Raw genomic sequence first — 144,179 nt, 5'->3', positions numbered from 1 at the left:
CTTCAAACCATATGAGAATACCTCGGAGAACACAATACATGTAATTCGCTACAAACCATATGAGAAGACCTCGGAAAACTCAATACATGTAAATCCCTACAAACCATATGTAAAGACCTCGGAGAACTCAATACATGTAATTCCCTACAAACGATATGAGAAGACCTCGGAGAACTCAATACATGTAATTCACTTCAAACCATATGAGAATACCTCGGAGAACACAATACATGTAATTCACTACAAACCATATGAGAAGACCTCGGAGAACTCATTACATGTAATTCCCTACAAACCATATGAGAAGACCATGGAGAACTCAATACATGTAATTCCCTACAAACCATATGAGAAGACCTCGGAGAACTCAATACATGTAATTCCATGCAAACCATAGGAGGATACCAAGGAGAACTCAATACATGTAATTCCATGCAAACCGTACGAGAAGACCTCAGAGAACTCAATACATGTAATTCCCTACAAACCATATGTGAAGACCTCGGAGAACTCATTAAATGTAATTCCCTACAAACCATATGTGAAGACCTCAGAGAACTCAATACATGTAATTCCATGCAAACCATATGAGAATACCTCAGAGAACTCAATACATGTAATTGCATGCAAACCATATGAGAATACCTCGGAGAACTCAACACATGTAATTCTATGCAAACCATATGAGAATAGCTCGGAGAACACAATACATGTCATTCCCTAAATTCCATATGAGAATACCTCGGAAAACTTAATACATGTAATTCCATGCAAACCATATGAGAATATCTCGGAGAACTTAATACATGTAATTCCATGCAAACCATATGAGAAGACCTCGGAGAACTCAATACATGTAATTCCCTACAAACCATATGAGAAGACCACAGAGAACTCAATACATGTAATTCACTTCAAACCATATGAGAATACCTCGGAGAACACAATACATGTCATTCCCTAAAAACCATATTAGAATACCTCGGAAAACAATACATGTAATTCCATGCAAACCATATGAGAATATCTCGGAGAACTTAATACATGTAATTCCATGCAAACCATATGAGAAGACCTCTATGAACTGAATACATGTAATTCCATGCAAACCATATGAGAAGACCTCGGAGAACTCAATACATGTAATTCCCTACAAACCATATGAGAAGACCTCAGAGAACTCAATACATGTAATTCCCTACAAACCATATGAGAAGACCTAGGAGAACTCAATACATGTAATCCCCTTCAAACAATATGAGAAGACTTCGTAGAACTCAATACATGTAATTCCCTACAAACCATATGAGAAGACCTCGGAGAACTCATTACATGTAATTCACTTCAAACCATATGAGAAGACCTCGGAGAACTCAATACATGTAATTCCATGCAAACCATACGAGAAGACCTCGGAGAACTCAATACATGTAATTCCCTACAAACCATAAGTAAAGACCTTGGAGAACTCATTAGATGTAATTCCCTACAAACCATATGAGAAGACCTCGGAGAACTCATTACATGTAATTCCCTACAAACCATATGAGAAGACCATGGAGAACTCAATACATGTAATTCCCTACAAACCATATGAGAAGACCTCGGAGAACTCAATACATGTAATTCCATGCAAACCATAGGAGGATACCAAGGAGAACTCAATACATGTAATTCCATGCAAACCGTACGAGAAGACCTCAGAGAACTCAATACATGTAATTCCCTACAAACCATATGTGAAGACCTCGGAGAACTCATTAAATGTAATTCCCTACAAACCATATGTGAAGACCTCAGAGAACTCAATACATGTAATTCCATGCAAACCATATGAGAATACCTCAGAGAACTCAATACATGTAATTGCATGCAAACCATATGAGAATACCTCGGAGAACTCAACACATGTAATTCTATGCAAACCATATGAGAATAGCTCGGAGAACACAATACATGTCATTCCCTAAATTCCATATGAGAATACCTCGGAAAACTTAATACATGTAATTCCATGCAAACCATATGAGAATATCTCGGAGAACTTAATACATGTAATTCCATGCAAACCATATGAGAAGACCTCGGAGAACTCAATACATGTAATTCCCTACAAACCATATGAGAAGACCACAGAGAACTCAATACATGTAATTCACTACAAACCATATGAAAAGACCTTGGAGAACACAATACATGTAATTCCCTACAAACCATATGAGAATACCTCGGAAAACTCAGTACATATTATTCCATGCAAACCATATGAAAATATCTCGGAGAACTCAATACATGTAATTCCCTACAAACCATATGAGAAGACCGCAGGGAACTCAATACATGTAATTCACTACAAACCATATGAGAAGACTTCGGAGAACTCGATACATGTAATTCACTTCAAACCATATGAGAATACCTCGGAGAACACAATACATGTAATTCCCTACAAACCATATGTAAAGACCTCGGAGAACTCAATACATGTAATTCCCTACAAACCATATGAGAAGACTTCGGAGAACTCGATACATGTTATTCACTTCAAACCATATGAGAACACCTCGGAGAACACAATACATGTAATTCACTACAAACCATATGTAAAGACCTCGGAGAACTCAATACATGTAATTCACTTCAAACCATATGAGAATACCTCGGAGAACACAATACATGTAATTCGCTACAAACCATATGAGAAGACCTCGGAAAACTCAATACATGTAAATCCCTACAAACCATATGTAAAGACCTCGGAGAACTCAATACATGTAATTCCCTACAAACGATATGAGAAGACCTCGGAGAACTCAATACATGTAATTCACTTCAAACCATATGAGAATACCTCGGAGAACACAATACATGTAATTCACTACAAACCATATGAGAAGACCTCGGAGAACTCATTACATGTAATTCCCTACAAACCATATGAGAAGACCATGGAGAACTCAATACATGTAATTCCCTACAAACCATATGAGAAGACCTCGGAGAACTCAATACATGTAATTCCATGCAAACCATAGGAGGATACCAAGGAGAACTCAATACATGTAATTCCATGCAAACCGTACGAGAAGACCTCAGAGAACTCAATACATGTAATTCCCTACAAACCATATGTGAAGACCTCGGAGAACTCATTAAATGTAATTCCCTACAAACCATATGTGAAGACCTCAGAGAACTCAATACATGTAATTCCATGCAAACCATATGAGAATACCTCAGAGAACTCAATACATGTAATTGCATGCAAACCATATGAGAATACCTCGGAGAACTCAACACATGTAATTCTATGCAAACCATATGAGAATAGCTCGGAGAACACAATACATGTCATTCCCTAAATTCCATATGAGAATACCTCGGAAAACTTAATACATGTAATTCCATGCAAACCATATGAGAATATCTCGGAGAACTTAATACATGTAATTCCATGCAAACCATATGAGAAGACCTCGGAGAACTCAATACATGTAATTCCCTACAAACCATATGAGAAGACCACAGAGAACTCAATACATGTAATTCACTACAAACCATATGAAAAGACCTTGGAGAACACAATACATGTAATTCCCTACAAACCATATGAGAATACCTCGGAAAACTCAGTACGTATTATTCCATGCAAACCATATGAAAATATCTCGGAGAACTCAATACATGTAATTCCCTACAAACCATATGAGAAGACCGCAGGGAACTCAATACATGTAATTCACTACAAACCATATGAGAAGACTTCGGAGAACTCGATACATGTAATTCACTTCAAACCATATGAGAATACCTCGGAGAACACAATACATGTAATTCCCTACAAACCATATGTAAAGACCTCGGAGAACTCAATACATGTAATTCCCTACAAACCATATGAGAAGACTTCGGAGAACTCGATACATGTTATTCACTTCAAACCATATGAGAACACCTCGGAGAACACAATACATGTAATTCACTACAAACCATATGTAAAGACCTCGGAGAACTCAATACATGTAATTCACTTCAAACCATATGAGAATACCTCGGAGAACACAATACATGTAATTCCCTACAAACCATATGAGAAGACCTCGGAAAACTCAATACATGTAAATCCCTACAAACCATATGTAAAGACCTCGGAGAACTCAATACATGTAATTCCCTACAAACGATATGAGAAGACCTCGGAGAACTCAATACATGTAATTCACTTCAAACCATATGAGAATACCTCGGAGAACACAATACATGTAATTCCCTACAAACCATATGAGAAGACCTCGGAAAACTCAATACATGTAATTCACTTCAAACCATATGAGAATACCTCGGAGAACACAATACATGTCATTCCCTAAAAACCATATAAGAATACCTCGGAAAACAATACATGTAATTCCATGCAAACCATGTGAGAATATCTCGGAGAACTCAATACATGTAATTCCATACAAACCATATGAGAAGACCATGGAGAACTCAATACATGTAATTCCCTACAAACCATATGAGAAGACCTCGGAGAACTCATGAGATGTAATTCCCTACAAACCATATGTAAAGACCTCGGAGAACTCAATACATGTAATTCCAAGCAAACCATATGCGAATACTTCGAAGAACACAATACATGTAATTCCCTACAAGCGATATGAGAATACCTCGGAGAACTCAATACATGTAATTCCATGCAAACCATATGAGAATATCTCGGAGAACTTAATACATGTAATTCCATGCAAACCATATGAGAAGACCTCTATGAACTGAATACATGTAATTCCATGCAAACCATATGAGAAGACCTCGGAGAACTCAATACATGTAATTCCCTACAAACCATATGAGAAGACCTCAGAGAACTCAATACATGTAATTCCCTACAAACCATATGAGAAGACCTAGGAGAACTCAATACATGTAATCCCCTTCAAACAATATGAGAAGACTTCGTAGAACTCAATACATGTAATTCCCTACAAACCATATGAGAAGACCTCGGAGAACTCATTACATGTAATTCACTTCAAAGCATATGAGAAGACCTCGGAGAACTCAATACATGTAATTCCCTACAAACCATATGAGAATATCTCGGAGAACTTAATACATGTAATTCCATGCAAACCATATGAGAAGACCTCTATGAACTGAATACATGTAATTCCATGCAAACCATATGAGAAGACCTCGGAGAACTCAATACATGTAATTCCCTACAAACCATATGAGAAGACCTCAGAGAACTCAATACATGTAATTCCCTACAAACCATATGAGAAGACCTAGGAGAACTCAATACATGTAATCCCCTTCAAACAATATGAGAAGACTTCGTAGAACTCAATACATGTAATTCCCTACAAACCATATGAGAAGACCTCGGAGAACTCATTACATGTAATTCACTTCAAACCATATGAGAAGACCTCGGAGAACTCAATACATGTAATTCCATGCAAACCGTACGAGAAGACCTCGGAGAACTCAATACATGTAATTCCCTACAAACCATAAGTAAAGACCTTGGAGAACTCATTAGATGTAATTCCCTACAAACCATATGAGAAGACCTCGGAGAACTCATTACATGTAATTCCCTACAAACCATATGAGAAGACCATGGAGAACTCAATACATGTAATTCCCTACAAACCATATGAGAAGACCTCGGAGAACTCAATACATGTAATTCCATGCAAACCATAGGAGGATACCAAGGAGAACTCAATACATGTAATTCCATGCAAACCGTACGAGAAGACCTCAGAGAACTCAATACATGTAATTCCCTACAAACCATATGTGAAGACCTCGGAGAACTCATTAGATGTAATTCCCTACAAACCATATGTGAAGACCTCAGAGAACTCAATACATGTAATTCCATGCAAACCATATGAGAATACCTCAGAGAACTCAATACATGTAATTGCATGCAAACCATATGAGAATACCTCGGAGAACTCAACACATGTAATTCTATGCAAACCATATGAGAATAGCTCGGAGAACACAATACATGTCATTCCCTAAATTCCATATGAGAATACCTAGGAAAACTTAATACATGTAATTCCATGCAAACCATATGAGAATATCTCGGAGAACTTAATACATGTAATTCCATGCAAACCATATGAGAAGACCTCGGAGAACTCAATACATGTAATTCCCTACAAACCATATGAGAAGACCACAGAGAACTCAATACATGTAATTCCCTACAAACCATATGAAAAGACCTTGGAGAACACAATACATGTAATTCCCTACAAACCATATGAGAATACCTCGGAAAACTCAGTACATATTATTCCATGCAAACCATATGAAAATATCTCGGAGAACTCAATACATGTAATTCCCTACAAACCATATGAGAAGACCGCAGGGAACTCAATACATGTAATTAACTACAAACCATATGAGAAGACTTCGGAGAACTCGATACATGTAATTCACTTCAAACCATATGAGAATACCTCGGAGAACACAATACATGTAATTCCCTACAAACCATATGTAAAGACCTCGGAGAACTCAATACATGTAATTCCCTACAAACCATATGAGAAGACTTCGGAGAACTCGATACATGTTATTCACTTCAAACCATATGAGAATACCTCGGAGAACACAATACATGTAATTCACTACAAACCATATGTAAAGACCTCGGAGAACTCAATACATGTAATTCACTTCAAACCATATGAGAATACCTCGGAGAACACAATACATGTAATTCCCTACAAACCATATGAGAAGACCTCGGAAAACTCAATACATGTAAATCCCTACAAACCATATGTAAAGACCTCGGAGAACTCAATACATGTAATTCCCTACAAACGATATGAGAAGACCTCGGAGAACTCAGTACATGTAATTCACTTCAAACCATATGAGAATACCTCGGAGAACACAATACATGTAATTCACTACAAACCATATGTAAAGACCTCGGAGAACTCAATACACGTAATTCACTTCAAACCATATGAGAATACCTCGGAGAACACAATACATGTAATTCCCTACAAACCATATGAGAAGACCTCGGAAAACTCAATACATGTAAATCCCTACAAACCATATGTAAAGACCTCGGAGAATTCAATACATGTAATTCCCTACAAACGATATGAGAAGACCTCGGAGAACTCAATACATGTAATTCACTTCAAACCATATGAGAATACCTCGGAGAACACAATACATGTAATTCCCTACAAACCATATGAGAAGACCTCGGAAAACTCAATACATGTAAATCCCTACAAACCATATGTAAAGACCTCGGAGAACTCAATACATGTAATTCCCTACAAACGATATGAGAAGACCTCGGAGAACTCAATACATGTAATTCACTTCAAACCATATGAGAATACCTCGGAGAACACAATACATGTAATTCACTACAAACCATATGTAAAGACCTCGGAGAACTCAATACATGTAATTCACTTCAAACCATATGAGAATACCTCGGAGAACACAATACATGTAATTCCCTACAAACCATATGAGAAGACCTCGGAAAACTCAATACATGTAAATCCCTACAAACCATATGTAAAGACCTCGGAGAACTCAATACATGTAATTTCCTACAAACGATATGAGAAGACCTCGGAGACCTCAATACATGTAATTCACTTCAAACCATATGAGAATACCTCGGAGAACACAATACATGTCATTCCCTAAAAACCATATAAGAATACCTCGGAAAACAATACATGTAATTCCATGCAAACCATATGAGAATATCTCGGAGAACTTAATACATGTAATTTCCTACAAACCATATGAGAAGACCATGGAGAACTCAATACATGTAATTCCCTACAAACCATATGAGAAGACATCGGAGGACTCAATACATGTAATTCCATGCAAACCATAGGAGGATACCTCGGAGAACTCAATACATGTAATTCCATGCAAACCGTACGAGAAGACGTTGGAGAACTCAATACATGTAATTCCCTTCAAACGATACGAGAAGACCTCGGAGAACTCATTACATGTAATTCCCTACAAACCATATGAGAAGACCTCGGGGAATTCAATATATGTAATTCCATGCAAACCATAGGAGGATACGTCGGAGAACTCAATACATGTAATTCCATGGAGGTATGTATGGAGAAACCATATGAGAATACCTCGGAGAACACAATACATGTAATTCCCTACAAACCATATGAGAAGACCTCGGAGAACTCAATACATGTAATTCCAAGCAAACCATATGCGAATACTTCGAAGAACACAATACATGTAATTCCCTACAAGCGATATGAGAATACCTCGGAGAACTCAATACATGTAATTCACTTCAAACCATATGAGAATACCTCGGAGAACACAATACATGTAATTCACTACAAACCATATGTAAAGACCTCGGAGAACTCAATACACGTAATTCACTTCAAACCATATGAGAATACCTCGGAGAACACAATACATGTAATTCCCTACAAACCATATGAGAAGACCTCGGAAAACTCAATACATGTAAATCCCTACAAACCATATGTAAAGACCTCGGAGAATTCAATACATGTAATTCCCTACAAACGATATGAGAAGACCTCGGAGAACTCAATACATGTAATTCACTTCAAACCATATGAGAATACCTCGGAGAACACAATACATGTAATTCCCTACAAACCATATGAGAAGACCTCGGAAAACTCAATACATGTAAATCCCTACAAACCATATGTAAAGACCTCGGAGAACTCAATACATGTAATTCCCTACAAACGATATGAGAAGACCTCGGAGAACTCAATACATGTAATTCACTTCAAACCATATGAGAATACCTCGGAGAACACAATACATGTAATTCACTACAAACCATATGTAAAGTCCTCGGAGAACTCAATACATGTAATTCACTTCAAACCATATGAGAATACCTCGGAGAACACAATACATGTAATTCCCTACAAACCATATGAGAAGACCTCGGAAAACTCAATACATGTAAATCCCTACAAACCATATGTAAAGACCTCGGAGAACTCAATACATGTAATTTCCTACAAACGATATGAGAAGACCTCGGAGACCTCAATACATGTAATTCACTTCAAACCATATGAGAATACCTCGGAGAACACAATACATGTCATTCCCTAAAAACCATATAAGAATACCTCGGAAAACAATACATGTAATTCCATGCAAACCATATGAGAATATCTCGGAGAACTTAATACATGTAATTTCCTACAAACCATATGAGAAGACCATGGAGAACTCAATACATGTAATTCCCTACAAACCATATGAGAAGACATCGGAGGACTCAATACATGTAATTCCATGCAAACCATAGGAGGATACCTCGGAGAACTCAATACATGTAATTCCATGCAAAGCGTACGAGAAGACGTTGGAGAACTCAATACATGTAATTCCCTTCAAACGATACGAGAAGACCTCGGAGAACTCATTACATGTAATTCCCTACAAACCATATGAGAAGACCTCGGGGAATTCAATATATGTAATTCCATGCAAACCATAGGAGGATACGTCGGAGAACTCAATACATGTAATTCCATGGAGGTATGTATGGAGAAACCATATGAGAATACCTCGGAGAACACAATACATGTAATTCCCTACAAACCATATGAGAAGACCTCGGAGAACTCAATACATGTAATTCCAAGCAAACCATATGCGAATACTTCGAAGAACACAATACATGTAATTCCCTACAAGCGATATGAGAATACCTCGGAGAACTCAATACATGTAATTCCATGCAAACCATATGAGAATACCTCGGAGAACACAATACATGTAATTCCCTACAAACCATATGTAAAGACCTCGGAGAACTCAATACATGTAATTCCCTACAAACCATATGAGAAGACTTCGGAGAACTCGATACATGTTATTCACTTCAAACCGTATGAGAACACCTCGGAGAACACAATACATGTAATTCACTACAAACCATATGTAAAGACCTCGGAGAACTCAATACATGTAATTCACTTCAAACCATATGAGAATACCTCGGAGAACACAATACATGTAATTCCCTACAAACCATATGAGAAGACCTCGGAAAACTCAATACATGTAAATCCCTACAAACCATATGTAAAGACCTCGGAGAACTCAATACATGTAATTCCCTACAAACGATATGAGAAGACCTCGGAGAACTCAATACATGTAATTCACTTCAAACCATATGAGAATACTTCGGAGAACACAATACATGTAATTCACTACAAACCATATGTAAAGACCTCGGAGAACTCAATACATGTAATTCACTTCAAACCATATGAGAATACCTCGGAGAACACAATACATGTAATTCCCTACAAACCATATGAGAAGACCTCGGAAAACTCAATACATGTAAATCCCTACAAACCATTTGTAAAGACCTCGGAGAACTCAATACATGTAATTCCCTACAAACGATATGAGAAGACCTCGGAGACCTCAATACATGTAATTCACTTCAAACCATATGAGAATACCTCGGAGAACACAATACATGTCATTCCCTAAAAACCATATAAGAATACCTCGGAAAACAATACATGTAATTCCATGCAAACCATATGAGAATATCTCGGAGAACTTAATACATGTAATTTCCTACAAACCATATGAGAAGACCATGGAGAACTCAATACATGTAATTCCCTACAAACCATATGAGAAGACATCGGAGGACTCAATACATGTAATTCCATGCAAACCATAGGAGGATACCAAGGAGAACTCAATACATGTAATTCCATGCAAACCATACGAGAAGGCCTCAGAGAACTCAATACATGTAATTCCCTACAAACCATATGTGAAGATCTCGGAGAACTCATTAGATGTAATTCCCTACAAACCATATGAGAAGACCTCGGAGAACTCAATACATGTAATTCCAAGCAAACCATATGCGAATACTTCGAAGAACACAATACATGTAATTCCCTACAAACCATATGAGAAGACCTCGGAAAACTCAATACATGTAAATCCCTACAAACCATATGTAAAGACCTCGGAGAACTCAATACATGTAATTTCCTACAAACGATATGAGAAGACCTCGGAGACCTCAATACATGTAATTCACTTCAAACCATATGAGAATACCTCGGAGAACACAATACATGTCATTCCCTAAAAACCATATAAGAATACCTCGGAAAACAATACATGTAATTCCATGCAAACCATATGAGAATATCTCGGAGAACTTAATACATGTAATTTCCTACAAACCATATGAGAAGACCATGGAGAACTCAATACATGTAATTCCCTACAAACCATATGAGAAGACATCGGAGGACTCAATACATGTAATTCCATGCAAACCATAGGAGGATACCTCGGAGAACTCAATACATGTAATTCCATGCAAACCGTACGAGAAGACGTTGGAGAACTCAATACATGTAATTCCCTTCAAACGATACGAGAAGACCTCGGAGAACTCATTACATGTAATTCCCTACAAACCATATGAGAAGACCTCGGGGAATTCAATATATGTAATTCCATGCAAACCATAGGAGGATACGTCGGAGAACTCAATACATGTAATTCCATGGAGGTATGTATGGAGAAACCATATGAGAATACCTCGGAGAACACAATACATGTAATTCCCTACAAACCATATGAGAAGACCTCGGAGAACTCAATACATGTAATTCCAAGCAAACCATATGCGAATACTTCGAAGAACACAATACATGTAATTCCCTACAAGCGATATGAGAATACCTCGGAGAACTCAATACATGTAATTCCATGCAAACCATATGAGAATACCTCGGAGAACACAATACATGTAATTCCCTACAAACCATATGTAAAGACCTCGGAGAACTCAATACATGTAATTCCCTACAAACCATATGAGAAGACTTCGGAGAACTCGATACATGTTATTCACTTCAAACCGTATGAGAACACCTCGGAGAACACAATACATGTAATTCACTACAAACCATATGTAAAGACCTCGGAGAACTCAATACATGTAATTCACTTCAAACCATATGAGAATACCTCGGAGAACACAATACATGTAATTCCCTACAAACCATATGAGAAGACCTCGGAAAACTCAATACATGTAAATCCCTACAAACCATATGTAAAGACCTCGGAGAACTCAATACATGTAATTCCCTACAAACGATATGAGAAGACCTCGGAGAACTCAATACATGTAATTCACTTCAAACCATATGAGAATACTTCGGAGAACACAATACATGTAATTCACTACAAACCATATGTAAAGACCTCGGAGAACTCAATACATGTAATTCACTTCAAACCATATGAGAATACCTCGGAGAACACAATACATGTAATTCCCTACAAACCATATGAGAAGACCTCGGAAAACTCAATACATGTAAATCCCTACAAACCATTTGTAAAGACCTCGGAGAACTCAATACATGTAATTCCCTACAAACGATATGAGAAGACCTCGGAGACCTCAATACATGTAATTCACTTCAAACCATATGAGAATACCTCGGAGAACACAATACATGTCATTCCCTAAAAACCATATAAGAATACCTCGGAAAACAATACATGTAATTCCATGCAAACCATATGAGAATATCTCGGAGAACTTAATACATGTAATTTCCTACAAACCATATGAGAAGACCATGGAGAACTCAATACATGTAATTCCCTACAAACCATATGAGAAGACATCGGAGGACTCAATACATGTAATTCCATGCAAACCATAGGAGGATACCAAGGAGAACTCAATACATGTAATTCCATGCAAACCATACGAGAAGGCCTCAGAGAACTCAATACATGTAATTCCCTACAAACCATATGTGAAGATCTCGGAGAACTCATTAGATGTAATTCCCTACAAACCATATGAGAAGACCTCGGAGAACTCAATACATGTAATTCCAAGCAAACCATATGCGAATACTTCGAAGAACACAATACATGTAATTCCCTACAAGCGATATGAGAATACCTCGGAGAACTCAATACATGTAATTCCATGCATACCATATGAGAATATCTCAGAGAACTTAATACATGTAATTCCATGCAAACCATATGAGAAGACCTCTATGAACTGAATACATGTAATTCCATGCAAACCATATGAGAAGACCTCGGAGAACTCAATACATGTAATTCCCTACAAACCATATGAGAAGACCTCAGAGAACTCAATACATGTAATTCCCTACAAACCATATGAGAAGACCTAGGAGAACTCAATACATGTAATCCCCTTCAAACAATATGAGAAGACTTCGTAGAACTCAATACATGTAATTCCCTACAAACCATATGAGAAGACCTCGGAGAACTCATTACATGTAATTCACTTCAAACCATATGAGAAGACCTCGGAGAACTCAATACATGTAATTCCCTACAAACCATATGAGAATATCTCGGAGAACTTAATACATGTAATTCCGTGCAAACCATATGAGAAGACCTCTATGAACTGAATACATGTAATTCCATGCAAACCATATGAGAAGACCTCGGAGAACTCAATACATGTAATTCCCTACAAACCATATGAGAAGACCTCAGAGAACTCAATACATGTAATTCCCTACAAACCATATGAGAAGACCTCGGAGAACTCATTACATGTAATTCACTTCAAACCATATGAGAAGACCTCGGAGAACTCAATACATGTAATTCCATGCAAACCGTACGAGAAGACCTCGGAGAACTCAATACATGTAATTCCCTACAAACCATAAGTAAAGACCTTGGAGAACTCATTAGATGTAATTCCCTACAAACCATATGAGAAGACCTCGGAGAACTCATTACATGTAATTCCCTACAAACCATATGAGAAGACCATGGAGAACTCAATACATGTAATTCCCTACAAACCATATGAGAAGACCTCGGAGAACTCAATACATGTAATTCCATGCAAACCATAGGAGGATACCAAGGAGAACTCAATACATGTAATTCCATGCAAACCGTACGAGAAGACCTCAGAGAACTCAATACATGTAATTCCCTACAAACCATATGTGAAGACCTCGGAGAACTCATTAGATGTAATTCCCTACAAACCATATGTGAAGACCTCAGAGAACTCAATACATGTAATTCCATGCAAACCATATGAGAATACCTCAGAGAACTCAATACATGTAATTGCATGCAAACCATATGAGAATACCTCGGAGAACTCAACACATGTAATTCTATGCAAACTATATGAGAATAGCTCGGAGAACACAATACATGTCATTCCCTAAATTCCATATGAGAATACCTCGGAAAACTTAATACATGTAATTCCATGCAAACCATATGAGAATATCTCGGAGAACTTAATACATGTAATTCCATGCAAACCATATGAGAAGACCTCGGAGAACTCAATACATGTAATTCCCTACAAACCATATGAGAAGACCACAGAGAACTCAATACATGTAATTCCCTACAAACCATATGAAAAGACCTTGGAGAACACAATACATGTAATTCCCTACAAACCATATCAGAATACCTCGGAAAACTCAGTACATATTATTCCATGCAAACCATATGAAAATATCTCGGAGAACTCAATACATGTAATTCCCTACAAACCATATGAGAAGACCGCAGGGAACTCAATACATGTAATTCACTACAAACCATATGAGAAGACTTCGGAGAACTCGATACATGTAATTCACTTCAAACCATATGAGAATACCTCGGAGAAAACAATACATGTAATTCCCTACAAACCATATGTAAAGACCTCGGAGAACTCAATACAAGTAATTCCCTACAAACCATATGAGAAGACTTCGGAGAACTCGATACATGTTATTCACTTCAAACCATATGAGAATACCTCGGAGAACACAATACATGTAATTCACTACAAACCATATGTAAAGACCTCGGAGAACTCAATACATGTAATTCACTTCAAACCATATGAGAATACCTCGGAGAACACAATACATGTAATTCCCTACAAACCATATGAGAAGACCTCGGAAAACTCAATGCATGTAAATCCCCACAAACCATATGTAAAGACCTCGGAGAACTCAATACATGTAATTCCCTACAAACGATATGAGAAGACCTCGGAGAACTCAGTACATGTAATTCACTTCAAACCATATGAGAATACCTCGGAGAACACAATACATGTAATTCACTACAAACCATATGTAAAGACCTCGGAGAACTCAATACATGTAATTCACTTCAAACCATATGAGAATACCTCGGAGAACACAATACATGTAATTCCCTACAAACCATATGAGAAGACCTCGGAAAACTCAATACATGTAAATCCCTACAAACCATATGTAAAGACCTCGGAGAATTCAATACATGTAATTCCCTACAAACGATATGAGAAGACCTCGGAGAACTCAATACATGTAATTCACTTCAAACCATATGAGAATACCTCGGAGAACACAATACATGTCATTCCCTAAAAACCATATTAGAATACCTCGGAAAACAATACATGTAATTCCATGCAAACCATATGAGAATATCTCGGAGAACTTAATACATGTAATTTCCTACAAACCATATGAGAAGACCATGGAGAACTCAATACATGTAATTCCCTACAAACCATATGAGAAGACATCGGAGGACTCAATACATGTAATTCCATGCAAACCATAGGAGGATACCAAGGAGAACTCAATACATGTAATTCCATGCAAACCATACGAGAAGGCCTCAGAGAACTCAATACATGTAATTCCCTACAAACCATATGAGAATACCTCAGAAAACTCAATACATGTAATTGCATGCAAACCATATGAGAATACTTCGGAGAACTCAATACATGTAATTCCATGCAAACCATATGAGAATACCTCGAGAACACAATACATGTAATTCCCTACAAACCATAAGAGAAGACCTCGGAGAACTTAATACATGTAATTCCATGCAAACAAAATGAGAAGACCCCGGAGAACTCAATACATGTAATTCCCTACAAACCATATGAAAAGACCTTGGAGAACTCAATACATGTAATTCCCTACAAACCATATGAGAAGACCTCGGAGAACTCAATACATGTAATTCCCTTCAAACCATATGAGAAGACCTCGGGAAAACACAATACATGTAATTCCCTACAAACCATATGAGAAGACCTCAGAGAACTCAATACATGTAATTCCCTTCAAACCATATGAGAAGACCTCGGAGAACTCAATACATGTAATTCCCTTCAAACCATATGAGAAGACCTCGGAGAACTCATTACATGTAATCCCCTACAAACCATATGAGAAGACCTCAGGGAACTCAATATATGTAATTCCATGCAAACGATAGGAGGATACCTCGGAGAACTCAATACATGTAATTCCATGCAAACTGTACGAGAAGACCTCGGAGAACTCAATACATGTAATTCCCTACAAACCATATGTGAAGACCTCGGAGAACTCATTACATGTAATTCACTACAAACCATATGAGAAGACCCTGGAGAACTCAATACATGTAATTCCATGCAAACCATATGAGAAGACCTCAGAGAACTCAATACATGTAATTCCCTTCGAACCATATGAGAAGAACTCGGAGAACTCAATACATATAATTCCCTTCAAACCATATGAGAAGACCTCGGAGAACTCATTACATATAATTCCCTTCAAACCATATGAGAAGACCTCGGAGAACTCATTAGATGTAATTCCCTACAAACCATATGTAAAGACCTCGGAGAACTCAATACATGTAATTCCCTACAAATCATATGTAAAGACCTCGGAGAACTCATTACATGTAATTCCCTACAAACCATATGAGAAGACCTCGGGGAATTCAATATATGTAATTCCATGCAAACCATAGGAGGATACGTCAGAGAACTCAATACATGTAATTCCATGGAGGTATGTATGAAGAAACCATATGAGAATACCTCGGAGAACACAATACATGTAATTCCCTACAAATCATATGAGAAGACCTCGGAGAACTCAATACATGTAATTCCAAGCAAACCATATGCGAATACCTCGAAGAACACAATACATGTAATTCCCTACAAGCGATATGAGAATACCTCGGAGAACTCAATACATGTAATTCTATGCAAACCATATGAGAATAGCTCAGAGAACACAATACATGTCATTCCCTAAAAATCATATGAGAATACCTCGGAAAACTCAATACATGTAATTCCCTACAAAACATATGAGAAGACCTCGGGGAATTCAATATATGTAATTCCATGCAAACCATAGGAGGATACGTCGGAGAACTCAATACATGTAATTCCAAGCAAACCATATGCGAATACTTCGAAGAACACAATACATGTAATTCCCTACAAGCGATATGAGAATACCTCGGAGAACTCAATACATGTAATTCCATGCAAACCATATGAGAATATCTCGGAGAACTTAATACATGTAATTCCATGCAAACCATATGAGAAGACCTCTATGAACTGAATACATGTAATTCCATGCAAACCATATGAGAAGACCTCGGAGAACTCAATACATGTAATTCCCTACAAACCATATGAGAAGACCTCAGAGAACTCAATACATGTAATTCCCTACAAACCATATGAGAAGACCTAGGAGAACTCAATACATGTAATCCCCTTCAAACAATATGAGAAGACTTCGTAGAACTCAATACATGTAATTCCCTACAAACCATATGAGAAGACCTCGGAGAACTCATTACATGTAATTCACTTCAAACCATATGAGAAGACCTCGGAGAACTCAATACATGTAATTCCATGCAAACCGTACGAGAAGACCTCGGAGAACTCAATACATGTAATTCCCTACAAACCATAAGTAAAGACCTTGGAGAACTCATTAGATGTAATTCCCTACAAACCATATGAGAAGACCTCGGAGAACTCATTACATGTAATTCCCTACAAACCATATGAGAAGACCATGGAGAACTCAATACATGTAATTCCCTACAAACCATATGAGAAGACCTCGGAGAACTCAATACATGTAATTCCATGCAAACCATAGGAGGATACCAAGGAGAACTCAATACATGTAATTCCATGCAAACCGTACGAGAAGACCTCAGAGAACTCAATACATGTAATTCCCTACAAACCATATGTGAAGACCTCGGAGAACTCATTAGATGTAATTCCCTACAAACCATATGTGAAGACCTCAGAGAACTCAATACATGTAATTCCATGCAAACCATATGAGAATACCTCAGAGAACTCAATACATGTAATTGCATGCAAACCATATGAGAATACCTCGGAGAACTCAACACATGTAATTCTATGCAAACTATATGAGAATAGCTCGGAGAACACAATACATGTCATTCCCTAAATTCCATATGAGAATACCTCGGAAAACTTAATACATGTAATTCCATGCAAACCATATGAGAATATCTCGGAGAACTTAATACATGTAATTCCATGCAAACCATATGAGAAGACCTCGGAGAACTCAATACATGTAATTCCCTACAAACCATATGAGAAGACCACAGAGAACTCAATACATGTAATTCCCTACAAACCATATGAAAAGACCTTGGAGAACACAATACATGTAATTCCCTACAAACCATATGAGAATACCTCGGAAAACTCAGTACATATTATTCCATGCAAACCATATGAAAATATCTCGGAGAACTCAATACATGTAATTCCCTACAAACCATATGAGAAGACCGCAGGGAACTCAATACATGTAATTCACTACAAACCATATGAGAAGACTTCGGAGAACTCGATACATGTAATTCACTTCAAACCATATGAGAATACCTCGGAGAAAACAATACATGTAATTCCCTACAAACCATATGTAAAGACCTCGGAGAACTCAATACATGTAATTCCCTACAAACCATATGAGAAGACTTCGGAGAACTCGATACATGTTATTCACTTCAAACCATATGAGAATACCTCGGAGAACACAATACATGTAATTCACTACAAACCATATGTAAAGACCTCGGAGAACTCAATACATGTAATTCACTTCAAACCATATGAGAATACCTCGGAGAACACAATACATGTAATTCCCTACAAACCATATGAGAAGACCTCGGAAAACTCAATGCATGTAAATCCCTACAAACCATATGTAAAGACCTCGGAGAACTCAATACATGTAATTCCCTACAAACGATATGAGAAGACCTCGGAGAACTCAGTACATGTAATTCACTTCAAACCATATGAGAATACCTCGGAGAACACAATACATGTAATTCACTACAAACCATATGTAAAGACCTCGGAGAACTCAATACATGTAATTCACTTCAAACCATATGAGAATACCTCGGAGAACACAATACATGTAATTCCCTACAAACCATATGAGAAGACCTCGGAAAACTCAATACATGTAAATCCCTACAAACCATATGTAAAGACCTCGGAGAATTCAATACATGTAATTCCCTACAAACGATATGAGAAGACCTCGGAGAACTCAATACATGTAATTCACTTCAAACCATATGAGAATACCTCGGAGAACACAATACATGTCATTCCCTAAAAACCATATAAGAATACCTCGGAAAACAATACATGTAATTCCATGCAAACCATATGAGAATATCTCGGAGAACTTAATACATGTAATTTCCTACAAACCATATGAGAAGACCATGGAGAACTCAATACATGTAATTCCCTACAAACCATATGAGAAGACATCGGAGGACTCAATACATGTAATTCCATGCAAACCATAGGAGGATACCAAGGAGAACTCAATACATGTAATTCCATGCAAACCATACGAGAAGGCCTCAGAGAACTCAATACATGTAATTCCCTACAAACCATATGAGAATACCTCAGAAAACTCAATACATGTAATTGCATGCAAACCATATGAGAATACTTCGGAGAACTCAATACATGTAATTCCATGCAAACCATATGAGAATACCTCGAGAACACAATACATGTAATTCCCTACAAACCATAAGAGAAGACCTCGGAGAACTTAATACATGTAATTCCATGCAAACAAAATGAGAAGACCCCGGAGAAATCAATACATGTAATTCCCTACAAACCATATGAAAAGACCTTGGAGAACTCAATACATGTAATTCCCTACAAACCATATGAGAAGACCTCGGAGAACTCAATACATGTAATTCCCTTCAAACCATATGAGAAGACCTCGGGAAAACACAATACATGTAATTCCCTACAAACCATATGAGAAGACCTCAGAGAACTCAATACATGTAATTCCCTTCAAACCATATGAGAAGACCTCGGAGAACTCAATACATGTAATTCCCTTCAAACCATATGAGAAGACCTCGGAGAACTCATTACATGTAATCCCCTACAAACCATATGAGAAGACCTCAGGGAACTCAATATATGTAATTCCATGCAAACGATAGGAGGATACCTCGGAGAACTCAATACATGTAATTCCATGCAAACTGTACGAGAAGACCTCGGAGAACTCAATACATGTAATTCCCTACAAACCATATGTGAAGACCTCGGAGAACTCATTACATGTAATTCACTACAAACCATATGAGAAGACCCTGGAGAACTCAATACATGTAATTCCATGCAAACCATATGAGAAGACCTTGGAGAACTCAATACATGTAATTCCCTACAAACCATATGAGAAGACCTCAGAGAACTCAATACATGTAATTCCCTTCGAACCATATGAGAAGAACTCGGAGAACTCAATACATATAATTCCCTTCAAACCATATGAGAAGACCTCGGAGAACTCATTACATATAATTCCCTTCAAACCATATGAGAAGACCTCGGAGAACTCATTAGATGTAATTCCCTACAAACCATATGTAAAGACCTCGGAGAACTCAATACATGTAATTCCCTACAAATCATATGTAAAGACCTCGGAGAACTCATTACATGTAATTCCCTACAAACCATATGAGAAGACCTCGGGGAATTCAATATATGTAATTCCATGCAAACCATAGGAGGATACGTCAGAGAACTCAATACATGTAATTCCATGGAGGTATGTATGAAGAAACCATATGAGAATACCTCGGAGAACACAATACATGTAATTCCCTACAAATCATATGAGAAGACCTCGGAGAACTCAATACATGTAATTCCAAGCAAACCATATGCGAATACCTCGAAGAACACAATACATGTAATTCCCTACAAGCGATATGAGAATACCTCGGAGAACCCAATACATGTAATTCTATGCAAACCATATGAGAATAGCTCAGAGAACACAATACATGTCATTCCCTAAAAATCATATGAGAATACCTCGGAAAACTCAATACATGTAATTCCCTACAAAACATATGAGAAGACCTCGGGGAATTCAATATATGTAATTCCATGCAAACCATAGGAGGATACGTCGGAGAACTCAATACATGTAATTCCAAGCAAACCATATGCGAATACTTCGAAGAACACAATACATGTAATTCCCTACAAGCGATATGAGAATACCTCGGAGAACTCAATACATGTAATTCCATGCAAACCATATGAGAATATCTCGGAGAACTTAATACATGTAATTCCATGCAAACCATATGAGAAGACCTCTATGAACTGAATACATGTAATTCCATGCAAACCATATGAGAAGACCTCGGAGAACTCAATACATGTAATTCCCTACAAAGCATATGAGAAGACCTCAGAGAACTCAATACATGTAATTCCCTACAAACCATATGAGAAGACCTAGGAGAACTCAATACATGTAATCCCCTTCAAACAATATGAGAAGACTTCGTGGAACTCAATACATGTAATTCCCTACAAACCATATGAGAAGACCTCGGAGAACTCAATACATGTAATTCACTTCAAACCATATGAGAAGACCTCGGAGAACTCAATACATGTAATTCCATGCAAACCGTACGAGAAGACCTCGGAGAACTCAATACATGTAATTCCCTACAAACCATATGAGAAGACCTCGGAGAACTCATTACATGTAATTCCCTACGAACCATATGAGAAGACCATGGAGAACTCAATACATGTAATTCCCTACAAACCATATGAGAAGACCTCGGAGAACTCAATACATGTAATTCCATGCAAACCATAGGAGGATACCAAGGAGAACTCAATACATGTAATTCCATGCAAACCGTACGAGAAGACCTCAGAGAACTCAATACATGTAATTCCCTACAAACCATATGTGAAGACCTCGGAGAACTCATTAGATGTAATTCCCTACAAACCATATGTGAAGACCTCAGAGAACTAAATACATGTAATTTCATGCAAACCATATGAGAATACCTCAGAGAACTCAATACATGTAATTGCATGCAAACCATATGAGAATACCTCGGAGAACTCAATACATGTAATTCCATGCAAACCATAGGAGGATACGTCAGAGAACTCAATACATGTAATTCCATGGAGGTATGTATGAAGAAACCATATGAGAATACCTCGGAGAACACAATACATGTCATTCCCTAAAAACCATATAAGAATACCTCGGAAAACAATACAGGTAATTCCATGCAAACCATATGAGAATATCTCGGAGAACTTAATACATGTAATTTTCTACAAACCATATGAGAAGACCATGGAGAACTCAATACATGTAATTCCCTACAAACCATATGAGAAGACATCGGAGGACTCAATACATGTAATTCCATGCAAACCATAGGAGGATACCAAGGAGAACTCAATACATGTAATTCCATGCAAACCATACGAGAAGGCCTCAGAGAACTCAATACATGTAATTCCCTACAAACCATATGTGAAGACCTCGGAGAACTCATTAGATGTAATTCCCTACAAACCATATGAGAATACCTCAGAAAACTCAATACATGTAATTGCATGCAAACCATATGAGAATACCTCGGAGAACTCAATACATGTAATTCCATGCAAACCATATGAGAATACCTCGAGAACACAATACATGTAATTCCCTACAAACCATAAGAGAAGACCTCGGAGAACTTAATACATGTAATTCCATGCAAACCAAATGAGAAGACCCCGGAGAACTCAATACATGTAATTCCCTACAAACCATATGAAAAGACCTTGGAGAACTCAATACATGTAATTCCCTACAAACCATATGAGAAGACCTCGGAGAACTCAATACATGTAATTCCCTACAAACCATATGAGAAGACCTCGGAGAACTCAATACATGTAATTCCATGCAAACCATATGAGAATACCTCGAGAACACAATACATGTAATTCCCTACAAACCATAAGAGAAGACCTCGGAGAACTTAATACATGTAATTCCATGCAAACCAAATGAGAAGACCCCGGAGAACTCAATACATGTAATTCCCTACAAACCATATGAAAAGACCTTGGAGAACTCAATACATGTAATTCCCTACAAACCATATGAGAAGACCTCGGAGAACTCAATACATGTAATTCCCTTCAAACCATATGAGAAGACCTCGGGAAAACACAATACATGTAATTCCCTACAAACCATATGAGAAGACCTCAGAGAACTCAATACATGTAATTCCCTTCAAACCATATGAGAAGACCTCGGAGAACTCAATACATGTAATTCCCTTCAAACCATATGAGAAGACCTCGGAGAACTCATTACATGTAATCCCCTACAAACCATATGAGAAGACCTCAGGGAACTCAATATATGTAATTCCATGCAAACGATAGGAGGATACCTCGGAGAACTTAATACATGTAATTCCATGCAAACTGTACGAGAAGACCTCGGAGAACTCAATACATGTAATTCCCTACAAACCATATGTGAAGACCTCGGAGAACTCATTAGATGTAATTCACTACATACCATATGAGAAGACCTCGGAGAACTCATTACATGTAATCCCCTACAAACCATATGAGAAGACCTCAGGGAACTCAATATATGTAATTCCATGCAAACGATAGGAGGATACCTCGGAGAACTTAATACATGTAATTCCATGCAAACTGTACGAGAAGACCTCGGAGAACTCAATACATGTAATTCCCTACAAACCATATGAGAAGACCTCGGAGAACTCAATACATGTAATTCCCTTCAAACCATATGAGAAGACCTCGGGAAAACACAATACATGTAATTCCCTACAAACCATATGAGAAGACCTCAGAGAACTCAATACATGTAATTCCCTTCAAACCATATGAGAAGACCTCGGAGAACTCAATACATGTAATTCCCTTCAAACCATATGAGAAGACCTCGGAGAACTCATTACATGTAATCCCCTACAAACCATATGAGAAGACCTCAGGGAACTCAATATATGTAATTCCATGCAAACGATAGGAGGATACCTCGGAGAACTTAATACATGTAATTCCATGCAAACTGTACGAGAAGACCTCGGAGAACTCAATACATGTAATTCCCTACAAACCATATGTGAAGACCTCGGAGAACTCATTAGATGTAATTCACTACATACCATATGAGAAGACCCTGGAGAACTCAATACATGTAATTCCATGCAAACCATATGAGAAGACCTTGGAGAACTCAATACATGTAATTCCCTACAAACCATATGAGAAGACCTCGGGGAATTCAATATATGTAATTCCATGCAAACCATAGGAGGATACGTCAGAGAACTCAATACATGTAATTCCATGGAGGTATGTATGAAGAAACCATATGAGAATACCTCGGAGAACACAATACATGTAATTCCCTACAAATCATATGAGAAGACCTCGGAGAACTCAATACATGTAATTCCAAGCAAACCATATGCGAATACCTCGAAGAACACAATACATGTAATTCCCTACAAGCGATATGAGAATACCTCGGAGAACCCAATACATGTAATTCTATGCAAACCATATGAGAATAGCTCAGAGAACACAATACATGTCATTCCCTAAAAATCATATGAGAATACCTCGGAAAACTCAATACATGTAATTCCCTACAAAACATATGAGAAGACCTCGGGGAATTCAATATATGTAATTCCATGCAAACCATAGGAGGATACGTCGGAGAACTCAATACATGTAATTCCAAGCAAACCATATGCGAATACTTCGAAGAACACAATACATGTAATTCCCTACAAGCGATATGAGAATACCTCGGAGAACTCAATACATGTAATTCCATGCAAACCATATGAGAATATCTCGGAGAACTTAATACATGTAATTCCATGCAAACCATATGAGAAGACCTCTATGAACTGAATACATGTAATTCCATGCAAACCATATGAGAAGACCTCGGAGAACTCAATACATGTAATTCCCTACAAAGCATATGAGAAGACCTCAGAGAACTCAATACATGTAATTCCCTACAAACCATATGAGAAGACCTAGGAGAACTCAATACATGTAATCCCCTTCAAACAATATGAGAAGATTTCGTGGAACTCAATACATGTAATTCCCTACAAACCATATGAGAAGACCTCGGAGAACTCAATACATGTAATTCACTTCAAACCATATGAGAAGACCTCGGAGAACTCAATACATGTAATTCCATGCAAACCGTACGAGAAGACCTCGGAGAACTCAATACATGTAATTCCCTACAAACCATATGAGAAGACCTCGGAGAACTCATTACATGTAATTCCCTACGAACCATATGAGAAGACCATGGAGAACTCAATACATGTAATTCCCTACAAACCATATGAGAAGACCTCGGAGAACTCAATACATGTAATTCCATGCAAACCATAGGAGGATACCAAGGAGAACTCAATACATGTAATTCCATGCAAACCGTACGAGAAGACCTCAGAGAACTCAATACATGTAATTCCCTACAAACCATATGTGAAGACCTCGGAGAACTCATTAGATGTAATTCCCTACAAACCATATGTGAAGACCTCAGAGAACTAAATACATGTAATTTCATGCAAACCATATGAGAATACCTCAGAGAACTCAATACATGTAATTGCATGCAAACCATATGAGAATACCTCGGAGAACTCAATACATGTAATTCCATGCAAACCATAGGAGGATACGTCAGAGAACTCAATACATGTAATTCCATGGAGGTATGTATGAAGAAACCATATGAGAATACCTCGGAGAACACAATACATGTCATTCCCTAAAAACCATATAAGAATACCTCGGAAAACAATACAGGTAATTCCATGCAAACCATATGAGAATATCTCGGAGAACTTAATACATGTAATTTTCTACAAACCATATGAGAAGACCATGGAGAACTCAATACATGTAATTCCCTACAAACCATATGAGAAGACATCGGAGGACTCAATACATGTAATTCCATGCAAACCATAGGAGGATACCAAGGAGAACTCAATACATGTAATTCCATGCAAACCATACGAGAAGGCCTCAGAGAACTCAATACATGTAATTCCCTACAAACCATATGTGAAGACCTCGGAGAACTCATTAGATGTAATTCCCTACAAACCATATGAGAATACCTCAGAAAACTCAATACATGTAATTGCATGCAAACCATATGAGAATACCTCGGAGAACTCAATACATGTAATTCCATGCAAACCATATGAGAATACCTCGAGAACACAATACATGTAATTCCCTACAAACCATAAGAGAAGACCTCGGAGAACTTAATACATGTAATTCCATGCAAACCAAATGAGAAGACCCCGGAGAACTCAATACATGTAATTCCCTACAAACCATATGAAAAGACCTTGGAGAACTCAATACATGTAATTCCCTACAAACCATATGAGAAGACCTCGGAGAACTCAATACATGTAATTCCCTACAAACCATATGAGAAGACCTCGGAGAACTCAATACATGTAATTCCATGCAAACCATATGAGAATACCTCGAGAACACAATACATGTAATTCCCTACAAACCATAAGAGAAGACCTCGGAGAACTTAATACATGTAATTCCATGCAAACCAAATGAGAAGACCCCGGAGAACTCAATACATGTAATTCCCTACAAACCATATGAAAAGACCTTGGAGAACTCAATACATGTAATTCCCTACAAACCATATGAGAAGACCTCGGAGAACTCAATACATGTAATTCCCTTCAAACCATATGAGAAGACCTCGGGAAAACACAATACATGTAATTCCCTACAAACCATATGAGAAGACCTCAGAGAACTCAATACATGTAATTCCCTTCAAACCATATGAGAAGACCTCGGAGAACTCAATACATGTAATTCCCTTCAAACCATATGAGAAGACCTCGGAGAACTCATTACATGTAATCCCCTACAAACCATATGAGAAGACCTCAGGGAACTCAATATATGTAATTCCATGCAAACGATAGGAGGATACCTCGGAGAACTTAATACATGTAATTCCATGCAAACTGTACGAGAAGACCTCGGAGAACTCAATACATGTAATTCCCTACAAACCATATGTGAAGACCTCGGAGAACTCATTAGATGTAATTCACTACATACCATATGAGAAGACCCTGGAGAACTCAATACATGTAATTCCATGCAAACCATATGAGAAGACCTTGGAGAACTCAATACATGTAATTCCCTACAAACCATATGAGAAGACCTCGGGGAATTCAATATATGTAATTCCATGCAAACCATAGGAGGATACGTCAGAGAACTCAATACATGTAATTCCATGGAGGTATGTATGAAGAAACCATATGAGAATACCTCGGAGAACACAATACATGTAATTCCCTACAAATCATATGAGAAGACCTCGGAGAACTCAATACATGTAATTCCAAGCAAACCATATGCGAATACCTCGAAGAACACAATACATGTAATTCCCTACAAGCGATATGAGAATACCTCGGAGAACTCAATACATGTAATTCTATGCAAACCATATGAGAATAGCTCGGAGAACACAATACATGTCATTCCCTAAAAATCATATGAGAATACCTCGGAAAACTCAATACATGTAATTCCCTTCAAACGATATGAGAAGACCTCGGAGAACTCATTACATGTAATTCCCTACAAACCATATGAGAAGACCTCGGGGAATTCAATATGTGTAATTCCATGCAAACCATAGGAGGATACGTCGGAGAACTCAATACATGTAATTCCAAGCAAACCATATGCGAATACTTCGAAGAACACAATACATGTAATTCCCTACAAGCGATATGAGAATACCTCGGTGAACTCAATACATGTAATTCCATGCAAACCATATGAGAATATCTCGGAGAACTTAATACATGTAATTCCATGCAAACCATATGAGAAGACCTCTATGAACTGAATACATGTAATTCCATGCAAACCATATGAGAAGACCTCGGAGAACTCAATACATGTAATTCCCTACAAATCATATGAGAAGACCTCAGAGAACTCAATACATGTAATTCCCTACAAACCATATGAGAAGACCTAGGAGAACTCAATACATGTAATCCCCTTCAAACAATATGAGAAGACTTCGTAGAACTCAATACATGTAATTCCCTACAAACCATATGAGAAGACCTCGGAGAACTCAATACATGTAATTCACTTCAAACCATATGAGAAGACCTCGGAGAACTCAATACATGTAATTCCATGCAAACCGTACGAGAAGACCTCGGAGAACTCAATACATGTAATTCCCTACAAACCATAAGTAAAGACCTTGGAGAACTCATTAGATGTAATTCCCTACAAACCATATGAGAAGACCTCGGAGAACTCATTACATGTAATTCCCTACGAACCATATGAGAAGACCATGGAGAACTCAATACATGTAATTCCCTACAAACCATATGAGAAGACCTCGGAGAACTCAATACATGTAATTCCATGCAAAACATAGGAGGATACCAAGGAGAACTCAATACATGTAATTCCATGCAAACCATACGAGAAGACCTCAGAGAACTCAATACATGTAATTCCCTACAAACCATATGTGAAGACCTCGGAGAACTCATTAGATGTAATTCCCTACAAACCATATGTGAAGACCTCAGAGAACTCAATACATGTAATTCCATGCAAACCATATGAGAATACCTCAGAGAACTCAATACATGTAATTGCATGCAAACCATATGAGAATACCTGGGAGAACTCAATACATGTAATTCTATGCAAACCATATGAGAATAGCTCGGAGAACACAATACATGTCATCCCCTAAAAATCATATGAGAATACATCGGAAAACTTAATACATGTAATTCCATGCAAACCATATGAGAATATCTCGGAGAACTTAATACATGTAATTCCATGCAAACCATATGAGAAGACCACGGAGAACTCAATACATGTAATTCCCTACAAACCATATGAGAAGACCGCAGAGAACTCAATACATGTAATTCCCTACAAACCATATGAGAAGACCTTGGAGAACACAATACATGTAATTCCCTACAAACCATATGAGAATACCTCGGAAAACTCAGTACATATTATTCCATGCAAACCATATGAAAATATCTCGGAGAACTCAATACATGTAATTCGCTACAAACCATATGAGAAGACCGCAGGGAACTCAATACATGTAATTCCCTCCAAAACATATGAGAAACCCTCGGAGAACTCAATACATGTAATTCCCTACAAACCATATGAGAAGACCTAGGAGAACTCAATATATGTAATCCCCTTCAAACAATATGAGAAGACTTCGTAGAACTCAATACATGTAATTCACTTCAAACCATATGAGAATACCTCGGAGAACACAATACATGTCATTCCCTAAAATCCATATGAGAATACCTCGGAAAACTCAATACATGTAATTCCATGCAAACCATATGAGAATATCTCGGAGAACTTAATACATGTAATTCCCTACAAACCATATGAGAAGACCATGGAGAACTCAATACATGTAATTCCCTACAAACCATATGAGAAGACCTCGGAGAACTCAATACATGTAATTCCCTGGAGGTATGAATGGAGAAACTATATGAGAATACCTAGGAGAACACAATACATGTAATTCCCTACAAACCATATGAGAAGACCTCGGAGAACTCAATACATGTAATTCCAAGCAAACCATATGCGAATACCTCGAAGAACACAATACATGTAATTCCCTACAAGCGATATGAGAATACCTCGGAGAACTCAATACATGTAATTCCATGCAAACCATATGAGAATATCTCGGAGAACTTAATACATGTAATTCCACGCAAACCATATGAGAACACATCTATGAACTGAATACATGTAATTCCATGCAAACCATATGAGAAGACCTCGGAGAACTCAATACATGTAATTCCCTGCAAACCATATGAGAAGACCTCAGAGAACTCAATACATGTAATTCCCTACAAACCATATGAGAAGACCTAAAAGAACTCAATACATGTAATCCCCTTCAAACAATATGAGAAGACTTCGTAGAACTCAATACATGTAATTCCCTACAAATCATATGAGAAGACCTCGGAGAACTCAATACATGTAATTCACTTCAAACCATATGAGAAGACCTCGGAGAACTCAATACATGTAATTCCATGCAAACCGTACCAGAAGACCTCGGAGAACTCAATACATGTAATTCCCTACAAACCATATGTAAAGACCTTGGAGAACTCATCGGATGTAATTCCCTGCAAACCATATGAGAAGACCTCGGAAAACTCATTACATGTAATTCCTTGCAAACCATATGAGAAGACCCCGGAGAACTCAATACATGTAATTCCCTACAAACCATATGAAAAGACCTTGGAGAACTCAATACATGTAATTCCCTACAAACCATATGAGAAGACCATGGAGAACTCAATACATGTAATTCCCTACAAATCATATGAGTAGACCTCAGAGAACTCAATACATGTAATTCCCTACAAACCATATGTGAAGACCTCGGAGAACTCATTAGATGTAATTCCCTTCAAACCATATGAGAAGACCTCAGAGAACTCAATACATGTAATTCCACGCAAACCATATGAGAATACCTCAGAGAACTCAATACATGTAATTGAATGCAAACCATATGAGAATACCTCGGAGAACTCAATACATGTAATTCTATGCAAACCATATGAGAATACCTCGGAGAACACAATACATGTCATTCCCTAAAAACCATATGAGAATACCTCGGAAAACTTAATACATGTAATTCCATGCAAACCATCTGAGAATATCTCGGAGAACTTAATACATGTAATTCGATGCAAACCATATGAGAAGACCTCAGAGAACTCAATACGTGTAATTCCATTCAAACCATATGAGAAGACGTCGGAGAACTCAATACATGTAATTCCCTACAAACCAAATGAGAAGACCGGAGAGAACTCAATACATGTAATTCCCAACAAACCATATGAGAAGACCTCGGAGAACACAATACATGTAATTACCGTCAAACCATATGAGAATACCTCGGAGAACACAATACATGTAATTCCCTACAAACCATATGAGAAGACTTCATAGAACTCGATACATGTAATTCACTTCAAACCATATGAGAATACCTCGGAAAACACAATACATGTAATTCACTACAAACCATATGTAAAGACCTCGGAGAACTCAATACATGTAATTCACTTCAAACCACATGAGAATACCTCGGAGAACACAATACATGTAATTCCCTACAAACCATATGAGAAAATCTCGGAAAACTCAATATATGTAAATCCCTACAAACCATATGTAAAGACCTCGGAGAACTCAATACATGTAATTCCCTACAAACGATATGAGAAGACCTCGGAGAACTCAATACATGTAATTCACTTCAAACCATATGAGAATACCTCGGAAAACTCAATACATGTAATTCCATGCAAACCATATGAGAATATCTCGGAGAACTTAAGACATGTAATTTCCTACAAACCATATGAGAAGACCATGGAGAACTCAATACATGTAATTCCCTACAAACCATATGAGAAGACATCGGAGGACTCAATACATGTAATTCCATGCAAACCATAGGAGGATACCAAGGAGAACTCAATACATGTAATTCCATGCAAACCGTACGAGAAGGCCTCAGAGAACTCAATACATGTAATTCCCTACAAACCATATGTGAAGACCTCGGAGAACTCATTAGATGTAATTCCCTACAAACCATATGAGAAGACTTCGGAGAACTCAATACATGTAATTCCTTGCAAACCATATGAGAATACCTCAGAAAACTCAATACATGTAATTGCATGCAAACCATATGAGAATACCTCGGAGAACTCAATACATGTAATTCCATGCAAACCATATGAGAATACCTCAAGAACACAATACATGTAATTCCCTACAAACCATAAGAGAAGACCTCGGAGAACATAATACATGTAATTCCATGCAAACCAAATGAGAAGACCCCGGAGAACTCAATACATGTAATTCCCTACAAACCATATGAAAAGACCTTGGAGAACTCAATACATGTAATTCCCTACAAACCATATGAGAAGACCTCGGAGAACTCAATACATGTAATTCCCTTCAAACCATATGAGAAGACCTCGGGAAAACACAATACATGTAATTCCCTACAAACCATATGAGAAGACCTCAGAGAACTCAATACATGTAATTCCCTTCAAACCATATGAGAAGACCTCGGAGAACTCAATACATGTAATTCCCTTCAAACCATATGAGAAGACCTCGGAGAACTCATTACATGTAATCCCCTACAAACCATATGAGAAGACCTCAGGGAACTCAATATATGTAATTCCATGCAAACGATAGGAGGATACCTCGGAGAACTCAATACATGTAATTCCATGCAAACTGTACGAGAAGACCTCGGAGAACTCAATACATGTAATTCCCTACAAACCATATGTGAAGACCTCGGAGAACTCATTACATGTAATTCACTACAAACCATATGAGAAGACCCTGGAGAACTCAATACATGTAATTCCATGCAAACCATATGAGAAGACCTTGGAGAACTCAATACATGTAATTCCCTTCAAACGATATGAGAAGACCTCGGAGAACTCATTACATGTAATTCCCTACAAACCATATGAGAAGACCTCGGGGAATTCAATATATGTAATTCCATGCAAACCATAGGAGGATACGTCAGAGAACTCAATACATGTAATTCCATGGAGGTATGTATGAAGAAACCATATGAGAATACCTCGGAGAACACAATACATGTAATTCCCTACAAATCATATGAGAAGACCTCGGAGAACTCAATACATGTAATTTCAAGCAAACCATATGCGAATACCTCGAAGAACACAATACATGTAATTCCCTACAAGTGATATGAGAATACCTCGGAGAACTCAATACATGTAATTCCATGCAAACCATATGAGAATATCTCGGAGAACTTAATACATGTAATTCCATGCAAACCATATGAGAAGACCTCAGAGAACTCAATACGTGTAATTCCATTCAAACCATTTGAGAAGACCTCGGAGAACTCAATACATGTAATTCCCTACAAACCATATGAGAAGACCGCAGAGAACTCAATACATGTAATTCCCAACAAACCATATGAGAAGACCTCGGAGAACTCAATACATGTAATTCCCTACAAACCATATGAGAAGACCTCGGAGAACTCAATACATGTAATTCCATTCAAACCATATGAGAAGACCTCGGAGAACTCAATACATGTAATTCCCTACAAACCATATGAGAAGACCGCAGAGAACTCAATACATGTAATTCCCTACAAACCATATGAGAATACCTCGGAAAACTCAGTACATATTATTCCATGCAAACCATATGAAAATATCTCGGAGAACTCAATACATGTAATTCCCTACAAACCATATGAGAAGACCTCGGAGAACTCAATACATGTAATTCCCTACAAACCATATGAGAAGACCTAGGAGAACTCAATATATGTAATCCCCTTCAAACAATATGAGAAGACTTCGTAGAACTCAATACATGTAATTCACTTCAAACCATATGAGAATACCTCGGAGAACACAATACATGTCATTCCCTAAAATCCATATGAGAATACCTCGGAAAACTCAATACATGTAATTCCATGCAAACCATATGAGAATATCTCGGAGAACTTAATACATGTAATTCCCTACAAACCATATGAGAAGACCATGGAGAACTCAATACATGTAATTCCCTACAAACCATATGAGAAGACCTCGGAGAACTCAATACATGTAATTCCCTGGAGGTATGAATGGAGAAACTATATGAGAATACCTCGGAGAACACAATACATGTAATTCCCTACAAACCATATGAGAAGACCTCGGAGAACTCAATACATGTAATTCCAAGCAAACCATATGCGAATACCTCGAAGAACACAATACATGTAATTCCCTACAAGCGATATGAGAATACCTCGGAGAACTCAATACATGTAATTCCATGCAAACCATATGAGAATATCTCGGAGAACTTAATACATGTAATTCCACGCAAACCATATGAGAACACATCTATGAACTGAATACATGTAATTCCATGCAAACCATATGAGAAGACCTCGGAGAACTCAATACATGTAATTCCCTGCAAACCATATGAGAAGACCTCAGAGAACTCAATACATGTAATTCCCTACAAACCATATGAGAAGACCTAAAAGAACTCAATACATGTAATCCCCTTCAAACAATATGAGAAGTCTTCGTAGAACTCAATACATGTAATTCCCTACAAATCATATGAGAAGACCTCGGAGAACTCAATACATGTAATTCACTTCAAACCATATGAGAAGACCTCGGAGAACTCAATACATGTAATTCCATGCAAACCGTACCAGAAGACCTCGGAGAACTCAATACATGTAATTCCCTACAAACCATATGTAAAGACCTTGGAGAACTCATCGGATGTAATTCCCTGCAAACCATATGAGAAGACCTCGGAAAACTCATTACATGTAATTCCTTGCAAACCATATGAGAAGACCCCGGAGAACTCAATACATGTAATTCCCTACAAACCATATGAAAAGACCTTGGAGAACTCAATACATGTAATTCCCTACAAACCATATGAGAAGACCATGGAGAACTCAATACATGTAATTCCCTACAAATCATATGAGTAGACCTCAGAGAACTCAATACATGTAATTCCCTACAAACCATATGTGAAGACCTCGGAGAACTCATTAGATGTAATTCCCTTCAAACCATATGAGAAGACCTCAGAGAACTCAATACATGTAATTCCACGCAAACCATATGAGAATACCTCAGAGAACTCAATACATGTAATTGAATGCAAACCATATGAGAATACCTCGGAGAACTCAATACATGTAATTCTATGCAAACCATATGAGAATACCTCGGAGAACACAATACATGTCATTCCCTAAAAACCATATGAGAATACCTCGGAAAACTTAATACATGTAATTCCATGCAAACCATCTGAGAATATCTCGGAGAACTTAATACATGTAATTCCATGCAAACCATATGAGAAGACCTCAGAGAACTCAATACGTGTAATTCCATTCAAACCATATGAGAAGACGTCGGAGAACTCAATACATGTAATTCCCTACAAACCAAATGAAAAGACCGGAGAGAACTCAATACATGTAATTCCCAACAAACCATATGAGAAGACCTCGGAGAACACAATACATGTAATTACCGTCAAACCATATGAGAATACCTCGGAGAACACAATACATGTAATTCCCTACAAACCATATGTAAAGACCTCGGAGAACTCAATACATGTAATTCCCTACAAACCATATGAGAAGACTTCATAGAACTCGATACATGTAATTCACTTCAAACCATATGAGAATACCTCGGAAAACACAATACATGTAATTCACTACAAACCATATGTAAAGACCTCGGAGAACTCAATACATGTAATTCACTTCAAACCACATGAGAATACCTCGGAGAACACAATACATGTAATTCCCTACAAACCATATGAGAAAATCTCGGAAAACTCAATATATGTAAATCCCTACAAACCATATGTAAAGACCTCGGAGAACTCAATACATGTAATTCCCTACAAACGATATGAGAAGACCTCGGAGAACTCAATACATGTAATTCACTTCAAACCATATGAGAATACCTCGGAAAACTCAATACATGTAATTCCATGCAAACCATATGAGAATATCTCGGAGAACTTAAGACATGTAATTTCCTACAAACCATATGAGAAGACCATGGAGAACTCAATACATGTAATTCCCTACAAACCATATGAGAAGACATCGGAGGACTCAATACATGTAATTCCATGCAAACCATAGGAGGATACCAAGGAGAACTCAATACATGTAATTCCATGCAAACCGTACGAGAAGGCCTCAGAGAACTCAATACATGTAATTCCCTACAAACCATATGTGAAGACCTCGGAGAACTCATTAGATGTAATTCCCTACAAACCATATGAGAAGACTTCCGAGAACTCAATACATGTAATTGCATGCAAACCATATGAGAATACCTCGGAGAACTCAATACATGTAATTCCATGCAAACCATATGAGAATACCTCAAGAACACAATACATGTAATTCCCTACAAACCATAAGAGAAGACCTCGGAGAACATAATACATGTAATTCCATGCAAACCAAATGAGAAGACCCCGGAGAACTCAATACATGTAATTCCCTACAAACCATATGAAAAGACCTTGGAGAACTCAATACATGTAATTCCCTACAAACCATATGAGAAGACCTCGGAGAACTCAATACATGTAATTCCCTTCAAACCATATGAGAAGACCTCGGGAAAACACAATACATGTAATTCCCTACAAACCATATGAGAAGACCTCAGAGAACTCAATACATGTAATTCCCTTCAAACCATATGAGAAGACCTCGGAGAACTCAATACATGTAATTCCCTTCAAACCATATGAGAAGACCTCGGAGAACTCATTACATGTAATCCCCTACAAACCATATGAGAAGACCTCAGGGAACTCAATATATGTAATTCCATGCAAACGATAGGAGGATACCTCGGAGAACTCAATACATGTAATTCCATGCAAACTGTACGAGAAGACCTCGGAGAACTCAATACATGTAATTCCCTACAAACCATATGTGAAGACCTCGGAGAACTCATTACATGTAATTCACTACAAACCATATGAGAAGACCCTGGAGAACTCAATACATGTAATTCCATGCAAACCATATGAGAAGACCTTGGAGAACTCAATACATGTAATTCCCTTCAAACGATATGAGAAGACCTCGGAGAACTCATTACATGTAATTCCCTACAAACCATATGAGAAGACCTCGGGGAATTCAATATTTGTAATTCCATGCAAACCATAGGAGGATACGTCAGAGAACTCAATACATGTAATTCCATGGAGGTATGTATGAAGAAACCATATGAGAATACCTCGGAGAACACAATACATGTAATTCCCTACAAATCATATGAGAAGACCTCGGAGAACTCAATACATGTAATTTCAAGCAAACCATATGCGAATACCTCGAAGAACACAATACATGTAATTCCCTACAAGTGATATGAGAATACCTCGGAGAACTCAATACATGTAATTCCATGCAAACCATATGAGAATATCTCGGAGAACTTAATACATGTAATTCCATGCAAACCATATGAGAAGACCTCGGAGAACTCAATACATGTAATTCCCTACAAACCATATGAGAAGACCGCAGAGAACTCAATACATGTAATTCCCAACAAACCATATGAGAAGACCTCGGAGAACTCAATACATGTAATTCCCTACAAACCATATGAGAAGACCTCGGAGAACTCAATACATGTAATTCCATTCAAACCATATGAGAAGACCTCGGAGAACTCAATACATGTAATTCCCTACAAACCATATGAGAAGACCGCAGAGAACTCAATACATGTAATTCCCTACAAACCATATGAGAATACCTCGGAAAACTCAGTACATATTATTCCATGCAAACCATATGAAAATATCTCGGAGAACTCAATACATGTAATTCCCTACAAACCATATGAGAAGACCGCAGGGAACTCAATACATGTAATTCCCTACAAACCATATGAGAAACCCTCGGAGAACTCAATACATGTAATTCCCTACAAACCATATGAGAAGACCTAGGAGAACTCAATACATGTAATCCCCTTCAAACAATATGAGAAGACTTCGTAGAACTCAATACATGTAATTCACTTCAAACCATATGAGAATACCTCAGAGAACACAATACATGTCATTCCCTAAAATCCATATGAGAATACCTCGGAAAACTCAATACATGTAATTCCCTACAAACCATATGAGAAGACCATGGAGAACTCAATACATGTAATTCCCTACAAACCATATGAGAAGACCTCGGAGAACTCAATACATGTAATTCCATGCAAACCATAGGAGGATACCAAGAAGAACTCAATACATGTAATTCATGCAAACCGTACGAGAAGACCTCAGAGAACTCAATACATGTAATTCCCTACAAACCATATGTGAAGACCTCGGAGAACTCATTAGATGTCATTCCCTACAAACCATATGAGATGACCTCGGAGAACTCAATACATGTAATTCCATGCAAACCATATGAGAATACCTCAGTGAACTCAATACATGTAATTCCATGCAAACCATATGAGAATACCTCAGAGAACTCAATACATGTAATTCCATGCAAACCATATGAGAATACCTTGAGAACACAATACATGTAATTCCCTACAAACCATATGAGAATACCTCGGAGAACTTAATACATGTAATTCCATGCAAACCATATGAGAAGACCTCAGAGAACTCAATACATGCATGTAATTCCCTACAAATCATATGAGAAGACCTCAGAGCACTCAATACATACAATTCCCTTCAAACCATATGAGAAGACTTTGTAGAACTCAATACATGTAATTCCCTACAAACCATATGAGAAGACCTCAGAGAACTCAATACATGTAATTCCCTTCAAACCATATGAGAATACCTCGGAGAACTCATTAGATGTAATTCCCTACAAACTATATGAGAATACCTCGAAGAACTCAATATATGTAATTCCCTTCAAACCATATGAGAAGACCTCGGGAAAACACAATACATGTAATTCCCTACAAATCATATGAGAAGACCTCAGAGAACTCAATACATGTAATTCCCTTCAAACCATATGAGAAGACCTCGGAGAACTCAATACATGCAATTCCCTTCAAACCATATGAAAAGACCTCAGAGAACTCAATACATGTAATTCCCTTCAAACCATATGAGAATACCTCGGAGAACTCATTAGATGTAATTCCCTACAAACCATATGAGATGACCTCGGAGAACTCAATACATGCAATTCCATGCAAACCATATGAGAAGACCTCAGAGAACTCAATACATGTAATTCCCTTCAAACCATATGAGAAGACCTCGGAGAACTCAATACATGTAATTCCCTACAAACCATATGAGAAGACTCGCATTGTCTTCATTTATTAAATAAAGGCATTCAACCAAATCTATAATAGTAATTTGGGTGTTATAGAAACTGACTGCCACCACCAATATCATAGTACAAACCCAGATTGTTCAACCAAAGAGCCAGTATCAATTGCTATCACATACGATGCATCTGGCTGTGGTTTATACACAGATCTCAATTATGTCGATAATTTTAGAGAAAATCCTCTAAAACGTGTTTAATTATTGCATGTTAGAATTTCTTGAGAAATTAACGGATTTGTACTGAGTGATATAGCAAGGAAAATTATCATAGAAATAGTAAATTTAACAATTGAGAAGGAAGAAAGATTTTGTATCCTCACTGCGCAACATGACATACATGGCATCTTTCTGGCCAACAAATGTGGATGCAACAACTTGTTTTATGGTATGTCCAGTGTGCTTCTGACTCTACATGTATCCCTATTTAGGCCCGTTGTCATCAAAGATGACATAGCCCAATAATTTTAATACTTGATATGGATGTACCTTGAGCGAGCCTCTGTCAGATTTATTTACTGCATGAAGATATCTATTTTTAGAAAATATTTGTTTCCATTATTGGTAAAAAATTAGATTTCTTCTTGAAAACTATAAGCTCAATTGCTTTGATACTTTCTATGTAATTACCATGGGTGGACCGCTGTGAGATTTGAATACATCATCTTTCTACTGTCTATGGTATCACAAACTAATTGTGATTTCATAATATCCATCCATAATTGGATGTACCGTAAAAACTCAAAAATGTTTAGAGTCCAAAAAAACGATGAATTTTCGGCCAGTCGAATGTTTTTAGAGTGAAAATTAAACAAATATAAAAGTTGCAGAATAGAATAGTTATAGAACGTCACGTATCTAAAAAAATCTTTTTAGTAAAAATAAGTGAGCAATTTCTGGTGAGGTCAAAATTTTAGAGGCCAATAAATTACAAAAATTCGCCAAACAACTAGGCGGCTGAATTTTAGAATTTTACGGTGTCACCATTCTAGTATGGATAAAATCACATACAAACTCAGGAATTCATAATAGGATTTCAATGTATAAACTTTCTAGTGTCTATGATATTACATACAAACTTATTGCGATTTCATATGATTTGGATACATGACCTTTCTAGTGTCTATGATATTACATACAAATTGTGAATTTCTAATTGAATTTAACAATTTGAGTGTATGTCTATGATAGGATTTGAATGTATCAACTTTCCAATGTGTACGATATCACATACAAACTTATTGTGATTTGAATGGAACGTCTTTCTAGTGCCTATGGTATCACATAGAAACTTATTGTGATTTCATATGATTTGGATGTACCATCTTACTAGTGTCCATGCGTGGTTTCACATACAAACGCATACATACATTCAAAATAAAACCAAAAATGTCTGTTGCTTAGCCAGTTTTATCAAATCATGAAACAAACAAAAATAGAGAAAAACCCAAATGACATCAAATCATGAAACAAAATCACTTGCCACCAAATTTCATGTTAATACAAAGTCTGAATGATATAAAATTGGTCAAGACGTGTAGAAAATGTTTTTTTGGGATTTTTATGCGACAGAAATGACTACCAGTTGGTTAAGGAAATGACCAACTAATAAACTCAAGTCTGTGTACTGACATACACATGGTAGACAGGTAATTGTTGCAGGTGTACAAGTCTGCACTTTCAAACAAAGACTACAAACAAGTTCAACAGTCCAATTAGGCCCAAACTTGGTTCAAAGACAATCGTGTTCTAGCACATCAACAAAAGCTTGATTTGTATTACAATCCAATCAAATATGGTTGACTGTCAGCCATTTTTTTGTCTTTTCACACAATTCTGCTTATATCCAGATTCTCGCTGCTTGGTCAGGTTTGAACTTAGTGCACAGACAATTGTATTCTAGTACATCAATGAAAGATAATCCTACCCATGGTGGTCGACTATCAGCCATTCTAGTACATCAATGAAAGATAATCCTACCCATGGTGGTTGACTATCAGCCATTCTGTTTAATAAAAAGTTTTCATCTATTTTTGCTGAATTCTGCTTGTATCTCAAATTCTTACTGCCCAGGCAATTTGGTACACAGGCGAATGTGTTTTAGCACATCAATGAAATTTTTTTTAATTAATTAAAATGCACTTTTTTTGGACATGCTTAGGCTGATTTGTTTTAAACTTGGTACTTGTATGATGGTTTTATATGTTGGGTGCCTAATGTATGTCCCACGAACATTTTGTTTCATGGTTGTGCACATCTGAATCCTTCTTCAGACATGCTTTGGTTGTTGAATGCACTTGATCAAAAAGGAGCAAATAAATGCCGACATTTCTCATATTATAGGAAAGAACAGAAGGGGCTGTGGCATTCTCAACGACTTGTTTTGAAACATATTTTACAATGTGTGATCAGAATGTCAAATTTACCTCAAAGTCTGGCAAGAGACATTTTTTTTTATTTGAGAGGCTAAAAATGCTGTGAATCATTGGGAATATAATCACTTTACAAGCCATTATCACCAGCAGCTACTAATGTGCACATTTCTTTTTTTTCCATTAAATTACTACTCAATTTGTACTTGTGCAATTTGAAGAAAAGAAAAAAGTGATGCATACATCACAGACTGGTGTACTTGTGTCTTTTACTGACCAATATCTGTTAGTACAAACCAAATAGGATTGTGGGTAATCACAGACACTGTCATGATATGTTTATATGATTGGCAGTTTATAACAGAGCTTCAATTTATATGTTTCTCCAGTACACAAATTTGAATACTGGTGAGGTGGGATGTAAACTGGAAATCAGGTCTTTACATTGCCTTGTATCACCAGCATTTGTACAATCTATCTGACACAAGAAGAAGTACATTTAAATTTTTTATTTGAACAAGAACAGTGAAACAAACTTGATAACATGTGATCAAACATGAAAATTTTGAATTTTAGTTGGGTGTGTTTTGCTAAGAAACTGAAATGAAATATAAATAATACATATATATTTAACATACAGTGATCCACGAGACTATGATGCTACAAAATTCAGGCAGTATTTTATTCCATAATGTCATAAATAATACAGATATTAATGACAGAACTGTTTATCTGCATAGGGAGGTTTCTGTGGAATCTGTTACAACTCTGCATCCTGTCATTTAAGGTCATCATCGCCATAAACATTTGGTCTGGTAGAAGCACACAAGATTTAAGTAAATGTAAGACTGGTTTGCCTCTTGAGTTTGACAAACTGAATAGGATTACATATGAACATAAACTATCCTCGTTTAAATGTATCAGAAGTGTTTGTTAGTGCATAAACTCATCAAGATGGGATTCTAATAGATCAAATTACTGCAGGATTGGTCAGAGTTGTGTGAAGGGCCATGATACAACTATGAGGAATGATCTTCCATTACTAAAGAATAGAAAGTCTCTTCTCCATCACAATATGGGGATCTCCAGCTATTTCTGAATCACCAGGAGCTGAAAGAGAATATTATAATATACTGTGAGTAAAATGAAAATTGTACATCATTAATTCTCTCCTTATCTGAGGCTAATTTTGTACATGAATACTATTTATCTACACAGATTCAGCATGTTACAGGTGGCTTTGCATGACAGAATGCAGTGAGTCACTTAGTAGAAACACTGAGAACAATAGGAGTGCATGGGGCACAAACTGACAGGAGACTTAACCTCAATATTATACACATGCAAGGCTGGACTAAGTGGACAGTTTGCTTTTTATTGGTGGTTGCTATTAACTGCCTTGCTATGCTTAGGCTCAATGTTCAATTAGAGAAAAACAATCTAGATATCTAAGAAGCAACACCAAAAAGCTACACTATTCTAGATTAAGGGTAGTGTAGTTCCCATGCATTTTCTCCCTGCATGTTCAAAATTTGTGTAAACAAACAATGTCTGATTGTGTACATTGTTATGGGTTCCATATCGCACATGTTGTGGTACTGTAAAAGCATTAATTGTTTTCAATTTTGCTATTTTCGCTGACAAGTAAAATCCCCTAAATTAATCTAAAATAACACTAGAAATCTCTGTTTCCAAGCCAAATTTGTGAACCCAGTGAAGCATTAAAATAGCGAAATTAAATGCCAGTGAAAATAAATGGTTTTACAGCACTTTCTCTTAAAAGTTAATAAAAAAAAAACCATACCATTTAATATATCTTCAAAATCAATTGTTTCATCTCTACCAATCAAAGTATTGTAAGCTATGTTAGAACTTGGTAGGAATGGTAACCTCTGAATCTGATGGAGACAAGAATCATACACAATTAGATACATTGTATGGCAGTATGTGCAGATCCCAATTCATGTAATAGATGTGTTTCAAGTTCTCAGGTGGTTAAATTACTGAGTGTGCGATAAGAGGATTGATTTTATATAAGCCAGTTGTTCGTGGCAAATAACACCGAATAAACGGCAAGGTAAAGACTATGTCTAATTATAGTAAATACGTACTGCGTGCGTGACTCGAACCGGCGCTCGCGTACGGCACCAAATCGCCTAGCTTCATGCCACTACACGTCTTCCCCTCGGCTACCGGGCATCCCCAAAAAAGGATGCTTAATAACCGAGCTTATTACGTGCAGAGAGCATGAAACCCGTCCACGCGATACGCGCCACACAGTTTGTTGCATTTTTATACATTTCTTTTACTGTTACCCCTCAGAGGTGATTTGTAATCTACGAATGGAAACTATTTATGGAAAATATTTTGTAAACTTTGAAAAGCAATTTGGATGCCCACAATACAAAATAAACATCTTTGGCACAAAAATGATCAGCATCTTAATGTATGGAATTGCATTTTTTTTGCTTGTGAGATTACTTTGTTCTGTACCGTAATTGTCCGGGTAAGCGGCTATGCCCGGGCAAAGGCCAACCCCTCAACTTTGATACAATAAAGAAATTGAGATCATGTCATGAAGTTTCGTAATTTTTACTGTGTCAATTCGTAAATAATTATTGTTTGTGTATGCCAGTTGAATCGGTATTTGTCAAAATCGGAAATAATTTTACGCATTTTGACATTTTAGTTCATTTTGAGTTCATGCGTATTGGCTATGTTTGCGGCGGGCAACTGTTGATTTTTATTATTCCTGGTTTATTTGTCACATTAAAGCAATAAATTATTTTTGTTATACTTCTAATGTTACATATTGTTCTTTTATTTCCATTGTATGTTTTCATTTGCCATTCCCTGCCGCAGTTCGATCTGTCAATTTTCGCAAAATTTTGTTTTTTGCAGGGGATGTCCGGGCATATGGCCACCCCTATTTTTTGGCAATTTTCCATTTTCAGGACCCTGGGCGCTTACCTGGACAACTACAGTAGTTTATTTGTTCTATTAGAAACACATTTTTAATAGTACATGCAAATGAATAATTGCATTTATTGTATACAGAATCATTCAAATTATTTGTATCACAGATACATCTCTGGCATTCTTGGCATTTTGGTGTAGAGCAGTGAAAATGACCTAGAATAAGATTTGCACACTCCGACTCACACTCTGCAGTCATAATTTTCAAATTATTTAGATCAGGTTCTTAAAATGCTGCAAATCTGCAAATCTATTATTGTTGTACTTATACCTGGCAGGTAACATATTGTTATTCTTTCAAAGTGTACTTCTGATATTTAAATGATTAGTACCAATAGTGTTACCAATCAAAAAGGTTTTAGAGTAATTAACAACCATGTGTGATTGTGTTTGTCATAATTATCATCTATTTATGGTGTCAGTAATGGAACAATATTTGAGCTAAAATCATCATAGTGGCTAATACCACATTGTTTACCTCAATCAATTTTCAATCCTTTTCAGCCACATAATATATGGAAAGAAAATAACATGAAATATCATGATAATTTTTTATATTTCCAAAACCAAATTAAAGTTTTCCTGATATATATGATCATTTTGTTTTAAAATGATATTTCATACATTAGATGGCCTTAGCATGTTGCTTACAAATAAGTGACTTACATGAGCCATTGCATTTTTAGCTTGCCTTGTTAGCATTACTTTGGACTTGATTCCCGCGTTTTCGAAACTTAGCATCATATCACTTGATACCAATGGCTGCTTCAAAAACAATTAGTGTTACTAAGAAGTACTAATAATCTATACACCTGTTTCTGTAATGTCAAGATGCTAATAACCGCCTTACCTGTTTTGTAGCATTTCTTTCCATTTGTAATCGAAGTGGTGCATGCAGACCTTGAGTATTTCTCAGCATAGAGTATTCCCGCTGTGTCTCATTTGAACCAAACTGTAATGAGGAACATACATACCTGGCATTATACAAAAAGAAATATCCACATCTAATGCCATTTTAAGTTCTTATTTGGATAAAACTGACAGGGAAGAGATATTAGATTATTGGTGACGCATGGTGACAAATATGGAGTCCAAAACAAAAGTTAAGAATATATACTGCATACATATTTTGTGAAAAACTGATTATTGGAAAAAAAAACCAAAACCATCTTTTGCAGTTACATTACATTTTCTAAATGATGGTATCATGAGACATGTCCAATAGATTTGTTGAGGCATTACAGCAAGCCAGGAAATATAGTGATGTAAAATGAATGAATCTATCATATCATATCATTAATAAATATATCACTATATTGATCAAGTCAATGACAAAGCCTTCACATAAACGGTCAGGAATAAAATGACATATTTTGACTTGAAATGATATCTTTGATATACTGATTGTGAAAATATGTAATGTACATTTGTATTGCACATTACCTATATGTGAAATTTGAATGGAATTGGTCAATGCATTGCTGAGAACATGTTAAAACATCATTTCCACCTGTCCAGGTACTGTTTGCACACAAGTATAGTATGAACACCCCAACATTTACCTCGTGTGTGTTTATATAGTACCACAAGAGTCATTTTGGGTTCAGTACTGGCTTATACCCCCTTGCTTATAGTAGGGCACACTATTAAATTCAATAAATGAAGCACACATTACGCCCAAGCACATTACTTTTCCAATGTGTGTATATGGGGCAGGTGATGAGTTACGGTGAATCTCTTCAAAGGTTGTCATGTTTGTCGTGGTGCTGAAACACATCCAATAATAATCTGATGAATACTCTTATTATATTCAGAACATTCTATCAGTTACACCATAATGGTGAGCACTGCTTTCATAGCAACAGTTAACAACTAGACAGTGAGAAGTATTATTCAACCAGACTCAACTCTTACAGAGCAATATTCAATAAATAAATGTTCAATTTAATAATTAACTTTTGAGCAGCTGCCATCTCTTGGTATCAAGAGTTCCTTTGTGTTTCAATGAATACTGCCATCTATTGGTAACTAAAGTCACAAATTTATTTATGGTGGTACGAGGGCGCTATTTGCTGAACTTGATAATTAGATAAGGTTGAAAAACTATGTTGGCAGAAACAATAAACAGTTGTGAATAGCTCCTTTTCAACCTGCATGTACATTGACCAGAAACAAATCATTTATTATTTTTGACTAACAGTGTCTGTTGTGGTGTATAATCATGTGTGATTTATACTGTCATACTATACAATTATCAAGGGGAAACCCTGACAAATGTACACAGCAGACTGTGGAGATTTGTCATCACTTCTGAGGAGTGACAGCCTGGAAGTCAGTGGAGGGGGGGGGGGGGGTGACATAGGTTTGTGCTAGAAAACTGAAAACTAAATCTAAAAATTAGAATATCAAATTAGGACAGATGCAAAGTTTAGAATAGAATTTATGTTAATTTTGGACTACAATGTAATTAACATTTTTATGTTGAGATGTCAACAACAAAAAACTAAACCAGGATTTCAACATTTAATAGAACATTTTATCTATGCCTAAATGTCTGTTTATATGTTCACATGTATAAGACCAAATTGCATCTGATGGCAAAACAGGTGTTTACATGATCAGATTTATCTGATCAGATGAAATTGAACATGTCAAATTTTTACATGGTCAGATGTATCAAAACAAATTAATCTGATCAGATAAACAGGATCGTGTAAACTGGCCCTAAAAGCCACAAGCTTAAATCGTGACAAAGAACAATCAAGAACACATTAGACTCAAGTGGCAGTGTCTTAAATTAACAAACATAGCCCCAACTTTACTTGACAGGGATTAAACACATCTGAACTCAGCACGCTTAATAATGTAAACAAAAACAAATAAAAAGGATAGAAATAGAGTTTACTTACATGGGATTCAGAAAACTCCAAAGGATGCGAAGGAGTCAGGTCACTTCTCACTTGACCTAATCTAAAAAACAAAGGAGTTTACAGTGTCAATCAAAGTCAATGCTGTAACCTCTGTAGACCAGTCCAATTGCGTTGGGTGTGAATGGTACCTCAAAGTGGTTGGTTCATATACATGCATGGTGAATACAACCTACATACTGTTAAGGCAGAATGCTATACAGAAGTAAAAATATTGTCATTTTTTCATTTTTATATTTTTTGATTTTTCATGTCACGAGGATGAAAAAAATGGAATAAAAGTATGATGTACCAAATGGAGTGAAAAAAAAGCATGCTTTGTCTGTTTTAGGACCATTTTTACCATTGTTTCCTATGGAATGGATATACATGTATCTCAAAATTATGTTCTGTGACATATTGTGAAAAAGATAGTGTCCTATTTAAAAATAAAATATAAAATTATTGTTAGTGGGTTTTTATAAGGAAATGTGATTTCATTGTGTAAACTGCTGCTAAAATGGAATTTTTTTTTCAAAAACAGATTGACAGTGAACCCAAAAAAGTATTGTTGATTAATAATGCTAGAATGATTGATAATCAGAGACAGATTTTGACATCAAATATTGTTACTGCTAAAATATGCACACATGGGTTGCATTCTACTATAATAGTAAAATATTTAGATCAATGTTTTGGGGTACCTTGAGATTTGTATAAAACGGTAAACTAGTTCCATATGCTATTTTTTGTATTTGAATCTCTGTCATAAATCATTTTCTTCACTCAACACCAGGGCACTCTGCTCCAAAAATCATGTTTTTTTAGAGGATGGGTGCAGCACCCACCTGGACAATTAGGAGTGAGTATTGCATTTTGGAGAAAATAAAATTTCGCCATCATTTATTTACACAATTACACTTTTACAAATATGAATCTGAAACAAAATATGTACATTACAATATTATTTACATATCATCAGAATTTAACATGTAAAGATTATTAGGGTCTGTGGAGGAAAATGGTCTAAATCAAGAGCTTCATCATTATCTTCATTGAATATTTTAGATTGTATGAACACTAATGCAAAGAAATTTCTGCCACAAAGTTTTATTGCACTATTTGACCAGCAACAACACCCTCTGACATGACAGATCAATTCTCTTATTACATCATTAGAATGCTGTATTGTACTGATGCAATTTTCCAGGAATTCACAAATATTGATGATGGAATTTTTCACAAGTAAATTACCAATCATCTGTTGGAACTGCTTTTGACGAAAATACAATATTTTTTTTTTTTTTAAATTCTGGTGATACACAATTTTTAAAAGGCAAGCCATTTTTGCAAAGTGGAGCATTCAACAGCATGACAGAAACGAACGGCACACCGCAGGAATTAAGAACACCTACAAGTATGAGGGAGGGGTGAACTTGTTCCAGAATTAAGTCACCCAACAAAGCTTTCGACAGATACATGACTTTTTTCTTCATTTAATCATTACAATGCAAAACACAAAATGTATACACTAGTCACATACACACTATTGTGAATGAGCATCTGACAGAAAAGCCATTAGTCTAATGATGTGCACTACTAGCTCAACAACCTGTTGGCCCCAGTAACAAACATTACCATAGTATTGTACAAATAATATATTAGTAGATGATGTATCATGCAGTGTGATATACATACACTTATAGTGGAACAATTTGGTTTGAAAAGTAATACAACTCAAAGGCAATTAAATGGTACTTCTAGTGAGAGATCTAACTGGCAAACTGGACTTTTGATTTAACTGCTGGGATAAATGTTAACACATTGCAAAAGATAAGTTTTATACCATATGTTATGGGGCATCACTTATTCCATATGTTAAGAGACTTTGACAAGCACAGTATTCCAATACCTAGTAAATCAAGGGTTGAAATTAGAAATCAAAATTGCCTGCCCAATTGACGATGAACCTTTCTTGAACAAGATAAATTACGTTTTTTTTAAATTAAAAATTTCATTCTTGGTTTATCATGTTTATTTCATGTTGGTAGGTTTTTATAAAATCTGGAAGCCATTTTTGTTATTATTAGCAACTTAGCACTCCAATTGACCAGTTAGTAAAAACTATTAATTTATATATTAAAAATCTGGTTTGACCCGTTGACCAGTTAAATATTCTTGTACGTACTCAGAGAACATTATATACTAAGCAAGTATCATTGTAAAGGCTGTTACTTTAATACATTTCCATGAATTAAATTATCAAAACATGCTTACTCTACCATCCTAGTAAAATTCAACACTGACGAACAACAAAATTTGTCGTTTTAACTCTCATGGAAATATTAATGCTTGTTAACATTGTGCAGCTTCTGAAGATGGGAAATCATGTCATACTTGTGCAATATTTTTGAAAATGTTCAATTTTTCACAAAATGTGATAGCAAGTCTTGACACCATACACATTGATTTTTGACGGCTCTTTGTGAAAGTGTCAAATGAAGAAGTCTTTTAATCAATGATGTTGCGATTCATTTAAGGTAGAAGCCTTGTACTCCAGAGCAATATAAGGATATTAACATAAAAAAAGTTTGGGTCACCAGCCTAATTTTTGAGAAAATGATGGTTGTATTTAAGTTGATAGTGGCCATTTTGGCAGTATTATAATGTATTTTCCTATGGCAGAGATATTATGTGACATGTCAAATTGTAGGCTGGTGACAAATGCTGAAAAAAATCATATTATGAGGTTATTACATCAAAGTATGTATAACGACAGTACAGCGAAATTATCGACAAACGCGTAGCGGAGGTCGATGCGATGGCGTACTGTCTGAGTACTGTTTTCCTTCCATCCATACATCATGCGAATGCCGAAATTTAAAAAAGTTTGAAACAGAATCAGCGAATGCTATTTGAATAGCGCTGCGATTTTACATATTACTATTGTTTCAGTCATTCTTTGAACGATTATGTTTAACTAAATATTGCTACACTACAGCAAGTTATTATCAACATTGTCGGTAAATATACAGCAACTGCTTCCAATGTTGTTGAAGTTGTTTTGCTACAATAAAGTTTGTTTTGATACATTTGCGACGCACCCAGACTTCTAGTCGCCCTCATTGGACCCACAACGCATTTCAACTCGGACCTGATCGGACTGACAGTCATGCCGGAATACTTATAGAGTTTGTTTATTATCGGGATACAAGAATTATACCAATATATATATATCACAAGCTGAGTTTCATAGTGATGACTTTGATTACAACAGTTTTATCGACCGCCTAACTAGCGAGATACCATTTTTACGGCAAATGAACGCACTTCGCATTCAAATTATGGACGAAGAAAATCAGAAATTGGATTTAGCGACAAACCATTGATTCAAACAGTTGGTCATCGACAATCTTCGTTCAACTACACCAGGAGGCATAATTAAGGCAAAACTATTCATTCTGAATGGGTCATCACCTATGATGAAACAGAATGAAAATCAACCGTGTGAACCGACTGGCGGCTTATCTACTGAAGCCGGTAAAAAATCAAAGCGAATAAAACTAGACTTTCACTTGGACACACGGTTGCTAGATCCGCTATGGACTCAGACACTTTTTGCATATATTATACGCAGTAGATTTTGTCACACCAACCCTTTTCACTATGCCAGCAAAAGATATTCCTTCCAAATACAGCACAACTATCTTTTCGCGAATCGCAGGTGGAGTCGGGAATCCCTGTTTACTGCGCTGTGAATGTGACAGTCAGCGAGTGCATGATTGGACAGTGGAGCGGCGACTTGAAGTCTGGGTGTGTCGCGAATGTATCAAAACAAACTTGATTGTAGCAAAACAACTTCAACAACATTGGAATCAATTGCTGTACATTTACCGACAATGTTGATAATAACTTGCTGTAGTGTAGCAATATTTAGTTAAACATAATCCTTCAAAGAATGACTGAAACGATAGTTAACCAATGAAAATTGTCGCGCAATTTATGACCAATTATCTTCCAAAATTATGAGTAGGTTTCAACCTTAATTCACAACATAGTCGCCGCAATATTGATTTTTGACCCCACTGTATGCAAATTCCGAACAGTTTGAATTATGCGAATAACATATTTGCAGCACCCTTGCACAACAGAATCGAACATTTAAAGAAAAAAATTTGTGATCCTTGTATATGCACATGCAACAATTTCTGCTCGTAAATTCTAATACCGATACTATGATTTTCATGATGTCAAGAGTCAAAATCATTAAAGAGAATTAGTGCTCGCTGCAGTAACTGATGTAATTTAAGATGTACATGTTTGGCAGACGATAAGCTAGGATGGTAGGAAAATATGAGCCATTCATACAAATCCTGGATCACATTGCCGGATTTTAAGCATGAAAAATCATGTGAGATGACTACCTAGCACTAACATTTGTTTTTTTTACAACCATTGCACTTAGACCTTAAAATATTACAATGGCTAAAGGTGTTATTGGCCTTAGCTACCATAAAATGTTCTGTTAATTTTGAGGTCTGGAGGAGAACACTGGTCGTAATGCCCTTGAAAAAAAAGCCCCCACTGAGACACCTTTATTAGTTCAATATAAGGGGCATGTGACATTGCATGGAACAAAGTTGCTCATGGCGCTTAAAGTGACATACGGGCAAAGGTCTGCAGGGATAGATAACAACCCCACAACATTTATTATATTTCAATATTAGTTGCTACAGGACATGGGGTGGAACAAATAGAAACAGTGTGCAGTTCAAATCTCTGTAGCAGGACCACTCAATAATAACAATGATCTAAATATTGCTAACCACACTATCACCAACTTTGAAATCTAGCACTTGAAACATGAGCATCTCACGACTAATCTGATTGTATCAACAGGTCTTTAGCTTTTAGTTTTATTTGCAGTAAGCATCATATGGTGATCTCGTAAAATGTTCAACTACTTACTCTTTCTTTGAGATATCACATCTGTTTTTACTTGCACACACACACAAACATACCCAACTAGTAGTTCAGCAAAGGTTTGTTCTCATCAGCATTTTATGCTCACACATACATAAAAACCCAGTGTTGACAAAATACATCAGTCTGGCCTAGTTTCCCTTGAAGAAATGACGTTTCAGACTCAGTATCAAATTGTGTGAACAGGGAAGCTAGGCTATTAGTCTGCCTTGTTTATTCTCTTCTTTAAATGTTCCTTATCATGTTAGGTTTACAGCACCATTATTTACTCATTGATTCCTACCAACTGTTGGCTATTATCTCATCTGTTGATCACAGAATGAGCTTGAATACTGACTTGTTGAAGCAAATCACAGGCTTCAAGATGCTGAATGATCGAGCTTACTTATAAAAGGATACTACAGAGAGAGTTAGTTTGCTTCAGCTGATGAATATCTAAACAATAAATATATTCGAGTAAAGTACCGTACAACAATGTAAAACAAAAGACGAAAAATATGTAAACAATTTAACATTACTTTAGAGATAAAGGATAATCACTATGAAAAATTAAAATATTGTAGGACGGAGGAATAAATGACATGAGCCTATTTGTCTGATTTCTTTTACTTGAAAAATAATATTTTTCCTTTTTTTCTGTAGATTTACTCAAACATTATAAGCATAAACAAAATACGATTCTGTCCTTTTGCTCCAAGCAAAATAACAGAATCGTATTTTGTTTATGCTTTGTTTTTTTCCCCAACACTATGTGAAAGTCTTTCTATAGACATTCTACAACCTCCAGAAAGCTGAGAGACAAGGTTAAATACACAAATCACTGATACAGCCAATAACATATAAGCAATCCATCTGTAGCATGTCTGAACATGTTTTGCAGCCGCGTCTCCATGTAAAATAGAGGACGCTTCCCTCCCAGACAGACAAGCGAATCAGATTGGATCATGTTTACTGCAAAGATCGAGCCAAGCCATCTCACATTTCAAGCCAAATCTGGATTGAATATACAAATAACCATCATGAATCTGTTTGACATTCCCTGACCTTCTTGACCCGACTCTTGTATTTTCACGAGTCTCTTGTCAATTTTGTCCACATATCCTGGAAACTTATACCCAATGGATGCATGCTTCCTTGCGATAAAAAGAACACCAGCCCTACACGCTACCCCCTGCATCCTGTAGTGATGCTATTTTAAGATTAGACCTGCAGTTGTAATCACTGTAGTAAAAAACACAGCAGGACATCAGTCCCTGCACTAACATTTTACATAACAGGTAGAAACATCTGGAGAAGATAGAGCAGTTTACAAGAGGATGCAAAAGTTAAACTGCTCCAAGACAAACATTGTAATGCCAATTCCTTTTATGAAATATAACAGGATGAAGGACAAGAAATAAATTATCAAGGTTATCAAGAATTCATTGGTGAAATGACAGAGTATTCGAAACTGCAGAATGCATAAAATCTGTTGGCATTGTATTATATTACCACTTTCGTTCTGTGAGATCATGTTTACGAAACTGTAGGGAGATTCATGTGAAACAAGATAATTCCTTGGCTGTGAAATAAATCCAATGGGACCATCGTGTAGTTTGGGAAAAGGAAAAGTAGATAGACACAAAGTCTTGCATTTCTGTAAAGAGTACAATGTACATCATGCTCTCAAGCAAAGTACCCGGCATAAATAAAGAACTTGCAAATTCTATTTATTCAACACAAACATTTAAATACTAGTTACGTTCTTTTGTTTTCTTTATAATATTTTTACATATATCTTGTTATTATTTTAAAACTTATCCTATGTAAATCTTTTTACACAGAGGCAATAAAGTTATTACATGTATTATTTATTTAAATTGTTGAATTGTATACAATGTATGTATACCCAAAACAATCATATTTAACAACATGTCATTTTATTATAACCATTTTTAAAGCACCCACTTGAGGAAAGAACTTCAAACACTGCTTCTACCACAATTTGTGTGGCTAATTCCATATAAAGCTTTCCAGCATAGGCAAAATATAGTAAAGATCATTTTGCATTTTATTCATGATCACAAACAAAACAACATGAAAAGTAGAAGCTACTACTTTCAATGTTTTCTTGCATTAAATTGTATGTGTTGTTTTTCAACAAAATGATCTTATCAAAACTGAACAAGCTCGCAATGAATCTGAGACAACTGTAAACAAGTCTTTTTAGCTAGCATGTTATTTTACCTAATTTAACTGATCCATAATTTTGATAATTCAAGACATCACTGATTTAAAATAAGTATTTTCACACATTAAAAATAGTTGACACTAGCTAAATTAAGACTCTGTAATTCATGGACCGAGTTAAATTTGCATGTAGCTATTTCAGAGTGTTACAGTATCCCACAATGCATTACGATGTTGAGGTTGTGATGAACAGCTATATTTTTGTTTTTATTCTTTTACTTTACTAGCATTTAATTTTTGTTTTACTAGTATTACACACAGAATAAACATTTTCATTCAACACAAACAAATCTGCAAAGCAACGTTTGTCAACCATAAAAGAAGAGGGCATTTTAGTATGATAATCTTAATCAAGAACGACACATCCATGTTTCACAAAATTTCTTTTTCTCTACGTTTAGAACATGCCTTGTACACTACACAAAATGGAATTCAAGCAGAATTCTTATCTAAAATCTAGTGATAAAGCATTGAAGTGTTCAAAACGGTTATCAATCATTGATTCCTAAAAAATAGCCTTCCCGGTATGCTCATGCAAGTGATGATGAGTTCAAGAAATTCACTATGCACAAATACATGGAAACCAAAATTGAAATCTGTGAAAACATTATGGGTGAGATGTGTGTTTGGCCATCACCCTTTAATAAAAATATTCAATTCCAGTGACCAAAATAAAGGATCTTTTGAACAGTTTGGGTCATCAACCATGTCATTCAGGCTGCGTAAATTGAGCATAGTGGGAAAAATATAACAATACACAGTAATAACAATTGAACAAAAGAACAATACAATCTTCTTGTTTTTAGACTAACTTTTTCCAACATCTAATACTTTGATCTATCAATAACAGTGAAATGTTTTCACAACTTTTAATTAAATTCTAAACCGCACAGTTCATAAGTAAATGAAAACTGATGCATTGTACAGACATGACGCAAGATGAAGCAAACAAGTCTAGAATGTCTCTACATGGTGGTGTGGGACACGCGCTGATCAGCTGGACATCTGGGTCTGAGTTACCCCAAATGGTGCTTCATGAACTGAAAAGATCACGTTAAGCACCAATATGTTGGCCTGCAGCAACAAACAGGATGATGAATGCAACTGAGGACCATTTACATATAGCATATAAAAACCACCTGTGAGAAAGTGAAAAAGTAGAGCTACTTTCGCCTCCTTGTTTTTGGCATTTTGCCAACATTAAACATGTGTTCTGGTTTACAGCCATTTGAGGCAATTTTCCTGTTAAGTGCTGTTATTTACCCCATTATAATTGTTAAATAATGTTAATTAAAGTTCACACAGGCTAGAGAGGTGATTGTTTAGATACCCAACCTAAATACTTTGATGTCCTTCAAAAATAGTCAAATATTTACTTTACAATTCAGATCAGATCATTTTGAAACATTTGCTACGTTCGATTCTTCGATCTGTTATTTGACCAAAACGTGGAAAACGATATGCATATCAAGCCAAAATAGATATGTAATTCATTCTATACGGTTGTAATAAAGAATTATCTTATCATATATGATGATAATAATAATTGCTATATTGAAATTATATCCATTTGCTGTTATGGTATTTAGTCATCACGCTCATGAACGGTTAAGAAATACACATACACGCTTTTGCACATGCCGACTCGGTCCCGAGTTTCGGCACTTGCCAAGATCTCTAACAGGAACACCACTTTCTTTAGAAATTGTGAAAATGCCCCCAGAATACAGAAATTTAGGCCCTACCATTATCCACAATGGTTCAGTACTCTGGGACAAGTGAAACTTTAATTCAGGCATTGAAAATTCAATTTCTATTTATTCAATTAAGGCAACAAGACAAGTAAGGGGAGAGTAGGAAATCAAACGGGCGGTTCACCGCGGCTCTCCGCGGTACACCGGGGAGACCCGCGGACTGCTTATAATTAGGGGTCTCTACCGTGGTGGCCACCGGAACCAGTTGCAACCTCTGTCGTAGGAAAGGTGTGAAATACGTACTTAACAGTTTCCTTTGTGATTCCACGAGTCTTTGATTCAAATAGCTGTTTTTAAATCAAGCAGGTTACGAGCATCGCTGGCATTTAAATACTAATCATATGGTAATATTATCGGCCCACGTATTTTATTAATATAAAAATCCATAAGTCCAATGCTGTATACAAATTGTTGTTGCGTGAAACAATGTTGTATTTTATGCATGTATTTATCATCAATTCCAAGAAGTAAAAGTCGTAACTTTCGAAGGTACAAGTATTATGACTCGTGCATACATTTCACTTACGTTTGTTACACTTGAATAAAGTCTACCACATGAAAAGAATGTTATTTGCGAATTTTTAAATAGCCGAGCCTTCCTGATTCGATCCTCTTCTTGATTTGACAACGGTGGGTATCATTAATGTTTATTCTTTGCCTGTATCACATTCCAGACAAAAAGTTCAAGATCGATAAACAAGAAATGGACGAACTAAAATGTCTCCTGTGTTTCACGTGCGACATGATTATTAAAAAAAAGCAGTTAAGCGGTCATGTACGTTCTATAAATCCAACCTCGCACACATAATCTTGTATTGACGTTTTTTGGGGTTTTTTTTGGTCAAAAACGATGTTGCCTTTCAGTTAACTCTTCGCGAGAGTTTACCGATTTGTTGAACAATGTTAAGTAACTATATTGTTTTGCGTCAAACTGGGTGGCCCGAATTTAAATGTCAGTGCGTAAACTCATTGAGGTCATTGCCCATTGCCGCACGTAATTCAAACACGTGGTTATAAGAGTTCAGTCGAAATGTACGCGAATAATGCGATCGAAGTGTGCAGCGAGTTTATTATTGAAAAATTTAACATTACGCATGATACTGTATGTTATTGTATGGTTAATATTACATATTCACTTTATTTCGAATAAAATAATTCACCGATGAGTCACAAGTATTTAAAATATTTTCTCGACTTTCGTTAGACACCTGACTCCGGGACCTGACTATCTTTTTCAATGATTTAAATGCGCCCATGTTTATATTTGCGTAATAATTACGAATGCAACGCATTATCAAGTCGGTAATATTGAAATATTCACAGACCCAATAGCCCGGGTTAGTTTCCCAACAATAATAAAAATAACTTAGTTTGCGTAATTATTATAAAAGCAATACATTGCAAAGTTGAAATACTTAGAGCCCATGCAATACTGTAAACATATTTGCGTTATTAGAAAAGCAGCACACTAAGTAAACGATGTTGAAATATTCAAAGCCAATACAGAGTTGGATACAAGTTGTGTTATTACAGTACCGCCGGATATAATAACAAATTTACGAGATCGAAGCGCGGACCAAAAAAGAAAAGGGTTGCTAAGGTAACGCTCCAGTTCAGTGCGTGACTTGGGGTCAAACTTCGGTCAACACACACTTGATGTCAGCATCGCCGCGTAGCAAGTTTCGCAACGTACTTGAAGTTCAATTACGCCCCAAAATGATGTCGATGATCACTCAATTGTCGCAGCGCATGTTGTACCAAGTCCATGATACACCCCGTTTCGACTTTGGCTTGCTTCTGAGTGCATGTTCTTGTTCACGTAAATGCGAACTCTCACCAATGTATTAAAACACTTTGAATTTATACTTATGCGTGATTATATTTGATCTACGCGAAACATTAATCTTTCTAAACATTTTCTGAGACCATGCATGATATATATTCACAAAATAATGCGATCATATTTTATATTATGTTGATCTCTACTTCTTTCTGGATCGTTTTGTGATTTTATTCCAAGGCTCAGGCAAATAAAATAATGTCAACTATTATAGACTAGTTTCCTAGCTTTTGGCTCAGCCAAATTGGTTTAATTTTTCATTAGAACTTTGTGATCCTTTTAATTTCCCAGTTCCTTGTGTTCATTAATGGTCTTGACAATAAGTGTGAATTGCTGTGCGAGCCCACCGCGGAAGACCGCGGTCCACATGGAATCTATGCATAAATTTGCATAAAATGCGGTCTACCGGTGAGCACCCACCACCACCGCAGTAATGACCGCGGTGCACCGCCCGTTTGATTTCCTACTCTCCCCTAAATCACCTTTGCTACTTACAGAGATTGTGATGCTGTGAGAAATGTTTACATCACTGTTAATCAGCAGGGTACAGTGATTTGAAAATGAAACTTCACGAATAATCTGTACTATCATAGGTGGCAATGTTGACATGCTTTCTTAAAATGTAGTTCAAGGCTGATAAAATTATGGGTTGTATTAATTTCAATAACCATTTCAACTAAAACAATCTACATGTGTTAGTTTTGTTTTTTTATTCCTGTGGCTAGGAGCAACTTACAAAACCATCTATATTCGTACCATAGTGATAAGAAACACAGAATTTCAGTGATAGGTTCCATTTGAAGGTTACAGTGGTACAGCTGAAACCATGTTGTGCACATCATCTTTTGTTATTTCAATGTTTAAGTTGCATTCCCACTTTGCAAATAAGTGTAAAATCACTCCCAGAATAACGTAAAATCATAAAACATGTTAAGATGAGTTCATTTAAAAATATGAAAATATAAAAGTAGATATCCTGGCCATACTTTCCCACTTACTTCATTTTAAGTGAAATGGAGGGTCTTGTCTCTTATACAAAGTATATATATATATACAGAATAATTATTTGATTTTACATTTCTTGTATTGTTTTATTTTTGTTCTATTTTAATGATTGATCTAATTTTCTAATTGTTTACTTTAACTTGCAAGTGTCTAGTATTTACCAATCTAACTCAATTTTAGGTGCCACTTGCTTGTTCATCACAATCCAAAATCCAAACATTTGATGGTGTACATATTGATCAACAGATGGTACCTCACTGGTTTGCAAAGTTTGCACATGTGTTTTTCCAGTAAACTGATCTTTTCTCTGAATCTTCTGATTTATTCTGATGCAATCTCAGACTCCATTTCCTGGGATTTCAGTTTCAGTCTCAGTTAAATGTCAATATCAAAATAAATTTCATGACATTCCTCTATAATCTGTGACAAATGGCCAATAAGAAAGCACTGAATGTTTGTTTAAACTTGCACACAAATTTGTCAGGACTCAAATCATTGTGTGACAAAATTTGAAAAATATTTTGGTGTCAGACAACATTTCCAAACATTGAAATCACTGCTGTTTCTTCTGATGTTTTTTTGTATTTGGTACAATGTACAAGTGTGTGCAAATCAGGTCTTGGAGGTTTACTTTCAATACTAAATCACATGTTTGAAAGGCTATACTAAATGGTAGTAAAATTAAACAAATATGTGTAAATTTATTGTGTCAAATCAAAATACTGTATTTACCCTTTTACATGTAGTAGTGTATGCTCTCAGAATTTGAATCAGTAGAGTGTATACATTTTTTGACCAAAATTAACAAATTCAGACCCAAAGACACCTCTTTAGTAGGATTTGATTGGGAAATTGCATCTATCAACATATGTCATGTATTGTGTATTACCTAGTATTTTCAACAGGCAAAAACACTATTTTTTTACCAAAAATTACATGTGTAGGGCTCGGGAAAACACTCTTAATACACTTGGATTGTGAAAAAGAGTCTTATCAATGCATGTTACATAATGTATTGTTTATTATCTATTTGTGCAGTTGGAATGAAATTGATGAAGTTATAAGTCTTGGAGTGGTTCAGGGCACATCAGTAGGGGTGCTAAAAATGGCTACTAAGAGTTTTTACATTTTAAATACCGATATTATAGTTACATATGCTTATTAAATTTTGAGATACAAAATCCAATGGTGAAACCAATGGTGAATAACCATTTCTGTGAACGTTTGTGAGCCCACTTTTTGTGAAAATATTTTTTAAGTTGTGAGCAGCAGCATAAAATAACACTGCAAAACTAGTGAAGGAAATCAGATTTGTTTTACCGACAGACAAATATCTTAAAACTGACCCCTTTTACTGAGTTGAAAGTTAACACACAACTGTTGTGACAGTATATATATATGAAAGCAGCAAAATGAACTGATATGATGCAGAAACAAAATATTACATTACATGAACATAAGGTTAAACAATATTTTGTAGAAGGGTTAGATTTAATACAAGATAATATAATAACTTACCCTTTGACCATGGTATCTTGTACACCATAATTACCCTGTGGTGGTGAGATACTGGTGTCTCCTTTCTTCTGAGGAACGATTGATGGATAACCAAGACTCTGTCATGATTAGATAAGATTTGAAGGATTAATAATCATGCTGAAATAAACCCCATTCAAAGCTGTCACACTTTACAAACACCCTTGCTATAGCTATGACGTAAAAGCTATAGCTGCTTATGGAATACTGTGAGCCACATATAATTTTGAGAAATTTGGGTCAAACCAAAAGAAGTTCCTTGGGACATGCCTACCCACCAATTCTGCTTCTTTTCAGCAATAGATAAAAAGATGAAAACTATTGAGTATGACAAACTTTTATAGCAACTAATTTCTCTTTGTGTCATCAAAACTGAATTTTTTAATAACAAAATCTGTTTCTATTTTGTGTATTCGGGGTCAACATAGTTTATTACCAGTATATGTTTATTTCAGGCCACCAACCTTCAAGCAGGTCATCAACTTTTTGACGTTAGTCGAAAACACTGAATAAGGTTAATGACCTTAATTTAGTTGAAAATGCCAACAATCCTGTCACAAGTAATACCACTTATTCACAATGCATGATTCCAAGAAAAGTTTCCTGTCATAGCTTAGGCTTGGGGAAAAAAAATTGTATTTTAACACAGTTTACACGCAGTAGCCATGTTTTACCCACAACGATTTTGTTCATTTACTATTGAAAATCTAACTTATTAACTAATTGCAAATTCTAGTTTTTGTGAATTTTTATAATTTCACAATTCTTGTTGATTGATCAACAGCAGACATTAGTTTCTTCTACCTTTATTATTGCTGTTAGTGAGATATATTACTATTCATGTTTTTTATTTCGATTATTATTATTATTTTTTTTTTAATAATTACTTTAGTCTTAATGTTTTGTATTATTCTAGTTTTGTTTAGTGTAAATGTAACCATTTAAATTCCTCCTGGGGAATTTTATGTGTTTAATAAAGTATAAGTATAAGTTATAGCCACTGAAGGTATGTTTGTTTTATTACATGTGGTAGTAGTGATTCTGTAATATTACGGCAGTGTACATTAAGTGTATACATACCATAAAATGGTGAAATTTTGTAGCAGTGAAAATTTGGGGTCTTGTGCCATGGGGTTTTAGTGTCTTCACAAAGTCCATAAAGTCAAGAAATTGTGAAAATTTCTAGCATTGAAAAATATATGATTTACAGTACTCAGCATTGTTGTCCGCAGTAGACATGTAAAATTGTGAAAATTTCTAGCATTGAAAAATATATGATTTACAGTACTCAGCATTGTTGTCCGCAGTAGACATGTAAAATTGCGAAAATTTCTAGCATTGAAAAATATATGATTTACAGTACTCAGCATTGTTGTCCGCAATAGACATGTAAAATTGTGAAAATTTCTAGCATTGAAAAATATATGATTTACAGTACTTAGCATTGTTGTCCGCAGTAGACATGTAAAATTGTGAAAATTTCTAGCATTGAAAAATATATGATTTACAGTACTCAGCATTGTTGTCCGCAGTAGACATGTAAAATTGTGAAAATTTCTAGCATTGAAAATTATATGATTTACAGTACTCAGCATTGTTGTACATGGTAGACATGTATTACTGAAAATGATAAGGTAAACTTGCATATGAAATTGTTCAACTTTATTTTCACAACACTTTTTTCATGAGAGTTTTGGACAAAATTAATAAAAATCCTCACTAGTTTGGCACAGAAAGAGTTTTACCTTTGTTAATAGACACATACAAAACAATACAGCACAGCATTACCAGAATATGCACTGCTAATTGCTCATGTGGAGAATATAATTAACTGAACACTTGACAACACAATGTATCCATTGATGAGCAATGACCTGCATCTATTATGTCAATAGGGTCACCACAATTGTACAGTGAAGCCTAAACTAAGCAATAAAAGGAGATTGGTTTATTTAAGGTCTTTTATAGGAGGTAGTAAAGTGATGATGACCTGAAAAATGTTTGATTTAGACCAGTTTCCACAAGTTCTTTAGAACACAAACACTTGCCTGCCTGCCCATAGACCTGAGTTTTACTTAGAAACTAATGAATTAAAAGGAAGTGTTCTTAAGAGCTCAGTGATTTTTGAATTAGTATCATTTTTCAATAAGACATTGTATGCAGTCAGTCACGGCAATCTAAATCTCCCTGACTTACTTTCACCCACGAGTAATGAACTTCATTCATTCCTTATTTCTAACCTAGTCTACTATATTTGCACCACATGCTCTTATATTTTAATGAACCAGCATACCAGTAGAGGTAGCAGTAAATGCACTCTGGTCTAGCTCTGAAGCGGTAACTTTTTAGCCTGAAAATTTCTTTTTGTATTTATTCAAAACTAAAAACTGGTTACCATAATAAAACAAAAAAATATTATTGAGTACAAGTACACGCACACACAGAAAGAACTTTAGCAATCTGAATAAGTCCCAAAACATTCACAATAAAATATTCCGCATGCCTTCATGAATCAAATCTACAGTTTTCAAATAACATAACTCCACTTTAAACAAAACACAAAATGACAATAACTAATTTTTCCAGACAAATCACTGAGAATTCACATAAAGAATTTTATACTCTAGACGCTGATGGTACATGTACTGAATGCAAATGAGTAGTGAGTCAAGGGTTAAAGGGTCAAAAACCATATGTGTTAATAACATATAATTACATCAGAAGGTACACTTTGGCAGAATGCCATAACAGCCATTGCAAATCAAAGCTTCCAAGTTACCCATTTACAACCAATCAGCAAAACTTGCTGTTTATGCTGTGAGAGTGGGTATCATGTAGCACAATTAGGTTATGCATAGCAAACTATAGAAGACATTTAAATTGGCAATAAACTATATAACTTGAAAATATCAAAGAAAGCTTACACAAAACTGTGTATGTCAAGAGGATTGAAGTCAGTTTGAAGTTTTCAGAAATATCATTAGCCTATTTACTTTATATTGTGTATGCATCATTCAGAAACAAGATCAATCATTGGTTTGACAAAGTTGAATCACGTTTTCCAAATAGTTGAATAAATCTAGTTAATTACATAAGTGAGTTGATTACACAACAAGTTAACCAGTAATTATTGTCAAGAAAAAAGAAACTGGTGCCTGTGATACAACTGCAACAAGCGGGATTGAAATATTCCTCAATCAATTCATCGAGCATACATTTGCACACACAAAAATCACCATAACCAACCATGTAGATAAAGAACTAGTCTATACTGAAAAAAACAACTAAGTAAATAAGGTAGTTAATAAACATAACTTTATGAATAATCCCCACATACTGAATATCATATTTCATAATTGGTTCGCCAGAGATCCTTCAATGTTGGCGATCCACTTTGCTCCGCTAGGATTGCCCTTAAAATCACTTTTGTACGTGTAATTTTCACATATTAATTTAGACTGCCGGCAGTCCTTGTGCCTCATGTAATTGTGGATCCTAGACATTCAAACACCAAAGGCATTTGAATGGAAAGGCAAAGTATTTCACGCGAGGGACTTTAGTCCCGGGAGACTGTCCCCGTCTGCAGGTTTCTAGTTGATGCCGACGTCATAACATAAATTATATTAACACAACGCAAATTTATTCTGACCTCCTGAATGCATTGGTTGTTCACATCATGAACACAATGAATACAGTCACTTTTAAGTCTTCTGTGATTTTTTTGGCTGGGCTGATTTGGTTAAACTCAGCACCCCAAGTCGCATCTTCACTCTAATTAGGTGGTAAAATCTAAAAAATTGCTTTGATTTTTTGATTACCTTCGTGCCAAATGCATTTCATCCTATAATTCTAGGATTAAAAAGCTCAAACATGGCTTATTCTACTTAGCTTGAGTGTGGGCATAATGTTACTATTTGTTTTTTTTATGTGATTTTTCATCATCAATAAATTTGACCTCAAAGTTGGGGTAACTTTTCACCAGTAACAGCTTTTTAACTCTTCTGTGATTTGTTTGGCGAGGCTGATTTTCTTCATATTGGCAGGCAAATCAAACCGTCACTAAATGGAAACAAAATTCTTGCCTATTGCTGCCATAGCAACAGCCAAATAACTCATTTTTGAATACTTTTGCCCCAAATGTATTACACCTCCTGTAATAGCAGTGTTCAAATGATCATGATTTTTATTTTGGCTAAGTTGCACACCGACATAGATCACTGGCGCTGACATTTTTACACTGTATCAACATAATCCCAACACAACTTTGAATGAACTGTAAATGCTGCATTCAATCAACGAATCTAGAAAATACAATAGCAAAACGGTCGGAAATAATAATTATAACAGCAGAATACATGCTAGTAATAAAGTGAAGTGACTTCTGAAGACTGAATGCTCTTTGAGAACTTAAATTGTATACGGTTTCATACACAACCTATATCATTTTATGATATAATCCACCAGTTTCACAACATCCTTAAGATACAAGACAAATCATTTTGAAACTCAATGCAATACCCCACAGCAAAACCAATCTGCAGCTAAACTTAACTTCGTTTTCAGAAAAGCTGAGCACGAAATGATAATTACAGGTCAAACACAAGTTACTAGCATTTTCTAAAAAAAAAGTTTAAGAGTCGGGCCACGAAAAAAAAATCAGTTTAAATAGTTTGACGTATGATTCTGGCTGCCCGGCTCAGCACAAACCAACGTAAAGTACAGTAGTCAGTACTCAAAATGTGCAAGTAACGGTGAGCCAGAATAGTGAGCCATAATTCAGTCTGTATTTGAGTTCTGGTGGGTTTTCGCATACATGTGTTGCCGTGAGCTTATTAGAATGATGTCGGTAACCACATTACCTCCACAAAACATGAAAACTATCTTAATTCACATGAAAATAAGAAAAACGTGAAGTAATACCAACCATTTTGTTTAGCTGGAATGCGCATGCGCTATTGTCGGCGTCCTAGGAGTCCCATGATGCACTACGCAACTTCAAAGTTGGACGAATTTTTTTTACTGTTTACAACTTTATATGTTTATTGAAACACGTAAAATTCTCGGAAGAAATTAAATTGGTTATAAATAACAAGGATTTTGAAAATTCAGGACAACAAAACTGAGAAAAACAAACTACATGCAAAAGACACTGGCTAATCAAAAATTATATAGCAAGAATAACAGTATTTTATTGTTCACAGTACATACAAGTGTTATTATTTATACAACCATGATTCACTACTAGTATTTGGCATATTTATTAAAATTTGATATTTAGATAGAAATCATAGCATATGACATGTCATAATTTTATTTTTCGAGACCATTATTACGGAAGTTGAATTGGTCGGTGTATCGTTGCGAACTGGGTTTATTATCTGTGAAAACTGCTACATCACGAATCCATCGAGGATGGCCATGATCCGTCGTGAAAAAGATGTTTGGATTCTATTAAAGTCGTGACCAGTCGATATTGTTTACAGTCTGTAATGTCATACACGTGGGGTTCAACTTCAGAACCAGTTCAGCATATGAGAAACATGCTCATATCGTTTACACTGTAACCATGGCAATCACAATTCATTTCTATGTTTTTTGGCAAGTAGCCAAGTTAAAAGATTTGGAGGAGGACGCTTGTGAATATTCATTCCCGAAAAATTATAGAAAAAGCGTGCTCTTGGGATCTCGAGTTACACGCTACCGACGCTGTGATGACCTCTCCCGACCGATGTCTTCCAGACGCCACTAACAAAAATACGCCTATTTCACGTCAGAGTTATCATCTTTCCAAAGCTTCCAAACAGATATTCGTGTTGGCACGTGTGTTAGTGATTAATAGCCAACTGTTGCACGCATCAATACGAGTGCAAACTACATTTTACTATCTATGACACAAGCAGGTAACTAGTTATGGATAACACGAGTTTTATAATATGGTTCATGGTGTTATTTTTACTATGTCTTGGGTTGTGATTTAATTTTGAATGAGCCTGGCCATAGCGCCAAGCGTCGGTACGTCTAAAGGGACTGTTACTAGGGGCACAGTCCCAAATGTCAGATAATGCATGTTTTACCCCTGACGCGTGTGTGTGTGCGGATACTAGCCAGGCGATTAGTTATGACGGGGATCCGATTTCGACCAACTTATCGGGCCTATCTACTTCAGTTGCTCACTTCACTCAACGCTGAGGCTCAGCTCCTGGGCTAGAAAACTGTCAGAACGATATTCACAAATGAGAAGAGAAAAACACATCGTTTTAGAAGTAATAAAGCGTTGCAAAAAAAAATACAATTGCTAGTAAGAATGTTCGTCATGAACCGTTCGTCATACCATGGAACTGGTCATACTTAAATACATATCTAGATGACTGGCCGACGCCAAAGTTTGAATACTTGTAATTTATTAGTGGATACATGTAAGTCGCCGTCACAATATTCACGTTCCCCAATAAAGTTACTGACTTCATTTGCACTACTACGACATCATACTAGTATTTGACTACTAAACACTGTTATCTTTATCACATTTGTGCGGCTAAGTCTGGAATAAAACAGATAACTTGTAGTTGAAGCACAGTTCCTCTAAGAGAGTAAATATAAACGTGTTTAGTGCTTGCTCCTCCCCTTTTTTTAGCTCCTCGGATAGAATGGGAGTACGTGCCCCTGCCTAAATCACCGACACGATAGCTACATGTAAACCATACGGGAAGTAGGTCCTTGTTCAGTTGTCTTTTACACACTTTTAAGTACCTCCTTTTGATTTACAGCAATATTCTGTGCACCACCACATTGTGTTTTCGTGCATAATCTTGAATCCGGAACTGGGACATTTTTCGTTGAAAAATCAAGATTGAGACAATTGATACGTCAGACAGGAAGTTGCTCTCTTCAATCAACAAACTTATACTCCGCCTCAATCTTCCATTCTGTGAGCCCACTCCCCAAACCGTGGAGCGGTCTTTCTCCGAAAGAATGTCTGTGGCTTTAGGTATGAGCTGGAGTGACCATGTTTGTTGGAACAGCAACGCTATGGGACGTGATTGAGGAGTACCGAGTGGGGTAAGAAGAGAAGCCAATTGATCGACGGATTCATTGAAGGACTGAATGTGTTCTCCGATGGTATGTTTTACTAGTCCGCAAGAAAGATCGACAGTTTCAACTTTCCGTTCACCGTATAACAAGCGTGGTTGACCTGTCGGACAGACCACGGCAACAACAAGTGACTGCATATTTACAAACTGTTGAACCAAGTCAAGATGGCGATAGTTTTCACGCCTAAGAAGTGTCATTGCCGACTTTTATTGACGCTGCTCACGTTCGTTTTCGTTTCTCACAATACTTGCATGGGTAAGTGAATTGAATGTTATCGTTTGAGGGTCCCTGGCGTTCATGTGTACTTTATTTAAACCAATGTCGGGCTGTAGCGATCTTGAACTACGTCTAACTATTTTTAATAGTTGCTTAGAAGTTGAAACAACGATTACCAAATATTATCTACTTATACTTCAACTTGGCCAATCTATGTGTACGTACAATCATGCATACAGGGGTGCGGCCATGACGAAATCTATATGTATTCTACATGTTAATGTCGTTTTCCGCTTGGCATCGAGTTGTCGGAATAATATTGTCATAGCTGACTGGCCGTCAAATAGTTGGTATTCGATGCTATCTTCAGTCACGTACATATCTCATACAGTGTACTTTTGTTACATAAATATTGTCATGTTTTGCCCACTGGGGCTTGGCGTCTATATCGTATGAGTTATAGGTGAGGGAGGGAGCCCTATGGAACTCCTACCTCGTAACACGTGTTATGATGTAATTGAAAAAAAAACTACACTTTACCACAGACTTTACTTATTACAACTACTCTCAGTAAGGGACGACGTCAAAAGATCGATGTCGGATAAAAAACTAAATTTTTGTAGTTTTTTTCAAAACCCCCCACTCCCCACTTAAACTTAATTGATAAATATTGGTCATGGCGTCAGACTATATTCACCATTAAATACAAATGGATAATCAGACAGTAGTATGGCATAGCAGTTGGTTGTCGGGTGGGTGTAAAAAGACTTTACAAATGCACCTCATTTGACACGCATATTTACACTCGGACCAAACCATTTTCTTGTCTTGGATGTTTGTTTTTTTTCATTTTCTGAAATTTCTGTCCATGATTGGATAGAAACAAAACGAACTACAAATACTCCAAGATTTTTTTGACTTCATTAAAAAATAAAATCGTTTTTGTAGGATAGAAACTTTTTGAGGTCAAAACCCCCACCCCCAAACTAAAGCAAATAAGTTTTTTATCCCACATCAATCGTCCCTAAACTACTACATAGTGGATACAAAATAATTGTAAAATGAGGTACAAATTTAAATGTAATTTAATTAAATGTAAACAATAATTTGCTCCATAGTGTTTGGTTTCCCAGGGTCTTTAAATTAAACCAAACAACAAGAATTAGCAACACTATTCATATGCAAATTAAAACTTAACATTCCATTTAGCCCCAAACTATAATTGTTTATCATCACTAGTGGCAACAAAAATATACATTCTTTTAATAGGCTTACAAGTTTTAATCCACTTTTCTATTGTGTTAATCTCATTATAAATGTGATCTCTGTTACATTCTTTTTTGCAGTACTGTAAAATACCTATTTCCGCTTGGAATTTATTTTCGCTGAAGAAATGAGTCAGTGAAAATAAAATATATTTCACATTCAACTCATCGAAAATCAGTGAAAATAAATTCCATACATAACACCCCAAAATGCTTTTCAGCGAAAATTAATTCCAGCCAAAATAAAGTATTTTAAAGTAGCCCAAATTTGTAAACAATAATAAATCAAAGTGATCCAAGTTTCATTCATGAAGGGGGAGCCTAATGCTCCTGGAGTCCTGAATGCTTACTTCACTCTGCGTTAGAATAGAACAAAATATTTTATTTTGCATAAAATGAAATATAACAATATAATATATAATATAACATAAGAAGGGACGATCAGCAATATCTTCACCATATCCTTATAACAGCACATTGCTACTGGTACCTATAGTGAAATAAAATAATCAATTATAAATTGTATTGACTGTGAAAAGATTGTAATTTGTTGAATTTTTACTTTTAATTAGTCGTACCTGATCTTTCTATACTGACACATTTCTGCGGATTCCTACAATTTCTAAATGAGGGTTCTTGGTTATAAGAATGTAAATATGCATAATTATGTTCTAAGTCATTAGTGTTGTTCTCACTGGACGAAATAATCCGTTGTCACAACGCCTTTATTTGAGAACGTTGTTAAAATGCGTGTGTGAACAGAATATGCTGTTGTGGCTACGGCATTTTTGACACTGTTGTAAAAGGGGTGGACCAGATCCTAAACGCTGTTGTCACACCGGCTCGTGCACAATACGACGGCCAAACGCCTTCTATCGCCGACTTATTTGTGCTTGTCTTTACACAAGATGCCGTCACAGTGTTCTCCCCAGGAATTTAAACCACTGTGGCGGCCTAATTTGCATATAATTTGCATATCATTTACATATTAATAGAAATTGACCAAAGCACACACACACAATAAACAAGATATATTTTCAAAAACAAAGTGGCAGATATTTATTTGCTTTAATATTAATATTAATGAGCTCCGTCACAGTGCAAATATTTTTTTTGGAGTCAAAAAATTACGTTTCACAACTTAGAAGAGTTTGAATTTAAAAATGAAACATTCTCGAAATGCAAATGCTGCAGACTAAAAAGAAACAAATAAATTGTAAAAGGTTAAATGAAACTCATCTGAAGCGTTCCAGCCAGGATTATGTTCATGATCTTATTTACTACAAAATTCTCCTTCAAAAATCGACCACGTAATTATTTGGCGGATTGCTGGTTATTATTTCGACCATCAGCTTCTACAACGTTTACATTTACAGTAAATGAACGAACAAATAACACTTCCAAACAATCATCAAAGTTACGACGTGACATAACTTACTTCGCGATGTTATACACCAGTTATACCAATAATTTTTCTTACTCAGTCATGATGCCATGCAAAAATTAAATACTTCTTTTTTTATATGAAAAAAACGTAAAATTTGAACTACTTTTATCGGGAGAAATTATCACTCGATCACTTCGTGAAAAACACAGAACCGCCATGATAGCTGTGACGCGTTAGTTGACTGCATGTGTCCTATGACCCAGTGGGTCAAAAACGCCATTAACCAATCAGAATGCCGCATGATAATGCCGGTAGAACCCGACGTTTTCCGAATGATCGTGATCATAAAAATTACATTGCGGAAGTAAAGCGATGTCGTAGCACGATGTGTTGGTATGGATTTCAGATGAAAACTGCATGATGGTTTTCGAAAGAGGTGATTAGCAATTTTTGAAAGGTAAAAGAAGTCTTGAAAGAAGAATTTTTACATGATTCACGATGATAACAGTTCAAATGTATTTTACCCAATCACGCAATAAACACGTTTTTTCTTGAGTAGCGTAAACTGATCGTAAACTCCGCTTTGCCCATGTTACATCAGGTGGAATTGATTTTGAATAAATTTTAGCTATCAATCTAAAGACTGCGTCTACCGTCAGAAAATATTTACTTACAAACAAAGAGGTGCTAATTTTACAAAATTGACTTGTATTGTTCAAAGCCGATACCACATCGCACGACTATGTCTATTGTTTACAAATTAATATCCACGACTGGCAGGATGCTTGTCGGTCGGTACGTAAGTATAATAACAATATGACAATAGTCGGACACGTTTCCGTGGTGGTCGCTAATTTTGAGTGCCGTCGGGCCGACCAGTGTGACGAGGCCCATAATGAAAAAAGCACTGTGGCGGTCTTGCTAATCACCGTGGCGGTGTCAGACCGGTGTGGCGGCAAATCGAAGCACTGTGGCGGGACCGCCACGCTGTTTACATCCTGGGGAGAACACTGCGTCAGAGTTTAGGGTCAAATGTCGAACTTGTCAGACGAAGAAACGAGATTACTGATATCTGTATGGAGAGAATCGAATATTCAAAGAATGATGGACGTCTAGGGATGCTAGAGTATATGCTGTGATTGCAGAGAAAGTGGCTGAAAAGGGGTTGGACAGGACGTCATTACAATGTCAACGGAAGATCTAAACTTTACGTATAAAGTATAAAGAAGCGGTAGAGAAAACTATGCCATTTTGGAATGAACGAACGAAAATATTAGGTGAAGGCCAGCATTTAATCCTCAAACAACGATGTTTTTACTAAGTGAGAACGCGAGCAGACAATTCAGCAGATTATCTAATATTTGCACAACAAAAAAACAGTGTCAACACTAGCGTTTTTTGTTCTCTGACAATTTTGAATGATATATAGGAGATACTATTTGGTCATTGTCCTGAGTAACTATTAAAAATAGCTAGACATTTCGAGCACTGTCTCTTTTGAAAGTGGATCACCATCTGTATACAAGTCATTCAATATCTTTCTAGTGAAATTGTTTTTTTTTCACTTAAGAAGCAAAATAAACAAAGTTTACATTTCATAAGAAAAAGATAAGTTATTGCATGATGAATAGATGCTTAGGAATTTGTGTACAACCTATAACCATGTTTGTCCATCCATTCGTTCTGCCTTGGATTTCTAGAGTGTGTGGTTGAATGGATGATAGGTTGAATTCCGGATGAATAGATCAATGTACCTTTGTTGCTATAGAATATGAATTCTCTGAAAAGACTTGTCCATATAAGGGATGTGTGAAAATGGGGGAGTTCTTATCTCTCCTCTCCATGTAGTCTATTTTTAGTTTCATATTGTCACGCTCAATACAGGAAGTGTTGGTAGCGAGCACCTCCAGGTGCTTGTAAGTGATATACTTTCTCCACTGTACTGTATTTTCTTTATTAGAGGTTCATCTCTAATAGTATATAGCAGAAAGTGTTTTTTTCTCTATTAGAGACACAACCATAAAAAAGTATTAGCGTTGTCTCATAAATAATTATTTTAATTAATTTCAAAAAACTCACAAATAAACAAAAAATTACTCTCAATGTGAGCATGCTGCTTCTAATAGAATGAATGTGTGAATTCTTTGTTTGATCTTAAAAATTTGGAAAATTTACAGTTTCTGCACCTCTGTGTTAAACCATTTCCGGTAATAAAACCACTTCCCAACTTCCAAGATCTCCATGTGTGTGTTTCCTGTGAAGAACATTGTACTGGAATCTATATAAGAGAGTCTCTCTTGCTTCCCTTCTGAAAACTGACTTATAATATAGTTGTAATTTCTAAAAGTCGTATTACTAATGGCTATATTTATCAAGCCTGTGTTAAATTGAATATGGATGTTCTGAATGCATAATTTGATGTTTTAATGTCATTGTAGGTGTTATTGTGTTGGTGCTTCAATTGGCCCAAGTAAACATGGTTTGACAGCCAAATTTGTCATAAATCTTTTGGAAATTAACTACTTATTGATTTATTTTTATTCACTGATTAACAAATTTGTTAATTGTTGAAAATCAGTATTTTTTTAGTTTAAAAAATATTAATTGGGCTGTTCATGATGAAGGAAACTATTTTCATGTATAAAAATAACAAATTACTTTATCCTAGCCACTACACTGCTTTTAAAAGTTTTAAAGTTCAGATATTTTTCAGGCTGAGACACCAATACTTTTCTCAGTGTGAGGCCCTTTAAAATCTCCAACTATGCAGACTTATATACAGTATAGTCTGATAACTATTACACCACCATGAGTTTTATGTGCTTTGTAATCTTCATATTTACTATGTTGCCGACTTTATAGTTTGCTATTAGATAAGTGCAGTCTGAGTGCAGTCTCTCCGTAGTTGTTTTATCAGGTCAACGTACTTATTTTTCGTTTGATGGATACTTTGTCTCTGACTCCACAATAATCTTATCATAGATCCTATGCATGTGTTGCTACTGTATTTTTGAATAAAAATTGGAATTAGTTTTCATTTTTTGAAGCAATATATAAGGACATTGGAGTAACTTTTGTCTTTCCTGATGTTTTGTGTTCATGATGCTAATTGCTAATGCTTGTGTGCAAACCAGTCTCCCAAATGAAATCTAATACCACATGTTTGGAAGGCAGAAAAGACTGTACTCTGTTTTGTACTGCTTAGGGAATTGGACCCACAACCTTCCTGATGCAAATAAACACACTGACCACTCGCACAGGTCTTTGTGATCGCACAGGTCTTTGTGATCGTGACAAACAATTACGAAATGTTGCTAAATATAGAACTGACATAATCATATTACCATGTACGCAGACAGCAACAGATTCAATCTTAATTATGTTTCTTTTCTTTGTTTTGTCCAAATCACACAACTTCAAGAGTAATTAATTATATTATAATGCCCTTCGTCATTTGAAACAATTGATATTCTTTTTCAGTATTGAACTTTTGTTTGTGAGTCCCACCCAACAGTAGTATTAACTTAGCAACCAGGATAGAATTTTACTGATGTAATGGGGGGAATATATCTCAATGATTGTGAAGATAATTTACTACTAGTAGATATAAAGGTGGACAATGTCACTTGCAGCTGTTTTGCATTTAAATGAACTGTAAGCAGTTTCACATGTTATGGTATGGGATTCAACATTTGAATGTTAATGCAAATAATATGCAAATGTATGCAATTATGTGCCAATTGGATGGTGCCTATTTATGTCTACATGTGTCAAAGTGTTATAAAATTTTCTCACACTCAACTTGTTGAATGAAAATGTTTTTTTTTTTTTTTTAAATTACATTCATTCCTAGGTTTTCACACATGTTTTTTTTGAGCATTTTGGCAAGAAACTGAACCACTTGTTAGTTATCAATGGCTTACATCCGGTGCATATAAAGCCTTTTAGCTGACCCTGTGACCTTATATGAAAACAACAACAATGCTAATAGTGTGTACTTCCTGTTACATTTAATGGTGAGGGCGGCTGTACAATATATTGGTATGTTTTAAATTATCACTCATACTTCAAAGAGCTGAAGTAAATAACTCATACTGACATAAAATTAAATATCAAAATTAAGGAGTGCTCGAATAATACTATTTGACAGCAATTAAAGTGACTTGACTTGACTGGCTTGTTTATTTTAATTCATGTAATACGTGTAAACATAGACCCTCTAAAAGATTTTAGAGGGTCCATGGTGTAAATAAGTGTTTACTGCCATCTTTTAAACTGCTATGATGGATTCCTAATGCTAAGCTTATACTTATACTGACAGGGGTGTGTAGCTGGTTGTTTGAAACCCCTACCCCCTATCAGACAGAGATAAACTCAAATTGCCTACCCCCTTTTCAGACAAACAGGATATTTGACACCCCTTTCCAGACAGTAAGCATAAATGGTACCATGGGAAAAGCAGGTGGACTCTCTGGGATGGACTTTGATGATCAAAATGAAGTTAAAAATCAGCTTCATTCTCCTGATTGTTGAATCACTCAAGCTCTAGAGACAGTCTTTGGAAAATATGGACCCCTTTTCAGACACAAATAATGAAAAAAGTATACCCCTTTTCAGACAGACAAGGTAAAATAACATACCCCTTTTCAGACAGAAGTGGTGAATTTGGGATCCCTTTTGGCGGCACATATACATATAGCACTTCAATGTGAGTAACACCCCCCCCCAGGAGTAGCACAAATATGGCACAATGCATTATGGGAGTACGCTTATCATATAAACCTGTTCTAGCTATGTAATATAAAACCAAAATATTCATAGCATGAATTTTATATGTATCTTTAACTTGATGGTAGTATTTTCTGTTTATTTCTGTAGCCAAATCCAGTAGACATCACGATGTCCCGCAACTTAACTATATTGAAGAGGACATATCAATCCAGACCGGTCAAGAATTGAGGATAACATGCTACAGCAAGTCTGTTATTGAGTGGATATATCCCAGGCACCGAGACAGTGAAATCAACGAACGGTTGACGTTTTTAACAACCATGCAGATCAACTCGGACAATGAAAACGAATACACTAATGTACTAACCGTGAACAGGACCAATTATTTAGACACTGGGTTATATCAGTGTATATTGAAAAACTCATTGGAGAGGATTAACAACCAGACATCTGACAGTGTTTACGTCTTTGTTAACAGCAATAGTAAGTTTTATGAACACGTCACCTGCTGAAAAGTAGTTCAAAACATACACATTAATACTTATCTCAAAAAAATCTTTAAATAAAAATAAACACATGTAATTGGTTGAATTTATAAGCTTGAATGTAAATGTGCAATATTTTAAAACTGTCAGATATCAAAATATTAATGTACATTGTTGTGCAAGTTTTTCCTTTACACATCCACAATTTTTAATGACAGTGCTACTTTAACTCCCTCCCAACTTCCATCTCTGATTCTGATTAATCTCTACAACAAACATGTTGTACCGAACTCAACCGCGTCAGCGCCTAGGGTCCTCAACTCTTAAAATCAGGATTTTTTAGGGGTGGGCGCTTACCCGAGCACCCCCCTCGGAAAAGAGTGCAACGGACAATTTTAATTCACTGTGTGACAGATTGAGATGGATATTAATTCTTTGAAAATTTGAGGGAAAATAAAATTACGAAATTAGGTGCATCGTCATTGACTCTTACACTGAAGAAACAGAAATGGTCAAATATGCACATTTTATTACAATATTAATATGTACCACCTGAATTTACGAGATTGAAAATATTTGAGTTTGTTGGAACACAGTTAAAATCTAAATCATTATCCCCACTGACGAATGTGTCGGATAGTGACCCCGAATATAAAAATTGCGCAAAAGTGGGGGGTGGGCGCTTGACTGGGCATGGGCGCTAACGCGGTAGAGTACGGTAAATATTGTATCATACGTTTTTCTAAAAAAAAATGCAAGAGGGAGCACTGCAATTCAGCGGCGCCACCAAGTGGGGGAAATAGGGTTCTCCCTACCAGGATGTGTTTTTGATAATTCTAAGTTAAAATAGAGCATTCTATGGCTTTCTTGGGGTCAAATATACTATCAGACAGGTCACAGTTGAAGACTGTGGCCACATGTGATCCCTGGTCAATCAGAATTTTATAGTTGCCAGAGGATCTGCTCCCCAGGGTAAGGGGGTGCATGGCCATGGCATGAAGGCGCTGTGCCCCTGTTCCCTTGTTAAAAAAATCCCTGTGTATAGTGTAACACCAGTAATCGCTTTTTACAGATGAAGATGAATTGTTTGTGCAGCCAGAACAAATCACATACAGGATATTCGCGGACTGGACGTTCACTATTCCGTGCCGTGTTACGAATAAAGAAGCCAGTGTGACATTGGGCATTAATACTGGTGAACTTGTTGATGTTGATGGTACTGCTGTTAGCTACGATCCTGAGAGAGGATTCAATGTGTACGAGAACCATGCTCGGTTTCAAGGACCGGTCGTCTGTACTGCAACACTGAATGACATGGAGGAAACTGCTCGTTTTATTTTGTTTTATGAAAGTAAGTAATTTTTACTCGTATGTAGAAATAGACATTCTGAAAAAAAAAAATTTCGTAAAATATAACCACATGCTTAAAGCAATCTTTAATAAATTGATAAAATATTGTTTGTTTCACAATAAATATTTCAAAAGTCAATATTCATAACATAGAAGCCCAATGAACTCTATCACATTTTGCTATCGACCATAAATTTGATTGTAAATGATGTCAACATAAAGAGTGGTTTCTGCATACAACATCTAAACTGCTCTACTGCCTTCCTTGGTTTGAAAACACACATCTTGTAGTACATGATGTTTGAATACGTTTTGCATGTTTGCAGTTTTTGTATAGGTCCCAGATTATTGGCTCAAGTATAATGAATTGGTAATCTTTTATTTTTTAACAGATCAGTTCATTACCCATTGAAGGTGTCAAATAAAAGTTTGCAAAACAAAAATGTTTTCATCATTAAAATTCACCGGAATTTCTTGATGCTTTTTCAAAGTATCGTATTTTGATTTTTTCTTCATAATTTCAATCCATCCAAGTCATTTTTAGACTGTTCTTGAAATTGGGTTTCTCAAAAACTGAGGCTAAATTATAATCAGATGCTTTAAAGCAGCAGCTTTAATGTTTTCTCTGTTTCTATAAATAGGTAGTGCTCCAAAGCCGCAACCAAGAATTACTAGCAGCCACAATGAAGTAGTAGTTGGAAGTCATTTTACCATAACGTGTATTGTAGATGCCCCATTGAGTACTACGATGGTCTTTGAGTGGGAGTATCCAGGAAAAGATGTAAGTACTTGTACATTTCAACTTCCAATTTTTCACACACAAATAAACCTTAAAATTTATTTTTCTTCAACTCCAGTTCTTGCTCTATTAGAAGTACTCTGTAATAAAATATTGCTGAACCATTAAAATAAAACTCATTTTGACCACAGAAATACCATGCGCTACTGGTGGAGTAAATATAATGATACTGTGTCTTTATGACTGTGTTGATTCAAGTGTGTTGAACATGATGTTTCTATTTCACCTGGAATACCCTCAAACTGCTTACCAATATCACCTAAATATTTGACTCTGTGAACTCTTTAGACAAAATTGTTTTAGATGGACATGTTTTTAGCTATGGTATAATTACTGTGATGTGATGACTTAGGAATACAAAAAACATCACAGAAACCAGAGAGCTTTCATGATTCAGTAGTTTATATTTAGCCACACCATCTGCAATATATATCAATTGACTCAGGTGACATAATACTATTTGAACAGTATGTATTCTAATGCATAAAATAAAGCACCAATCAAATCTTATTACTAACTAGGACTTGTCTTATTTGGAAAATTAGTTCAAAATCACAAAAGTCAGGTGCAGTATGTAATGCACACATATGGTGAGTTGAAACTGAACATTCCACAAATCAAACAAACAAATCAAAGTAAAAAAGAATGGGAATTATTCATTCATGATCTAAATACAGTTTAAGTAACAATAAATTCAGTTTGGAAAACAAAAATTCCTGCCAATTCGTTGAGTGGAAACCCCGGAAAACACTAAACCAGTTGAAAAACACTAAACCTATTGAAAAAGACTAAACCTGTTGAAAAAACACTAAACCCTTCGTAAAGGGCGAATTATGGATATACCATGATCGTTCAGTTGAGTATTTATGAAAAGAAAGCTAAAGAAAAATCCCTTTATGATCGAGGCCAGGGCCGCAGCTGATTTGGCAGCAGGACGCCCTCTAGAAATCAGCTGCCGTCGTGGGTTCTATTTCATGTTTTCGCTTTCTTTTAATCAAATATTCACTGGACGATTATGGTACACCCATAATACACCCTTTACCTCGGGTTTAGTGTTTTTATTGTCAGGTTTAGTGTTTTTCGACAGGTTTAGTGTTTTTCGACAGGTTTAGTGTTTTCCGGGGTTTCCACTCAACGCTGCCAACTCAAAGACAGATTGCCAATACAATGAAATTGTCAACTGGTTTGGCTTGGTGTGTGTACAGACGATTTCAGCTTGTTCAGCTTGCTCTGGAAGTTGGTTGATGCTGTTTCTATTGAATACATTTTTTTGGTAAATTGGGTAAACCCTAGATACCATTAGTAAGGTGAATATTTGTATTTCTCATTTTTATGTCATAAATATTATCAGTGTTCTCTTGTAACTCAAAATGATTGTGATTAATAATTAGTAATCAGATTTTGATTGTAGTAAAAAAAAAATACATTACTTTAGCTAATATAACTACCCTCTAATTATGCAAATTCATGATACAGCTAATTCAGAAAGAAGTCTTCAATACAGCTGCTCACTGTTCCTTGTAGATTAAAAAAACAATTTGTCATAATTGGTTGCAGTTCATAATTAATTGGCAACAATAGATTATTAAAGAATTAAAGAAAGTTTATATAGGTTGTAAATTTTTGAGACGCTATAAAAATATTTATACTGACAAATATAGTCTTTAATATGTATGAGTCATGCTGTAGGCATGTGTCTGCTATAAATTGAGGGAGATTGTGGGATTGTGAGTTTATTTTTTCCAATTACTATACTCCCAGTATATGAAATGGCATTCTGTTGATGAGAATGTTAAAGAAATACTGCATTACCCTAAGATGACTGTATATAAACTGACGACTGTCTTATGATTACACTGAATGAGTTCACCTTAGTACACCCTGGCCTTCTCACATGGATGGATAAATGAATAATAATAATATTGTAATATCTGTTATTTCTAGATTTCAAATAGCACAGTGACCGTGAATTCTGAATCGCAAGAAATCAAACAATCATTTCGTACCTTCCGTCGATTCTATATTGAGTTAGAGTTGAAGAATTCTGAGTTAGCTGATAGCGGGGACTACTCATGCACCGCTATAAACTACAGAGATCGTACTACCGTATCTACATCAGTTGTGGTCTTAGGTAAGTACAATGAAACATTCTGAAATATTAGCAAGTTGTCACAGAAAATATTGTGTGAAGTTTATAAGGTAGTAGTTTGCAGCTTAGATATCAATGTGCAGTGATATGCGGTAAAAGTCTGTGAAATATACGTCAGTCAAACAATATCTGTCTAGTGACATCACGGAGTGAGCACTTGAAGGAAAAGTTTGACTGTGTTTACAATGAGCAACAGATGCAAAATATATGCTTAGTGAATAAGCAACACTAACATCAGATGAACAGCCACCAGTCTTTTCAAAGACTAACTTGTTTGTATTACCGTAGTATTTCTATTTATTAACAATTCACATTACTGCAAATTGAGATTCTAGTCGCATATCACACATTTTCGTCACACAATATATTTATTGTCTCTGTATCTAATGTGTACAACAAAAGAAAGTGACGTCAATAAATATTTGAATGTGTTTAATGATGATGAGTTTACCCTAAAGGAAATTTTGTACAAGTGCAAAAAATGCACTTTATGGAACGCTAAGTTTGGTATCATATGGAGAGTTAAATATAAATGGAAACCATATATTTTGTACAATGTATTAAAAGCAAAGATTATATGATATTATTGATATGATGTACAAAATAATTCTGATTATTCATGTCTAATTGATTTTCTGTTCTTTTCACAGAAATCGGTTATGTTGAAATAAACCCAGTGAAAAACCAATACATCATAGAATCAGAAATCGGCTCTAAGGCAAAAATATTTTTTACTACCAAGTCAAATCCAAAAGCTGAATATAAATGGTATAAAGGAAACCAAATTGTTGACGACAACAATGCAACGTACTCATTACGAAGATTAGACGATCAAAGACGATTGATTATTAATGGTGTTACTTTAGGTCATGAAGGAAATTATACACTAGTCGGTACAAATGATTATGTATCTCAGAGGAATAGTGTTAAACTTGTTGTTATAGGTCAGTACACATTTTATTTTGTGGACTCTCATCATTAAACTTGTTATCATTGGTTCAGACTGTTAAAACTCATTTTCACTGGTCAAATTGGTTGAATTTCAAAATTCAAATTTTAAAAACTCAAGTGAAATGTGAAGCATTTTGATTGTAACTTTCTGTGTATTTTTTGATAGATAAACCAGTGGTGACGATCACGCAAGATCCCGGTCCATCACATAAAACATCGCCACCATTGTACACAATCGGTCAATCCTATACATTTGATTGCAAAGCTACTGGCAAACCTCTGCCAATAGTCACCTGGCACTGGCAACAATGTACCGAAATGGATGATTGTAAACGTCCATTTCCTAATGTGAACCAATGGGAGCAAATATCAGACGTGACGTCTCCCATGCATGGTGTTGAAGGAACAGTTGATAGACCCTGGGAAAAAAAACTACATGTACCCGCTGCTATGGTACCTGGTTGGTATAGATGTGTTGCTTTTTCTTCATCATTTGCAGAAAATGTCACTGAAGACATTGAATTCAAGCTTACAGGTGAATATTCTCTCATTCATTGTAAAATCTATTGCAGACATCAATATGATATATGTCTATAATTACTATACACTTTTTAGAAGTTCCCTGTTTTTGCTGATTTTTAAACATTGATTCATTTTGATGATAATGAACTTGGTTAATAAGAATAATTAACTGTTTTGGAACAGTTTTTCAATGCATATATTGGCCAATATAAAATATATATTTGGCATTATGACATGTTGTTAATTTACCAACAACAATAACAGCATTGCCAGCTGGTTTGCTATGCGTCTCAGGATAGTTACTCGAATCGGGTTAAACCAATTTTAGACAGGACAAAGTCTCTGGTGTGCATCTAGTGTGTGTATTTAGCCAAATAACGCATTCTCATGAAAATGGTTTGATCCATGTTGCTATCCAAAACAATATGTCATAATATTTCTCCAACAATTGTTCTTATTTTGAGAACTTATTTTAATCTCTGTTATATAGATGTGAGAAATGGTCTGCAGATAGAAACAACCAGTGAGATCGCCATAGAAACGACACCATTTAACCTGACATGCAAAGCTAACAAGTACGCCTACAGAAACATAGAGTGGACAAGATCGTTAAACGAGAACACCACAGAGGCTGTACCCACGGATATGATCTTCCGTCAACAGACTCAGTACTCTCATTTATCAGTGATAAACTTTTCCAACCTTACACTAGCTGACTCTGGCATGTATACCTGTATCGTCGTCAAGAGAAGAGGTGATGATAATGTCAGGGAACGAAAAGAGAAAAGATATAATCTAGAAGTTCAAGGTGGGCCTTCATTTTATTCAATTCCTTCATTACAATTCAAATAGGAAAGCTGATTCCATTCAAATCAAATCAACCTGCAAATTTTTTCAACTTTTGTGACATTCTGCAAAATAAACCTGAATAATTTTGTTGGTCCTACAATGTCAGTCATTTTCTTTTTTAAGCAACTGTAGTATTTTCAATGAAAATGTATCTGTGCTATGATAATAATATGTAAAATTGTGATTTCTATATTAATTTTATCCAACCAGTTTTTATATTTGATTGTGTCATGATAAAAGTGGATGTCTGTTGCAACTGGACACTTTACTGTAAAATACTTATTTTAGCTGGAATTAATTTTCGCTAGAAAGACTATTTGGCTGTTTTGTATGGAATATATTTTTACTGATTTTTGACCAGTTGAATGTAAAATATAAGAAAAAAGCTATATTCGCTGGATTTTATTTTCACGGAATCGTTCCTTCAGCAAAAATAGCGAAAATTAATTCCAAGCAAAAATAAAGTATTTTACAGTATTTACCTTTACTTATTGTTCCCATTAAATTAAATTGCTAAGAATGCAGAACTGTTATGTTGTATTTCATTGTGTACTGGATTTCCTGTTGGATTTTGCTAGTATATAATATTGTGTATTGCTTCTTGTCAATTTCCAGCTCTCAGACCTCCTACAATTGAAGTCGGATTGACGCAACTCCGCATAGAAACCACTAAACTGAATTTTGATTTACATTGTGAAGCAAGTGGCATTCCTACTCCAACAATCACATGGTATAAAGATGGTGTGTTGATGGAAAACAACATTATCAGTAGAACCACAAAAGGCACCATAGCTTCTACGCTGACTGTGCAAAGAATAGCTATGACGGATACTGGATTGTATTCCTGTAAAGCTAGCAGTGATGGAGGCAATGTGTATAGTAATGCTACTATAGCAATATGGGGTATGTATAACAATAGCACCAATCATGTTTTGGAAAATCCAGTGATCCCAATGTTTGCATGCATTTTATGTTTGCTTGTGACTAGTAATATTACAAACAAAATGAATCAGCTAAGCCTGCCAAATTCGAATTTTGTTGACTATTACAATTACTGTAAAATATTTTATTTTCGCTTGCAACTAATTTTCACTATTTTCGCTGAAGGAATAATTCAGTGAAAATAAAATCCAGCAAAAATTCTTTTTTTTACATTCAACTCATCAAAAATCAGTGAAAATAAATTCCATACAAAACACCCAAAAAGTCTTTTCAGTTAAAATTAATTCCAGCTAAAATAAAAAATTTTACAGTGTTAATTTCATACATTTAAAAAAAATTTAATCCAGACCTGTGTTGTCAGTGCAACATTACAATTTTGGTTCAACTTTGTTTAATTGCTTTGTATCCAGTACAGTAATTTCTCATTACTATTCACTTATTGTTTACAGCAAAACCCACAGTAATGGTGAGTCCGGAAACAGACTACGTAACTGAAAATGACAATGCAACACTTCGCTGTATAGCTGATGGCAACCCAGTGCCCATCGTTGAATGGGCCAAGAAAGTCAATGCTAGCTATGCCTTGCCTGTCATGAAGCATTATTATATGACTGTGAAGAAATCTGCATATGGAGTAGAGAGTATACTCAACCTTAGGAATATTAAACTGAAGGATATTGGAACATATCGATGTATTGCCAGCAATGTCCTTGCTTTAGACTTTGCAGAGGGTGATATCAAAGTTGGTAAGTACCCTTGAATGTAAAACATGCATGTCAAGTGAGGTTTTAATGATTGTCAATATTACCCTAGCTTGGCTACTGGTACTTGATTACTCTTCGCTAGTTACCCACTCTCTACTGCAGTCCGGACTTACTGGTAATATTACATTCAATAACCTTAAATTGATGCAACATCATGAAGAATGGGATTATGTATATTGGAACTTTTCATCTTGACTGTGCTTCTCTGTTGAGTGAGTTGTTTTGAAGCCCTTGAACTAAAAAGGCATTGCAAACTTATTTATTCATCAAAACACTTAAAATATGTCTGTTACTACCGTATTCTACTATTTACTTACTTATCCAGCAAACTCAACGTCTTCATTAATTTGTGAACTAAGTTGTTGGTCAACTAAAATTCCGTCATTTATTCACCAAGTTCTTTTGATGTAATCTTATATATATTTATTTTCCAGCACCAAAGACTTCTGCTGGACAGATGTCAGCAGCTTTGTCAGAAACTCAGATACGTATGTTTGCACTGGCTGGTGGTGGAATTGGACTCTGTCTTATTATCTTTATAATTATTATATTGACTTTAAGAAGACACCGAAAGGTGAGAAACAAAAACAAATTCTATTGCATATTTGGTATTAAAATGATTTATTTTGCCAAATTATTATGATTGTGATGGCATGTGCTCTGTTCTGTCATCTCTTCTAAAGAGCGAGTGTCGTCATAATTCTAAGTTCCATACTACATATAGCCAATATGCATGTGATATTTGGTTACACACACTGACCTGTTGAATACTTCTTTTTAATCACATCAGTGTCTTTAAAACCACTGCTGCACATCTCTGTTAGAATTTTATATTGAAGATGCATGATGGTGTGTTTACAAAACAAGGAATCCAGGTTAATGTTAAAAATATCCCAATAACATCTTCAGATTTGCATCTCACTGACACACACTGGATGTTCAAACTGATACATTTCCTTTATTTCAAGAGTAAATGTTACAACATTACCACATTCAGCATACTAATAGCTAATACAGTTATATAGACAAACGTCTTGAGAAAAAATTACCAATACAGATTATGCCACCAATCATAACAGAAAAAAGTGTGTCCCTAACTTTGCAGCCAAATATGTTTGCCAGTCGTTGACACTGCCTTGTTTGAAAATCAGGCAGAATCATAAAACATATAAAAAAAAAATGTTTTCATAGCCTTGTAAAACAAATCCAAATTCAATCTCATTTTTTTTAATTACAGAGACCTGTGTATCGTCATAGCGATATCAAAGGTGTAATATTTCCTACCGTGATAGAGGATGGGGTAGAAATTGACATTGACGAAGCATTTGAGAAGACTCCGTATGACAGCAGCTGGGAGTTCCCAAAGGAAAAATTGCGCATTGGACAGACGATTGGCAGAGGCGCCTTTGGTCGTGTTTACAAAGCTGCAGCATGGGGCATCGATAATACCTCCACAGTAACCACGGTAGCGGTGAAAATGTTAAAAGGTTTGTGTGAACAGGATATTATTATTCCAAAATAATTTCCAATTCTTGCTCCTCTAATCCTGTATTAACAATTAAATACAAAGCTGTGGTTTCTGGATATTTGTTCATTTGTATGTGTCGACCAATCAGAGTGTGTCTTGTATAAACATGCGTATTTCGTAACAAATTCTCCAATTGGTTGGTTCATATTCTAACAAGATATTTTTCTATGATATGCATAAGAGATTTATTACATGCGTTTGTTTGTTTACTTAGAGGATGGCAGTGAAAGTGAAAAGAAAGCATTAACCAGTGAACTAAAGATGCTCTGTCATATTGGTCAGCATTTAAATATCGTCAACTTACTAGGAGCTTGTACTAAGGACTGTAAGTGGAAATCTTGTGTAGCCAAGATAATGAAATGATGCCATGACAACCTCATCCAGGGATTGTAATTTGATGGTAGTCCTGGACAACCACTTTTGTTTTGTGGGGCAACCCAATATGAAAACTTGACAACTGTGAATATACATACATAAATCAAAATATTACATAGCCCACTTACCTCCAGTTCATCCATTTTATTTTTACATAGTGTACATTAAAAAAAACTTGTCACTTTCTAATCAATACTCCTATCAGTAAAAACTAGTATTAACGCTGACGCATTGAAATCACTTATTTGCATTGACACTGCTAATAAAAAGGTAGTGGTACTCTGTCAAAAGCCCATCATTGAATTTTTCAATTAAATCAAAATAATTACAGTGGTCTAATTGATGTTGTTGTCATGGTATTTATAAATATAATTTGATATAAATTAAGATGTATTATCATTGTCGACAAACTGTGGATCTGTTTAACTTGTGAAAACAAAATGTTAATAAGTTTTTTTTTGTTCCATTTAGGTTTATTCATCATTATAGAGTTCTGTAAATACGGTAATCTGTGCGATTATCTACGTACCAGACGTGAAAGCTTTGTACTTGAACCAAAGACTCCGACCAGTTCCGCTCAATCTTCTGAGAGTTATGAGGACGTCTTTGAATATGGGGAAGACTCTCTTAGTTTACATGACTTGGCATGTTTTGTATTTCAAGTTGCTAGAGGGATGGAATTTTTGTCATCAAAGAAGGTATTTTAAGCATTTTGGTTTTTATATATATAATAATAATAACTTTATTGCCTCCGTGTAAAAAGATTTACATAGGATAAGTACAGCAAAAAATAGTTTTAAAATAATAACAAGATATATATAAGAATTGTACAAAAAAAAAACAATACAAAAGGACTTGACTAGTATTTAAATGTTAAATAAATCTTTTTGTTGTGTAAATATAATTGGCAAGTTCTATATGCGCGTTAGAAAAATCCTTTGAAAGTCTTTGGGTTATTTGAGGTCTGGAAAGTCTTTGAGTTGTCTTTAAATTACAGGAAAAATAAAAAAAATCCTTGAAAAGTCTTTAAATTTCTTCATATTTATTACCGATAAATCATTTTAGAAAGGCCCGTTTTCTCTTCATATTCTTTTTTAATAAAGTGATTTCTACACCAGTTCCAACAAGTGTTGGCAGTGATTGCTATCCCCGCGCCCGAATTAAGATCAATCAGTCTAGACTAATTTTTATTGTTCACCGACAGGTTATACATCGTGATTTAGCGGCTCGTAATGTTTTATTATCTGAAGATAATGTTGTTAAAATTTGCGACTTTGGATTGGCGAGAGATGTTTATACAGATCCTAACTACATCACAAGTAGTTCGGTAAGTATTGTTTTGTTTCCTTGTAGATTCAACTATCATTTGTTTATTCACTCTGTTTATTCCACCCGGGGTTGAACACCAAAAAGGGTTGGTGCCACAGACTCAATGGGGAGGTCAAAGCCATCGGACGAGAATTGTTTACTAATCAATGGGTCTTTAGATTAACATTGGTTAATATTAGTTGGCTAACGTTAATACAGATCACCAGATTTCTTTAAAGTTTACAGTATATATTATGCTTTTGATAAAACAAAGATAAAATTGTATTGTCATCAAACAAATTTTCACCCAAAACAGTAGCCATTTACCATCAGTTCCTGTGGTATCATCTCAAAATTTAGTCTAGGTAACATATGGTGAACAAATCATCTGCATAATGGGTATGTTTGGTTGTCAGTTGTAAACAGTGTTCCCTCCAGGTATTATGTTGAATGTCTGATACAAAAATAGTAATAATAATAAAAAAAAGTAAACAATCATCAGTACAGAATCTAAATTAAGTTCAATTTGGATGAGCCTAACCTATAGAATTCAATGATATTAAATTAGTGTTCACTAACATTGGACTTAAATTTGCAATAATGCTTTTACTTTATTGAGTGTTTTGTGGAATAGTGTTACACAGAGAGTTTATGTTGCATGTTTCATATTGTGGCTATCACAAAACTGTGAATTGTGATTTTAAATTAAATAGTAATCCTATATCGGAAAGCAATTTAATTAACTCCATAAAATTGTATATATGGTTGAGTTTCATTGAATTAAATTCCATGTTTTAACGTTAGCTTGTGTTAAGGAAAGGGATATGGATTGGTACAGGTTATCAAGCCTTATTCATTTCTATAACCTTAAGCTATGCAAACTTGAATTAAATATTAATTAAATCGCAAATCACAGTTTAGTGGTGGTCCCATAATGTTAGAGAAACGAAATCACACATGTCTGTTCACAGATATCATTGTACTCAGTTATTTTTATTGGGTTTTAATCACTTACAATTTTGTCTTCTTCTGACTAGTGTCGCCTGCCAATAAAATGGATGGCTCCTGAGTCTATTTGCGATGATAAAGTGTTTACAACAGAAAGTGATGTGTAAGTATTTATGGTTGTCTAGACATTGATATTTTTACACAATTTTGTAATTAAAAAAATGTCAGAAATATGGTAGTAAAATCTTAGACAAAATTATTCATTTGACTGAATTCAACATGTTGCACAGTAACCATGATGACTGTAGAACTTTGAATTACTTCATAATTTTAATGAAAAACAAAATGTTTTGTTGAGGTAGGACAAGTATGCCCTTTCTTTGAATTTTTCACTGAAGGTCTAATTGGCCAAAATTGAACCTGTGTATTGCACTTGAATAGTGAAATTCACCATATCTATATGGCAGTCTGGTCTGGCTCAGTTGTATCTGTTTTATGTGACTGAAAAATGGTTTTATTTGCCACAGTGGAGAAAATAAATTTTGTTTCTGTGATAGTTTCCAGTTACATCTGTTTAGCTTCTTACTAATTGTCCGCTGCTGTCTGTCATCTGTCTACTTTTAGCAAATTTAATTGTAAATAAAAATTGCAATTGTAACAACCATATAAACTACCTTAGTTTTAAAGAGCCAAGAACATTGTAACAACAACAATAATCATGACAAATAGATAATATTTCATTGTGAGAATATTAGTAACTTTATTTTGAGGAAAGATGTCTAGTTTTCATATGCGTATACATTGGTGCCACACAGCCCTGTGGTTTGCTAAGATGAATTTCTTGTAAGATGCATTTTACAAGGCTAAAATTGTAGTTTGCCAGCAAAAGTAACCCTACAGTTTGCATGTGATGTTTGTGTTTACTCTAGGTGGTCGTTTGGTGTCTTGATTTGGGAGATATTTTCTCTTGGTGGTACACCTTATCCTGGTCTGCCCATTAATGAAGAATTCTACCAGAAAATTCGAAGTGGTTATCGAATGCGGTGTCCTGAGTTAGCTCCTCAAGAAATGTGAGTATTTAACAACCATGTACTCCAAAGAATGTCAACCCTAGAAAATGTTCAGTTTTTCTATTCACACGTTTTTCTTGATAATATTTTTGATGTATTGTAATAAACATTTGTGAGATAGGGAGTTCACAATTAATCAATGGTCATCAACAAGTTTCCCTAAGTTGCTAGGTTTTCTGTACAGGGTACAAATACATATTTTCAACTACACTGTTATTTGTCAGAGTAGCAAGAGTCTGACAATGTTTATTTTGATATTGTGAAATAATTTTGTAATTTTGTTCAAACTATCTGATGAATTTGTAACAAATTACTCATTTTTCCCAGTATCTTAAAAAATAACAATATTATGAAGTGAAAATCTCAAAATGTACTTTTTCTGAGCAGATTTGATAGTAATGTTTTTAAAAATATTTTTAGTAAACTTGTTTGTCTTATGTTTGGGTGCATATTTGTAGACTGGTGATGGCCTATTGCATTCAACAAACATATTATTAGGTCTAACAAATTTGCTATTCATGAACATATATAATAATTTATATTAATTATAATTGTTTTAATTAATTTTTTTTTGCAGCTATCAAATAATGCTTCAATGCTGGAATGCTATACCCAGAAATAGACCAAGTTTTCATCAATTAGCACAAAAGTTAGGGAGCCACCTAGAGGCAACTGTAAGACAGGTAAACACACAATTATTTATCACTTACTATTGTCACTGCTATGTGTATTGTCACATACTAGGATATTTTTAACTCTTTAGTCAAAAGATATGTCATCTGTTAATGATATATTTTTTTATTTCACATTTTGTACAATTTCAATGCATTTTTTTTAATATTTTAGTCCAATTGGTCCTATTTTGCCATTGAATACAGAAATTAGTGAACATTTTTGAAAAAAAAATTATATAAAAATATCTTTATTTTGATTTTGTGAAAGGTGACAAAAGTGGAATTTGACATTCAAAAGGTTACAAAATGATCTAGGTTGATTTCATATTTTAATACCATGCATTATATTGTATCTCTGATTTATTAATGTTGCATATATTTTGGGTAATAACCATTTTAGGAATACATCGATCTGAATGAACCTTATGAAAAGAGAAACTCACGGCTGATAGGTGGTTACGCTGAACTTATACATGATTCCATTCCAACTGAGTACCAGCCATTGATGAGTAAAAGTGGTGCAGATTCAGACAAGTATCTTGAGCCAGTCACAAGGAGAGTCAACGGTAGCTCTGAAACAACATTTCCTGTCGGTGCCAACGATGAGGAGTGTCATCCATTGACTTCGCATAAAAGCAGCAGCAAAAGCGAGGAGTCTGTGTCATCAGATTTGTCAAGCGGTTTTCATTCAGAAGGGTATCCTCATGAGCCTAAATCTCCTAATAGTGTTGCCGAGGATACAATGGATGAACCGCCAGATTATAGTAAAGTCATAGATGCAGAGACGAGTTTTACAACATAATTTACTGTGAGATCAAGGAGAAAATATGCTGACTGGATTCACTGAAACCTAAAGTAAAAAACTGATAGTATATGGCATTCGGTATGTGGAGTTATCTTGATGCAAATGCAATGTGAAACCTTTGTGGTTGAATCTATGACAATACAGCATTATTTTAAGAACGTCCATTACTTGCCAGAACTGTAATCCCAATTGCCATACGATTCTGAGACGTCTTTATTTTTTAACACGTTTATACAGAATTTTATTGAAAGACAGCATAGAAAATGCTGATACAATTCCAATGAAGAGAACTTACATAGTTTCAAGTGAAACTAGAACCAGAATTTTATATTATAGAATATATTAATATTTATGAAATTAAAAATTGCTGCAATCAGTGTCAAGATATAGAATCATCACTGAGCTAAAGTTGTGAATACTGCCACCTTTAAAAAGGTTACCAGCATTTGATACATGCATGTCAAGTACGACTTGAAATATATTTTCAGAGCCATATGTAATTGTAAAATAATAAATAAGCTAATAAAATATATCACTCCTATCATTTGATAAGTACACCCATCTCTTTCGATTCTCATAGAAAGGTGTTTGGTTGAAATTTCTAAATTTCTACTGTATGAGCGTAGATGGATTTTTTGGTTCACCAAAAAGATCTTGCATATTATATGAAAGATGCAGACCAAATGTCTGTTGCAAAAATTGATTCGAAAAGGGAATATTGCATTTAGAGGCACTTATTTCAGCAAAATTGACCATTATCTCAAATATGTATACACGTTATTTGTGCAAATGCCTCCATAATACTTTTGTGTTTATCAAATCCTACATGATATTTTGATGTCACTACGATTTTATTACCTTAGTTTTTATATTCAATTTTTATGCATAAGTGAACAGAAAATAGTCTTTTTTATTTTTAATTAAGCCTTATTTATGAATTATTAAATAAAAAGAGCCATATAAATTCAAAAATTGGTAGGCTATGAAAATGGTTTTGACTAAAATTCACAATACCAATTAATACTATTTGTGTGACTTTCTTTTTTTTTTGTTAAAAGAAATTTTCATCTTCTACTTTGTATTCAGTTAGAAGATAAACTTGTTCTATGAAATATAGAAATATACATTACAATACATTCCGTATATTCTTTGACCAAACCATTCCTTTTTGTGTGTAGGTTTGTGCTTTAGTGGAAATTGCTCTATATTGTCACTGCCAAGCATCAATATTTTTGTATTTTTAACCTGTTTTGAGTGTTTTGTACTTTTCTAATACTTTTTAAAAATGAGTGGAAAAAAAATGTCTTCCATATGCAATATACCAATAGCTTTAGCTTAGATATACCATGCTAAAAAAACATGACTCAGTTATATGTTGAAGCTAAACAAGGACTTGGGTTCAAGTAAGTTTGTGTGTAGTAGGTCAAAGTTTGTCAGCTACATGGTCAAGGCTATATGGCATGGTTCATAGTGTCAAAAAAGTATTGAGTCTTATCTGTGAGAGGTCTGAGGGTATATGACATTTGTTGTCAAAGGTTACATGGCAAAGTTCATGATAAAGTATTGACATGTATCTTTGTGTTTAATTGCTAGTAAACATTTTATGTTTCCATTAAAGACAACACAGTCCCTCAACACCTGAAGGACTGTGGTGACAATCAAGTAACAAAATTCCTTAGAATGTAAATTCCTTAGAACATGGATTTTGCCCATGTTCTGTAAACTTGAAATATTAGTACTGAAGTAGTACTGAAAATCAATATCTAAATTCAATAAAAAGATTATTTTTATATTTTTTCCCCATATTATCTATGCATAGCAAAATTATAAGTAACAAAATATAAAAGCAATGTATATTATGTGATTGAATTGGCTGGTTCCAATCTGTTACACTGCAATAAAAATCCTATGTAAATATCGAATATTGAGTTTTTTGTTTGAATCTGTGCAAGAGTACTTGCATCACAGTATAACTGGTTAGTTCAGTTCATGAAAAAGTCAACGGATATGTTAAAGTGGAGGATTACCTAATTTCACTTCCCAGGTAACCTTCCAATCTTTGAGTTGGGAGCCAACAAACTTTCAGACCCAATCTGTTATTTGACAGTTGTTGAAGGTTTAGTCTTAACAATACTTGTACCAAGTTTCAACGAGTCTGATGAGTGGTTGAGATATTGGTGGAAAAGTTAAATATTGGCTAATTTATATGCAAATTAGTTAATTAATATACATGGATCTCAACCAAAAATCAGGTTTGTGCATTATTTGAGAGCATCTATGTACCATGTTTCATTCAAATCTGTTGATTGTGAAACAAAAAGTGAAAATGCTTAACATTGGCTGTTATGCAAATTAGGTCATTAATTACCGCCTTGCACTAAATACTGCTGGTGACTACTTCAATACCTTGCAATCACCTAAATAAAGCTTGGTAACATCCCAGTTTGTACTCGTTGATTTGCGCAACAGTCAAAGCTGCCATCTTTGTTTATACAAGACCCATTATCTTGCGCATGTGTGGTGCAACGACTACCATCATTTAAGCAATGCTATATGTGGGTGATCACTGTATGATCACGTTACATTGCCAAGTGCTACCTGTTGAAAATGCAGTTTTAAAAAAAGCAGTTTCATGAGAGGGCACTGCAGATCCTAAGAAATTGTCTATAATAGTAATTGTTGAAAAGAAAAATTGAGATGTTGTATAGCATTTCTGATTCATTTTGCAAATTCATTAGTAAATCTACACCTCTTGAACAAATTACGATCTTCAACCAATATAGTACCTTCACACCTAAAATAAAAACTAGCAATTTAGCAGTCTGAAAAAGTTTATGAGAATAGCATTGCTGCCAAAAAAAATCCAACAAAATAGCATCTAAAATTAAGGGTTACATCAGGTAACGTCATGGTTGACATGAAAGCAACCTGTGTGACTATTGGAGAGAAATTTCACAAAAAATATGATTTGGACAAAAAAAGTTTAAAAAAAATAAAATGCAAAATATAAAGTTAATCAGACTGATGGTTTTTGACAAATTGACAAAAATGTCTAATCTAATCGACAATCTCTACCCCACAGGGTACCTTCACACCAAAATTAAAGCTGATGGTCACTGTTTACACTTAGGAGTATGCATTCTGTGAATGCATAGGAAATGAAAAATAAATCAAAAAAAAATTCATCAATTGCACCAAATTGAAAATATCATTACGAGATAAACAGCCTTGAGAGAGGTCAATCCAGATCACTACATACTAAATATGAAGCAATTTGGTGGTTTGGGGGAAGAGGTAGAAAATAACACTTTTAACTAAAAATATTAAAAAATAATCATGAAAAAGATTCACTTAAAATACGAATTTGAAGATAATACTACCACATCAACTGGCCACACAGAGGACCAGCCATGGTATCTACATGCTAAATAGCAGGTCAATCAGACTGAAATTGTTTGAGAAATTGACGAAAACACTAGTAACGATTTTCAGCATTTTTGACCCAATTTCCAGATTTTTTGATGGAAGAAATCGTCCACAGACAGCAAGAATTAGAATTAGAATAGATTTATTTCACCAGAAAAAAGAGACAATTGTACAGGGAACGTTATCTGAATGAATATTAAATATATATATTATTCCTGGTGGGGACCAGAGAGGTAGTTCTAGCAGAACTAATCTAGTCCCTGGCCCCAAAACCATACTCAACTGTTAAAATATACGTTGTTGTGAATAGTGATACACAAAACAAATTATATTGTTAAGTTAAAAATAAATACATAATTAAGTAAGTAAAGAGACTACAAACTCTCATAAATAATAATAATGAAGAAAACAAAAATAGACAATACTAATACATATACTGCAATAATGCAAGTATTTATACATTAGTTAAAAGATATTTTTTTAATGCCGTTTTGAACGAGTTTCGTAAAGTTAATGTTTTTAACGAAGTTGGGAGCTCGTTTCAATGTTTTACAAGAGAAAATGTCAGACTTTTCTTAGTTGAACTTAAATTAATTTGTGGTGTGGCAAGTTTCTCAGAGGTTACAGATCGTGTATGATATGGATGTGATATTGATAAGGCGTAATGATCCAGAGAGTGTGCATGGCGGCCATTTTTCAAATCGTATGCAAATAAACATGTGCTAAAAGTGTGTCCCCATATTTCTATACAATAAGCAATGTGTGGGAGAATCAACGAGTTGTAAAGTAATATCATAATGGATTTTGGTAAATAATGCCTCAAGTATGAGATTATCCCAATTGTTTTACTGATTTGTTTAACAATGTTTTCGATATGGGGTCTCCAACAAAGTGTTGAGTCAAGCGTGACACCTAAATAAATAGCTGACGACACCATTCTTAATGACAAATCATCAATTGACAATACGCCCTCAATAGTTGTTTTTCTTTGAGCTGTCTGAAAAATCATGAAATTTGTTTTGTCAATGTTTATCGTTAATTTATTTGATTTACACCAGATAGCAACTTTATTTAATTCAATATTGAGTGTGTGAAGGTTTACAAAACGGTCTTTTACGGATTAAATTAGACTAGTGTCATCAGCAAATAGTCTGAATGAAAAAAAGGGGGGATGATCGAGAAATGTCATTAATATAAACTAAAAAAAGAAGAGGGCCTACGATTGACCTATGTGGTACCCCTGTGGAAATAGTTTCACAGTCAGAATCATTGTTTTTAGTACTGACATATTGTTGCCGACCGTCCAAAAAAGTTTTAAACCAGTTCAAAGTTGACCCTCTAATCCCATATTGTTGTAGTTTAGCTAGCAAAATACTGTGATCAATGGTATCGAAAGCTTTTCTCAAGTCTATAAAAGCACCAAGTGTGACAAAACCTTCATCAATTCTTTTTGAGATTTTAGCTGTGAGATCAGCTAAGGCGAGTTTAGTGCTATATTGCTTTCGGAACCCGTACTGATTTTCTGAAAGAATTTTAAATTTGTCCATAAAGGCACACAACTGTTTATTGGCGAATGATTCGAATAGTTTGCCGCGCTGAAGACAGGTAAAACTGAGATCGTCCTGTAGTTTCCAACTTCATAAGCACACCCTTTCTTGAAAATGGGAGTCACTCGTGCTTTTTTCAGTTTGTCAGGGAATACGCCTTTCGACAAGGAACAATTTATAATATAGGCGATTTGTTCGGCAATATATTCAGCAGCCACTTTCACAAGTTTTGGGTGAATACCGTCATAACCAACGGATTTACGAATGTCAAATTTGCCAATTTCATTTAAGAAATCGTGTGCACAGACAGGGCGAAAGAAAAATGACTCTGATTGTCTGTTGCCAAGGTAGTCATTAAAATTGGTGTTACAGGTAATCTCCGAAGCAAGCTTTGGGCCAATGTTAACAAAATAAGAATTGAACAAATGTGCAATATCCTTACTGTTTGTAACAAATTCATCTGGTTTGGTGGTTGATTTTAATTTTTGAGGGATCCCAGCTTTGCACATGTTTCCATTCATTATTTCATTAATGGCCTGCCATGTTTTATTATTATTGCCAGCGGAGGTGCAAAATCTGTCACGAAAATACGACTTTTTGGCAGCTTTCAACAGTTTACAGAGAATATTACGGTACTTTTTATACTGATTATGTACTGTTGAGCTGACAGAATGTCGTTTTGTTTTAGAAAATAGTTTGTGTTTATTTTTAATAGAGACAAACAGTCCCTTAGTAATCCAGGGCTTTTTGAGTGATTTGGGCGAAAAACGAGTTTTAATCCTTGGGACATGTTTAGCGACAATGTTGTTAAACAGTTTGTAAAAGGCGTCGTAGGCCAAATTTGGATCTGATATTTCATAAATTGACATCCATGACGTTTTTGCAACATCCGCTTTGAATGATTCAGGATTAAACAAAGAAAAGTCATGTTTGTAACTATTTGTTGGATTTGTGTTAAATATATGACGTAAATTTTTAAAAACAGCAAAAATTGGAAAATGATCACTAAGATCCGCCTCTAGGGTTACCGGCTTCAATAAAATAATCAAAAAAATCATAAGACAGTGATCTATTGTTGTAGATGTTGATTCGGTTACTCTAGTTGGAGAGTGTATAATTTGTTGAAAATTATTGGCATTAAGAACTGTGTCATAGGCAGCATGCGCATTATTGCTGCTAGCAACATTAATGTTGACATCACCAAGAAAAATACATTTTTTATTGGCACAAAAAGTTTCAAGACAATGCTCAAAACTATCAAGGAAATCTTGCACAGAGGTATTGGACTTACGGTAAATTACATCTATTATAACTTGTTTGTTGTCCATTGTAGTGTCAACAAATAAACACTCACAATGACTTAGAATAACTGAGTCAATAACAGTATAAAGCAATGATTCGTGTATATAGAGACCAACACCACCTCCTGAAGTAGATGTGCGGCAATTTGAAATAAAATTGTAAGATGGCAGATTATAAATTGATATGTCAAAATTACTGTGCAACCACGTCTCACTGAGACCAATGACTGAAAATTTCATTTTCAGAAGGTGTAAAAGAGTTGAAAGGTCGTCAAAATGTGCACTAAGGAATCTAACATTCAAATGTAAGGCAGAAAAGGAATTTACTGACAATGACTCACTGTTGTTAAATTGCTCGATTGAATAAGATTCACAGTTGTAATTACTGGATAGCAATGAGTCTGTTACGTCAGGCCATGAATAATTCAGCTTTTCACGCTGCAATTAGTCACATTAACATATTTTGCAAAGACTGTCTTCGTTTGGAATGTAGACAACTGGTGAATTCTCGTCTTTCTTTGTTAAAACTTTGCCATAATGTGTCCATAGAAATTTCCAGCCACACTGTTTCCTTTTGATGTTTACCTTAGTAAATAAAGCTTTTCCAATAGGCGTTAAGTTCTCATTTATATATATATCATTTGTAACTTCGTAACCGAGACTCGATGTTTTAACGGTTGACAGGTTTTTGCGGGCCTTGTACACAGCATCGCGAGCTCTTCTACTTGTGAATCTGATAATAATTTGAGAGGGGGAATTGTAACGCTGACCATAGAACTATAGTTCCATGCGCTGACCAACCGACGGCTTTCGTTTTCCGATACGATGCGAGACATCTATGTCCGACATGGTGATGTTTTTGTCCGCGATCTGAGCGATTTTCAGAGCTATTGCATCTGTATTTTCACTTTCTGTTTGTGGCACACCACTAATGACAAGGTTTTCTCTTCTTATATACTGATCTAAGAAACTTCATGATCCCGATACTATAGCTATTTTCAGCATTTTTGACCCAATTTCCAGATTTTTTGATAGGAGAAATCGCCCACAGACAGCCGGAAACTTCATGATCCCTATACTATAGCTCATTAGTCCTTTTTACAATAGAGATTCATAATTCAAAATTAGTACTACATTTTCAGTTCTAAACTACCAGATATGTCGAGCAGCAAAACATTCACATGTTACCACCACTAGTCCCAACCTTTAAAAGGTCATGTTTACTTCCACACACCCACTCATGAATAATCATGACATTTTTTGACAAAGAACAATAACCCAGATTCATTGTTAAAGTGCGCGTGTTCGAATTTCATGTAAATAAACAATGTATTTTACACGCATTGTATACATCCCTATGAGTCCTATATTGAAGAGGGCACGGCACGACGAATCCGCCCTTTAAGTCCCACTGTATGTCAATTGCCGGGCACAGCCATCTTAAATTTAGTGCTTTGTTGTCATCAGTCGCGTACAAAACTGTCAAAATAATGACACCCAAAATTAAAAAAAAAGAAAAAAAGAGAAATCAAAATATGGTTTGATCATGGAGCTAAAATAATCTTATTTTAGCTCCATGGTTTGATAGAGAGTGCTGGGAAATTCGGAATGAACTTAAAACTGCTAGCAAGCTGTTTCAGCAATATTTTGATCGTGACTGACTGACAGTAGTCAACTCTGAAAACTGTGACTCCCCCGTTCTTGATAATTTAAAAGTAAGTTTTCTCCTATATGCAGATGATGTTGTCATTTTATCTAAATCTGCTAAGGGGCTACAAAACTGTTTAAACAACTTAAAAATATATACGTCAAAATGGCGCCTGGCTGTTAATACAGAGAAAACAAAGGTTATTTTATTCAATAAATCAAACAGAGCCCTGAGCAATAATATATTCTTCTTCGCTGAAAAAGAAATTGCCATTGTTAAGCAAATCAATTAACTGGGTATAACTTTAAGTGCTAATGGCAAACATAAAGAGGGTATCAATAACTTAAAAAAATAAAGCTCTCTTTGCATTGAAATGCAAACTCGGTTATGACAACACACTAAACATACCCTTTCAACTCTCTTTATTTGACAAACTGATAAGACCCATTATTGTATACAGTAGTGATGTTTGAGGTGATGAAAGCACAACTAAGTCTGCAATTGAGGATGTCCATGTTTCATTTCGTTGTTTTATTCTTGGTCTCTCCAAATTCACACCAAAAATGGCTGTTTATTGTGAGCTAGGAAGGTACCCCATTGACTGTTTTATCAAGAAACAACGACTTAAGTACTTCAGCCGAGTAACAAACTCTGATAACACATTATTAAGAGAATCCTACTTAGTAAATAAGAATGTAAAAAGTAAATGGTTTTTACAAGTGTAGAAACCCTCATGCAAGATATAGATGTTGTCACCATTGTAAACTCAAGTGAAATAATAAATAAGAAAAATTTAGACTTTATTCATAAACAAATAAACAAATCATTTGAGAACCAATGGATTTTAGACATGCATAATGATAATAGAAAACAAACCTTGGCTAAAAACAAACTAAGAACATACAGACTTTTTAAACAAGATTTAAAAATTGAAAATTTCTTAATCAATATGCAGACATAGTAATTAGATAAAAGAACATGTGATATGTGCAGCCAAATATAATTGAGGATGAGCAACATTTTGAAATGAAATGTCCAGCTTACAGCCATCATAGGGACAAATTATAATCAGTGTATTAGGTTACAATTTGTGATCATTCTATATTCTGTATTGACCGTTGGTTGCAAATTGTTTATTCATATTTGTTTTTGATTTGTTTTATATTTTTAGAATAGTTTTTTTTTTCTTTTTAGATTATAGTTTTAAAATTTTTTTTTGTAAGACCCTTTTAACCTTTCCTAAGGATTTTATGCGCCTAATAAATATTATTATAAATGCATGCTTGGTTCTGATTGGCTTATAATGTGGGCGTGTCTAAGACCACTTATTTCAAAATTCCGTATACTATTGCTGTCAGCCCTATGGAGTCGGCGAATTCTGCCTGTTAATGCGGTCATGGCAACCTTTTTGAATCGCATTAATCTTTCGTTGATTCCTGTAATCAATTTAGTTTTGCCCGTGCCTGCTTGGCCCAAAATAAGAAGGTTGTGGCCCCCATTTTCATTTACTGCAGTCACGATGTTTTCCTCTGCAGTGGCCATGTTGTTTAAAATCAACAGTGAGTTAAGGGGTCTTTTACAGTCCCACTTTATTAACCAATTAGAAACAACCCAACAATGACTGACGTCATGCAGACTAGGGGAAAACGTGTATTTTGTCGCTAATTTGATCGTGATGGTAGTTTGAACAGATTAGCACTTAACTGTATTCAGTTTGTGTGTTGTTTTTTCTAGGGTAAATGATTGATTACTGTTTAAATTCGAATAATTGTGAAGCTATGACGTCACTCTGGTGGTAGAGTGTCCTCCCTTTTCGAACTTTGTTCTCGTCTAGGTGCTTTCACGGTCAGTCGACGATTGAACTGTGATTGGACTAAGACATGCGTATATCCGATGTTAACCAGCTAGAATTTGACGAATTTACTTCTAAATTCGGAAACGTCATCGAACATGCAACTCTCATTACCGCCGCTGTATGGTCAGAAAGGCCGTTCAGGTCGTTGACTCATCTACACGACGAGATCTGTAAATTTATTGACACGTTGCCAGACACAGGTAAGGGGGTTTGACTGTTTAAAATAATGGGCAAGGGAATAACAAATGCAAGCTAGACACGTAAGGAGAAACAAATGCGTGCAAAGTGATGCCACATTGAAGAAAATAAAAATGTACAGACACTAACAGTAACACTGCGAAAAAATGCACAGATCAAACTATTCCAGCCACCCTCGTGATTTTGTTGTAAATTGGAATATCACACATTGGAATATCAGTTATAGAAGTTTTTCGCAGATTGAGAACACGGCTATAGACTCTGTTCCATGCAGTTTTTTGCCACTGCACTGCTGTGACACAGCGAAAAAATGTGCAGATCAAACTATTCAAGCCACCCCCATGATTTTGAATGTTTCATCTTTAATACTTTATTTTTTCATTTTGTTTTCCATGTTTTATTAATTTATAATTTTTGTAGAATTTGTATGTTTTAAATATGTGTTCTAATACTTAGTGTAACCATTTTAATTCTTTCTGAAGAATTTTAAGTGTTTCAATAATCAATATTGATTCCTAAATGTTCACAGCGTCACAAAATGCATCTTGTGTGCAAAATACGGACCTGGAAATGGTTAAAAACAACCAAATAATTCAATAGATACATAGTACACCGAAAATAAATATACAAGTTCAATTTGTGTGTGTTTACTCAATGTTGAAATGACGATGTCTGACACCATGGTGACCAGTGATTACCACCTAGCAAATTGTTCCAGGGGTAAATGGTAATGAATACAATTTTAGGCCAAAAAAAAAAATTGGTGCTGAAAATTTTGCTCTGCAAATCAGATAAGGCAACATTTGATCTTGAGCTAGATAAGGGCCTGCTCTTTGAACTAAATGTTTATACTTAAAAGTAAGTAAGTAAGTTTTTTAAAACGTGGTATTGTAATACATATAAACTTTATGCTGAAATAAATAAAATAAATTTATAAAACGTTTTGGATACATTGTACACATGTACTTGAAACAACCCCCTCAAGATTTCAAATGGTCAACCCTTTTTCTGTTTCCATCTGCTCACTCTTAGTGACAAGGATTACTTTTCTGATTTGGTGAGCAAAGTTTTACTCTCCTAATTTTGCTCATCACTTCTTGGTTATTGAAAACCTGTTGAGCAAATAATGCCGTAATTTCTAATGATGCAAAATAAAAAATAAACATCAGCAAAATTGAAAAACATTGATGAAAAACTAAAAAATTCCTTTAGCGTACATTGGAAAAATAAAATACATGACTACAAAAGAGTAACAAATAAACTAAAAAAAGGATTAGTTTAAGGATTACTTGATACACATTAAAAATATTTAACTCTGAGTCTGGAAAAAGTCTTGTATAAGTAAATTACATTCACTGAGTTGCCAGCAGAAGAAAGGATTCCTCTTCTCTGTAACACAAATCAGATGGAATATGTCTTGCTCTGTCTATACGCAACACAACACCCTGAAAATAAATTCAGATTTATCTTGAGCAATAATCCCTGTCAATTCCTTTAGACCAATATTTACAAATCTGTTTTGAATCTAGATAGCAATACCTCATAGATATTGATGTCACTTAATTAATGATCATACAAATTGTGTTGTTTTCCTGGTAATAACATACTTACCTATCTGTAATCAAAAAATAGTTTGCCCATTTCATCGCATATATTTCATTAGGCCACACCGACTTAATTTTATGGATGACATCCGCGCACGCATTAGTTTTCACCTGTTCTCAAAAAAAAAAAAATCTCCTACGACAAGTCTCCACAGAACGCCGGCTTGTCATAAAACTCGTTTTGGACTATCTCAAAACGTGTCAGTTATGTCGTAAATGATCTTCTGCACATGCAAACTGTGTTGCCGGGAATTCCAACATGGCGACCACGCCACCAAAATACGTGAGCATAAAAGTTCAGAGGGAAAACTGAGGGATTGTTGTAGACTGATACGCAATTGATGATGGCCAGGGAGATGTGACGTTTACACAGCTATAAGGACATATTGTCCAGCGTGGCTGTCCCGCGATGCAACGATGAGAGAAATGGGATAGGAGTGGAGGAGGTGTGGCCTAGGGATGTGATAGCTGAGAAAGAAGAAAAGGCCTATTGTTGAAGAGATCAATGTGTGGGGTGTAAAGGAGTGCAAAAGATCATTTTTTTTTTTTTTTTTTTTTTGATACTTGAGATCCCTAGGCATGAGACACTAGACATACTTGCAGGGTTAACATGTAGGCTTCATTTCACCTGACAACACTGTTAAAGCTAACCCCAGATGTGTAGAGAGGAGCAAGCAAGGACATTTCTGTATCATTGCAATGTTTTGTTAGTTGTTGTCATAAAGTAGTGATATGTACATTCCGCCTTGACTTGTACTGAAAATGGTGTTCATGCTGTACCTAGAGCTTGTCTGAAATGGTTATACCTGTGACAGTAATACAGTACGAGATGTGTACATCAACATGTGCCTCCTACAAAATTATAAAGACTTGATACACTGTGTTCTGTGGTTCAAATCATAATACCAGCTCCGTAGTCTTGTGGTTTTAGCAGGATTTTTTTCTTTCGCCCTCTCGCATTAGTTTTGGGGTCTCCAGAGGATGTCATCCATAAAATTAAATCAGTGTTGTCTTAGGCCAGGAAAAAAAAATTCTGTTTCTTGTTTTATGGAATTTTTTTTTTTTTTTTTGAATACTGAGTTAAAATGGGGGAAATTTGATACAAGTGCAAGTACAAGCGCATTTTGGAATGCTTTAGAAGGAAAAAAAACGTCTGAGGCGCATAGTTCGAAATGATGGGCGCGGAAATGAGAAACAGAGTTTTTTTTTTCAGCCTTGTGTATGATTTTTGTTAGTTACTATTAATGTGAATTGTCACTTTAAAAGCATGTCATCATCCACAGAACTGTAATTAAACCTCTGAAACAATGACGTTTAAACTATATTATCATTAGCAGAAACAAAAAACCTCACAATCTTTTTGTTAAAAATAATAAGTTAGGGTAAGTACGGTAGGTCTATGAAATCACACCCAAGATCAGAAAGACATTTCTTAACATCGGTCTTGGGATCATACCATACCAAGTCTGGATCCTCGTCTAACACCAGAGTACGCACAGTGTTTGAAAGTTTGATCTGTATATCTTTCCTGTAGTTGGACGTACATTCACCATACTTTTGACGAAAAACCTTCAGTTGTGATACTGCAAATACTCTTAGTCTTGAAAACGTCTAATTAGACTACCCCCCCCCCCCAGTATATAAACGGCAAACTTTAGCGCATTTTTCATAGCATCAATAGTTACAATGCCATTTTGTTATAAAGCTTGACTAAGAACCAGTTGCTAAGGCAAAACTTGTATCTTGTGAATATCACACATTGGAATATCAGTTATAGAACTAATAAAGTATTTTCGCAGATTGAGAACACAGCTATAGACTTGGTTCCAGTTTCCTGCCACTGCACTGCTGTGACTCGGCCGTAGGGTGCCTGGTGAGTCGCTTGCAGTGAGACTGGGGAAACTTGATAAAGTATTCAATTGTGTCTTCTCTGAAAAAAAGTACTATTGCTTTTGACCAATCATACATCATATTGGACATACAGTATACATATGCATTTGTTTCACAATCTGATTCAAGATGGCCAAATGACAGTCATTATAAGGCCAAAAATATACAAAAACCACACATGTTCACTATATTGGAACCGGATCTCAGTCATGCATGCATGGAGTGGACAGATTTTTTTCAAACTCAGTACATGCATTGAACACAATAGGACATAGATGCTCGTCATTATTTTTAGATTGTGTTTGGATTTGTTTTTAGAAAATGCAGTTCTGGATCCACATATCCAACATGCCTAGACCGATCAAGTTCAAACTTCAAACACACATCACACATTTTTGTCGCCATCAAATTTAAAATGGCTGTCAGATGGCAATGTTACTAGTATTTTAACAAATACAGTTACACAGAGTCTTATTCTTACACGTTAGTCAATATTATCGATATTGCCTTGGTAGTCATGCAATAACACAAACAGGGACATGACTTTTTTATAAACTTTTTAATTATGGGCCTATGCAGAGTCTGATCGAGTAGAGATACTGGTAATACTCTCCTGTAAGACATCTTGATATGCTGTATTTGCTGCATGCATGGAAGGTATTAACGTTAATACCTTCCATGCTGCATGTAACAGAGGTCGAAATACTCTGGTGCACACTGCACTATGCACATAGATTATTAGCTTGTGCAAATAAACTCAAAATATAATGTGCATGTAGAAATTAACACAACATTTGCTAATTATTAGTTGCGTTCACGCACAGCTCCTTAGCACAGGCTAAGAGGTCAAATTCCTTAGCCTGTGCTAAGAAAACGTGCGTGAACGCTTAGCACAGGCTAAGGAATGCTAAGTATGGGTTAAATCTGATCCGAATTTAAGACGCGGTCTAGACCTTAGCACGGGCTAACGAAGTATGCGTGAACGCTTAGCCCAGGGCTAAGCGCCCTCTGCGGCGACCTTTGGGTGTAAAAATTGTCCCATGTTCGTATAACGACACTATTCCACCAGTCATTACTCCGCGCTCGCTGCCACACTAATCGAGTCACTGTAGTAAAGTGTACAGGATGCAGCAGCTCCAATCGTAGACAAAATAAATTTGGTTCACTGTCTACGACATGCATTAATAAAACTCTGTATTCTGTTACGCCCGTTGTATACTGTTTATGTGCATCCAAATAAGTTGGGTCTGTCTCCTCTCGTGTTCCTGTGCACGTCGCTTCAAAATTAGACCGAAACCCGGGAACGAAACATGCCAGCAGCAGAAATAGAACCTCGCGCGTGTCATCCATTTTTCGTTCGTAAATAGCAGCTCACCAAAGGTCACCGACTAATGGCACCCCTTAGCCCGTGCTAACAACTGGCCCTCCCTGTGCGTGGACGCAATTGGGTCTAGCCGAAATGCAAATATGCTAGATAAGCCTAAATCAGCTTAAATCTTAGCCCGTACTTCGTGTAACGTGAACACAACTATATTCACTAACAACATTGTAAGACAACTCAATAAAAAAAGCAAATTCTTTCATGATCACATCGATCGAGAATCCGTAAATTTTATTTATACTTTAACAAGTTAGTGCAGGTAAAAAATTCTATTTCAATCCCTGATGTACTATAAATTACTTTTTTTTCGCTTGGAATTAATTTTCGCTATTTTCGCTGAAGGAATGATTCAGTGAAAATAAAATCCAGCGAATATACCTTTTTTCCTATATTTTACATTCAACTTGTCAAAAATCGGTGAAAATAAATTTCATACAAAACGCCAAAAATGTCTTGTCAGTGAAAATTAAAATAAAGTATTTTACAATAAATGAAACTGCTGTGTCTATGTTCAAAATAAGTCATATAATAAATATCTATGATGTATGAATTAATGCAATTTTTGTTTTATGTGCACTTCTGTGTGCAATAAATACAGTAAATACAACTTTGCATTCATTGTAGTTATAGATCCCCCCCCCCTGGGGAAAGAAAAGAAATGTTTATACCAACATAAGGCTTAATTAAACTATCAAAGTTAACAAGAGATTGTAATGTTTCTTTCAAAACCCAGTGAATTTTAAAACCTTTCAAATATCCCTGCAACTTAAAATTGGCTAAAATTAAATCAATTTATTTTCCTACAGTAAACTGTCATTTCTGTTTGTTGCACTGACAAATTTTTGAAATTCATCAATTTGATGGCAGTATATATTCTCGTGTATTTCATTTTACATAGGTTTTAAAAGTATGTTTGTTTCATTTGTCTGTGCACAGGTAAAGCTGGTATTCTAAGATGTCACCCTGACCTTGCAGGTAAGCTGTCACAAGCCGGTACATTGACAAGCGAATCCACAAAAGAACAGAGCGGTTCTGGACTACTGTCCCTAACAGAAGATGAACGGAACTACCTCCAACAATGCAACGCTAAATACAGAAACAAATTTGGATTTCCTTTCGTCATATGTGCTCGGGAGAACAAAAAGGACGCTATTATGAAGGGATTTAAAACAAGGCTAGATAACTCGATGGTTGATGAATTGAACACTGGTATCAGGGAAAATTGGTTGGTATCGACTATTGGACTTGGTTGACAAGGATTCACACTTATGATGTCCTCCATCTTAGATTATAAAAATCATTATGGATTGAGATAGACATATAATTAGACAAATCATTTTAATTTTTATATTAAAAAATAAACTAATATGAATATTTTACACAAATACGGTTATTTTCTCGATATCATTATTAACGGTAGCAATCTAAACAGCAAAACATTTATGACATTTTTATGCCCTAGTCAGACCACAAAGGAAACTTTTTTCCCCCGCCTAATGAATGTTTACAAAAGTATAGTTGTACAGTAGACAGAACTCTATAAAGAAAATGGTTGAACCCACTTTTACAGTTTACAGTGTAATCCAAGAGCAGTGGGTCCTCCTTGAATGTGTAAATGCAAATGTAAATTATGCAAACAAAATAATGTATTCAATTAACATGGTGACATTTTAGGGACTACTTTATTTCCTGCATCAAATTACATACTTTTTTATGGTGTTATATGACACCTGATCATTCAAGTATATTGATATGTAAAAGTTGTGCCATTTGGTGTTCCTGATAGTTTGATAATAGTGAAGTAAAGAATATCAGTAAGTCAATTGTGAATGCTCTCTGGTTTCTTTGATGTTTCCTCACAGTAATACTACACACAACCACAATAAAAGACAAAATAAGAATTATATATTCAACAAAACAGAATGGGAAAGGACAAAAATGTGGATGTGAAGAGCTGACCCTTGCGATATGGCGACTGACCAGTTAGCGTCTAACCTGAACGTAGTATGCACATAGAACCTCGGACTGGGTCATGGCTGCTCCAATGGTGAACCTGCCGTAATTGAAATTGATTAATAATCCTTATCATATCAATTGCTTGATTAATGGATCAAGTGCTCTCATATAGTGCAATCTGAGTCTTTTGTTAAAGTGAAAACAAAACATTTTCACCATGACTACAAAAATTTAACAAAATTGGGAAAAACATGAATAAAACTTTTGTTTTCTGGCAAATAAAATGAATTTGAGAAATAACATATTTGGCCACAACAAATTCCTTCTAAAAGCCCCTCATATTACAAATAGGGAAATAACTTATGATAGGAAAAAGGTCACCTTGCCCTGTCATATGAAATATGGCTTCTATGGCCAGCTATTAGCATATACACCTATGAATTTTGCATGTACCACATGTCAGATATGACTGTCGCATACGACTTGTGTATCACTTCCGTGTCACTGAGAATGTTCTAGAACCGTACTGTGTCTGGGTGGAATATTGTAGATTTTGTTTAGAAACTGGTTGAATAGGTAATAAAACACTGTAGGAGGCAATAGAAGGTAATGGAACATTCTAGAAATTGGTAGTAAGTTCCAGACTCATTATGTATGCTGATGTAATGGTCTATTTATAAACTGTGGGTATATATAGGGGAGTTGTTTTGCCATTTTGGTATTTGAACCATCACACCTGTACTATACCAATTACGGTAATATTACGTTGCATGTGACAATGACAATATGCCTTCAATATTAATAATAAAATAGTAATGCAACACCACACCCTTATTAGTCCCCGTTCAGGTGAAGTCTGAAAGGGGAGTACGAGTTTTAATTTCTTTCTCATTTTTAAGTTATCTCTCACATTTTCTCAGAGACTCTGCAGCAGATGTCAAGGAAAATTGGCAGGTTGATGAACAAGTCTGTGTTACATATGCACGTAATTTTTTTTTCCAAATCTGAAAATCCTAAGTGGGTATTTTTCAAGATTTCCATCCAAAATTACCTTTCTCTACTACACTGACAGAGCAACTGAGCATGCTCAGAATAAATTGATTCTGTTAAATTCAGATTCATGAATTCCTGATTTCTGATTCACAAGTTTTACCAAATGTATTCGATCGGTAGTGTATACTTTTCAGAAATCAGAACCAACTTTGCAGAACCTCAGAACCCAATTTCAAAATAGCTTCCTTATCATCGGAAGTCATCTTTTAGGTTATTATTAATATGACCACACGCTACCCGAAACATATGCAAATTAGCTAAATCAAGTTACAGTTGTATTATCAAATTTCCTTTGATCTCAGCAACCATTGAGTCGATTTTATTTATATTTGGTATGATTACACCTTGACACAAGTAGATGTGCGTCTGACAGTAATGGCCACACCCTCCCAAAAATATGCAAATTAGATCAATGCAGTTTTTTGCTCTTATCCCAGCAACCATTGGGCCAATTTAGTTCATATGTGGTATGATCACACCTTGAAATGAGTAGATGTGCTTTTGGCAATAATGACCACACCCTCCCAAAAATATGCAAATTAAAACAATGCAGTTATTTGAACTTAGATTTGACCCAAGTCCTGGTAATATACTAAGACCTTAATTAACAAAGAAGTCATGTACATCAAGGTTCACTCAGATTTATGAATGCATTTTCTTGAGCAAGTATACATGTATGACAAATAGTTTTGTTGCACTTGTGTACTCTGAGATTCTGAACATGGGTCAGTGGAAGTTTTTAGTTGTCAGTACAAAACTAGATTATGGGAAATCACTTTATGATGAGTTGTAACCACAGAGAGTACATATTCATTCATCTGTTTACAGATGTTCCTTGTTAATAATAACTTTATTACACAACCAAAACCATAGGAGGGTTTAGTATGGTAAAAATAACAAAAGACTAAAATAATAAAACTAACTAAATAAAAGGACAAAATAGAAAAAATATACCGGTAGTATAAAATACTAAAACTGACATTGCATAGAAAAGACATTGGTTCTCATGGATTTACACTTTCTATCCTCAAGTTGGATTTTTTCGGCAACCTAAGTCTATTTCTAGAGTGTGATCACTTAGTTGAAATCTTGATAACATTTTTTTGAATTTCCCTCCCCATTTTTACCACTTGATTTATTTAGTTGATCTTTCCAGAATAAAGAATACTTAATGCATAATTTTGATTTATTGAATCTTATAATTGTTTTATGTTATTTATTTTAGGGTTGTCAGACTTTAAATCTTCCAGTTCACACTGCTCTAAAATGTTTTCAACATTTTGTATCCAAGAAGTATTTACTTTCATTGATTCAATTAATGCTGACTTAAGGAAGTGGTTATTTGGCAACATGTGAAGTCTATACCAATATTTCATTTGTAAAATACAACTTTTAATTCTTATTGGTATTCTGCCTAATTCCCCCCTAATACCTATAGTTGGGGTTACTTTATTTACTCCGAGTATGAACCAGTAAAACTGACTGCATATTTGTTCAAGACTATTAACATGGTTTGAAATTTCACATGCCCAAACTTCAGCTCCATACAACAGAATTGGTGAAATTAATTGATCAAATAACTTCAGCCATAACTTAGGGGTCACCATCTTGTGATGCAACACTGTATGTCTGATAATGAACAGTGCTTTCCATACTTTTTTTTAGCATTTGTTGATTTAGTTTAAATTTTCCGTTAGGTGTGAAGATTACACCAAGGTAACAGAACTATTTTACTGTTGTGATAGTCTCATTATTCAATATAAAGTTATTTTTAACTAAATAAATGGTTACTTTTATTGAATAGCATAATTTTGGTTTTCTTTATATTTCCTTATATTTATTGTGAGCAATAACTTGAAAATTTATTTAAATAGTTTTGTAGGCTTCAGCACTTTCTGATCATCAGCATAGAAAATGTCATTCAGTGGTGTATCATTAATTAAAACAGAATTATCTTTTTGTTCACCAAATACAGTAGAAAAATCATTAATGAAGATATTGAAAAAAAATCATCCACTATACGTATACAAATAATGTTTATTTATATACGTATAGCGGATGATTTTTTTTTAAAATTAGTATTTATTGATTTTCAGCCCCCAAGTCATTGACGCTTCCTGTGATGACACAACGCCCCCAAGTGACTGTGGTCCGACGCGCGTCTTTCATGCATCTCGCAAGATCTTGCAAATGTATAGAAAATCACCTATTGACCCTGTCGAATGCTTTTTTGAAGTCGATAAAAGCACAATAAAAACGTCCCCGTTTGGTTGTAAGATATTTTTGTACCAGTGTGTGAATAATAAATACATTATCTATGGTACCAGTACTATACCCTGCCCTGAAACCTGCTTGTTCTTAAGTAAATTCAGTAATTTCATATTGGGAACTAGCCAGTCTCAACACATCTTTTTGGAAAATATCAGACAAATTACAATATTTTGCTCTTTTATTATTCTGCAAATTTTGTCAATAGTTCAATATATAACAATGTAACAATATACATGTTGTAAATATCTGACTCGCACTTGACTGATTTGAGCCTTAGCAACAGCGCCATCTATGACACAAATATATTTGCTTTCGTTTTTAACCGCACAACTCGCGAAAAACTCGAGTCCATTATAGCACCATTAACAGACAAGTCATTCAAATCCTGCTTCAAAATGAACCAAATACTTTTTTCGGAATCATGTATCCCATTGCGAATTCATCTAAAGATATTTGATGCAGTGATTAAACCAGTCCTTCTGTGCTGTGCCGAAATTTGGTCAGGTGACACAGTTAAACACACAAAAGATCTGTGCAACTTTGCAGCTCCAATGAAATAACAACACACCAAATTTTGCAAGGTTTTGCTGAAACAAATAGCAGGGCTCCCGATCTAGCTTGTTTACTTGAGCTAGGGAGATACCCCCTTGTCATAGAAAGCGCTAGGCAAATGATAAAATATTTGATGAGGATAGGGAACTTGAATATGCCAGAAAATACGCCAATGAGCCGCGGCGAAGCGTATATAAGCTTGGTTTGAAAATGGACAATTTAAGTACACAGCATTTGGTATATAGTGTGATTCAAATATTAGATGAATTAATGAATCTGGAAAAACAATGAGCTAAACACAGTGAAGCCTTAATAAAAGACGTTTGTGTAAAACTTGAAATACAATGTCGAAAAAGATGTAAGGAATGTATGCACAGCGACGATAAAGGCACAGAAAATTAAAAACAAATTTTTCACTAGAAAAATACTTGCAAATAATAAAAACCCACTATATCGCTCTGCAATGACCAAACTGAGAATAAGTGCCCATCGCTTACATATTAAAATGGGAAGGTACAATAATGTACCAATCTCTGATAAAAAATGTTCAGTTTGTGAAATTAAAGAAATTGAAAATGAGCAACACTTTTTACTATCATGTCAGTTTTATTCTAAAGAAAGTGAAAGTTTGTTCAAAATACACAACATTATTCATGGCCAGAAAACAATGAGCAGTTATTAATTGATATTTTAAATAATAAAGAAGAAAACTTTATAAATGATTGGAGAAACACATCTATAACTGTTTTAATATACCAGAAAATTCAATTAAAAGTGAAATACTTTTTTCTATGTTTAGAAATTTGAGCGTCTTGTTTGATTTTTTTGTTTAGTGTTAGTTATTTTTTATATGTTTCCAGAATGTATTACTTTATTGAACTTTTCATCAAAACCTCAAATATGGGGTACGATGATTCTATTATATTCTATTCTATGTACTGCCAAGTCAGCGAGCTACACACATGGAGCTCCATGCTACACACAACCCCGCAAATAACGTTAATAATAAAGAAATAGCAAAATATAAAATGAAGCAGAGCATTATGGGTAATCTCCAGGGGCGGATTTAGAGGGGAGCCGAGGGTGCAGCGCCCCCTATTTTTAACAACCAACAAGGGCTTCGCGCCACCGGCCTATGACCAACTTATCGCCCTCCTTTTCCAGAATCCTAGACCCGCCCCTGATCTCTAGTGAACTGTGCTCAAACGCCACCAAAATGAATGGCTAAGTCACTTTAAAATCGCCTTCCATGGACCATTCAGTGCAGAATTTTACAATTTATAACACACATAATTCAAAGCACATTCATTCAGTTTTGTTTCAAAGCATTTTATATTGAAATGAGGACTTATGTTTGAGCTTAACGCCATGGCCGAGGAGAAGCCAAAACAGAATTTCACATTTTGCTCAGTTTTTGGAGTAACTCACTGTTTTATGTGATATTTTCACCTGCTACATATCCATGAACATATTAGCTTGCATGTACGTGTATAAAAGTTTGTGTTCTTTGGTGGAAAGTCAGCTGAGTGGGTTTTTGTTGTTGGTCGGAGAGGGGTTGTGTTGTGCACTGACCGAAGGTTCAGTAGTGAATGACTTGTTTGTTTGTTTATGGTATTATAATGCTGGTTGCCTTTATGGCGCATGGTTTAGTGATATATGTACCATTTCTCCGAAGCCGATACTCGTATATATATGAAATATGTAGTCATGCCAACAAGCAATACTGGCAAACAAATACGACTTTCGAAAAATCTGTCCCGCATATATGAGATTTTGCGTACACCAAAGAAGGCAGTGGGGCACTGACCAGTCTAAACTATAATACCGGAAAGACATAAAAGCCTTACTATAAAATACTTTATTTTTGCTATTTCCGCGGAAATAAAATCCAGCGAATATACTTTGTTTTATATGTACATAAACAACCCACAAGTAATTTATAGTATGTATTCATTTGTTTTGTTTGAGTTCGGGAAAGACTGTGTTATTGTGTCATTAGTTTCGGGGCATGGAAACGACATCGCGTATGAATAATGCACAGGGACTTTATGCAGAGCCTGAGTGAGAACAGAATTAAATGTCGGCGTAATTTACAAATAAAGTACGGTTGTGTCACTCCAGTGTCGGGCGTACCAGTACTTTGTTAGCAGTGTACTATGCTCCACATTATAGAGACTCGGCACTTGGGCGTACTGATCCACTGATCAGAGCGTCCCACATACACGTAGAGAAAAGTAAAAATAGTAAGATTTGATTTTATACTGATATACGTTATGGATGTTGCATTCAATCTCAGACAACTATTTATTAGTTTAATACCAATAATAACAGAAACACAATAACATTACAGCCATTGCCACAAAATTAAAATGAATTCCAAAAACAAATTTCTCCGTTTAATCGTGTAATTAGAAAAATATAAAACAAACTACTAGTACATGTTGATTTTATGGGTGTGGTCAAATAATGTGGGAAAACTTACTTATTATTCTAATTTTAAATTTAAAACAAGTAATTACCCAACAATAATTCACTTCGTTTTATAAAATTGACGAACAAACACACACAAATTGACAGGAAAGAATTACGTGAGTAAAATTGCGTCGTGTATACGTACATGATTGTTCTTCTTGCTCGTTATTACTGAAGTTCATGACAACACTTACATGAAGTCCCAATCTGATTAAAATCTGATGTAGTGTACGGGCTTTAATTATTTTGGCTATAAACTTAGTTTAATTTTATTTTTTATTACTTATGTTATTAATGCCCTTTTATCTCATTATTTTACTTTGATTTTGATTTTGTGATTTTTTTTAATTCCGCCCTACCTACATCTGATCCGACGCCTATGTAACGAGATTTCAACGAGACCCACTATCGACGATTTTAGTCAACGAATCACATACCTCCTTTTATAGCGCACATGATGACGTCACCGGGTGGCAAACACACTCAAATAAAATGGCGAATTATACCGACGTTAGCGACCGTGAATAACACGGCTTTTCGGTAAGTTTATCATTGTCAAATGCAACGAAAGTCATTTTTATGTTAATATTGTGACTCGAATGGTTCGACTTTAGATCGTTATTCCGCATAGTTATTCTGGGAGTGTTGATTTTGTTTCCACCGGTTCGACCGAACACCAGTGTCTTTTTCCAGTCGCCTGCCCTGGAGACGGGTGATGTTTTGTTTGACGATCGGGCCAAAATCGTCTACGGTATTGAAGCTGTAAATATTCTTCAAATTGTATCAACATTTTGTACATTATACAATAACTCTTTATTAAAGTAATTGAGCTGATTTGAACTGGAATAAAATATTTTTTATTTGGAACACATCGCAATTGATCAGGAAATATTTGTTTGCTCCAATTTTCTGCGTCGATGCCGTGGGCCGGTGACCGTTATACAATTTAAAATCAGTTTGCATTGTTTACTATAGCTGTTTACAGTGTTCTAATCATTACGATTTACTTATTTTTGTTGCTTCCATTCTAGATAATTATGCTCAGTGATGTAAAATTGAAGCGATGACTGAATGAACGAACCTTGGCTGGCGAAGATGTATCTGGAAGTGTACACATTTGTTGGAAGTGAAAAAAATATCCAATGTAATGAGAAAAATTGTAAAATGCTGTGGAATTTCTTTTGCAAATAAAAATATACGAGCAATTTTCTATTAATGGTTTATTCAAGTGGGCAAAATATGATGTACAGAAAGATTGCCCGTATACACTGAAAAGTAAGCAACCGACAGCCTGTATAAAAGGGGGCTGTGATTGGCTGGTCCTTACGCGAGACTTGAACGGGACTTACATAGGCGTCGGATCAGATGTAGGTAGGGCGGAATTAAAAAAAATCTCAAAATCAAAGTAAAATAATAAAATAAAAGGGCATTAATAACAAATATAATAAAAAATAAAATTAAAATAAGTTTATAGTCAAAATAATTAAAGCCCGTACACTACATCAGATTTTAATCAGATTGATGAAGTCCCCAACTGCTTGAAGAGCGCCCTCTTTGTCTGAATAATCGCATCCACTGAAAAGGGCGCCACCAGTTATATCTACAGAGTATAGATATAATAATAATTCACATATTTATTTTAGGCATTTACAATCGGTCATTGACGTAAAGTAGGGCGTTTTGTGACAGTCTATGTCATGTAATGATATATACCCGAAACGACTGACTTATGACATTTTCGTGGCACTTTGTTTTATGATGCAACATTTGAAATGTAACTAAGAAGTAAAACATTTGAAAACACGGGAGGGGGGGGCGTCGGCTGGATAAGTGTGATTATTGCATTTTTTTCGTGATTTCTTGTCTGTACATTACTTGAATGTGCCAACATTTTTTCCTGCAACATTTTACATGCATTTCTTTTCTCTCAGTGCATAGTTTGTAATTATTTTTTTAAATATTCCAGTCACCCCCTATGATTTCAAATGGTTAACCCCCTAGACATGAAGCCAGACATACGGCAGGTTTATCTTTGGTGCAGCCTTGACCCAGTCCGGGGTCTACGTGCGTACCACGTTCAGGTCAGACGCTAACTGGGTCAGTCGCGATAACGCTCGGCTCAGCTCTCCACATCCCGTTATCGATTCTGCAAACGAACCAATGGAAGACGGCAGGCTGCTGTCAACAAGAGGCATCGTTATTGATGTGTTTTATTGCACATGCGTGATACTGCCATTTATCTCACGTTTTTTGGCCGCGATTCATCCCACCGCCTGATGAAGATACCTGTGTTGACATGGATACCTCGGCGCATCAAAGAGATCCCGATGCCGAGATATGCCGCACGATCACGTGATCTGATGTTGACATCACGAAGACATGTTTTCATATTTCAGTTTCTTGTTTTCACAACTAAGTGTTTTTACTGATCAAACGAATATAATAACAACAGCTGAACGTGTAAAGGTCACTGGATCCCGTATAGAATAAATACGAAACAACTGTCTAACATAACATAATTATTACATATACATATTACCTTCTTCAAACATTGATTTCGGTTTATGTGAACAATTGTTGTTATTGTTTGACTTTGTAAATGTAATTGTAGATGACACCAAATAATAGTAACATCATTGCAAAATGCAAAGGCGTTTGTATGTATACATTTAAATCCGAAGTAGTGGCAAATTGAGATTCCGACCAGACTGCGTCGAGTCAAGCCTGAGTACGGTCAAGTAACTACATTATATTGATAAAAAACATTGTCAGAGAAACCATTTAGCTAAGATTAGTAACCATATTTTTCTACTGATATTCAGCAATATTATGAAACGTCTACATGATTCAGTTGTTAGTCACCGTGATGTCCCTGTCCAGTACCCAACCTATAGGCACGTTCTAATCTCTATAATGCCGACCACTACATCGTACGCCCTAATAGCCACACCAGTCGTTGGTGATTGTGGTTGTTTTCTTCATGTAAACTCACTGCGTCGCGACCCGACCTTCACATGGCGGCAAATATGAAACAAAGCATGGAAATACGCCGTACCATCTTTCGTGCCATTCACGGTTAACTTTAAACTAATTAGTACAATATCATTGATAAAAAACGTAATGTTGTTTACATCGACGGCTCGCTTAGCCTTGGGATACCGCTGCCCTCAAGCTGTACCGATAGTAAGTAGGATATAGTGTTTGCTTTTAACGCATCCGTTTAGTAATCGTACTTGAAAATGGTAATTGTAATATTTGTTTTAATATTATCTCTCAATTTTTGCTTCAAGGTGTTCTGTATTCAAGTGTTCGTCACATGATTATCTGTGTAATATTCTCGATTCATGCCCACACATGACATTTACATGTGTGGTTTAGCGTTTTTATTACAGAAAAAAACAACAATATTCTGAAAAATATAATTGCCAGTGAAAAGTTACATAACTATTTTCACACAAACAAATCTTTTCATTTTATTAAAACATTGCTGTTTTAATACTTTCTCCACCTTTCACTTTGACTGGCCACGCACTGATAAAAACGAGGGTATTTTGTAATTGTTACAATTACCCGAGAGGGCAGCCTTTCATTAAAGTGTCATTCATTGATGTCAAACGAGGTTTGTTCATAATCGTCAAATACAAACCGCATGCACATAGGCTTTCAGATCTATTGATAACAGTCAACAGATTAGATATGTCAATCATAACAAAAAGAAAACGTGTGATGTGTATCATTTTAATTCAGTCTTTCTGAATCTTTTAATTTATTTGCTGTTTGCACCACGAACTCAATGTGTTTTTCAAACGAGAAAAAAAAACCTTCAATATTTTGCCACATGGCTGACTTCCAATGTTGTGTTTACATGTATTATATTTTTCAATATACTCCATTTAAAAAAAATGTTTTTCTTCTATTTTTTACACGTTACATGTTCTGTACATTAGCCTCCATATATTACTACTGTTTTTATTTTATTCATTTTCCAACACTCAGGGACTCACGGAGAGTGCTTAGTGACTGAAGTGTGCCAAATATTCATTTCTTTGTACAAGAATAAAATTTACGATGAGAGTGGGGGAAATAAACAGACCTGTCGAGTCTTACCTCAGCTCAGTGGTAGGCGCGCTTTTAGTGACAACCTTCATCGCAGAGCTTGTATTTTGGACGAGAAGCTGTATGATGCAGTTACTAGATTTAGATACGAATCGACTCACCATACCAAGAACACTGTCCCTTCTATCGGCCGCAGCGCCGCCACCTTCCAATACCTGTCACAATTTGGAGACTTGGATGCATAAGTTTTGTAAGTGTTAAACTTTATGGTTTGGTTTACTGTTATAATCAATTATATATGTGTGCTATTTTCGTTTCTTACTATAGGGTCATAGTTTCTTGACGGGGCAACTTTTACTAATAATAGAGGATACATGTGTATTCGGTGGGACGCCAGCCCATATGAATTTATCGGTATATTAGAAAATTTTCACAAATCGTAATTTTTTCTTGTCTAGAATCGCTGCCAAATATGTACACATCAGTTGACCGTGGCTGTGATATCTGTTACCATAGATACAGTATTACAATCTATGATAAAACCAGATCGGGACTGTTAACGAATCGTGCGCTTATTTTCGATGGCTGTTGTAGCAAGTACAAGTACATAATTATTTACCTAAAATGAAAAGTGGCATAATTAGGCTGAATTGAATTTGTTATTTAACGGTTACATTTACTTATGTTTGGTCTCGAATTACTGCGAGTTCGTTTCGAGCGCCGGTTTGAGTCGCTGGCTGATTAGAGTGCCGGCTGCCATTCACAGTTTTTCCCGCAAAACTACATCAGGAAAATAACAACGATATTTCTTAACACATAGTATAAGGGTATATCGTTCAGTATAAGACCTCCTAAAAAAGTATCATACAGACCGCCTGAAAGAGCACTACTGTTGTCAAACTTTACACTAAATCATAAACGTGTTTTGTACACAGTGCTACTATCCAATTATTTACACCTACACGGCAGTACTAGAGCCAAGTAGCGCTGTTTTGCACCAAATATATATATGTGCCAAGAAAAGGTGCTTTTCCATGAAATTACAGTTACCCAGCAGATATTGGTACAATTGCGTACAACATCTAAACAGTTAGTAGACATCACTAAAACCTGACCTATTTGCACAAAGTGATCAACAGTGCTGATGTGCGTTTTTTCGCTAATACGGCAGATTATAGAGTTGTAATGAGAAATTCTGTAATCACTTTGTCATCAAACGACCCAATATAATGAACCATATGTGGCCATATTTCCATGTAAAATATCACATAGCTCAAAACAATGTTCTTATCAGCGTAACGAAACCCTGCTTTTTTTCGGGAAGTATTAATTAGGTGATTGGCGCAAATTAGTAATGAATGAACAGTGAATGAATGGGCGTTGCAAAACCGGCGACGGCTCCCATGACTTTTGCAAGCTCGCACGTATCCCAGTTTCGTACGTATTTTGTTTCCGCTGCCTTTTCGGGAAGGTAAATGTCGATATTTAATGAAATCGTAATTGCATTAAATAATTGTGGTACAAGTATGCAATCCGTAGCAGCGAGGTTTCCAGTAGAAGCGGGGATGATGTGTGGGGCGTATTGTACGCCGTAACGCGTTCAGTGTTCCTACTCCGCTGATATACGGCCACCGTAAGTTATGACTAGTATACACTGTTTCATTTCAGTATTTACAAGAATTTCAGGTCTATATATAAATTATATGAAAATATTGATTTTTGTAGAAAATGGGAAATATGGAATAGTTTTTCACAAAAAATGTGCATTTTCTATTTTTTTCTACCAACAGTTAAATTATTTGTAATTTGCTTCTTATCTGGGATTCCACAATTCAATCTGTTCACTGAGTAGTATAACTTACACGCCGTATTTACTACATACATACTGATTTTCGTTTTAGTTTATTGTAAATTCGTTAGTAAGATCGCAGTGAAGGAAGTTGTAGCCACGAAAGCTAAACGATTGACGGTGTTAGAGTTTGTCTAAAAGGTATGACACGTATAGTACCCCAGTACAGATTTACACTTGTATGTTTCATTAACACATCAACGTGTTGAAATCCGTCATTTTGAATACACTATTGAATTTCCCTGCATTTCAGCAGCCTGATAAGAACACAAGTATTTACACGGAGACTGGAATATGATTAAACTATGGAAATTTCCATGCACGTGACATAATAATAATATCCGTCTAATGTAATTTGTGTGTATACTTTTCCAAATTAAACCTGAGTTAATTGCTAATTAGTATATTAAAAATATAATAAAATAAATATGTATATACTACATTCATCGCGATAATAAAGAATACGATAAGTGTTCGCTTTCCTCTCTCACGGAAAAACAAACATCCCTAAATATGCAAATTACTAGTATGTCAGCAGTCACCAGTCCTAAAAACAATTAAAAGTGTTCCCATGTGTTTGTTCGTTTGAAAATTAGCGTATGAAGATCAATTTTGTTGTGGTAGGCGACAGCTTACAAAATGCAAACTTAAGAGAATACAACAAAACAACATAAAATGGCCACCGTAGCTGAATTCGTCAGTACCATGGTGAGCGTCTAGGACAGTCCCTGGATAGAGGGACTGTGGCGTCAACTATTTAAAATCAGCCTAAATTGTGTCGGAAAGACAATATAATGGTATAATAATCAGGAATTTACCTGATTCCAATCAGAAAACTGTTTCATATCCACACACTGAGATGATTTTATGAGTGCCAGTTTATTCAATATTAGGAAATGGCTGTGAATAACGATTCAACGTCATGACAAACCCATTCAAAGTGCCGGTAAACACGTTTAGGGGGCGTTTTGGCTTCTTCTATCTCGTATTAATGTGAAGCACGCTAATATACTTTATACTTTAGCATCACATATTTTAAACAAATTCAAACCGTTAAACATTGATATCGCATCCAAAATTAAATCTAAACAATTAAATTCGCTCTACCAGCTGATGCAAATTGTGCATGTTTCAAGTTTCTTGTTGACATTACGCAATAAGCCAGGTTCCAGGATCTAATTTATTGGTGTAAAACAGTGTCGAATTATGATTTGAAGTCACCGTACAAAGTTATTCACCATGACGATGTCGGAGATTTTAGTAATTTCCGCCTGTCCTGATTGGTCTGGGCATTTTTGGTATTAGCTTTGTTCACTCGGTGCGAACAGCATCGGTCAATATATGCAATATCCGTTTTCTTGGGCCTACGCGCAGTTTTCGTTAGCAATACATATTTGATTTCTAAGTACAGATCACCAACTTATGGATTACTTTTTGTAACATTTCTAGTGTAGTTTTGTAAAATGAAAAATCGTTCGAACGTTTTAAAATATTGTTTTTTTTATGCGTCTACCTACAGCTTGATGATACATGACGGGAACCAGCATGGAGGGGTAGATATGACGGGGACTAGCTTGGGGTTAGATATGATGGGAACTAGCATGGAGGGGTAGACATGATGGGAACTAGCATGGAGGGGTAGACATGATGGGAACTAGCATGGAGGGGTAGACATGATGGGAACTAGCATGGAGGGGTAGACATGATGGGAACTAGCATGGAGGGGTAGACATGATGGGAACTAGCTTGGAGGGGTAAATATGACGGTAACTAGCACGAAGGGGGTAGATATGACGGGAACTGCCTTTGAGGGGTAAATATGACGGAAACTAGCATGGAGGGGTAGATATGACGGAAACTAGCATGGAGGGGTAGATATGACGAAAACTAGCATGGAGGGGTAGATATGACGGAAACTAGCATAGAGGGGTAGATATGACGGGAACTGCCTTTGAGGGGTAAATATGACGGGAACTGCCTTTGATGGGTAGATATGACGGAAACTAGCATAGAGGGGTAGATATGACGGAAACTAGCATAGAGGGGTAGATATGACGGGAACTGCCTTTGAGGGGTAAATATGACGGGAACTGCCTTTGATGGGTAGATATGACGGAAACTAGCATAGAGGGGTAGATATGACGGAAACTAGCATAGAGGGGTAGATATGACGGGAACTGCCTTTGAGGGGTAAATATGACGGGAACTGCCTTTGATGGGTAGATATGACGGAAACAAGCATGGAGGGGTAGATATGACGGAAACTAGCACGGAGGGGTAGATATGACGGGAACTGCCTTTCATGGGCAGACATGCCGGGAACTACCTTTGATGGGTAGATATGACGGGAACTGCTTTTGAGGGTCAGATATGACGGGAACAAGCATTGAGGGGTAGAAATGACGGGAACTGGCATGTAGGGGCAGATATGACGTGAACAAGCATTGAGGGGTAGAAATGACGGGAACTAGCATGGAGGGGTAGATATGACGGAAACTAGCATGGAGGGGTAGATATGACGAAACTAGCACGGAGGGGTAGATATGACGGAAACTAGCATGGAGGGGTAGATATGACGGTAACTAGCATGGAGGGGTAGATATGACGGGAACTAGCACGGAGGGGTAGATATGACGGAAACTAGCACGGAGGGGTAGATATGACGGAAACTGGCATGGAAGGTAGATATGACGGGAACTGGCACTGACGTAGATATGATAAATAATGCACATTATGGAATATGTTAACTTTTTGATTGCATCATCATTTTCTCAATGTTTGTTATTTTTTTGACGATATTTTTTGGTTTCCTTTTTGGCATCAACATCTATTACAAAACATAATCTGACTTCTATAATATTTCGATTGTCTGTTTTTGAACTTTTTTGGTCAGATGTTCTATTTCGTAGCCTTTTCATTATTGTGAACCGATCTGTGCTCTGATGTTACTTTGGTTCGTCTTTTGTTTTAAGTTATTTGTATGCATGGTAATAATATTTGCAATTATTTGCTGTATTTCTTTTGAAAAACAATTATTTTATATGTACAATTTTATAATACTATTTTCAATTCTTGCCCTATTGCATAATAGATGTTTTGGCAAAAATGTTTCGACTAGTTCTCTTATGTCCCTGTGTTTTCAAGTTGTGTTTTAGTTGTGTTATTCCCGGGGCATTCCCACCGCACAGTTTCTGCTACGATTGTACGAATAACCACCCTTACTTGCGTCAATGGAGGACCATTTATTTTCAAAAATGTGACAAATTATAGGCGTCAGTTTTAAGACAGGAAAGCTAATCCACTGTTTTGATTAGATTTTCATTCGAACCAACCCTCGTCTCTTAAAAGTATAACCATAAAACTACGCCATTGCTAATCCATTATAAAGGTTGTAATCACGAGTACAAGCAGATATATGGTGGTTGATGATCAGCTAGTGAGAAATACCCCCCTCCCAATTATCGATACCCTCTGTATAATTCGTCGGGGGTTTTCTCATAAAATAAACATTTTCAATAAATTAAAACATAAATAAAACATACAAATCTCAATGTATCTCAGAATAAGGAAGTGCAATATGATATCATGCACAATGTCATGGTATATAAAGTGAAAATTCAACCACGGTAATAGTTGTAAATCAAATGGAGGGAGAAGCCGACGGCGACGGAAATTAGTGGCGAGCAACTGCGTGACTAGAATGAATACTCTGTGTATTCTACTCATGTCTCACAACTGAGATGGCTGAGTTTTGTCACGAGTAAAACACACCTTATTGTTAATTGACTGTTGCTTTCATTATCATCAGTTTACATTTTTATTTTGGGTTCCCCAAAACTTGAACTATTTCGAGTATGTTCAGACTATTCGTTTAAGACTTGGATGTAAGTCATGATGAACTCAGAAGTCTGACAAGGGGAAATAAAGTTCCCACCAAATGATAGTGATTTACGTTTACTATTTATGATTCTGGAATGCTTGTTAATTTTGGGTTGTAAATCGCCCTTGCTACACAATGTAATACATTTGGTGATATTTCAAGTCGGTGATCACAGAATCTTATTTGGTCTGGCGACTTCATACGCCTAAGTTTGTGACTCAACCAACAACTGTGAGTTGGATATAATGCTGTGTGCGTACATATTTGAATGAGTTCCTTTGAGAACCGGATTCACACTGTGGTGATTTGGGCTCACACTATGGTCAAGGGCGACTCGTACCCCGTTACCGGTCACTAAGTTCAAACCTAAATTTGTCACAATGAGCATGATTTTATTTAATATATTTGTAATGCTCTATATTACAATCTCCGCCTTCAAATTCTGAATGCACGTGCCTGGTTTAGCTTTTTTCCAGTGACAATAATTCGATTTAACTCTCTGGCAAATCATTAGACTAAAACATATCTAACATTTTCCCGACAATTATATACGATAATACGCGAGCCCGATAGAGTATTAAGTCTCATGTCAAAGCCTCTCAACATCATCAGTGAAATAAAGAAAAACATCTTCCTATTTACCATCGGCCTATATAAAATAAACATGGCGTTCACTTATCTAATTCATGTCAAATTGGGCGGCACAAGCTGCATCACCATGTATGTGACACGGTGGTGACAATCTTCATCGAAATAACAGATAAAGTGGCTTGGAAATGGGCCTACAAACCCTTACTGGGCTCAACACTAAATGTTCAATTGTCGCCAATGGATATACTCATTTACTAAAAGAAAATTAATATAATAGTCTATAACAATATAACGATATTCGTTCTTCGTGTGGGACTCTTATCATATTTCACTAGTTAAGGTGATCTTATTGCACACATATTGAACAATGTCTCAAATAGAATTCAACTGAACACCAATGCTGTATACATTTTATCAATATTCTGAATTAGTTTATATTGCGTGTATATGCAAATTTACAACCTGTAGCCTTGAAAGTTTATCAGACAAACTTCAGAAACGAGGCCGAACCAAAGTTCGTTAAATATGTTTCTAAAATCACGAACTACGAAAAAAAAAACATTTCATTAATCACAATGATAACGAGTGTTTTCCTATCACGTGATAAACCACAAGGAGGGTCTCAGACACGAATCCCGTTGCCGGCTAATCGAAGTGAATCAAAGATGGCCGACGCAGATCACAAGTTGTTAAAAAAAAATTAATCAAGTCAAGTCACGTGTATATTTTATCTTGCTTTTCAGAACTGACTTTTTGATCACTCGAGGGTTTTTCATCGTAAATATTTTTATTTGAATCTGGATTAATTTAGATATTGCCAAACCAAATATGGTATCAGAGTGAGAGTTGACTTTATCGTTGAGATTTGACATTTACATTTTTATTATACATGTATAATGTTATTTTTCGCAAACATTTAAGTTTCAGAACGTTAGTATAGTTTAATCGTTCAAAAGACTAGTAACGTAATATTTGGTGATGGTGTTAGTACTGATGTTGTGTGGGATAGGGTTACGGCAAAAAACTTTGAAGGAATGAAACAGTCTTCGTCCTATGACTGGTGTTGCGTGGATGAAGGTTTCGACAACAACGAAAGAAACAGTCTCTGTCAATTAACGACGAACTTCCACCTCGGTACAAATCTTAAGATGAAGTAGGTGCTTCAAATAAATATGACCGAACACATAGCAGAGTATTGCGTAACTTGGATTGACGCTCGCATACGACACCAAATCGCCTAGTTACACGTCACAGCGCCTCTGGGTTAGTCAGATTTTCGGAAAAATATAAAATTTCTTTAAATAGCTTTGGCATAATTTGGATGCTAAGTTGCGGAGTGAAAAACTAATTCAGTTTTGGGAAAACGTTAATGTACAGAACACACACACACACACACACACACACACACACATATATATATATATATATATATATATATATATATATATATATATATATATATATATATATATATATATATATATGTAGTAGCGTTTATCATGAATCATGAAATTCACTGAAAAATGGATTTGAAACGCCGAAAAAGAGTTAATGTTACTATGCGTTGTGTTTTAGTTTGTATCCGTGATTTTATTTTAACGTGTTTGCCCTTTAATGAGAGAATTCAAAAAAGTCTGTAGTGACCACCGTGACTTTGCTGGAGTGACAGAGAAATACTGCGATAACAAATAAATTTTATCCTCATTTTGAACATATCATGAGGGAAACAGTAGCACTCACTAAACTCAACTGTACCTATCTTTAAGTAACGAAATTGTCACTATACACACCGCAAACAATTTCACTGCAACAATGTCATTCAGTATCGGAAAGAGTCGCCAATTCCCACAAATCCCTGCCGTATCCATGCATGTTTATAAATTATAAACGGAGTGTCTAATCTGATATATGTGCATTTCACGACACAGCTACATCACGTGACTCGCATTTTACAACCAGATATAGTAGTACAGTTATGTATTCAGAGTTCAATTAGAAACATATAAAACACTACACCAAATTATCTCAAATGAAGTGGTAGTAATTGTAACATTAACTTTATAGATCCAGTAACTCCAGTAGGAACCATATAGACTATATATAATCAATGTTAACTACATACGTCGATAGTTTCGTATACTTTTTGAGTAAATCGGTTCGCTGGGTCCAAGAAAATATACTATTAATTCATACCCATGTAAAATTCTTGATTTGTATAAATCTTCGTATGAACCTCCATTTATCTTTATTATACTTGTAGTATGATGTCATGGTGCATTGGTGTGATATTTTTATCAGTATTCTACAGAGGGAGAATGGCAAAACATATAATGTCTAAACAAAACAAATAATAATATTGAAACTTTATAAATCTCAGGCTACATTAATACAATATAGCTGCAAACATTAGGCGGTCCAATTATTGATAATCCTTACTATGAATTTATGACATTGTTTTGTGCCGAGATTGTGTCTTAAATCCGGGAAATGTGTTAATCTGTCTGTTTAGAACGACCAATCAGTTATTTTCACGAACAGTATTGCTATATGTATATCCTGACATTGACGGTTTATTAGCGTTGTACTATGGTTTGACCAACTTGCTGTGAGATTTACACCAGTGCTTGTTAGTAGTGTGTGTGCATTGGTTCCCAGTTATACCCAAAATAGCGGATATATCTGTGAGATTTACACGAGTGAACTTGAAATATAAAGCAATACTTATAGAATACCAATAAATAAATAAATTAATATAACATAAATAAATATACAATGTGTAAACATTAATATAATGCAAAGCGTTATTACAACAATGTTTTGTTTCGATGTTGAAAGTCTGAACAATAAAGCCAATTCAGCTACATTGGTATTGTCAATTTTGAAAAAGAGCCATCTCTCAGGCTGGCTGACAGTTCAATATAGATATATCAGTTCACTATTTTAAAATCATATGGTTTGCTAAAATTCCACCCAAACCTAAATTTGCTTATTTCAAAATAGAGGGGAGGGGTCACTACATACTACATACGCCTTGATATACAAATGTACATTATAAGTGTGTTGTGAAACCTGTACTCATAGGTAAATTCTGGTCACGTGATCATTTCAGCTAATAAATACTGCCAAGTTTGCTGTCAACATTTTTATTTTACGATATTTTTTCTTCCAAAATAAAATATATAATAATTTAAACGCACTCTAAGTTATCCTCAGTAACTCTTAAAGTTGCACCTAATCTTAGAGAACATGATTGCAGAAATCCAAAATGTTAGAAGCCAAACGGGATCCAAATTGGTTATTTACTCCTGAGTTGACGCCATTTTTCATAACATATTAGCTCTTTCTTAGCTACAGTAGAATGTACTTATTATGGTTATTCTGTATTTTTATAATAGAAAATGTGATAAAAAACGAGTACAATTCCTTATTTGCTTATGAATTGCCTGTCTAGGAAAACTGAACACATGGTGCCCGAATATCACTGAGTTATCGCAGAGTTGAACCGACGTCATTTCCGGTTGAAAGCAATGGATGTATAATAAGCAAAAACGAATACAAATTGTTTCCATGTATGCTTTCTCCGCAAAAGTTTCACTGTTGACTTAACCAATTCTAAACATGGGTTCGTCTTATGATATACATATTTGTCAGTGTTCTTTCGTAACACACCTTGGATGGAGGTGTAGTTGGGTATACTCACTGTAATAAAAGTATACTTTCGCTTCTTCCATAGTACAATGCCAATGAACTGTCTTAATTTATCTTGCTTTTGTTAGTTTTCTATCGGTTAACAAGAACGTTCTCGCATATTACCAAAATCGTTTCATCGGATTTGGTCTACCACTCACGTAGCACTAATCAAATCGCCAAAAAATCGCTTCAAGCTCATTTCGACAATAATATCTCGTCAAACGAAAAATATACTGTTTTCATTTGATTGAAACGGACAAACCAATATGGAGGGGAAAATGTGAGGGGTGGGTGGGTGCGTTATGTAACTGGGTCGAGTGGCGGTATCCAGCTCCCGGCCAGGGACCGGGCTACTCCAATAAAGAGTTATAGATGGCTTGTCAGCGGTAATTCTTTTATTAGTGCACACTCTCGAGGTCAGTGTAGATTTGCTAATTTTAGACGCCTTTTGAAATGTACCGTTACCAGCGTAGATGACATGCGATCGCCTGTGATGTGCACCGACTAATGACTATACTCATCCTTTTCCGTTCACCGCACAGCCTTCCCGTCTGCACGTAATCGAAATTAAGTGACAACAAATAGAGTACAAACAAAATAGCTGTTATCGTTTAAAGCATGCCTTCTAACCCGTTTAGTAGTCTTTATTTCAGTATTTTTTTGTTTTTCTAGATGGTTTGATATAAATTATCAAAAGTATAATAATAATAATGTTAGCCCAAACTATCCGATATAAATAAAATAAATGAAAAAAAATACAAACATTTCTATTTCTTATAAACTGTAAATAATATTCTAATGTTTTATTGAGCTAAGATTACTTGTTTTGGCCTTGGGAGTTTTTTTTTTTTTTTTTTTTTTTTTTTTACAAAACTCAAAACATGTCCGCGATTGCTGTTCTTATCATGACAGAACAATACACGACATACACTTTAGGTGTTAACTAGCTTTCAATATAAAAGAATTGATGTAAATAGTTTTGAAATATAAATATGTAATCTTTTCGATGTGTAACTGATCGTTTGCTCGTTCTGTTGATCGCGAACGCTTACAAATACGAAAAGTTGCCAGTCAATGACAATAAAGAATGTAGAATTATGTTATTTGCACGAAAGACCAGTGATAGCCAGATATGAGGAAATAATGTTGGTGTCTGTATACGTGTGACACGAAAAAAAAGACATTGCATTTGATGCCGACTAACACTGCGAATGGGTAGCTTTAAATCGTCGTCTCGTGGTGGATATGGGTCCCATGCGCCGTATACAACACGTGTAAAATACATTATTTGTTTACAAGAATGCATGACGACTACATCGTTTTAGTTGTTCTGTGATCGTAGGTGTCAATTATAGAAAGTGAGTTCCTATCCGATACGGCGACGAAAGAATTCACGTCGGCTTTCGACTCGGAGTTAATGCATGGAAGTAAAAATAGATGTGTTATATCTCTACTGAATAACTCAAGTGTTGGGTTTGTAGAGCATCATAAGCTAACCAATATATCACGCTAGGCCATCAATCAGAAGTATTTTGTTTAAAAAATAAAACTTTAAATGTAAAACCCCTAAAAATTCAAATTACTGAGATGAAAGCAATACACTGTACGTACATACAAGTTCCATTATCTTCATGAAACCTAATTATCAGCATGAGCCGACACGTTGTTACAGCCATCTCAGAACTAACGTGCGCTCAAAAACAACTTGACACTCGTGTTATTACTGAAAGTAAAGTGTTAACTCATGAGAGTAATCATGAAAACAATACGCAACTTTCACCAGACGTACCCCGTCTAGTCTCGTATATCGCATATTGTGTCATAGTTAACAGTTTTACCAAAGGTGAATGCAAGTTAACGCGTTTAGTGGTCTATAAATCGTTTTCTATAGACTCGTGTCAGACGAGATTCTAGCCGAGACACGTCTTTTCCCGAACGAGCGTTTACATCCCCTGGGGGCAATGTGAATAAACCTTTATTTATGAGCGTGTTTGTTTTTGTTAATACATCTTGTTAAAAACAGTAGGACATGATTTTTCACTATTTTTTGCTGCAAACATAACAGTATTCGTTTGTTCATTGATGTACTAACACGGTACGAGTACGTCCATGGTTTTTCGAAAAACCGATAAACTTTAATGTGGACCGGGTTTACCTGTACCCTGGAGTAGATTAACGGTGTAAACAACAAAAATGTTTCCATGTAATTCGTTGGTGCCTGGGATTGAGGGGCTCCCCTTTATGGTAATGCTAGTGATATGACAACTCTCACTATAGGGATTAGAGTATATGCCTTCACCAGAATTGATGTGCATTCCATTGATTGGCCAAACAAGCATTTGGTTTACTAGTATCACGTCTCATTTTGTAATAGTACTTCATGCGAGGAGTCGAACCTCCCATGGTAGAAGCTTTCACGACTTGGGGGGGGGGATACATTCCGTGATCCAGCGGACATGCGCATAAACCAAGACACATGTACACAAAACCCCAACACAACATATCCGCCGGTCAAAGTCACACGTACACAGATTTTTTTCTCTAAAAAAATGTATTTTTGGATTGAAAGCCGAAAAGGTATATGGTGTGACTTAGCTTGGTCTATGTGCTCTTTTCTTTTTGTCAGGCTGTTTGACATTTTTGCATACTATTTAATTGTACATATATATCAACTCTTGATTATGCCAAACATGCAGCTCCGTGCTTGAAAGCGTCGGAGTTTGTGTTATCGTCGTGAATATTGCCATAATCCCCTGTTTTTTCATTTTCTTTTTCGGCAACCCTTTCTCAAGGTCCCATGATTACTTAATATAAATATAACTATCCATTTCGTTTGATGTAGTAGTTCACGGTGCTGGGGAATATGGGTGGCAACCTCTGGGAAAACGGAGTGAGTTATAAGTTATAAGCTGTTGATTGGTTACCCAGTCCTGTCATCGCCTGAAGGCGCCAACTTAGTAAAAAAAAAGTCATATAAAATCAGTTTGAGAAAAGGAGGAATGTGTTGCTATGAGAACACTTCTTAACACAGAAAGAGACATGGTTTTGGCCAACGTTTTGACTCCAGGTCACTATAAAACGATCTGTCTGACGATCTGAAACTCAGCCAAAATAGTGATCTATATATCAATCAAAGGCCTCAGGAATTTATACTAGGGTACACACTGAATATACTGTAAATTCATTAGGTATTCAACGGACTTGGTAATTGGGTTGTGTCATTTTTGCAAAATCCATGGGAATAAGGCAAATTAAATAGAAATAATTATTTCGTTGTAAAATTCCTGGATTCAAAGCCACGATGCTCCAAAAATTAGATTTGTACAATAAAACAGCTAACACACAGCACACGACGTTTTACAAATAAACTTCATATGACTTTTACTGTCAACGAATAACGTGATAAATGAGAACGAGCGTACACACTATATATAATTAATCAACGAGTACTCGAAACTATGCATTAAAATGGCACATGACAGTCCTGAAACAACGGTCCTGTCATTTAGTCTTGATTAGAGTTTTATAATTATTGCTTCAATTCATCAATATTCGATAAACTGTTGACATTTACGCCATTCCGATACGTGCGATTTCTGGTGGATATCATCTCCAATCAGTGGACCTTAACCCACTTGGCATCACAGAGAGAATGTTTTCTGAAGTATGTGTCTATCTCTAAGTTGAGATAAGAGCATCATGGCGGTGGCACCAAATGACCGAGCAGGCGAATTTCATTTGCTGTGAAAAATCTTCCCGCATCGAATTTTGCCGCAGATAAAGTAGAAAACGATTATAGAGAACTTTCATTGATTAATGATCAAGGTCTTATCAATATTTTCTTGTTTACATAAATGTATTCGTTAAAATTGACACAATTTCGATACCACCAGCCTGCCACCCAACTTGAACATAGAAACGCCATTTTCCCCCCATACCGCCTCCACATATGATCGTTACATTTTCAAAATGTTCTAATGGTCGCAACTAAATGTAACAAAATATGCTTTTTAACGAATTTCATAAATGGATGCATTAAAAAATATATTATGCATGTTATCGGAGCGTCAACCAGTGTCCTTCATCGGGATTTCAATGACAACACACCACGTGACTGATAACACGTGATTCATCTTGCAACATCCTGTATGTCACAATAATATTTTCAAATTTGTGTCATTTCTATTAAAATCAACTTTTGCACTAGCTATGTGTTATCTTAAATAAAACAATGCATTACAATGTTAACCGAAAATGACGCATAAACACATGTAAGGACTGTGGATGTCGTGCATTAGGTGTGCTTACCGCTCGAACAATCACATAAAATCCATGTTTCATGTATTGGACATATATTTGCAATAGAATTATTATTAAAAAGAACGAAGCAAGCGATAAGTTGAGCAGACCTGGTCCATGGGGTCTCTTTTTACCTCCATGCCTGGTCGTTCTTACTCGCCATGGCAACCATACAGCACGCTGTCAATTTCTCGTCCCTAAACTGCAGTAGCACTTTTTATCAGACGAAGGGCAAATACAGGTAGCGGCGGGAGGTAAATAGATGTGCACGGTGTCACCTTGAGAACAACAATTATCTATGCACATTCCTCAAAACCAATAAATAGCCCTGACAAGAAAAAAAAAGTTTGGAAGCCCGACTGGGTTATCTCTCTATCTTCAAAAAAAAAAAAATGCACGTCTAATTTTAGGTTATTTGGAACAATGCCAAAACAGCCAGTTTCTTATCACCAAATGCTTTTGCAGCTAGTCGTGGTTAGCATGGAACAGACGTGACTCTTCAGTGGAATTATATGAGAAATTATTTATTTATTCGTTACCCGTGGCAACCAGTTATTCGTGATTTTTCTAACTTTTCCCATCGGATCAGTAATATTGAATATTAACAGAGCACATTATATTAGCCTTAGCCGCAGTCCAGAGCCATGTGTGTTTGCCGGAAATTGAAAACCAGAAACAAAATAAATCATTGGATTTTTTTAATTATTTTTGTTTAATAAGGTAATATTTGTGTACTCGGTCAGTAGAGGCCATGCACGTTAGCGTACTTACTATGTGAGTCATTAGTATTGCCCTCTCAAGGGCGCTATCTTACGTGGTGATTATAAAGGTGCCCAAAATAGACCCAATAGATCGGCATCTACACGATAGATAACACTAATTACACAACAAGACATTCTCTAAATCAATCTTTTTCCCACTCGGTAGTTGAGTTGAAGGAGGGTCACATTTCCTTCCCTTGTTTTGTTGTTGCTCTTACCGATCTCACATTTCCTCTGCATCATCATCATCATTAACCTTGCTGCGGCGCCCTTTGTATATCTCTCAACCCCCTCTTCCATGGACGACCGTCAAACCGCCAGTATAGCCGCCAGAACCACAATAAAACAGCACCGAAAGGCGCGCCGTTGTTTTGATTTTGCACCTTAACAACGGGTTTATATACCAAGTGTGGCTGTTTAGAAACCATGAAGAACATGAGAAGGATGATGCGTATTATGACACAATGAAATCATAAACGTATTGCATTTAACAAAAGGATGAGCACACTCTCCGATTGGGCCTGCACTTGACCCACTCGTCTTCCACCCATAAATCAATTAACGAAAATAATCAAATGATTTCAATCGTCATGACCCGTTGCGAATCTGTCGGTTATCTGACCCTCTGTTTGGTGACCACTCTCGTCGTTGACCCAGGTACGCGGCCAGAGAGACCGCCATGTTTGCTTTTAGCTTGTAGTTTGCATGTTGTACAGAAGTGCTTATTGCTACTACAAAGGCGAGTCCTATTGATTGAGTACATTCTTGTCATGTCGAAGCACTATATCTGTGTTGACATTCAGATAAATATCTTTATTAATGATTTACGTAGATCCAAACTGATAGCGGCATCTATATTCTCGCTTGTCGTCTGCCATCGGTTTCCCGCCCAAAACATGTCTGAGGTAGTGAAACCTGGCAATCACACGTCTGTTGAAGGATTGTGTATAGGTTATTTACACCTTATGGGGGGGGGGCAGAAATTGTCATTCTCACCTCTGTGACGGCTAGCAGTAAACCACACCACGCAATTTTCCAAATCTCGGCTTCATGTTTTCATAATACCCACAAGTGTAGATAATTCAAGTACGATTTATAATTCAACAGCAAGGCGTACGCAGGTCGCTGCTTTCCTGCCTCACACACACGGTTATAATCCGTATTTCCCAGCTCAACATAGGTCACCTGGTCGGCTTTGTTCGACATGCACATCGGTTGCCATAAAGTGTCTTCAAAAAACAAACAATATTTAATCGTACGGTAAACAGAATATCACTGCATATATAGAACGATTCTGCCGACACTTACTTTACACAATATACATGTATACAATTAACGAAATATATTGCCTGTTAGTCGGGGTCTTATTGAAAATTACACTAAGTGTCATGATTATGAGAAAACAATCATGTGGTTTTAGATATATTGATGAATGCTACGATGTCACCATTTTTAAAGAGACAAAAACAAACAAACAGAAAATTATAAATGCACCGGTGATGTTTTATTCGACCTATTTGCCAAGAAGCACCCAAAAACGGTTAACAAAACGGTTGTAATGACACGAAAATATCTTTGTTTTTCGGTCGATACAAATGGATACTACACTATTTTTGTGAATAGTATTTTATCTTACTAATTAACTATTTATATTGCACATGGAACCGCAGGGTTTATATGTTTATATGTTTAAATGTTTTTGAAGGCGTTAACGGTCCTCCCAAACAAAAAACGAAATACACTTCCTTTCTTCGATCAAATATCGAACCATTCCAAATATCGTGATATGAATAATCATGGTGGGAAACCAGACAACTTTCGTTTGCCACCTTCAGTACGTTCTATTATCATCAAGCTCCTCGGGGTATCAGACATACAGAAAGTTAGACAGATCCTTACCAGGGGTCGTCTAGCACACATTCACCTCGCTTCTCAACGGGCTAGACGTCTCACGAAGTTGCGAAACCCGCGAAGTTGTCATCCTCGGTAATATTCAAGTTGTTAAACAGTGGCACACGGTCACCTGCAATTAACGCAAACAGCCTAACAATTCATTGCAAAGCAACTCACAGTTTATAGACTACTTGTGAATAGAAGAAAAAAACACTAACTATCAATGTTGAACCATATACTAATTTTATGGCGTTTATTATAGATGCTGATGAGATCGTATATCGCATACTCTATTACACTTATTTTGCGCCATATAACGGCAATTATTACGCCATTAGAAATTAAACACACAAACGACGACCCATCACAGGCGAAAATAAAACACAAGTGTTCATAACAGTATGAAGCTATATAAGAAATCTTCCACCCCACCCCGCGTTAGAATTTATGCCATATCCAGTTTTAATTATTAACAAATAGTTTTAACAATTACATCACTATCTTGGCAATTATGTTTATTTTGTATAGTTTAAGACGGAAATGATCAGTTGATTTGTGTTTGCGCGTGAAATCTGATATAGCATCTTAGCGGCACAGCACAGCTCTTTTTGATGCCTTTGTGTTGTCATCTGAAAAACAAACACTGGCAAGCTACACTCCAAGACAAAAACAGTCGGGGTTGCTTCTCATAAGACCAGCACTGTGTTTATTATCCTTCTCTACACAAATATATCTGGTCTCTAAGCAAGGCAGTTTCTACTTTTAGGTTTACGCTAGTGCGAGTCTAACAATTCGATCCAGACAGGCCAGTGACAGTCGTTTCCAGTTAGCGGTTATCACTTCTCATTGGCTATCACTGAACCTGGCGATGGATAATTCGCACCTCGTCAAAAAATGTGAAATCAAACATCTCCACTATTATCTATCAGCTTAGTTAATCCAATCAACGTAAAAAAAGACCGATTGACTAATTCACCCCTATATCAACGCCTTCAAAGTACCGCCATGTGTTCGGCGTCTTTAACAACCTAACGAGCTGAGGCGAGAATGGTGTGAATGGCTGTCTGTTCTACACCTTGCCAGCAATTCGTGTGTATTCGTTGCTTTGAGATTTGCCAACAAAAAAGTGGGACGGCCGGGGGGAAAAGTGATTCAATTTGCATAATCAGCGGCCAGTAAGCGAATGAACGATGACGTCACAGTGACACGGGTACAATTTAAATAAATAGTCGTCAATCACTTCAAAAGAGAGTTATCTATCAGGAGCATACACCACTCGTATATAGTGTCTCGTCAATATCTCAGCAAGAATTATTGCCATCATATTTGATCGAGCTGGAACACTGAAACACCATGTATCTCGACTACTTGGAATATTGCAACGAACCAGCCACCACCATGTACCGACCTGGCGTCACCACCAACTACCAGTTCCCGTCTTACAACTACGGACAGCAAACTAACCAGTATAGTCCAAATACAAATGATTATACGCATTTTTCTTTATCAGGGGTCAACGCAGAAAATTTCACCCAGCCATGGACTGGGCAGTATGCGACACCCAGCGACTGGCAGGCATTTAGCGCAGCGACGAATACACCGACCACCGCTCATCTAACGACAGCTACATCGACATCAGGAGATTACACAACTAATGGAACAGCATCGCCCAGCAGTACATGTTCAGAGCCATTGGCGGTAGCTTCCCCGACCTCGGCAGTAATGAGCAACCTTAGTCAACAGCGATCAGCGTCATCCACACCTCACACCAGCCTGGACCCTTACGCATGGATGAGACCGGCAACGTACAACAAGAACCAACAAACCGGTAAGTTCAAAATCCAATACTAAATTAAAATAAAACGATCTGACCTCTACATAGGTCTTTACGGTCATTACTGTGATGACGACAACTATGTAATGATGTTTTATTGTGACTTTTCGTTCTCATCCCGCGATTTTAGTAGGGGGCAATCCTAACTATAGTATAAACTTCTTAATGAGCTAGGGGTCGACAATTCGAGCCATTAAACACACCCAGGGATGCAGTCAGATAGCGGATACATACGGTAAAACGTTATAACTCGTAGAATGTAAACACCCCACACAAAGATTTTGACAAATGCAACATTTTACAAGACACATAATTAAAAAAGTTCTGCGTTTAAACGTGGAGATTTCAACGGAAACGAAGTCTCTCTGGAGCTTCCGGTGAGTTGTCACGTGTACGAAGTCTACGTGTTTCCCTTCAACATAAAATGACTCACATAAGCCAAGGTAAACCACCGGGTCAATTATTGGTTTGTTGTTGTTATTATTAAATTGGATTTTGGTTATATAGTAACATTCAATTCGTATACTCTATCGTAGTCGTGGACATTCGACAAGTTTAATTCGATATACTGTGTAATGTTAGAAGTGTTGCCGATGAGAGAGAATTGTTCAACACTCATTGTCTTAGGCAATCAAATTGTTCCGATGAACGCCCCGGAATAAAGGCTTTGAAATCGACACCGCGACTAAGTCTGTTTGAAACAAGCCGACAATTACTAAACTTGGCATAACCGATTACATAATCAACATTTGAATCGGATTTACACCAGTACCAACTCTACTCACGGCTGCTGTGTATAATAAAAAATATCCGCCACAAAAATACTATATTTATATTTTAAATATTGAAAACCACTATAACGGCAATTCGTATGGTATTAGCTATTTCAACACAATATGCATGTAGTGATCGTAGTTAGTGATGCATAGAGCTTTTTTAACATTTCTCGTATTAATTTCTAAATGGCGTTCGATAGAAATTTGAAAAACAATAGTAGTGTTATGCTGACCAGCGCAATGGCTGCAGGTACTGCCATAAACACGTTTCCAAAATTTGAGTATAACGAGCAAAATATACGTTTTCATGACTAAGACCGTAGACCATAAGAGTCAACCGGCTGTCCAACAATAACATAATACTACATACAGCTCTCGTCTTGACAGTACATGTACACGCAACGCAACTATCGTTGTAATGGGTAATAAACTACTACAGTTTTTACAATGGGACTTTCACTGATTTCTTCGCTATATGGACGTTAAATAAAGCAATTAAATTAAAGAAAAGTAAATTTCTATTTTACGACTTCGACTTATAAAGGTGTGCTTGACTGCGAAAAGGGTTTATTGTCAGCACGTGGCGAGACGTCTGTACAACAATCCACGGCAGTTCTCAGTGTAGCGGCTGGGTTGTCGCTCATGATTTCCAAGATGAGAATACAGCGAAATTCAGTTGAAACTGTGTCTGACGTTAGTAAATTTTTTTATTTTTTATTTTTGGCCCGATAGCGAAAAAGTCTTGCGACTAAAATCATGCCACTAAAAGCTACACGAGTTAAAGAAACCACAGTCGATAAGTATATTTCAATTATAGGTATAGTTTCTCGTTCACAGTACTGGAATAATTTCTAGAGTAAAAAGAAACTTCATTCAAAATTACTAATATATTTCAGGTACGCAATTACACGTGAACACAATTCAGTATGTATTAGGAAAAACACCTACGCGAAATCCAAACTAAAATAAATGCCAACTACTTTTCTCTTTCATATCAACCATACCAGACTCTTTCATATCAACCATACCAGACTCTTTCATATCAACCATACCAGACTCTTTCATATCAACCATACCAGACTCTTTCCGTATATATGGAATGTCGCAAATATTATACAAAATACGAATATAAACCTAACAAACAAACAAACATATACATGTAACAACGACTTTAAGAAAAATGTTAACTTATTTTTATAACTAATATAACAAAGGTTGATATATAATACATTTTATATATAAAAGATACATTTCGTTAATACTTTTCGACTTCGCCGATGCTTAAAACAATTTTCAACATGAATATTAGTCATATAACACCTGACCGTTTTAAATTTCTGAACAACTGCTTTAGTCGAGTTAATTCTGATAAATAAATATATATATATATAAATTTCATTTTACTATAGAACGTTAACCCGTTTATGTTCTGAATGTGCTATTCGCCCGACAAGGCCCACCACTACATGTATTTGTACACAGATCCCCACTGCTCCTCTAATCAACTCCCCAAGAGATTCACATCACCGCATGTTTTGCCTCACTGCCAAATGCTACAATTACTCGCTACTTTTTGAACTACCATAAAATAAAACAGTGCTCCAACGTAAAACAAAGACGTGAGATGATCGATATCATTGAAAAATTAAATTACGGAAAGCCAATCTTAACTGAAAAAGTCTGTGGTATATACTCATTTTGCTCCAAAACTATTAATTTGCGGATGATATCAACCGGCTATGTAAGACCAGTAGTAAAGAAAGGCCCCATTTCACCGTAGTATGTAGCCGCATAACTAAAACGGCCTGGTGTCATGGAATTACAACATCCTTTGACATAATACCGCCGATTGGGAAAGCATATATTCGATTTACACCGTATTATTGTTAGATTCATCTACTTATGAACAGTATTGTAATAATTATTTTTTCACATATGATCACCCTACACTTACTCATACAATTTGTGTATACAGTCTTCACACATAAATCTGTCTTCATTTTAGCAATGGTTATCACATCCATTAATACGTCTGTTCAATTCATTTTCTGGAGACTGGTTTTTGTCACAATTGTTTTGTGTTGTTCTGTCTCAGTATAGTCACCCCCATATTTTTTTTCTTATAAAATTCAACTTTTAAAATCAATGTTGTCATCTTGTCGTCTAGCTGTTGGGTAATAGTTGTTTGGAAAGTTAAAATGAGTCACTCCATTGTCACTGTTATGTAGCAATTCAGCACCTCAACCGCCATCCATCCACCTGTATGCCACCCGTCATAGTGTGTAGAGCCTGAGGGTAGTAATGTTTTCGTTCTTTGCTACTAGGAGATGTCTCTCAGTTAATATCTGGCTCCCAAGTTGTGGATGGTGGTATGCTTACAGGTCAGTGAATCTACCAATGAGCGCTATTAGTTCGAAAATTGAAATATTTTTCGTTCTCATTTGGCTAATATCTGACGCGTATGAACGAATACATTTCGCCGTCCGGCCTCCGTGCTGATGCCGAGTTCTACATCTATCGCAAAAAATTCTTTCCAGACCAGTGGCTCGTTTTGTGCTTTTAGATATATTTTGTTTATAATCCATAGTAATTCGGAGATTTTATTCATTATTTGGCAATTATTAAAAGTAACTGACGAGTTTATGAAAATATATATGATTCTAGGATTATGATCTTCTTATACTTTAAAATGACGTGTTTCCGAAACGAGTCAATCATAGAAAAGATATCGTAAAAATTGTGAACTTGCGATGGATAGATTGAGTTAGTTCATTTGGAATCCTGTCAGCAAAATGTTGTTTTACAAAGAGTCATAAATACAATAAAAATAATAATAAATATGCAATAGTATGAAATACATTCAATAATTATCAAGTATTTGGAAGCTCAGAATAATATTTTGGAATATATACTGAGAATTTGATTTCTTTAAAACCAGCAAGGATATAGTGCTCACAAACTTATCGTGGAGAATGTCCCACACCCTTGGCGCAAGATGTAGTCGGAGAAGACTTGTGTTACGATCTCCCGGATTGGCTAGTTAGCACCCCTCAAATAGAGACGCCGTTTCCCCTTAATATATTCTGTTGGAAAAAGGTTGTCCTTAACTCGGTTGTGTTCAAATTTATCTCCCTGGAAATTCAGACTCCATTGCGAAGCGAGATTCTCCGGTGCGAGTGTGGGTATTGTTGATGCCGTTGTGCACTGTCTTGTGACTCTGCCATGATTGATAACGCTGTTGTGTGTGTTTCTGGTTCTCGCCGTGTAGATATGATTACAAGTCTCTGATTCTCCGGCTTTTCACGTTAGCACCGATGTTAGTTGTTAGTGGTAAAAGAGGTCGTTTCATGTCAAACGGCGACGACTTAACTTTGAGTTAAACCAGCGAGAATAGAAGACGACTTTGATTCATGTATTCTATTTGGAATTGATGTGTTCGTAGTGGTTGTGTTTTTAATAGAAAACTTTCTTCTGAACTTTTACGATGGTCAGATCAATTGAGGAACATACACGAGTTATATTGATAGTTACACACGTAATGAGTTTTTATTTCTAATATCTTTCAAATAACAATACTAAACTTTTATTATTTTCCCGCTATTTCGATCTAAAATTCGTTCTCTTCCAAAAATAGGTCGAATACCAATGAAATAAATGCGTTGTTAGCACCATTCGTATTCGAGTTAAATTTGTAATAAGTGCCTTATTATTATAAGCTCAAATTTGCAGGGAAAGCAGGGGTAAAGGATAACACGGTAAAATATACTGGAGATAAGACATACCATTCAAACAAACGTCTCAGACTAAATATGCGAGAAAGTCGTTTATACTGTGTAACAGATTACGTTCGTTATAATGAATAAAAACCCACCCAATATAGGTGAATATAGTAAAGAATAGTGGTGTCCTTTTTATTTGCAGGTAAAACTCGCACTAAAGACAAATACCGAGTCGTGTACACCGACCACCAGAGACTGGAGCTAGAGAAAGAATTCCATTACAGTCGATACATCACCATACGCCGTAAAGCTGAGCTCGCGCACGCACTGGGACTATCGGAAAGACAAGTCAAAATATGGTTTCAGAACAGACGTGCCAAAGAACGAAAACAGAACAAAAAAAAGGTCATGGCCCAAGGACATCAACAACAACCGCCAATACAGCAGCAGCAGCAACAACAACAACAACATCCGCAGCAACAACAACAACAACAACAACATCAACCACCACCACCGCAACAACAACAACAAACACACATAAATCAGCTTGAGCCTATTATACATCACCATCAACTACAGCCTCAAACACACCAGCAGCATCAACAACAACAAGAACAACAACAACAACATCACCACCAACGACAACAGCCACAACTGCAACGACGCCAAAGCACACCAACAACAACATCAACAGAACCGACGGCGTTGACCACAACAATTATTCAGCCAAACCATCCGCATATAGTAAAACAAGAAATTACCACGAAGCAGAAGACGAGTTCAACTTCCGACAATCAACGATAACTGTAGAAATGGACTTAAATAGACTGTAATAAATAAATATTGTTGTATAAAATATAGCACAACCATGTAACATTACATGTGGTTTACAGCCTAAGTCCTAGCAATGCTATACAATACAAACAAGTATTGAATTTGCTGCGTATATTGCCGAGCTTCTGTTCATAGCACAGCCTGGTGTGTACGCACATTGATATAAATACAAATGCTGAAAATTACCGAACACACAAATAACGAAAACAAAAATAAGCAATCACAACCATCGAACTTGGCATCTTTAAAGAAATAAAATGGATGCTATTTTTCTTTACTACAATGTCCTCATTTATATGTACAATTTAATATAACAAATTACCTTACCACTATTTTTTCCGAAAGACAAGGCGACACTCCCTTTTGGATGACAACCCCTGACATACCCCAATCGTTAAAACCATCACCATTTCGGTGCCCTTGGTGAATCGTAATCATAATGACTTTTCTACATTTATGGCGGAATTAATTCCCATTAACGCGTTCCTTTATTGGTCACAAGCTCCACCTCCATCATTGCTTCCCGGCAATTTATTTTATCACAAGTATAGTTTTACTACCCATGGAAACCATTTAATACAGTAACTCCCGTACACTTTTCATTACATCGTCTACTTGTGACTAGATGGTTCAACTGTTTCCATTATCTGCGAAATAGTGAGTACCTTTCTATCGTATTGCTATTACACTGGTCATTTTAGCTAGCTGTATGTTTACGTATGTCCAACATTTTAGTATGAATAATATTTGTTGAAGAAAAGATGAGCACAATTTTTTAACACGAACACTCCGTTTTTCTCCAATCGCCTTAATTTGATATCAAGTTCTGGTCAGTGCTTAAGTTACGAATTATTGTATTCTTGTTGTCCGTCAGTCATTTTGAAAACCCACTCGACATGTGTATATTACACTCTGTAAAAGTCGAACATAACAGCAATTTTATTTAACGTTATCTTGTTATGAATGCGAAATTTAATAATAGTAATAATACAGAATTATCTTATTGTAGTCATATTTTCTGAAGAGAGGCTTATTTTTTCATTTCAATTATTTTGTTTTCAACGGCCGAGCATTACCACTAGTAGTGTTTGAATTGTGATGGCAATGGCCAACGCCGAAAACGCTTACTTTGGGACAGAACCAGTAATTATGTAATCTTAAATTTGCCGAAGCCCAAGTCCCTTCGATCATTCAAAATAAATTTGTGGCATCACACTGAATTCTATTATAATAGTATCATACCAGCTTTCTTTTATTTTTAAATGAAATGTCTATTGTGTATTTTATGTGATAGACTTTTTGTTATAAATTATTGTATTTTCGAAAATCAGCGTGTTCAGAGTATATATTAACCGCGTGTATGTATTGAACATATAAGGCGTTGTTGCCAAGGCGGTGTTGCCACTGATATCGAGCGGCGTGTAGTGTGCTTTAATTCATTTAGCTCATTAGTAAATCCGCTCC

General features: G+C 35.8%; 4 protein-coding genes and 1 long non-coding RNA gene across 8 annotated transcripts; 4 read left to right on the top strand and 1 right to left on the bottom strand.

The window, feature by feature from the left end:
- Positions 1–42,434: 42,434 nt before the first annotated feature.
- Positions 42,435–66,152, bottom strand: LOC102809287 (proteasome maturation protein-like). The gene is made up of 6 exons (XM_006824495.3): positions 66,094–66,152; positions 61,152–61,249; positions 47,826–47,886; positions 45,767–45,868; positions 43,745–43,838; positions 42,435–43,050 (listed from the first exon to the last, which is right to left on the bottom strand). Exons 1-6 carry the CDS (start codon positions 66,094–66,096, stop codon positions 42,983–42,985), a joined length of 426 nt encoding a protein of 141 aa, XP_006824558.1. The 5' UTR covers positions 66,097–66,152; the 3' UTR covers positions 42,435–42,982.
- A 2,071-nt stretch (positions 66,153–68,223) lies between these two features.
- Positions 68,224–93,301, top strand: LOC100313537 (VEGF receptor). Its single transcript, XM_002741108.3, has 19 exons — positions 68,224–68,516; positions 76,008–76,343; positions 77,418–77,696; positions 78,337–78,476; positions 80,439–80,625; positions 81,294–81,587; positions 81,761–82,129; positions 82,607–82,924; positions 83,581–83,868; positions 84,357–84,653; positions 85,106–85,245; positions 85,909–86,158; positions 86,414–86,524; positions 87,046–87,272; positions 87,779–87,901; positions 88,920–88,993; positions 89,760–89,900; positions 90,478–90,583; positions 90,975–93,301. Exons 1-19 carry the CDS (start codon positions 68,426–68,428, stop codon positions 91,374–91,376), a joined length of 4,173 nt encoding a protein of 1,390 aa, XP_002741154.1. The 5' UTR covers positions 68,224–68,425; the 3' UTR covers positions 91,377–93,301.
- A 7,650-nt stretch (positions 93,302–100,951) lies between these two features.
- On the top strand, positions 100,952–108,059 carry LOC100371438 (2-oxo-4-hydroxy-4-carboxy-5-ureidoimidazoline decarboxylase). Its single transcript, XM_002741107.4, is given in 3 exon segments — positions 100,952–101,356; positions 107,166–107,445; positions 107,447–108,059. Coding segments are annotated over 3 exon segments (510 nt in total). The 5' UTR covers positions 100,952–101,181; the 3' UTR covers positions 107,502–108,059.
- Positions 108,060–114,865: 6,806 nt separating this feature from the next.
- Positions 114,866–115,738, top strand: LOC146747352 (uncharacterized). The gene is made up of 2 exons (XR_014929208.1): positions 114,866–115,073; positions 115,565–115,738. It is a non-coding gene; the product is annotated as an uncharacterized LOC146747352 (long non-coding RNA).
- A 2,896-nt stretch (positions 115,739–118,634) lies between these two features.
- On the top strand, positions 118,635–143,946 carry cdx (caudal homeobox protein). 4 transcript variants are annotated; one of them, XM_006824494.3, is made up of 4 exons: positions 118,635–118,839; positions 137,063–137,380; positions 140,487–140,543; positions 142,084–143,459. In XM_006824494.3, the coding sequence occupies exons 1-4, from the start codon at positions 118,713–118,715 to the stop codon at positions 142,683–142,685; spliced, it is 1,104 nt and encodes a 367-aa protein (XP_006824557.3). In that variant the 5' UTR covers positions 118,635–118,712; the 3' UTR covers positions 142,686–143,459.
- Positions 143,947–144,179: the final 233 nt, after the last annotated feature.

The sequence above is a fragment of the Saccoglossus kowalevskii genome, chromosome 4, assembly GCF_978046115.1.
Source record: "Saccoglossus kowalevskii chromosome 4, keSacKowa6.1, whole genome shotgun sequence".
Taxonomy (NCBI): domain Eukaryota; kingdom Metazoa; phylum Hemichordata; class Enteropneusta; family Harrimaniidae; genus Saccoglossus; species Saccoglossus kowalevskii.
Note: the sequence above shows the minus strand (reverse complement) of the source record. Positions and strands in the feature narration are given on the sequence as shown.

Excerpts from the sequence above, each read along its gene's own strand:
- LOC102809287 (XM_006824495.3), bottom strand. Across the intron at positions 47,887-61,151 it reads CAAGATACCATGGTCAAAGG|ATTAGGTCAAGTGAGAAGTG; the intron begins GTAAGTTATTAT and ends TTTGTTTTTTAG. Across the intron at positions 43,051-43,744 it reads TTTTGAAGATATATTAAATG|CTCCTGGTGATTCAGAAATA; the intron begins GTATGGTTTTTT and ends ATTCTCTTTCAG.
- cdx (XM_085497593.1), top strand. The coding sequence starts at position 136,906 with ATGTATCTCGACTACTTGGAATATTGCAACGAACCAGCCACCACCATG. Across the intron at positions 137,381-140,486 it reads CAACAAGAACCAACAAACCG|GAGATGTCTCTCAGTTAATA; the intron begins GTAAGTTCAAAA and ends CTTTGCTACTAG. Across the intron at positions 140,544-142,083 it reads GGATGGTGGTATGCTTACAG|GTAAAACTCGCACTAAAGAC; the intron begins GTCAGTGAATCT and ends TTTTATTTGCAG.
- LOC100313537 (XM_002741108.3), top strand. The coding sequence starts at position 68,426 with ATGGCGATAGTTTTCACGCCTAAGAAGTGTCATTGCCGACTTTTATTG. Across the intron at positions 83,869-84,356 it reads TGCTACTATAGCAATATGGG|CAAAACCCACAGTAATGGTG; the intron begins GTATGTATAACA and ends TATTGTTTACAG. Across the intron at positions 85,246-85,908 it reads CTTTAAGAAGACACCGAAAG|AGACCTGTGTATCGTCATAG; the intron begins GTGAGAAACAAA and ends TTTTAATTACAG.